At 43.8% G+C, this 118,478-nt stretch overlaps 3 protein-coding genes across 5 annotated transcripts; all 3 read left to right on the forward strand.

Annotated features, from left to right (window-relative positions):
* The first annotated feature begins 967 nt into the window (after positions 1-967).
* On the forward strand, positions 968-48,452 carry FA2H (fatty acid 2-hydroxylase). The gene is made up of 7 exons (XM_010990161.3): positions 968-1,293; positions 25,946-26,038; positions 36,115-36,257; positions 36,865-36,971; positions 44,038-44,210; positions 45,538-45,790; positions 46,999-48,452. The coding sequence occupies exons 1-7, from the start codon at positions 1,024-1,026 to the stop codon at positions 47,076-47,078; spliced, it is 1,119 nt and encodes a 372-aa protein (XP_010988463.3). The 5' UTR covers positions 968-1,023; the 3' UTR covers positions 47,079-48,452.
* A 6,496-nt stretch (positions 48,453-54,948) lies between these two features.
* On the forward strand, positions 54,949-79,188 carry MLKL (mixed lineage kinase domain like pseudokinase). 2 transcript variants are annotated; one of them, XM_031458077.2, is made up of 12 exons: positions 54,949-55,416; positions 59,645-59,695; positions 59,844-60,312; positions 63,358-63,429; positions 64,277-64,460; positions 65,261-65,358; positions 66,458-66,593; positions 68,420-68,504; positions 70,331-70,482; positions 70,689-70,738; positions 70,997-71,137; positions 73,020-79,188. In XM_031458077.2, the coding sequence occupies exons 2-12, from the start codon at positions 59,675-59,677 to the stop codon at positions 73,049-73,051; spliced, it is 1,440 nt and encodes a 479-aa protein (XP_031313937.1). In that variant the 5' UTR covers positions 54,949-55,416; positions 59,645-59,674; the 3' UTR covers positions 73,052-79,188. The 2 variants fall into 2 exon arrangements, with proteins under 2 accessions (XP_031313937.1, XP_010985397.1); XM_010987095.3 differs by lacking the exon at positions 59,645-59,695 and having other exon boundaries at positions 54,950-55,416.
* A 751-nt stretch (positions 79,189-79,939) lies between these two features.
* Positions 79,940-114,067, forward strand: RFWD3 (ring finger and WD repeat domain 3). 2 transcript variants are annotated; one of them, XM_031458080.2, is made up of 13 exons: positions 79,940-80,331; positions 84,730-85,303; positions 89,765-89,967; positions 93,384-93,454; positions 97,113-97,301; positions 97,401-97,492; positions 101,476-101,590; positions 102,097-102,325; positions 105,119-105,269; positions 106,578-106,754; positions 108,665-108,879; positions 110,125-110,336; positions 111,669-114,067. In XM_031458080.2, exons 1-13 carry the CDS (start codon positions 80,103-80,105, stop codon positions 111,810-111,812), a joined length of 2,601 nt encoding a protein of 866 aa, XP_031313940.2. In that variant the 5' UTR covers positions 79,940-80,102; the 3' UTR covers positions 111,813-114,067. The 2 variants fall into 2 exon arrangements, with proteins under 2 accessions (XP_031313940.2, XP_031313939.2); XM_031458079.2 differs by having other exon boundaries at positions 79,941-80,331; positions 97,110-97,301.
* Positions 114,068-118,478: the final 4,411 nt, after the last annotated feature.

The following is a 118,478-nucleotide window of genomic DNA, read 5'->3' on the forward strand; positions in this document are numbered from 1 at the left end:
CCCCAGTAGGTTAGACTAGAGTGAGGCAATGGAGGCAGTCTCTTTGCACACAGAATTTAAGGGTGCACCAAGAAACTAAGTAATCAAGATAAAGAATACTTTAATGCAATATTTTAAAAATTCAAAACTAATGCCCCCCCCCCCCCAAATCCAGGATGAACAAAATACCAAAACTTAAAAGTGTTAAACACAAGATCCAACCTTTCACTTTTGCCAGCCTACCTCACTCGCCTCATTAGTCCTGGTTCCAGAAAAACTTTACTTACAAAATCAGGTGGTCAGCCCAGGCTATGGTTTGCCAATATTCCTGTTTTTAAAAATTATTTATTATCTACATTTTTATTGTGGCAAAATATACCCAGAATATAAAATTTATCATTTTAACCATTTAAAAATGTACAGTTCAGTGGCATTAAGCACATTCACATCGTTCTGTGTGCAACATGATTTTTAAAATATATTACATTAAAATATTATATATTGTGATTACTGAGTTTGGGGGCGCCAGAGGCCAGTGTCTCACTTGCCTTACTCTAGTCCTCACCCTGCCTCCCCCACTGTTCACCCGCTGCTGGAGCCTGAGAGGTGAAACTGCAAGTTTCTCCCATAAGGCGACAGCCGAAGAGTTGTTCCAGTGGCGATCAGGCCACCAAGGACGTCCGTCCAGACTGCCACCGGCGACAGGAAGGCTTGCTCCACCTGCATCTGCCCGCCCCCTTTGCTCTCCTGCTACACGTCTGTCAGGCGCGCTCTCTACCTACCCAGGGCCACCTGGCCGAGGGCCGGTATTGCCTGGCCCGCCCGCTTCGGGTCACCGGGATTCCTGCTGGCCAATGGGGAAGAGGGTCCCTCCGGGCACGGGCACGTCCAGCGGAGCGGCCAATGGGAGTGCAGCATGCAAATGAGCAGGTGCGGTGGCGGCTGGCCCATCCAGGCGGCCGCCGCCGAGGGAATGTTAGAGGCGCGCTGGGCGGCCGCCGAGCAGACGCCCGGGCTTCGAGCTGCGAGCTCTGGTCTCCCGCCATGGCCCCCGCTCCGCCGCCCGCCGCCTCCTTCTCAACCGCCGAGGTCCAGCGGCGCCTGGCGGCCGGCGCCTGCTGGGTACGCTGCGGGGCCCGCCTCTACGACCTCACCGGCTTCGTGCGGCACCACCCAGGGGGCGAGCAGCTGCTGAGGGCAAGGGCTGGCCAGGATGTTAGCGCCGACCTGGACGGGCCACCGCACCGGCACTCGGCCAACGCGCGCCTCTGGCTTGAGCAGTACTACGTGGGCGACCTGCAAGGAGACCCTCAGGTGCAGTGGGGAGTGGGGTCACACCCTCCCACTTCCCTCCCCCACCTCCAACTCTCCACTCCCCGCTCCCCCTCCCCCAGCTCTCTACCCCCCTCAAGCCCAGTTCACCTGCCCTCCGGGAGGACCCAAGGTGACAGCCTCCATCCTCACCTTCAATTTGCCTCTCTTTTCTTCAGGTTACAGGTCACTACCTGCCACTACCTCCCCCCAAGCTCCCCGCCCCCAAACAAGGAGTTTGACCTTCCTCTCCAGCATTTCCTCTGACCGTCTTCTGTCTGCTACTGCTCCCACCTTCCAAGATACTTCCTCCTTCCTACTTGTTTCTGTTACAGCCTGGGCCATCTGACAACTCGGATCACCTTTTCCCAGCCCCTCACACACCCAGTCTTTCCTTCCTGTTTCCCTTATCATTCTCTTCCTCTTCCCAACTACTCTTCCATTTCTGTTTGAATAATAGCTTCCAAGCTCACCTGTCCTCCCCTCACCATCTCACCTTACTCCTGCTTCCAAATGGCACAGATCAGTCACCCTTCTCAGCTAGCTTGCATTTCCTGGTCCCACCCTAGTCTTGTAGTAGTGCTTTCCCTGTGAGTGGAGGGGTTTGGGCAGTGTCTTGGGTGGCCCATGTCAGATACCCCTTTATTCCTTGTCTCGCATGCTGGCTTGGGTGTCCAGAAGAGCCACATGACAAGGGTAAGCCAGTTTTGTTGGGGAGAAGGGAGTTGTACTTTGAGCTGCGTGCTGCTGTGCACTGCAGGCTCATTATGATATTTAAGCCTCTGACTGATCGTGGGAAAGGTTTTGTAATGCTTATTTCAGGATATGGAAACCGAGGCTCAAGGAGGCTCTGTAATTTGTCTGAGGTTACACAGCTATTCTGAGGAAAAGTCAAGTGTATCTGACTCCAAAATCAATGCTGTCTCCATTTCAAGGATCTCTGAGCATGGGAGATGGCCCTATCTATAGGGCTCCAGGTAGCCTTGGGCCAGAGGCAATCAACTCTTTGGGCCTTCCCCAGGCCCAGCTGTAGGACTGGTGACAGCAGGCCATCAAGCTTGGACATAAACCAAGAGTTGTTCCCTGCTTCTAGCTCTTGCTTTCAAGATGGTCCTAGCAAGTGCTTTTAGGTCTTTGGATGAAAGGACTTGCCTGTCACTGTTTCAGGTGGCTCCTCACTGGGCCATCTTGCCTAATTCTTAAATCGTTTATCCACTCACTCACTTGGTCCCTTAATGATTGGCAGCACTGAGCTGGGCACTGAGGAGGTACCAATGGACAAAATCGATATGGTCTTCATGGACCTAACAGGCTGATGAGGGAACCTACTAACTGCACAGTAATTCTTCAGTTACCCGGTGCTATCAGAGGATGAATCTGGACAAGAGGGGTTCATAGAGAGCTTTCTGGAGAAAGTGACATTTACATTCGGAGCTAATCAACTGATAGGGCTTTAGCCAGGTGACATGTGGTGAGAAGATTCCAGATAGAGGGAACAGACTGTGTGAATGCTCTGAAAGGACTTGGCATAGTCAAGGGACAAAAATAAAAAACCAATGTGACTAGAGGCTGGTGGGGAAGGAAATGAAAATGGAAGGAGGCTGGAGATCAGCCGGCGCCGCAGCATGCAGGGCCTGCCAGGCTACAGTCAGGATTTGGGACTTGATGCTAAGAACAACGGGAAGCCAGGGAACGGATTTGAGCAGGGGTGTGGCGTGGTCAGATTTGCATCTGTGGAAGAGCACCCTCCCTGTACTGCTGAGAAGGAGTGGAGGCGGCCCAAGGGGCATGATAAGACCAGGCAGGAGGCTAGCCCATAGCCCAGGTGAGAGGTAACGGTGGTGGTGACCAAGGGGACGGAAGGTTGAATGTGGGAGATTTCATAGGTAAAGTGCCAGGACTCAGCATTCTGCAATGGGACCCCAGTGTAATTTTGGAAGCTGATGTTTGGTGTCAGGTCATGCTGAAGGGGCAGACGGTTTAGCTGTAGATATCACTGAAGCTGAGTGCAGGAAATGAGAGGTGGGGGCTGGAATACTAGAGACTTCAGGCTTGTGATGGCTCATAGGACCTTCCTGCGTTGTAACTGTGTCCTATAAACAGGAGCCTTAGGTGTGGTTTCTCCTCCCAGCATCTGGCCAGCTGCCCTGGATGCTCCACCTCCCAGCTCTGTTGACCACCCAGCACTGTGGTTTGATTTGGCTCTGTTTTGCTTGGTCTTAGCTTACCCTCAGAGAACACTGAGTCTAAATTGCTTTCCTACCCCTGCACTCACCTGTTACCCCACGTGTCCTAGTGTGGCCAAGTTTCAGGCATCCTTATATCTGGGCCCCAACCTGAGGATGTCAGAAAAAAAACTAAAAACTAACCCCACAGTTAAAACCCAAGGCCCTAACTTGACCAATGGCCATAGTCACCCAGTACTCCAGTTGCTTGTCAGCTTCTGTCTGCAGATTTCTATTCTAGGAATGAGTGTAGGGTGGCCTTTATGTTGGGAGACAGATGTAGTCAGAGGAGAAATCTGGAGGGAAGTATCCTTTCAGAGAGAAGCCCTCTTCTTAAGACCTGAATGGAGATAAGACATTGCTGTTCTTCTCTCTAGTTAGGCCCTTAGTTAGCAGCTCCCATGCCGCCTTCTCCACCTCCTTCCTCTCCTCCTGCTGGACCAGAAGGCTGACACTGTTGAGGTTAGAACCGGACTCCAGTAATGTGAGGACCAGGAGGGGCGTTGATGAGGAAGGGGAGTGTCATTAACCAGTTTTGTTTGCGGCTCCTGTCCTAGCGCTGCCCCTCCTCAAGTCCCTCGTGGGGAGAGTGGGGAGCCTGTGGGAGCTCTGCCTTGAAACCCCAGGGATCTGGCCCAGCCCCTTTGGTTTTCCCTATTCCCCACTTTGCCATACCCCCTGTGTACACACTTACACACACATTCACACTCACACGAAAGCACACATACATGAAACAAGTCAAACTTGTTTGAACCAACATACTGTGAAGACGAGACAAGGTCTGTTGTAGCCTTGGACTTGAGGAAGTCACGATGCCTGCCTTGAGCAAGGGAATCAGTGATGGCTGAGCAGGAAAGCCAGGCCCTCTTCCCACCCAGCGCTCAGGGCTCCTCACTCCAAGCTCAGTTGTTAGTGGGGCATGAAGTCTTTTGATTGAGTGGCAACCAGCTTTTTTTTTCTTTTTCTTTTTTCTTTTTTTTTAAGAAATAGGAAAGGAAAGAACTTTGGGTCCAAACCTCCTTCCAAGCCTGTAGATACTGTTTCTCAGACTTAGGTCATCCTTGAGTCACTGTCCCAGGTTTTTTCCAAACTGGCATACCATTTGAGCTATTTAATATATATGCTTAAGTGAACTCACTTTTTATTTTACCATTTACTCACCCTAGGCAATGATATGAGTGAAATCACAGGTTTTACATGCTCTTTAAAAATAAATACAGAGCTATTAAAAGAAATGCTCCTTCTCCTATCCCCTAAAATCACCTTGGGCACCATCAGTGGAGTAAATATCACACTTTGGAAGACATAAGAAGCAGAGCTTCTTAACCCTGGTATTCTGTGGATCATCTTCTGGGATTGATGAAAGATGAAAATTGTGCATTTTTTTCTGGTGAGAGAGCTATAACTTTCATTGCAGTCCAACTGAAATTCTTTCCTCACTCCAAACCTGCCACCAAGAGGAAAATAACTGTGAAAGGACAGCTCATACTTCCCCCATCTCACCCACTCAGACCTCAGGAGGTCCTCCTGTGGGCAGACATCTGACCACGCCCCTGGAGAAGAGCCCTCTGTTTGAGAAGACCCTGGTGGGAGGCAAGCCTTCGCTCCCCGGCCAGTGTTGCTAGGATAACCCTGGTGTCTGCATAACTCTGGGTGCCAAGTCCTGATCCCACAAGGTGTCTCTATCTCTGAGTGGCAGGCAAGTCCACAGATTCCGCAGCGTGTGGTTCTGCCAGGCTTTCGGGTCTGGCTACACAGAGCTTCAGGGCTTGAGTGATTAAAGAGGGATGGATCATAGGGAGGAGATGTAAGTGCAGGAAGAGTCAGGGTTCCCACCCCACCCCAGGCTCTGGAACAGCCTGAGCAAAGACCAGCTCGGAATGCCAGCCTGAACTGAGAATTCAGGTACAAGCTGATGTTTGGGGAACTTGCCAAACTGCCCCTGCCTGCAGAGCGGAGTGGCTCTGAGAAGTCTGCTTACTGAATGGGGTGGAGATCTGCTTAGCCTACAAGAGGGCCTCCTCACTGGGCCTGCCTGGTCAGTCAGCAGCCACTGTGGTTTGCCATCTGCCAAGGACTTCTGGGCTCTGCCTGCTGTGGTCCCAGACAAGTCTCACCTGGGGGATGGAGCTAGGGCCAGCTGGCAGAGGGCCAGGACACTGTGGTCCCGTGTGACACCGGATGAACACAGGCTCTAGGGTGCTCCCTGGGGTTACCCCAGCATTCAGTGAATAAAGGGGCTTGGAGACCCCAACTAGGGGGAAGGTCGGAAATTAGGACTCTCTGGGGGAGATATGAAGAAACAGATAGGAATCCCTGAGAGTAATCATTTCTGGAACCATTCCTGGGAAAGAACCCAAATTGATGCCTGAGCAACATCCTTCCTCCCTCCCTCCCTTCCTTTCTCCCTCCCTTCCTTCCTTTCTTTCTTCCTCCCTCCCTTCCTTCCTCCCTCCCTCTCTCTTTCTGAAACTGCCCTGAATGGTGTTGTCAGGACCTTCACCTCATTAAAGCCTGTAGTCAGTTCTCACATTAACTCACCCAGCTCAGCAGCAACTCCTGACACGATGATCACTGCCCCTGCTCCTTGATACACTGTCTTCACGGGGCTTCCGGACACCATACCCCTTTGGTTTTCCACCTGCATTCATTTTCTATTGCTGCTATAACAAATTACTGCAAACACCGGGGTGTAAAGCAACACAGATGTATTCACTTACCGTTCTGGAGGTCAGAAGTCAGAAATGAATTGGCAGGGCAGCCTTCCTTCTGGAGGCTCTAGGGGAGAATCTGTTTCCTTGCCTTCTCCAGCTTTTAGCCAGTGCCTGCGTTCCTTGGCTCCTGGCCCCCAGCCAGCAGTCACATTGCTCTGACCTCTGCTTTCCTGCCACTTCTGGTTCTCTCTCTCTGATTCTCCTGCCTCCATCTTTCACTTATAAGGACACTTCTGATTACACTGAGCCCACCTGGATAATCCAGGACCATCTCCTCATCTCAGAGTTTTTAATTTAATCACATCTGCAGAATCCTTTTTGCCACGTCAGGTAACATAGTCACAGGTTCCAGGTACTGGAAGGTAGATTTGGGGAAGGGGGTGCCTTATCCCGCCTTCTTCACCCCTTGTTCCCCTGGTTGTTACTTCTGAGTCTCTACTGCTAGTTTCTCTTGCTCCTCATTTGCTAGAAAGTGCACAAACTTAAATGGAATCACAGATGTGTGCTCTGCTGTACAGCTTTTCACTCAGTACTACGTCTGGGAGATAATCTGTGTTTTTCTCACTCTTAACAGCAGCTATGTCCATTGCTTGCTCTGACCTACGGAATCCAGAGGCCGTAGATGGGAAACGGGGAATAACTGGAGAAGGCAGAACTGGTGGTTTGGACAGACCCCACGCCGATCCTCATGAGCCTCCTTAGTCTTCCTTCGGGAACATCTACCCACTACTACCCTAGTTTGGCCAGAGCCCCATTATCCTGGTTATTGCAACAGTCTCCTGGGCAGGTCTCTCCCTGCTAATGCCTCCTGTAGCCCATTGCCTGGGAGCCTTTCCTAAGAGCACTTGGTTATGTTACAACGGTTTTCCTAAATCTTCAGTGGCTCCCAATTGCGGCATCCTTTATATCCAGCTCAAGCACTATTCCTTCTACAGAGATTCTCCTCACCTCCCCATCCAGAATTGGTTTTTTCCTTCTTCCAGACTCTCAGAGCACTTGGCCTATACCTACATTACAGCATTCATAATTTTCTTCCTTATTCACTGTATTTTCACAAGTGTCTTATCTTCTCTACTCAACTGTAAACTCTGTGAAGACTGGAATTGTCTGATTCATCTGGGTTTCCCTAGGAGACACTAGCACACTGGTGCATGCCAACAGGAAGTCATAAATGTCTGAATAAATGAGTGAATGTGCTTGGAAAACTGAGATGTGTGCTGAGTTTAAAAGGAAACTGGTAATATTAGCGCACACAAGATACTTCAAGCAGTAAAATGTAAAAAAAAAAAAACAAAACAAAAAACTTCTCTCCAGTTTTTTCTTTGTTAGCTAAAAGGGTTGGGAGTTGATGGAAAGGATGGAGGACTATCAAATGAGTCACTCATTTCTGCCTTTGCCCTCAGTTATTCATAGTCAGAAAGAGTTGGCAAAACATCTTCCACGCCAGGCTACTGCCATTCACCTTTGCCCCTGAGTCTCTGAAAGAGTAGACATGAAAGTAACCATAGAAAATGTCAATTGAGAGCCCTCATTGCTCTCAGGGCTGTGACCCGTCCCCATGTGTCTGTAAATGTCTGGACGATGTGAATAGGCAGGACCTAGGTTCCCTGGATTTTTAGGGGTTTTTTTTTTTTTTTTCCATGCAAAATTCTCTAGCTGGTAGTCTCTGAACAGTGATCCTCAATCTTCTCTAATTGCTGCTTATCTAAGATGGGCGATGACTCTGACATCTCTCTCTCCATTTGTTCTTGCCCTCCGGGGGAAAACAAGCTCAGTCATAATAACATTAGAGAGTGACGAACTTGATACTAGCAACACTCATAAAGTTTATCAACGAGAAATATTCAGAGTTGTTGTTGTGAAGCATTGCCCTAAAACATAGTTATTCAAATACTTTGTTTTCTTACCTTCATAGTATATTGCAAGGTGTTTATTTTTTCCTCTATATCTACTTCTTTTTTTTTATACAATTTTTAAAGATTGCTTTGCATTTACCAGTATTACAAAATATTGGATATATTCCCTGTGTTGTACAATAGCTTATTTTATATATAATAGTTTGTACTCTTAATCCCCTACCCCTGTACTGCCCTCCCCCCCACCCCTGGTAGCCACGAGTTTGTTCTCTGTACCTATGACTCTGCTTCTCTTTTGTTATATCCAGTAGTTTGTTTTATTGCAAGGTGTTTAAGTAGTGGTACCAGGTAAGCAAATCTGGGAGGATTTGTTTTAACATATTTGAACTGCGATGCATACAGAATGTTTTAAGGTCTTGTAATAGGAAAACTAGTAGCCAAAAATTCCACTGATGCAAGTACGTGTGGCTACACACTTAGAATGAACCGTACAATCTGTGACAAATTTGGCTGATGATTACCTAAGTGAATTAGTCATAATTTCTCCTTTAGAAAAAATAGAATTTAAAAGGAGTAGAATGCTAGTTCTGCACATTCCTCTGTGCTCAGTAGAAGCTTTTCAACATAGCTTAGCCCTGTGTGATGCTCTGGTTTCCCACTGGAAAATGGAATAGGAGTTTTTAGGCATCTCTAATAATGGCTAGTTTTGTTTTATAAATGCCAAATGTTAGTAGTCCATAATAACCCACTTAGTTGCTAGTAAATAGCCCCTAGTCTTATGTTATAATGAAAGTCTATGAAATGAGCATCATTTATCCACAAAGATCAAAGAAAGTTCTCAAATTTTTAAGTCATTTTAAGGCTCACACTTGGAGACTGGCTGCCATGAGGAATGAGAGGTTACATTTGGCTGAATATGGCTTCCACAATCCTGTATACCCCTCAAGCCAGGGAAAAGGCCAGACCAACCCAATTTTGCAGTTGCTTCCTCTTGTCCCAGGCAAGACCCTTTGCAGTGCCAAGGGTAATAGCTTATGCAGATTGGAGGCAGGGTGCTGTGAAAATTCAGTTGTTCCTTGAACCTGAGTAGGAAAGTCCCTGACTCCTAGGGTTAAAGATCACTTAAAGTGAATCTACTTTAAATGAAGACCAAAATTTCATAGAAAATGGGGCAAGGGGTTGGGAGAGAGAAATTGATTATCTTTAGAGATGAAACTAAAAAGTTTTTTTTTCAGTTTATTTTAATCTGACAGCAAAATTAAGGTAGCACTTGCTAAGCTGATTCTTAAGTTGAGCAAATAATAAATTAAGTAGTGGTGTTTTTGCACACATGCGGTTTTTCTGACAAAACGTATGAAAGCACAGTGTGACATTATAAACTTTGCATTGGCTATTCACAGCATGACCATAAAGAGGGTCATTTTAGCAAGATGGGTAATGGATCTCTCTTAAGCCTTTGTTAAACAAGTCATTTTCTTTTTATTTTTAACTTTTTAGGGAGAAGGTAACTAGATTTTTAAGTTTATTTTTAGTGGAGGTACTGAGGATTGAACCCAGGACCTCATGCATGCTAAGTATGCATTCCACCACTGAGCAATACCCTCCCCACAAATCATTCTCTTTTGAAGGGCCTCATCCTTTGTTGATTGCCTGTGTTTAAGTGTTAAACGTCCTACCTAACTTTGCCAGCTCCTTATTTGGCAATAGAGTTGTAACTAAAACAGTTTTCTATCACTTTCATTGACTTCATGAAATTTTCTAAGTTTTTGCATTGATTTTCAACCTCACTTTGCAATCAGCTTGTTTTATTACACTGTATATTCTCAGATGATAGTAACCCCAACCATCACTTTATCCCTCCTTTTCTGTCCTCATAATTACACACAAACATAGTTCATACAAAAATTTAAATAGTTGAAAGGAGTGTGCAAAAAAAAAATTGAGTGCCCCTCCCAGCCCAGTCCCTGTGTAAACACTATCAACAATTTCATATGCAGCCTCAAAAACACTTATATCACTCTATTTCCCACATGAAGGAGTCACATAAGACCCACTGCTTGGCAACTTGCTGCTTTTTTTCACCTAATAACATATTTTGTACTTCCTTCCATGTCAGCAGTAAAGGTTTGCTGCATTCTTTTAAATAGCAATCCCTACTGATTTTTTTTTCTATTCTATCAGTGCTGCAAGTAGCAACCTTACATAATCATTTTGTACACATGTGTAAATAAATTTGTCACTTTGAGTCGTGGATTTGAAATTTCTGGATCAAAATGATAACCATTTTGTATTTTGAGTGGATACTGCCAGATTGCCCTCTAAAAAGGTTGTACCAATTTAAACTCCCTCCCAAAGTATGTAAGAATGCCTGTTTCTTCACACCCTCACCAATGCTATGTATTCCCAGTATTTTTAATCTTTGCCAATAGCTAAAAACAATTGCTCCCTGTCTAAGTTTTCATTCACATGAAGTATGAGAGAGTAAACATCTTTTCATACATTTCTAAATTATTTGCACCTTTTTGGTAAACTGCCTGTTTGGATTCTTTGTCCATCTTTTTGTTGGATAGTTGATCTTTTTCTTACTGATTTGCATCACTCCTTATCTATAAAGAATATTAGCCCATTTCCCATTGTGCATATTACTATTTGTCTTCTAGTTCTCATGTGTCTTTTGGCTTGTTTAATGGTTTTTTCTCCATTGAAATCCTTAAATTTACATGTAGTAAAATATATCGTTTTATCATTCTTAGAAAGACTATGTCTATATTATGACTTTATACATAAAAGCAAAAATATTTTAGTATTCTGCTCATTGTTCTTATGCTTAATGTTTCTGTTGTTGTTTGTTTTTGCTAAAATGATTTATCTACCTGAAATATCCCCCCTTTTTTTGTATAAAGAATAAACTAGAGATTATTTTAAATTTATATTTTTCCAAATGACCAACTGGTTATCCCAGTAGATTATGGAATAATATATCTTTTCCCACTGATTAAAATTTAAAAAACACCTTTATCACGCATCAATCATTCACAGATATATTTTGGTCTATTCTTGGACTCTATTCTATACTAATGAGATCACTCATTTTTTAATTAAGTTTTAACCATTAGGTTTTTTTTTTTCTCCCTTTTCTCCTTCTGTTCTATTCTAGCCAGCATTCTGCTCCCACCAGCTCCAGCAGAGAAAGCAAAGGACACGGGCCATGCTGGCCTTGGGGAAACAAGTCAAGTCTGACTTTCAGGAGCTGTGGCTGTCCAGCCTGCCCTGACCCCGCGGTCATTTGGCTGGAGTAGGGAGGAAGCAGCTCAGAGAAGCCCATACAGGCTCTAGACCCCAGTCTGCAAGCCTGTGGGGAAGTGGTGTGGTGGTGGTGGTGCACCATGGGTGTACAAGTGGTTGCGGAGTGGTAGTGATTTCAGCAGGGAAGGCAGGGATTGGAAAGGGTGTGAAGGAAGCAGCCTTGCTGCTGGAACTAGCCTAGGGGGTTGGGTGGTCCTATGTACCTTTCCTGCACTGTGTTCACAGCCTGTGGTTGGAGGAGGGACCTACAGGTCCCTGTGTGTGGGAACAGCCAGAGGCCAGGACAGCTGGGAGGGAGCCATGTCTGTTGGCAGGGAACCTGGTGCCTCTCAAAGTCCTGTAAATCTAAAACTTCTTGTTCCTCTGGTCAAGAGAACTGGATACCTCTCCACCTTCCTTTCATCAAAATCAAATGAGGAGCTTATAAAAATAGATTCCTGGGACTTTCTGGGATGATGGAAATGTTCTACATCTTGATGTGAGCATTGGCTACAAGGAGAAATAGAACTGTCAAAACATATCAAACAATACACTTAAGACTGGTAATTTTTTACCATATGAAGTTTATACCCAAAATTTTAAAAGAGGTAAATAAATTTAACACATATTTAGCAATTGCTTCTAAGGATATGACCTCATGATTGCAACAGTGAGACATTGGTGTATAGCAGCCTTTAAAACTTGCTTTTAAAAAGAAATAGTGGACTATGAATGGTAGGATATAGGTAGTAGTGATAAAGGTATTCACAGTGAGATTCTTTCACCTTGGCTGTATGTTTAAATTTTTTTTGAAGAAAATGTTGGAAAAATACTGAGTAGTTACACTGGACATCACTCACAAATATGTTCTTAAAGTATGAGTGGGAAAATAAAAAAGTAATAGCATATGAATGGTTACATGCAGCAAGACATCATACTTCTAGGGCTACTATATTAGTTTCCTAGAGCAGTAACAAAGTACCACAAACTGGGTACTTAAAACAACAGAAACTTATGCTTACAGTTCTAGATGCTAGAAGTCTGAAATCAAGTTGTTGACAAGGTTGGTTCCTTCTGGAGGCACTAAGGGAGAGTCTGTTCCTTGCCTCTTTCCTAGCTTCTGGTGGGGCTGGCAACCCTTGCTTGTAGATACATCACTCCAGTCTCAGCCTTCATCTGCACAAGGGCATTCTTCCCTGTGTCTCTGCATCTGTGTCTCCGAATTTCCCCTCTTCTTGTGAAGACACCAGTTATACTGGGTTGAAAGCTCACCCTAATCCAGTTATGACTTGATCTTAATTTGATCTGTGCAAAGACACTATTTCCAAATAAAGTCACATTCACAGGGTTGGGCATGAATTTGGCAGGGGTGGGATGCAAATAGATATTGTTCCTCCCAATACAGAAACCATTAAACAATTTCCACCACTCAGATAACCAAGATGGAAGTTAGTGTGATAGACACTGGAGAACTGGGTTATATTTCAGAAAAATGGCTCCAGTAGCAACAGAGATTCTAATATTTAAAACTTGTGTGAAAAATTTAATGTTTCATTTGGGTGAAAAAAAATATGTGTAACTAAATTAAAGAATTAATTAGCATAAGGATATATATATAATTTTTTTTTCACATTCTTGAGCCATTCCCCAAATCTACAAAATCAGAATCTCTGGAGGCAAGACCTCAGAATCTGTACTTTTAACAAGCACTCTGTGTGCCTCAGAAGCACTGTAGTCTGTAACCCTAAGGGTAGAGGGAAAATGGAGACAGAGAAACTGGAGACACTGACAGTGGCTCAGTAGGTAGATCTCTTGGGATTAGTAAAGAGTCTGCATCCCCAGGCTCCCAGTGTGGAGCTCAGTGCAGAGGAGTTAGTTGTACGGTGGGTGTTGAACGGGCAGCCCACCCTGTCCCCCTTCAGGAAAGAGAAGGAGCTGGGGGGTCTGTAGCTCTGGGTCTGGCTCTGCGTTTCATCAGCTCTGTGGCCTCAGGTGAGTCAGTAAACCTCTCCTCACCTTAGTTTCCTTATCCCCTGCATCCCAACAAGATTTTGTGTGGCTACAGTGAGATCATGTGACACGTGTAGAATGGAACATATAGATTAAACTAAAATCAGATTATTATGAGCTTCTTCAGGCCCAGCTTCTGCTCAGAAAAGGTAGATTCCTGTTAGGTGGTAAGAGATGGATGTTTGTAGAAGCCAAGTTGCTTGCTATGTGTTCAGTCTCTCTTGGGCAAAGCCACTTACTCCCTGGAGGAGCTGGAGAGTGGTGACATTCAGTTTCTCAGAGTTACATCTTCCCCCAGCTAGGGCATGTGGGGTCTGCACCAACCTGCTGCCTTCATTCCGTCTTCACCTGGGCAGGTATAGCACTGGACCAGGGACACTTCCCCTGGTCAGGGATGGATGGTCTCCAAAGATGAGACAGGCGACGGCCCCAGTGGTCCCAGGGGCTGGCAGGGCTGTCTCCTTCTCCCCACCATTCTTTTCTCTATTCAACTGCAAAAATAGTAGATGTTTTCTCATGGCTCGACTGAGCTCAATGCTGGGGAGGAAAAGACAACTGGTCGCTGCCCTCATGAGGTGTACCTGCCACTGGAGGGAGGGAGAGAAATAGGACAATTACAGATGGTGGCAAGAGCTCTAACAGAATATATTTTAGATAGATAGGTAGAAAAATATATTTTAGGACAGGGGGCTATGACAGAGTAATAGCTGAAGTGTCTGGTGGGGGTGTCAGGGAAGTGTCTTCTCTGGGAAATTGATATTTGATGAATGAAAAGGAACTATCATAAGAAGAACTGGGTAAAAAAAAGCATTCTAGACAGAAGAATAGCAAGTGCAAAAGTCTTGGGGTATGACAGGACTTGGTGACATCAAGAAGCCAAAAGGAGGCTCTGGTGTTGCTGGAGCATGGTGGGTGAGGGGGAGCGTGGTGTGGGGTGAAGTGGGGCAGTAAGCAGTAGTCCTGCTTCCATGGGGCTCATGGGTCAGTGTAAGGGGTTTAGATTTTATTCTTAGAACAATGGACTGGAGGATTTTAAGCGAAAGACTGACAAAGTCAGTCTAGTTTGTTAGATCATTCTGATTGCCACGTGGAGGAGAGACTGAAGGGAGTCAAGAGTAGAAACGGGAAGAGAGCTAAGAGGCCATCATTGTTGTCCAGGTGGTAGAGAGTGGTGGCCTGGACTGGGTGGCCACTGGGTCAGAAAGAAGTGAAGAGAAATTGGAAATGTTTTGGAGGTAGAGCCACTAGCACTTGCTGATGGTTTAAATGCTGGGAGTCCAGGAAAGAGTGGAGGATAATGTCAAGGTTTTGACCTGAGCAATTGCGTGGTTTAACTTACGGAAATGATGAATACTGGGGTTGAGGTCCAGGTTTGGGATGGGGCAATCATAGTTCTTTGGGGCCCCATTAGGTTTAAGGAGCCCAGGAAACATCCAGACAGAGATTTCAAATAGTAGTGGAATATATGAGTCCAGAACTCTGCTCTCTAATATGGTAGCCATGAGGCACATGTGGCTATTTAATCTTAAATTAAATTAAATAAAAATTTAGTTCGTCAGTCACACTAGCTACATTTCAAGTGCTCAGTAGACATATGTGGCTAGTGGCTTCTATATGGGGTAGCACAGATATAGAACATTTCTGTCATTGCAGAAATTTCTATTGAGCAGTGTTGGTCTAGAGCTATGGCCCAGAGTCATGAGGCATTACTGTCTAGCATAGCGGCATCCTAATCTGGTGATTCTGGTCCAGGAAGCTGATGTCCCTGCATCATTCACAAATGGCTCCTTCTTACCCTCTGTGCTGGATCACAGGAGATCATGTATTCAATGATGTCCCTGACATGTGGCCTTCTCAGAGAGGCACTGACCATCCAGAAGGATAAGTTGCCCTGGGGCTGGGGCTATTCAAGAATGTCATCCCCTGGGGCTGAGCACCATTATAGTGATGACTATAAACATGGTGTTTAATGAGTGTAAAACATGAAGTATAGGCTGTAACTCCTGAGGAGACACCAGTTCTAGAGCTCCCTGTGTAAACTTGGCCAGTTTAAGAAATGTGTAGTGGATTTGGAAGTTGTCAGGTCAAAGAGAGTAGAAAAGAAGACAGGTTTAGAGCTCAACAGCCTTGTGTTTTTGAACTAACCATGTCAATCTCTCTGGACATCAACATCCTCATATATAAATGGGAGAAGATTCCATGTCTGGGCAAGGAGAAGGGAAATTGCTGAATCAGTAAAAAGAAGTCATAGGTATAAGGCAGGCTGGTTTTTGTTGTTGTTACTGTTTAGCTTACAAAACAGTTGAGTGACTTTTATTGTTTTTGGCAGTACAATCATTCTCCACCTTGTAAACAAAGGAGGACAACAATATTTTTCTTTCTCAAATTATTAGATTACAAAAGGCAAATTTAGGAATCTTTGTTTCTGGAATAGTGAAATATGAGATTATTTGTAAATCGGTGGTCTTGTCTCACCTTTTTAATAAAACCCCAGCAAAATACAGTATTTTGAGGATAATCCTTATAGACTGGAATGTTACATCTGAAATTTGTATTATTATAGAATCTGGGTCAGTGAGGAGATAGTGTATCTTCCTTGTGGATAGCACATTCTGTAAGCCTTCCTGAGGTGCCTTGAGGTCTAAGACTTGAGAGACAGTCTGGAAATGTCCCATCAAATCTACAAAAGGATAAATGTTGAGGAGCTCATTTCCTGCAGGCTGCTGATGCGCTCCTTAGAGTTGAAATTCTGGTCCTGCCCAGGCTACCACTGCAGGGAGAGGTGGGATCTGGTAAGGCAGGACTGAGGAGGTGAGCCTCAGAGAACTCCCCTGGTCCACCCTGACCAAGCCCAGGTCAAGCCCGAGGTGCCTGGCTGGAGATTTCCCCTTGGGCTGTTCCAAATCCCCGAGTTTGGCTTTCATCGGAAAATACCATGTGTCCCCTTGACTCTTGGTGACTTCTGGGAAATGGTGCCCTCATCTGAGCTTAGAGGCTGAAGAGGAAAAGATCTGCCTGGATGCAGGTGGTCCACGGCTGGATCTGGTCGAGAATCAAGTCAGTAGCCTGAAAACTTGCAGGGGCACTATGGCCAGTTCTGAGTGGGCCCCTTTTCTGATGTCTTGGAATGCCCACCTACACTGGCTTCTGTTTCTGGTAACAAGGTTGTTGCTGATGTCATCCAGGGGAGATCATTTCAGGAGCAGCAGCAATTCCAGATCCACAGCAAACCCATGTAATGGACCCTGGAGGCTGGGACTGTGTTGTCCACATTCCTACATTGCCTGAGCAGGAGGTGTTGGCCACACCTCAGGTCCAAGTTTCTTATTCCGACTCACTTTCTGTTTTCCTTCCTACCATGAATACAGGGAGAGTGGCTGGCAGAGCTCATTGCCTTGCAGGACTGTGCGTGGGCGAGAAGTGGGTGTGCTTTGGGGGTCCTGTGGCTTGTCACTTGCCAGATACGGTTTTTTGTTTTGGCTTGGTTTTTCTGCACATAAAGGGTTTATTTTAAATGTTTTACGGATAGGCCCCGTGGCCTGGCTGGGTCTGGCTTCTGATCTGGACCTTATCAGACAGCACTTTATTAGAGATGGAAGTGAGTGGGTCCTGCTGCCTTCATTTATCCCAAAGTTTCTGCTCTTGAAAACAGCCAGCTTCGAGGAGACTGCTCCTGGGATCCCAGGGGTGGGCTTAGTAACCCAGGTTTCTCCCCAAGGAAGATTCTTGGTGCAGATCTGGTCTTCTTCCTCCCTGGGCCTGCCCTTCCTACCTGCCTGGGGCCACGTGCCACCCGGCTTGCTGAGACACAACCTCCCTCTAGGCCTCCATGGGGTCGGGGCAGGTGGACGCAGGGCCTAGGGCACCATCTCATTTCAGAAAAAGGGTTTTCAGGCCAAACCCAGGCTGCGGGATAAAAGGCCATCTGTCCGTCCCTCGGTGCCCAGCCCCGGCTTTCTCGAACAACATTCCTTTATGCTGGCTTCCTCGCCTCCTGCGGCCCCCGCCCCTCAGCACACTGCCTCCTTTCACCGCCTCTGTAGTCGGCTTGTTTGTTTGCCGTGCAGAGTGCAGGCTTTCTGTTGTTCTTGTCTTTTCTCTCCCCCTCATGCGCCCGCCAAGCAAACCCTCTCCGGAGACGACGGGGTCTGGGGCACTGGAGGGGGCTGGGGGCTCACGGCAGGGGTTTGGAGCATCCAGGGGAGTCCTCCCAGGGGGGCGGAGGAGGGCGCGTGAAGAACCTCGGCGGGAGGGCCCTGGAAGGGGGTTCCTGGCTGGCTCTCCCAGCTACCGTTTGAGAGTCCTTGAATTAGTGACTCGGCCCCTCTGTGCCTCGGTTTCCCTCACGTGTGTGGACACGTCCTCGCGATAGTTGTGTTGATACCAGTGAGATGACGGGCGCATGCGCGGGTGGTAATGGCACTCGCCGTGGAGGTGGGGCTCAGCTGTCCCGGGAGCCACGTGGCTGGGTTGGGGGTGAGGATTGCCAACTAGGCCAACGTTTGCACTAAAGAGGGCTGTAGTCTCTCGGAACTCCAACCCCCCCACCCCAACCCAGAGTTCAGCCTGCCTCTCCCACATAGCACTTCCATGTGGGGAAAGCTGGGGAGTGACTTCTCAGGTCCTGAAGAGGGGAACAAGGCCACCCAAGGCTGCTAGACAGGGAGAGTGGGCTGAGGAGGAGGCACTCGGATGCCCTCCCAGGCCAGAGCTGTGTGGGCTGCCACTGGGGGCCTGGCAGGAAGGCTGTGTTGATTCCAAGACCCTGATTTCTGCTGCCTCCTCAGTGTAAGATGAGAGAAAGATCTTGCCTCTGCACCTCCTCGGGTGCCTCCACGGTTTGCTCTCTTTCCTGGCTGAATTCCTTCTCCTTCTGTGGCCCCGATGTGAACCTAGGGGAAACTGGTTCAGGCCTGGATTCGTTTGCTAGGGCTGCCTTAACAAAGTTCCATAAACAGGGAGGCTTAGGCAACAGAATCTTTTGGGTCACAGTCTGGAGGTCAGAAGTTTGAGATCAAGGTGTGGCCGGCTTGGATCCTGCTGAGGGCTGTGAGGCAGAAACTGTTCCAGGCCTCTCCCTGGCTTCCGGTGGCTGGTTGGCATTCTTTGGTGGTTTTTGGCTTATAGATGCTTCATCCTGATCACTGCCTTCATCTTAACATGGTGTTCTGCTGTGTGTGTCTGTCTTCAAATCTCACCATTTTATAGGGACACCAGTCATCTTGGATTAGGCCCCACCCTAGTCACTTCATCTTCACTAATTACATCTTCAATGATCTTATTTCCAAATAAGGTCACATTCTGGGGTACTAGGGGCTAGGACTTCAACATAGGAGTTTGGGGGCAGAGTGGGCATGATTCAACCCTCAGCCGGCCTCTACCCTGGGCATGGAGACCCCTGAGGGAACATCTTTGGAGCATGGCTAGGTCTCCACTGTGATTCCTTCACCCTCATGGATTTGTCTCCTTTCCAAACACTACAAGGAGGAAGAGAGCCAGTGAAAATCAGCATGCACCACCCAGTTCTGCCTCCTGACCCTCTGCTTCCTCTTAAAGCCAGTCCTCTTGGAACTGGAGGGAGGAAGAGGCTTGGGTTGCCCTTCACTGAGCCTTGCTGGGGCTCTGGTCTCCCTGGTGCCAGCCTTTCACCAACCCCCTCGGGGCCTTAGTACAGCTGACCCCGCAGTCCTCCCCATTGTGAATGCTCCCTTGGGGTTCCCTGTTGTAGGAATTAAAGGGGAAAACAAAGCCCTTGCTCTGGCCTGCCATGTCTGGCCTTCTCTGAGGCTGTCCTGGGGGCTAGAGGACTGGAGCTCACCCAGGGATTTCCAACTGGCAGACCAAGGGCTGTGTTTGTATTCAGACAGATTGGTTTGGCCCACATGGTTTTAAATGCAAGTCAAAATTTAAAATCTAGAGATTTCACAGAGACATCTAGTTTTCCAGTTTTTCTTAGAAATCAGAAGTTCTTACAACACTGGGCCCCATCCTCACTTGACCTGGACTTAAGTCAAGGCTGCCTCCTTTTAACAGGGCCTAAGCCCTCCCATTGACTGCCATCTGCTCTATTCCCTAAGGCCACACCAGTATCAAGACCATGTGACACTGACCATCGATCACTGCATGTGTTGCTTTTTTTTTTTTTCACTGTACCACCATCTCTAGCAAAAGGGTACCTCAAGGTTTTGTTTATTGATGCCTCATGTTTTAAGGAAGATGAGAGTCAGCATTTTTCCTTGTAGAAGTGAAGAATAGTCCTACGTGTTTTGTCTGCAAACACAATGGGTTTGTAATATGAATCATATCCTGCCTGCTTCAGTCCCTGATAGCACCTGCCCAGCCTCTGAGGACAGAGCAGGAACTCAGGGTGCCTCTGCCAGAGAAGAATGACTTCTTGTTCCAAGAGGAAGATCCTCAGGTCACAAAGCAAGTTAATAAGGGAGCCTAGTCTAGAACTGTGTCTCTTCCTTTAGAGCTGACAGGTCTAGAATCAATGGCTAACCCTGGATTCTTCCCCCTGAGGGCTGCCCCCCTGAGAGACAGGTGTTTGGGGGGCCTGGCTGGAACCTCAGGGAGCTGGCAGGGGGCAACTCCCAAGTCCTCTGTGAGTTTGGGTCCGAGGGTGCTGAGCTCAGTGTGAGAGAGGCAGGTGGAGGAAGGGCCCAGGAGAAGGGGTGGTGCTATCAGGAGGGCCGTCTCCATGAGGGAAGAGCTGTGGATTGGGCTGACCTGAAAGCAAATCATGTCTCATGACCAGCCAGGAACTGGCACTGTGTTGGGAGAAAATAGGGTGGCACTGCCCTCTCACTGGCTTCTTTCCCTGCAGCCTAGGACTGGGGCTAAGAGGATCTATGGAGATCCAAATGCCCTCCTCACTCCCTCTGCCATATTACCCACCATGTCCAGTGGTTCCCAGCTCAGGGTGGACAGTGCCTGCCACCCGGTCCCCTCGGTAGAGCATCTTGTCCTTCTCCCCACCCCAAGTGGACACGGGCGTCGAAAGGCACCGGGCCACTCTCTTCCTGCCTACCCTGCATTCACTTTGGGGGCCTCTCCAGGCCTGGGCTCCCAGAGCCTAAACAGGCCACTGTCTCCTCATTAACACATCACTCAGCTCGCCGTGGAGCACTGAACCTGTGCCAGCTGTTGCGGACCAGCAGGGAGCAAGGCGGCAGGGTCTCTACCCTTAAGGAGCTTGCACTGCACACTAGCTTGGGAGCCTATCACTGGGAAATGCATGAAGAAAGCAAGATGCTTCAGCCTGAGCTACTTTGCTAGATTCAGCAGCTCCTCCCAAATAGCCTCGGGCTGAACTGTAAAAGTGCTCCTGACCAGGCCTCCTGCCCACCTTCCCAGGGTGAAGAGGTCAGGAGGGGCAGGAGGAAGGGTGGGTTACCCCTGGACAGTCTTGTGTCCCTTGGGTAGACCTCCTAAGAAAGCTATCCTCTGACACAGGTGGGTTGAACACCCCTTATCAAGCCACATCCACCATCACTAGGGCTGATCATCCTTGTGAAAACCACTGTGAGTCTGAGTCCAGAATTACTCACTTCCCTTCCCCAGACACTGCAGCTTATGCAACCTGCAGGCAGGACCCAGAACAATTTTCAAATTCTGGGAAACAGCATGCGCATTCTTCACTTTCTGGTGCTTTTTGGTTCTGAAAACTCCCTTTGGCTTGCTTCCAGAATCAGGAGAGTCTTTTAAATAATGCATTGTGGAAGTTTCCAAGAAGCTTTTTTTTAAAAGTCTTTTAAAGTTTGAGTTGTACCCTAGTCCCTAGGAATGACCTTTACACACCTCTGATTCATGATTGCTGTTTGCCTGTGGAATTCAAGGGTGAGCCTGGCTCAACTATAAAATAAACACTAGGGCCTGGAAGTCTGGAAAACCTGGCCCAGATCGGTGTGTGTGGTACAGCGGCTCCCAGCAGGGCTCAGTTCCTGCAACACCTGGTTCAAATGGAAGCAGCCCCCAAGTGGGAATGGGAGACCTTCTACAGAAGGGGCTTTGTCTTGTCTGTGTGTGGAGAAGGTTTTTAGACCTTTGGAAAGCTCACAACTCGACTAGAGGAAAAAGAGTCAATGAAAGACGTACTTCCTTGTACCAGAGGGTATTTCTGCTGCTGGTGGCGCCCCTGTGTTGCTTGTTGTGGTTTTCCCTGAAATCTCTTATGTTGGAGGTGTGTACTATCGTGTGATGATTAATAAACCTGGGCTTCTGCCAGGGATGGGTGTGGTTCCGATGAGGCTACCCAGAAAGCGCCTTGCTTTTAGGGTTAGTCTAGGATTTATTTGCCAAAAGCATATCACATACGACATTACTGCCTGGTGGCTCCAGGACCCTCAGGTTGTGATTACCCAGGGTGACAGAAAGAGGCAGGAGGACAGGAGGAAACCATGCCTACTCCTGTCCCTCCCGCCTCTTTTTTCCTCCTCCTCCATGGCAGTGCGACCCATGCCAGCCCTCAGACAGGTGCCAGTGCAAGATTCAAGGAAGCATCTTGGGAGAATCCCTGCCTGCCCCGGGCTGGGGCTACAGGCTGGTGGGCCGTGCGGTGGGCAGAAGCCTCTCCCCTTCCTCCAGGCTCCTAGGAGAGGGGCACAGAGCCATGGGGATCTTCCACGTCCCTCATTTCACTCAGAATATTTCCAGCTGAACAACAACTGAAAAAAAAAATCCTTAGAAGTTCTGTTTTCATTTTCAGCCAACATCTCTCTGTGAAACTGGACTTTTAGTAATTTGTTAAGAAACCCTTAGAAATGGAAGAGAGAGAACATTTGATCTACTTCCTATCACACGTAGATTCAAGCCCCACACCAACCACCATGAACCAAGGCAACAAGGGTGTACAATTGATGCACTCAAAGTAGCATTTTAGGTTGTAATTTTTCTGCTTTAATAAGTATTTTTAAATGGAATCTTTTTTTTTTTTTAATGTCAATGTAAAGTAGCCAAATGCCCTTCCTTGGGAAGAACTGCCTTTTATTCTAAAAGTATGTGTTTCCTACCTCTTTGGTGTTGAAATTTTCTTTCATTTATGAAATGCTGCTGATGGTAATTTAAAAAATTTGGGGGCAAAATATGATGCTGGTAGTTTGTTATCAGTCTAATGTACTCTTAGTTCTGCTCATACCTATCCTGTGGACTCGGCCAAAGAGCATGGAGAATATATGGCCCAGATTGTTGGAATTTTGACCCTTGTATCTAGTTACTGTCCCACTCAGCCCAGGGTGGCATTCTAAGATGGTATGTTCAGTGTCCTGGGCCACCTCTCTCTTCTAAGCAGATGTGCTCACCCTATTTGGTTTTCATTTCCAAGGAGCATGAGCACACAGAGTTTCAGCTCCACCCTCCCTGCCCCCACGAGCAGAGAAGCCCACCTCATGGCAGGAGCCTCGGGGATCCTGGCTGCATTGCAAAGACCCAACAATGAAAGATGGTCCACTCAAGAAATATGAGTGGAGCAGCTAACCCAGAGTCCATCCTGGGTACCCCAAAGAGACGAAACAGTAGTTTCCTGCACTGTTGGGATCTGTAACACCATTGGACAAAATTATGGCCCAAACATGCAAAAACCCAACAAGAGGCAGGAAATTATAAATACCAACTGAGGCAGTGGGACACAGGGAAAATGTGATTTTTTTTTTTTAAGTCGGAAAATGAAAAGACCATTCCTGGCTAGAATGGGTAGGGAAGAAGTGCATGGTGGTCTAGAGAATATTCCGGAGCCCAGCTGCTGGCTCCACCCCTTGTTAGCTGTGGGGCTGCTTCATGCCTGGGTCTCCACATCTGGCAAGTGGGAAGAACAGTCATGCCTCCTTCATACAGTTGTTATGAAGAGGAAAAGGCTGGGCACATAGTAAGCATTTATTAACCACTGTCATCATCCTAGGATAGCATTTGAGAAGAAAAATGCAAGGCATATTTAAGAAATGGCAAGTTATCCCTACTGGCTGGAGAGAAGAGTTAGGGTTAATTCAAGGGCACACAGGAGAAGAGTTTGGAAATACAGGGGAAAGACATAACCACAGGAAGTTAAGGATAAGCCCATCTGCAGAGGGTGACAATACGTTCACTTTTAGGATTGTGGTGTCAGAAGGTCAGGTTTGATGTGGGCAGTGGAAACATTGTCCTGGTGCAAAGAGCTGGGCCAGTGTTAAGAGTTGGAAAGTCTTCCAAGTTGATGTGTGTTTGGCACATTGCAGATGTTCAGATGTGTATGTCAGTGGATGAGTGGATGACAGCAGTGGGTGTGGATGAGATCCTTATAGGAGAGAAGAATTGAGGGAAGAGGAGGGAGACTGTAGTGATGCTTCACTGAGACCACCCCTGAGAGGAGGCTGATATAAAGCCAGGGCTTCTTGTCCCTACAGACTCCCCTAATGATCCCACTTCTTAGGGTTTCTCCGTTTTCCACTGCCTTCCGGCCTTCCATTCACCAACACTCCGGGTGTCCCAGTCTTCATCACAGTGAACAAACGGGTCTTCAGGTCTAAATCACCTCCTGGGCAACACCAGCTTTCCACACCATGCTGGCAGCAGTACTCCATGAAAAGGCTTCAGGTAGTCAAAAGCTAAATGAATGCCACATAAGGTGGCAGCCAAAGCGCCAATGGAGCTTAGTGCCCGTGACCTGAAATATGATGTTCCATGGGGGGCAGGCAGGAGCCCTGCTGGATTCTGCCCTGGTCCCATCACACCCACCTTAGAAGGGGAGCAGGGACCAACCATTATGCTTAGAGAGCCTGAGCCTGTTGTGTCCTAAGAGGGTCTTGGGGAAAAGTAGATGCCGGGGGTTGGGAGGTACGGTCTGTCCTTATGTATGTATAAGCTGCCAGGAGAAAAAGAAAGAGCCCGCCTAGTCCTAGAGGAGAAGAGCCAGGAGTGGTCCCTGGACACTGAGCAGAAGAGAGACTTTCCCAAGGTCTCGAGCTCTCAGAAAACAGCCCAGCCTTGAGTGAGCAGAAGCACGAGCTGGGTAGTTGAGTGCTCTACGCCCAGTGCTGAGAAGCAATGACCCTTTCTTCTGCATCCAGTGTTTGTGTAGGTGGATGTGCCCAGAACAGATCTCTGTCTATTACTCGGCATGTCTGAAAAGTGTAACACAGACAGAAACATCACATGATAGTACGAGTGCTAACCCTTTCCCTGCTTGGGATGGGTGGACCCCAAGACAAGCCTTTCATTTTGTAGAGACAACAGATGGAGTTGCAGTGAGTGAGTGGGTGTGGGGGTGCAGAGAAAGATTAAATCACCCTGCTTCAGAAAGGACTTAGGGTGACCAGGAGAAAAGGACTGTCCAGGTGGGAGGGAGAATGAAAGTTGGGTAATTGGAGCCACTCTGGGGTATTTTGAAGGTAGAACGGAATTAGAAGGGGCAAGATTATTATATGACGTTTATGTTGGATACTTAGGGAGTTTCATTGTATGAACCTTATAAAATCCACTCTTATGTGTCCTCAAGAGATCATCAAGGTGCCTTTTAAAAGAATTCAGGTATCAGCTTGCCGGCACAGACCAAATATACTGAGATACCCAGACCAAGACAAAACCATGAAAGTCCACTTTTACTTGGGTTACATACATATGGGTTTCCCCAGAAAGCACCAGTGTCACTGTCACCATCAGGTTCTCTTGGTTTGTCTGGAAGCAAAAATATAAGAATTGTGACAAGAGAAACCCTAACTGGCTGCTCAGTCTCCTCAGGTTCTTGCCAGTATCCTGCCCAGTGCTGAGGGCCCCTCCTCCAGGGCCACCAGCACCACGGCTTTCTTTAGTCACAGGGACTCAGAGGACAGACCCCCCCATTGGTAAGTTCTCTCCCCACCCTTCCTGGAGGGAAGTATGCCTTTTGCCTACGTGCCCCTGCCCTCTCCGGCCTCACCCCGCGCGACGTCGGGACCAGCAGGGGCCGTGTGATTTCCCCAGTACATTTCATTTCCTTCTGCCTTTGCCTCTTTTCTACTCCTATTTGACCTTGAGCCCGTTTCTGCTCTCCTCTGCCGGTCCTGCCCCACGTGGGGCTGCTGACCCACACTGGGGAGTTCCTGGAGGGATGACCCCTCACGCTCTGCTGCCTTTCTTTTTTATGGGCACGTGCACCCAGCTTCCCCAGCCTGTGGCCCACGAGCTCTGTAGAACTACCAGGGAGGGTGGTGGCTGATGTAGTCATCGGGTGTGGTGGGGTAAGCCCGCCAGGTGCCCTGGGTGCCACCCCGTGATTCTCTTTGTCTGACACCTGCCAGGGCACAGAGGGCTCTCCTGGCCCACAGCATTCCCACTAACTGCTCTCATTTCCCTGCGGTCTCTCTACCAGCTTCTGTGTTCCCCCAGATCTTTCTGCCCCTTGTCTTTACAGATAATTATTTTTTTAGAGGAGAAGAAAAGTGCAGAGAGCAAGACTATCCACACCAGCATCTCTCTGTTTTCAGGTGCCCTGGATTTCCGCCCATCCTGCCCCACCATAGGGCTCCCATCACTCCTGGCTGCCTCATTGTGTGGCGACTCGGGGCTCCCTTCCCTCACCCACTGTAGGTAACCCCCTCATGTTTTCTCTCTCCAGGGTTCCATGGAGAATGGGGCTTCGGACTCTGCAAACACTCAGAAGACAGACCCCGCGATGGGGCCGAAGCTCAAAGTGGTGGACTGGGACAAGGTAGCTAGCACAGGACTGAGTGGATGATGGTCAGGTGTTCTAGGGGCCGAGGAGTGGGTGTGTGGAGCCAAAGGCTGTGGTTATTTGTGATGTTTGCCCAGGGAAAATGAGGACCAGAAACAGGTGCCCACAGCTCACCAGCATGAGCTGAGGCAGCAAACCTGGGCCAGGCTTGTAGAGTCCAGGAAAATAACGCACGAGACCTGTGCAGAGCCAGACTCCAAGCACCCCAGAGGAAGGTCTCCTGCAAGGACCCTTGATGCTGAGAAGGTTACAATGACAGGGTCAGGAGGTCCAGGCTTGCCAGCTTGACCAGTGCACAAGGCAGAGCCACCCCAGGTACTAGGGACCACTTGCAGGAGTCACCGGGGTGGAGCCTGCTGAGGCTGGCGGGGACAGGGCTGGAGCCATCTGCAGAGCCCGATGACAAACCTGTCTGGCTCAGAGGCCATGTCTTGCTGTGACTAGGCAGATCCCACTAGGATTAGGGGAGTCCTGGAGGAACTGGGTGGTCATAGGTGGAAGTGGAGCTGACGGGGGTGGGGGTGAGGGGGTGGGGCAGCATTGCCTGGAGGCCCTGGAGCGAAGCAGACCTGGGTGTCATTTCCCTCCAGCCTGAGTCATGGACTGTCCTAATGTCCTGTTGCTATTTCCTCCTGGAAGAGACACAAGTGTGCACATACATAAATGTCCCCTACCTGTGCTGGACACTGGGAACAAGAGAACAACAGGACAGTCCCCTGCTCCCAGGGAGCTTACAACCTGGTGGGGAGGATAGACCTTCCCCTAAACAGTTATTGCAACATGGGGAGATGTGAGAAGCACGCCCAAGGACCACAAATAGCCAGAGGTGGCCCCCGGATTATTTGCTGAGCCCCTTCGGCCAGGACTCCTGAGGCCCTGACCCCAGGAACTCAGAGATGGCATCTGTCATGTGGAAATCGCCACTGCCTCTGGGAATGCCCATCAGCCCAGGGCAGAGACACCTTTGGGTGCTCTACTAGAGAGGCCAGGACAAGCTGTTCTGTGCCCCATCCCCTTCAGGGAGGCCTTTGACAGAAAGGGAAATTGAAGGCCATTGAGGGGAAAGGCTTGCCTGGGCCACGCAGTATGTCCCCAGAGGCCCACCGGACCTGGTGTCTTGACCTTGATGCTGGACTTGTCCACAGTTGCTGATTGCCCAGACCAGGTAGAGGTTGAGGATCTTAGTGCAAATGACCACTTACTCTGGAAGCTTTGGGGACTTGGGCATGTTCTCACGTGGGCAGGATGGAGAGGGAGACACCTGCCTTGAATGGGACAAGGACCTTGGAAGCTGGTGGAGTCAGGACCTTGGCTTGAAAAAGGAGGAGCTGTGATGGGAGACGAGGTGGGTGAGGGGGTGAGGGCAGGACGAGAGAGTGAGCTGCAGTGACCTGCATCCACCAGGCTCTGCAGCCAGTGGATGGCACTGGATGGAACCATAAAGAGGAGTCCTTGGGGCCAATATCTGTGGGCTTGGCTGAGGGGTTGAAGGTTGGAAAGAAAATACTCTGAAGAGAGCTGACTAGGGCTGGGGTGGGTGGCAAGAAAAAAATGTCCTGGAAGGGAGAGGCTGTCATCTAAGGGGCTGGGGACCTGCAGATCCAGGATCGCCAGCCCTGCTCTGGGTAAGGGTCCTCTCAGTCTCCCTGGGCTGCAGGTTCATAGCTGACCCCAGCCCTGTTACTGCATGAGGCAGGGGGATCAAGTTCCCCTCCCAGGCCTGTTCTGCCCTCCCCTGTGCCCCAACCCAAGGGGAAGAGGGCCCACGTCACTCCCTCCCCACCAGCATAGCCAGCTCCCACCTGACTTTCATCCTCTTTCAAACGCATTTTCTCTCTCCTTAGTCTCCCTCTTCTTGTGTCCCTGGGCTGAGAGGGGGAGCAAGGGCTGGCCCAAGAAAGGGTGTGGCACCCCACTGGCGGCCATGGTTGGTGGGGGAAGGGTCAGCTTCATGCCTCCCCCAGGCCCTGGGAAAACTCAGCAGGAGGAGCTGGGCCTCCCAGGGAGAGGGAACAGTGCTTTCCTTGCTTTTTGCTTTTCTTTTTTCTTCATCTACCACGTGGTCAATCCCAGCCCCTTCAAGGGAATGGAGAGGCTGAGAGAGCCTCCATCTGTTTCTGACCCAGGCCAGGGTCTGGACCTTGAGGAGTGTGGAGAGAGGCCAAGAGAACAGCAGCTTTGTCTTAGCCGGTGGTCCCCAGGCCTGGAGTGGTCCCCAGGCCTGGAGTGGTCCCCAGGCCTGGGGTAGACTTGCCAGAGTTAACCCTCTGTGTTCTGCACTCAAGGGGAGCCCCTCTAGGTGCTGCTAAGAAAAGGAGTCTTGGCTCCCAGGACCCAGGCTCCCTGGCCCTACTAGCTGGGGGACAGAGTCAGCTGTGCTGGAAAGAGTGAGGAACTGGGATGGGTGCTGGGGCTGAGGGTGGAAGGTTCTGAAAAGACAGCAGAAAAGGCCAGGAGGCAACCCTAGGGTGTCTCACCCTGATTAGAGGTGCAGTGTCGCCTGACTTTTAGATTCTGCATGGGATTTTACTGGAACCATCTCTAAATCATTCCTCTGATCACCCTTTGGACAGGAGCCAAGCTCCCTTGTGGGACAGAAAACCAGGTTGTAGCTCCTCACCCCACACTATGCCCTACACCATGTCTCTCCCTGTGTCCTGGAACTCAGCTAGCGGGGAGCTTGTCCCACTAGGGGTGGCCGGAGCTGCCCACTGTCCCATTTGTCCCACTGCCTCTTTCACTGCTTCACCATGTCCTTTTCAGAGCCCTCCCTTGGCAGGGCTTCCTACCTGGGGGGCCAGCCTCCTGGGAACCAAGTTGAACTGGTATTATTTTGGGGGTTTGCAGAATTCCCTGCCCAGATCCCCTTGGACAGCAGAGTTGGCACTGAATTAACTCTTCTTTCATTGAACTCTTGCCATGTACCAGACACTGCAGGCTAAGTACTTCAGTGATATTAGCTATGATCTGATTTTATCTTTCCAACAACACAAGGTGATAAGAATCTTAATGATCCTGATTTAACTAAGAAAGAAGAGCTTCAGTCTCCTGCCCAAGGCCCAGGCCACTCTGAAGGTTGGCTTAGGGGTCACTGCTGAGTCCCCCTCCCCTGCCCTGTCCCCTCCATGTGTCCTAGAACCCTTCCACCCTGACAGCTGAGGCCAAAGAGTAAGACCCTGAGGCCTGTGACAGAGACGGGGTTGTAGAAGGCAGAAGGGAGGAGGCTGAGCAGGTACTCAGGGAGGTGGCTTCAAAGCCACATCCTCTCCCCATCCTGCCTCAGGCTAAACCAGCCTCCAGGCTAAGCCAGACTCTGGCAGAACTACTTTCTTCAGTTCCTGGACGACACCTTTAAGAGACAGAGTCAGACAGCCAGATGTGTCACAAGCAAAATGCAGCTCTCCAACCTCCTTGGCCCTACACACACACACACACACACACACACACACACACACACATACATACATGCAGACACACATAGACACATGCACATATACACGCACACATATGCATAAACACACACATACATACACACATGTACACACACACACAACATGCACACACATACACACCCCCATTGTGTCATGGACTACTCTAAGGGTCCCCAGGGCCATGGGTACTGACTTTCTTCCCAGGACTCTGCCCCCCCATCCAGTCACATTGGACCCCTTAGGCCTCCTTTTCCCCTTGGCCTGCCCAGGATGAGGGGTCTGGAGGGTCTGGCTGACAGGAATCCACAGACGCCTCCCCAAGGCTGTCCTCACTGGCCTGGAGCCTTCTCAGTCTCCTTCCTGCTCATCCACTTGCCCAGAACTCCTGGCCTCTCTTCTGAAGATCTCAGCAGTGCTAAAAAAAAATACCCCGCTAAAAAAAAATACCCTCTGGGAGACACCAGGCAGGTGGCTGGGCCATGCCCTCTTCATCCCTGCAAGGGCAGTGGGCAGGGCAGGCTCGGGGACAGGAGATGCTGGCCAGCGGTTGACCACATGTGACCGTTCCAGTCCATTTCTCCATCAATGAGATGGGGAAAATTATTCTTGTCCCGTATTGTGTGGGGTTGTGGGGAGGATCTGGCAGGACTTATGGATCAGAAGAGATGCTGCCAGTGAAAGACTACCAGCCTTAGGCTGGGCCTGGGGTAGGACTGAAGTCAGCAGGCTTTCTGCACGGCGTGCCTGCTTCCTCTCTCCCTGGGCCTCAGCCCCTTCGCCCCTTCCTCCCTGTCCACTCTCATCTCCCTTGATCCTCCCAGCTGGGAGCCTGAGGCCACCTCCTCCAGGTGTGGGGAGGGTCATAGGGCACAGGCAGAGGAGGCAGATGGTCCAGAACTTCCCCTGTGGACTTGAGCTTATCCAGCTGGGAGCTCCCAGTTAGCTGCACAGGATGGGCCTGCAGCTACCCTTGGAAAGCCACCTAGAGTCCCCGTGGGCCACTGCACCAGATACCCCTGCTGGGTCCCTCACAGCTTCTTGCTAGAGAATTCATTGTCTTGGGGGTCCCGAGCCAGCTGATAGCAAGCCTCCTGGCCTGGTGGTTGGGACCATGGGCTCCAGAGCTAAGCGCGAGGATGCAGCCTGTACAACTGAGCATCTAACCCCACCCAGTCTCCTCGTCCGTCAAATGAGCTCATCAAAGGCCCTGGCTCTCAAAATTCCGGCTTCCAAAAATAATGGACCTGGAAGACTGAGCCCAGGGACCTGGGACAAGGACGCAGAAGCAGTGGCTGGAATTCTTGTGCTCCCTCCCCTCCCCACTTGTCCCTGCCGGTTGGAAGCCCATCCCCCTGTCTCCCTGGCCCAGAAAGCTGCCCTGGAGCTGTTAGCTCTGGGGTTTGCATGCACATTTCTTTAAACAATTGCCTCAGCTCATAGCTGTGGTGGTGGGAGGAGCTGCTCATGTGGACCAGCTGTCCTACCTCCCCACGTTTGACCCTTGCCCCTTGTCTAGGGACAAGCAGATTCCCACTCCTGAGCTGGGGCTGCCACTCTTCAGAGTTCTCTGCCACCTGGCCCCTGTGCTGCCCAGAAGGAGGGGCCCCTGAGGGGTGGGTAGGGAAAGAGAGGAAGCCCTCCCGACCCTGGCAGCACCCTTCCACCCACAATTTGGGCAGCAGGCTGCCCCCCCCCCCCCCCCCCCCCGCTGGCCCTGCTGCAGCTGCATTCCTGGCATAGCCTGGAAGACTCCCTCCTCCTGCTCCCTCCCATTGGGGCAGGTCCCATCCCTGCCCAGCTGGCAGGGAGAGGGGAGGGGATACGAGGTGCTTTGGCTCAACTCATCCTCTCATCCTGACTTGCAGGTACTTCCTGGGGCCTGGTCTGTTGCTCTGGGTCTTTGAGTTCACCCAACCCCCTGCCCACCCCCACCCCACCCCCTGGCCCCCAACAATCCCACTCCAGAGCAGATTCTGGGCGCATCCTCTCCCTCATCCATGCAGTCTGGCTTTAGCTGTGTGACCCTGAGTGAATCACTCACCCTCTCTGAGTATCAGGCTTTACAGCTGTAAAAGGATGATTTGCTATTGTGAGGGTAGCAACACCTGGAGATGTGATCAGTGGCTTGTTGTTTTTTCCCCTACGCCACCTCCTTCAGAGGCCAGCAGACCTTTGATGATGCCTCTTCTGCCTCTTCTGTGTCTTCTGAGCCTTGGAAGAAGGAGTGGGAAGGGGCTAGGACCAGGCACTAGCTCCGGAAGAAGAGAGCTCCTTACAGGGGAGGGTTAACGGGCCAAGGTGTCCCAGCCAGGTAGAATAGGACCTGAAATGTGTCCTGAGTCCCTGCCCACCTCACCGGACCCCCAGCTGTCCTCTCCTGCCATCCTCCCTTCTCATACCTGTCTCTAGCCAGCTGCCCTGTTGGAAAGGACTGGCAAGCAAGAGGTGTTAAATGTATTAGCACCCACCTGAGACTTTCTCTTCAGTGAGCAGGACTGAAAGAGAATTGAGAAAAGACACCCCTGTGGGTGCATGTACCATCTAAATCAAGATGGAGGCCATGGTGTATGTCCCAGCTCCTGGGAGATTGTGTGGATGGTGCTACAAGCTGGGGGAGGCAGGAAGGGAGGCTCCCACTACAGGACCTGCCAGCCCTATCTCAAGAGTCCCTTAACCCCTCTGGGCCTCAATGGGGAGGAAGTCAGCTAACCTGGATTTCTGTGCTTAATGTGGAAGGCTCATTTTACTACCCTGGAAATGGCAGGATTTCCGGTGGTAGGAGTGCAGGTGTCAGCTTTTGAGGAATGAGGAGGATGTTTGCAGAGAGGAGAGTGGGCCTTCTTGAATTCCTCCAGGGTGGCCCTTCAGCCCCCAGGGTGGAATGCCCTTCCTGGCACCAAGGAGGGCTACCTTGCAGAAATGCACCATGGACTAGACAGTATCAAGGTTCAAGGCCAGCACATAGGTCCGAGGACCCTTGAGAACAACTCTAGACAGCAAGCCTGCCATTTTACAGTGTCCAGTGCCCACTGGTCTACCCAGGGAGGAGTCAAAGTCATGCCCAAAGACACCCAGTGGGCGAGAGGACATCAAAGGAGAGACCCTTGTGTTTGGGAGGGGGGTTGACTCTGTTTCCATCACACTTGTAAAGAAGCACCTCTTCAGCAATCTGGCACCAGCTCTCCACACATCCTCTGTCCTTTGTTCTCTTCCCTTTGCGATAGGGTATAAGATTCAGGCTGGAATCCCTGCTTACTATTCACCTAAACATTTCTTCCTGGGTCTTAACTGAATTAAGCTTGTGAATACCATGCTGTTTTCTGTTCACTTTACAGAGTAAGGGCAAAATAGATGAACAGGAAAAATTTGACCAAATCACTGCTTGGCTGAGGGAGAGGCCCACCTGGTCGCATCCCTCTGCTCTAGCTGGAAACGTTCATTGTCTAAGGTAGCCAAGTCTGAATTAAGTGTCGTGTGTAACATGCAAAAGTGGAACATGTGAAAACCAGGGGTTTCCCTCGAAACAGATGGTGATGAGCTAAGGATGCATATTATCATCTTCAGAGCAACAACTGGGAGAAAAATACAAAAAGGCATAGCTAAAATGCCAATAAAAGAGATAATGTAGAATATTTTTACTACTTCATCAATGCAAACAAGACAAGAAAGGAAGAACAGAGGAGAGGAACCGAAAGTAAACAGCAATACAGCATTAAATGTAAATGGACTGCATGCTCCAATTAAAAGGCTGAGAATGTCTGACTAGATCGAAAAGCAAGACCCAACTCTATGCTGTCTGTGAGAGACACACTTTAAATGTAAGGACACACCCAGGGTGAAACTAAAAGGGTGAGAAAGACAGACCATGCAAACACCAAACGTAAGGAAGCCTCTACTGACATCAGACAAAGTGGCCTTCAGGACAAGGAGTATTACCAGGGACTGTTTCCCAATGATAGAGGGGCCAATTCATCAGAAAGTCTTAATGAGGCAGTGTTGGGCAACTTACTCAGCCTCGATTTCCCCATCTGCAAATGACAACAATAAAAGTACCTGCCTAATTAGGGGTATGGTGAGGATTTAATTCCTGTAAAGGGTTTAGAACCATACTTAGCACATAGCAAATGCTCTGTGACCATTAGCTCTTAGTGTTGTCACTGTGAACCTGGCGGAGATTCTTCTGAGGTGGGACTCTGCAGGCTGTTGCAAGACAAGATGTAAACACAGGCCCCTAGCTGGTTCCTCCAGTTCTCTTACCTGGTAGAGTGTGTGTGTGTGTGTGTGTGTGTGTGTGTGTGTGTGTGTGTGTGTGTGTGGTAGAGACCTGAGGCAGAGGAATGGGAGGGATAACTCAGCATGCACCCAATAGTCCCTTTGCTGCTAGACCTAAGGGATGATGTCAAGGAGATCTGGGGCCTGGGCAGGAAGAATGCCAACAGCCAGGTAGGGTGTGGATGACTGCCTGGTGTAACTGGTGCAGGATGGGATGGCTCTGGGCCAACCTTGGTCATCATCCAGCCTGAGAAGCAGAAAGGCAGCCAGCACCTGGGACCTGCCAAGTTCACGTTCACATGGCAGGAACCACAGCCATATTTGGACCTTTCTCCCTGGTTGCAGGCACAGAGAGAATGCTCAGTGACCTTCTCTGCTTGCCCCGAGACCCCCAACCCCCTGCTCCGAGGCTGTAATGACAGGGCTAGCTTCACCTCTAGCAGGGCTGGAGCCCTACTGGGGCCGAGCTTTGGCGCGGAGGCCTGTGCAAGGATGAGATTCCAGCCGGGGCTGCAGGAAGGTGGGTTTCTGAATCGCTATAGATTCTTTCTCCGGGACTTCAGTGCTCTTCCCCTACCCCACATACATCTCCTTACCTCCCCTGACACTGCCTCCCTTCTCACCTGTAGTGGCTACCTTACTCCCTGCATTGAAGGTTCACTGACACCCATTAGGCATCAGACACTGGTCACCTTATGCCCTCTCTCCTATCCCAGGTGATGGGTCCAGGCACACCTGACTTTACAGACGAGAGAGCCAAGGGGCTGCGAGATGTAGAGATGCTCACCCAGGAACCCATGGCTGATAAATGGCAGAGCCAGGCTTTGAAAGTGGTCCCCTGACTCCAAGGTCATTGTTCTTTACTGATTTTAGTCTCCATTAATCTTCAATACACTGCCTCATCAGAAATCTCTAAGGGCTTCCCATTGTCTAGAGCTGCAGCCTCCAAACTTTTTTGACCTTGAGTCCCTATAAGTAAAACATTTTGAGCACATTCTCCATTATATGTCCATTTTAATCATATACAAATTATTTGCTTGTGCTAATGTACTGTTCTATTATGTGCATTAGAAAACATTCATATACAGCTTATAGATGAGAGAAATATATCAAAATAGAGTCTGTAATATTTTCTCCCCACCTCTGAGGATCAGCCTGTGAGTACCCCTGGGGTACACTTACATCCCCACTTTGGACACAACTGGCCTGGAGGATGAAGAGACAACCCCTGGGCCTGATACTGGTTGTTCTGTTACCTAAAGCCTCAGCAGATTTCTTTATACTGCCCTATAGATCAATGTCAAGGTACCAAATGGGCCACAATAATTCTCGACTCCATACCTACACCCATACTACCTCCCCACAGCCTTTCTCCTTTCTCCCTTACCAAGTCTTTCATATTGTATGAGCTCCAACCCAAACCCCAGGTTCCCTGCAAAACCCTCCTCTCCTACCCTGGACCCAGGCATTTGAACCAATTATTCTGCCTTCTGACCTCAGTCTGCCTGCATCATGTTAAATTATCTTAATGGGCATGTCTCACCTGGCAGAGTACTTTATGCTGCTACAAGTATTACTTCCATTTCATAGCTAGGGAAACTGAGGCTCAGGAAGGTCAAGTAATTTCCCCAATGTCACACAGTAAGTGATGAAGCCAGGATTTGTATCCAGGCCTGACTCCAGAGTCTGAACTCTGTTCAGCACTAAGCTATGCAAAACAAAGATGGTCTCTTACATTCTTGTTTATTCTTCCCAGCACATAGCTTAGAAATATAGATATATATCAAGCAAAGTGTTGAATGAATGAATGTTTGAATGGATGAATGAATGGATTGTGCAGGTGACCACTAAGAAGAAAGCCCTTGGTAGAGTAGAAAGGGCCTACTTGATTCCTAGTACAGAAAGTATTGGCTCCTGTACCTATCAAATCCTGGTTAAGACCCCAAGCTTCAGGTGTTGCTGAATCTGGGTGCTCAGGTGTCATCACCAAGATTTGATGTCTCCAGTTTCTGGCTTGGCTCTGTGTTCACTTAGTCCTCAGGTAGGCTCCACTAGCAACTCCAGGGTCATGCCCTACCAACTCAGCAATCCCAGCAAGAGGAGAGGGTGTCTGATGGCTCATTGCACCAGCTTGTTCATGGGCCTGTCCTGGATCCCATTTCTGTGGCCTGCAGGTTGGGATGCACAGCTTGGTTAGTTCCTGATTACTGAAGCAAGATGGTGGGTAGCTCTGTACAGATCACGTGAGCTGAAATGGGACTGGGGATTGGGATGCTGTAACCAAGAGATGGGAGAATGAGCGTGCACAGGTGGGAGTCTCAAAGGTCCATTTGACTTTGTCTCTTGCAGGACCTGGTAGACTGGCGGAAGCCCCTACTATGGCAAGTCGGCCACTTGGGAGAGAAGTACAATGAGTGGGTCCACCAGCCAGTGACCAGGCCCATTCGCCTCTTCCACTCAGACCTCATTGAGGCCCTCAGCAAGACTGTCTGGTGAGTCCTGCTCTTGGCCTATAGTGGGCTGTCCATCCTCCTGATGGTGCCAGCCAGATACACAGGGGAAGGGGTAATCAGATCCCTCCTTGGACCTCAGAGCTATATTGTTAGCTCTTGCAGATAGTGAAACATGCCATAGGCATAATCTATTCCTACTAATGGTTTTGTTCACTGAGGGACAACCCAATGTGTAGTCAAAAACCACTTTGAATGTCACTCCTGTTCTATTCCAGACTCCTATGAGAGGTTTCCAATCTCCCATGCCCACGAGGACAATTTTGCCTGCAATTAGCTCTTCTGCCACAAGAGGTCGGCATCTACCTAGCTGCACTGTCAGTAGCCACAGGGACATGTTTTGTTTTGTTTTCCCTGCCAGTAACTCATCACAGAGACTGAGGTAGATGGACTCACAGCCTCTCTCTTCTTTTCTCCTCCTCCCCTCCTCACCGTCAATGTCCCTTTGACCCCAAGTCTCCATATGCTTTCTACATATGCTTTGGTAGTATTTCATCCATCCTCTAGTTGAGAGGTGTGTCTCTAGGGAAGCTGGACCCTTTTGAGTTTCTATGCATGCATCTCTCTCACCCTGATGGCCCTCCTGCAGGTACAGTGTCCCCATCATCTGGGTGCCCCTGATGCTATATCTCAGTTGGTTCTACTACCGAACCCTCGCCCAGGGCAATGTCCGACTCTTCACAACCTTCACCACAGGTAAGGTCAAGTCCTTCCTGAAATGCTCCCATGGCTCCAAGAGGCAGGATACTCCAGTACTTTCTCTGGTCCTGAGTTTTTGAGAATATAGAACCCTAAGGCACATCACAAACATTTTTAAATGAGGCCTAACTATAGAAATATTCTTCCCCAAAGAAATGTTAGACCTCCTCACCCTCCACAAAATGAATTAAAAAAAAAACAAAAAACAAAAAAACAGCCACACATTAACAGACACTAAATGAAATCATTTCATCAGGTAGTGGAGCAATAAAGGAGGGGGTTTCTCACTGAGTCTAAGACTAGAAAATGCATGACCTGGGATTATTTGTCAAGAGACTATATGAAGTCGTTTCACCAGGTAGCACAGCTGAGAGCTAGACTCAGAATGGTCCATGAACATAACACAGATTAGAATTTGGGAGAGAAAGATCCTAATATGTCCTACAGTGTCTCCTGGGCAAAGGCCCATCAGCAGAAGCCCTGACTTGGAGTAGCAACCCCACTAACCTCTACTGAGCACTTACCTGCCTTGTGCTTTCCAGGGACCAGCTCTTTTAACCTTCCCCACAGTCCCACAAGAAAGGTACTATCATTATAACCCTTTTAGAGGTGAGGAAATGGAGCCTGAGAGAAGTCAAGTAAGCAATTCAGGGTCATGTGGCTAGGATGCGAATGTGAATGCCAGTGAGGCAGAAAACAGAGAGAGAGGCTGGCTTGGGGTGACTTCCAAAGAGCTTGTGAGACTAAGTCTCACAAGCCAAGTCTTGCCGGCCTGCCTCGCAAGTTTATCACCTACCTTGGGCCTCCAGGAGCATGCCACCTGCCCGGGTGGTCTGTCCATCCTGGCAAAGCCTGCCTTGGGGAAGTGCTGCCCATGGTGGTGGCTCAGACAGAGGCCAGGTGAGGGGACAGATGGGGAAAGGGTGCTGGGAATAGCTCAGGTGAGCTTTCCTCTCCTGATCACTTGTCATGTTCCTGATTGTGAGCCTCTGACCCCCTGTCTCTGCCAGATGCATGCTCCTTCTCCCCACTGTCCGATGCTCTCGCCTGCCTGCCTTCCCCAGAAGTGGAGAGCTGAATGGTTTAGGTGAGAGGAGCCATGGCCGCAGTGACAGGAGCCCTAGTTTTCCCACCTGGTCCAGGATGGGGCTGGGAGGAACCAGCTGCAGGATGTCTCCCAGAATCCTGAGCTGCTCCTAGTCCCCAAGGGTTAATGTGTATGCCCTGCGAGCCAAGGTTACCCTTTTCTGCCCACGCTGAATAGCTCAGGCACAGCACAGGGCTTGTTGCTCAGACAGCCTGCTCACTGAATTGCCCACTGTCTGCCGGGTGCTCCCTTAACAATCACCAACAGTGCCAGGGCCACCAGGGCTGGGGCAAGAGGGGGAAGGGGATGCTGGAGCTTTGGCCCAGGTCCCTCTGCAGGATTCCTCCAGAGATGCCACTCGGTACCAGCTCCAGCCTGATGGACCGACAGGGGTGATGCTGGGGTGAGGGGGCGGGCAGAGACTTGACCTATAGGAGGAGACTCTTCTGCGTGGCAAGGAGGGTGATTTGACAGCTCGGTCAGAACCACAGGGCTCTGCAGAGAGCTGAAACGTGCTGTCTAATAAAGATCTAGTGTAGGGGTCAGTGGGCCTGTGACTATGATGCCAGTGATGGTGACATGAGAGCAGCACATGCCTCCCTCACCCCGAGCTTGTCAGGCAAGGCACTGGCCACAGGCAGAGAAAATAGAGCTGCAAAGTGAGGCATGGAGTCTCAGCAGGGTCCCAGTGCAGCTGCCAGACAAGGGGCGCACTGGACAAAGTACAGAAGATTCGGTACCAGGGAGCAGTTGAAGTTGAATGGAGACACCAGTTCAAGGCTGAAATTCCTAGGCATGTGTGTGAACATGCATTGGAAAGCAGAGGGGTTCTGCACATTCAGGCTGGCCCCCAGTGCAGTTCCTGGGAGTACATTAGATTCAGAGCTGAGTTGAGCAGCATCCAAAGCGAGGATTCAGGCCTCCAATGAGATTATGTGATGAGAGCCCCAGCAAAGGTCAAGACCACAGTCTGTGGCCAGAGAAAACGCCTGTGTGTCCTGTCCTTTCCCTGCCAGCTAGAGAGCTATACAGCAGGGAAGGGCTCCTGCACTCTGGGCAGTGGGGGGCAGGGCAGGGGGGCTGAGAAACTTCTTCTCCCTTCACCTGGGACCCTCCAGAGCCCTGCAAGGGGAGCTGAGAGAAGGCAGCACAAGTAGGGCTGTGGGTGAAATTTAGATGTATTTTGACTCATTATATTTAAAAATTAGTTACTTATTGTATATGAGGAGGATTGTATTATAAGTATTATGTATTATCCTTATATATAAGATATATATGTATCACATAATCAGATATTATATTCCCTCCATCCTAATAACAGCCTTCACAATTGGTAGGATATTTTACTGTTGACAAAACACACAGATGTTACAGAGTCAGGATTTGAATCTAGATCTGCAAATCCAAAGCCTGTACTCCCTACACGTCACCAGAGTGTCCTGAAGGACTCCAGGGGTGTCAAGCCTGACCAACCAGAGCAGTCCAGCCATGGCTGGATGGCCACTCACAGACTGCTATTAGGCCCCACCAATGAGAGATGTCAGACAAGCTTAACACCTGATTTGAGAGAGACCCTTTGAGGATTGAATCTTAGTTGTTAGTTTCTAGGTGAAGTGTGAAAAATCTTCCCATGGGTTAGAGACTCATTTGGAACCCTTTGTCAGAATCTGGTCCAAAGGGCTGGAAGGTCACCTCCCTCTCCCCACTTTCCCGGGCTCTCCTTCCTCAGCATACCCCTGTGGTCATTCACACTGGGCCCAGCCCTTCAGAAGTGCTTCCTTAAACAGAACCAGAAGCTGCCTCCACTCTGCCCTTGGAACAGCACAGGTCAAACCATCCAGGTACAGCCCTCCAGAGAGGCTTGTGTTCACCCGTTAACCTCCCATGAGCATTGGAGAACTTGCTGTGTTAAGCATAGGAGAGATAAAATGAAGGGCCCCCTCTGCCCATAAAATGCTCATAACCTCGTGGGCAAAGTAAAACAGCAGCCACAGTTCACTGTGATAAAGGATGACGTGGAGGGCCGGCCCAGAGCCTCGAACCCAGCCTAGGTGGGGACAAAGAGCACCCAGCATATAGAGGCATGGTTAGGGTTGGAAGCTGATACAGTCACTAGGTGAGGGGTGATAAGGTGTTGGGAGTTCAGAGCAGTGAACTGACCCAAGAGGTCATTTTTTTTTTAATTGAAGTGAGATACGTATAACATAAAACTAACCATTTTAAAGTAAACAAGTCAGTATTTAGTACATTCACAATGCTGGGCAACCACTGATTCTCCTAGTTCCAAAATGTTTACATCACCCCAAAAGGAAACCGCGTACCCACTGAGGAGTTGATCTCCGTGCCCTGCTCCTCCTGCCCCCGGCAACTGCCCGCTTGCTTTGTCTCTATATATGCCTATATATGCCTATTTCAAACATTCCATACACATGGAATCCTATCATATGTGGTCTTTTGTGTCTGGCCTTCTTCACTTTGCCAAGGGATATTCAGGAGAGGGAGCTGATGGAACTTGGTGACGGGTTGGACACAGGAGAGAGGGATAAGTCGAGCCTTTGGTAATGTGTAGACATCAATTCCCCTCACTGAGGAGCAGCCTTGGGTGGGCAGGAAGGAAGAGGAAGATGATTGGCCTCATCTGGCAGCTGCTGACCTGGGTTGGGGACAGGGATCTGTGGACAGTGGCGTGGAGATGCCCAGTAGCAAGTGGCTGTCCAGGGCTGGGTTGGAGGCGGGAGTCTGGAGGTTGTCAGCATGTGGGTGTGGCTGAACCCTGGGTGGAGCAGAGAGCATGTGAGACTGAAGGGTCAAGGGTTTGACCCTGGAGACAGAGGCAGTTTCTACCACAAAGGGCATCTGGAGAAGAGGAGAAAAGGCAAGTGTCCCAGCATGCAGGGAGTGGAACTGTGTGTTCTAGCCTTATTGGTCCCAGATCCTTTAAGAAGTTGTCAACTTGCTCCCCAGAAAAATGCACACACGGCGCATTGTTTGGGACGTCATTTCAGCAAGTTCACCCCGAAATCCAACTGAGGACCCTCTAGATGTTCATAAGCCTCAGGTTAGGAACCTATGAAGTTGCAGGTTCAAAAAGAGAGTGGCACCAAAGTCACATGCTATAGCCAAGTTAGAGATGAATTCAAAAAACTACTTAGATCTGGCAAGAAATACGTCACGAATGGCCTTTGCAGAAGACAGACTTTAGGGGCTCAAGTGCATAGGAAGACTTGAAGTAGACTTGAGGCTGGCTGACATTTTCAGTAGGCATGGATCTGATAGGACTGCATTAGTGATGGGAAAGTCTTAAAGATGAGCAGGAAAGCCTGTGGAGGAGAAGCTGAAAATGCCCAGAGGGGCCGGTTGGGATGGAGCGGCTGTAGGGAAGGCAGACTGAGGGCTGTGCTCTGCTGAGCGGGGTGAGCTGGGCAAGCAACATAAGATCTCTGTAATTCCATGTCCTCACTCACATGGGCAATGCCAGCGCTTCCCTTGTAAGGCTGGAGTGAGATGAAATATGAAGCAATCCATGTAAAGCACTTGAAAGGCACTTGGCATGCAGGGACTGATCAATACGCATCTTTTATTATTATTATTATTATTATTATTATTATTATTATTATTATTATTATTATTATCATTATCATTATCATTATCATTATCATTATCATTATTATTACCACCACCATCACCACCATCCAGTGCCCAGGTACCTGGTTGCACATATCTTCCCTGAGGAGCAAGAAGGAAGTTTCAGGGTTAGGGCACAACCAGGTGTAGGAGAAGGTGGATGGGAGGCTGTGAAGGGAGCTGTTCTCCCCCTTCCCCTCTTCTACCCCAAGACATCTTTTCTCTGGGAAGTAGGAGGCTGAGCGGAAGGAAAGAGGGGTGTTTGAGGGCAGTGGGGAGGGAGCTGAACTTGGAGACGTAAAAGGATCACCAGGCAGTGTTTGAGGTCTAGCTAGGTGGAAGGCACTAGCTAGACCTGTGACTAGGAAGACCTGTGACTTCCCAAGTGTCTGTCCGTGCTCAGCAGCTTGGGTGTCGGGTGGAAAGACAGACAGGTTCTTGTGCTGATCTCAGGTTGGGGGTTCATGGGAGTAGCTGTGGTCCAAAGAGAATGGCTAACTTTGGAAAACAATTTGGTGGTTCTGCAAAAGGTCAAACACAGTTGCAATATGACCCAGCAATTCCACTTCAAGGCATCTACCCAAGACTGCTGAAAACATCTGTCTGCACAAAAACTTGAACATGAATATTCATAGCAGCATTATTCATAATAGCCAAAAAGTAGAAACAAATGAGATGTCTATCAACTGATGAATGGATAAACAAATGCAGTGCATCCATATTAATAGGGAATATTATTTAGCCTTAAAAAGGAATGGAATTCTGGTACATGCTTCAATGTGGATGAACCTTGAAAACATTATAAGAAAGAGAAGCCAGTCACAAAAGACCACAGGTTGTATGATTCCATTGATATCAAATATCCAGAATAGGCAGATGCAATAGACAGAAAGTATATTAGTGGTTTCCCTGCTCTGGGAAATGGCGGGTTGGAGGAAATGGGGAGCAACTGCTCATGGGTAGGGGATTTCTTTCTGGAGTGATAAAAATGTTCTAAAATCATGATGATGGTTGTACAACTCTGAGCATACTAAAAACCATTGAACTGTACACCATTTAAATGGGTGATTTGTAAGATAGGTGAATTATATTTCAATAAAGCTGCTACTTTTCAAAAGAGAGAGAAAGTGTAGCCAAAGCAATGGCTTTTAGAGAAAAGTAAAACTACGAGGGATATGAAAAAACAGTGATGAGAGCTGAAGTCCCTGTGGAGTCAAAGAATGGATGAAGTAGAGAAAGAAATGAGAGCCAGAAGGACTGCAGCCTGTCCTCAGAGGGTCAGGTGCAGGAGTCTCACACTTGATGGTAATTATACCTCTTCAGTCTAATCATCCAGTTTTTTCACATCTTCCTTGGATGCTCTGATTTTAAGTCTTATCTGTCGAGATATTTCTCCTTTGATTCTCCTGGCCCTCCTGTGCCCTCCTTCTGGTCCCTGGTTGATAGCATCTTCCGCCAACAACCCCCCAGCCCTGCTGGCTTCATCAGGGTGGCCCCTCCCTCTCCTCCATGCCAAGGAGGCAAGGTCACTCTTTTCCGGTGTCTTATCCGTTTGGGCTGGTAGAACAAAAATCACAAACTGGGTGGCTTATAAACAACAAATTTATTGCTCACAGTTCCAGAGGCTGGAAGTCCAAGATCAGGGTACCAGCATGGTCAAGTGAGGTCCCTCTTCTGGCCCATTGTATCCTCGCATCCCTCAGAAAGGGGAAGAGAATTCTCTCAAGCCTGTTTTATAAGAGCATTAGTCCTGTTGACGTCATGACCTCATCGTCTCCCATCACCTTGGGGTTAGGTTTCAACAAAGGAATTTGAGGGAACACATTCAGACCACAGCACCAGGCAAAGGTGAGGACCGGCCATAGCTGTTCCTCTTATAGCTCCTGTAAGGAAGATCTCAAATCTCTAGCCAAATCTTACACAATATTAAAGCCAGACAAAGATGTCACAAGAAAGAAAACTACAAACTCTTGTCATTGATGAATATAGATGCAACAATCCTCAAGAAAATACTAGAAAACTGAATCCTAGCACATGTTAAATGATTATACACCATGACCAAATGGGATTGATTCCAGGAATGCAAGAGCCGATCAACATGTGAGAGCAATGTAATATACCACGTTAATAGTGCTCTGAGAGGACCTCTCCTAAGGCCAACACAGATCCTCACAGCCTCCTTCCCATATTGAATCAAGGGCCCCAACAGGGGGTCTGGCCCCACAGCTGCTGAACAAAGGGCAGCAGCTCCTGAGAAGATGGGGCAGTGAGACCAGACATCCGGAGCCACCAGGCACTGCTGTTCCCCGCGGCCATCTGCCCTGACCTCACCTCTCTCCTGCCACCCTCCAGAGTACTCAGTAGCCATGCCCGAGTCTGTGTTCCCAGGCCTCTTCTTGCTGGGCCTGTTCCTCTGGACCCTGATAGAGTACCTCATCCACCGCTTCCTCTTCCACATGAAGCCCCCCAGCGACAGCTATTACCTCATCATGCTGCACTTCGTCATGCATGGCCAGCACCACAAGGTGAGCGGGGCAGGCTCTCTCCCGGGGCCTTGCAGCTGTAACCAACTCCAGGGAGCTGCTCTTCTTGTTGGAGGTCAGGGTGGAAGCAAGGGGAAATCAAGGGCGTGTGACTGGGTCCCCACCTGAATGGGCATGGGCAGAGGGAGCATGAGAGTCTGTGCGACATCATATTGATACCACCTCACTACACCTCATCCACTCATTCATTCATTCATTCATTCATTCAACAAATGTTCACTGAGCGCTCCCTCACTCTGTGCCGGGCACTGTTCTGGACACCACTGATCAAAACAGTCAAAAATCACTGCCCTGGTGGAGCTTCCTTCTGAAGATGGTGCTCCAGTTCTCCCCACTCCACAGAATGACAAACTGAGGCTTGGGGAAATAAAGGAACTAAGGAATTCCCCCAGGGCCACACCTGGATATTGTGCCCTGTGGACTCCAGAGTCTGTGCTCTCAGCCACCCACCACCCTGGGGCTCTTCGTGGGCGACACAATGGTCCCAGTTGCTGGGATTGGAAGCCAGGTCTGCCCAGAGGCAGCTGTCCCCCTGATGTTTCTGTCCCTGCACCGTGCTGTTCTCAGCCTGTCCCAGCGTATCCCTCCCTTCCTCCCTTCTTTTACTGGGAGCCCATAGGTCCTGTTACTCCTAGTCTGAGCAGAGGGAGGCCCATGTCAGCATGTTGCTCTTTCTCTATCACCTGCTTTCTCTCTCTTCTCTCCCAGTCCAAAGAGGGTCTGTCTCTTCTCAGAATACTTATACCATCTCTAAAACTTTACCTCCATGCCAGGCCCTTAGCTTGTGACACTCCAGAACCGAAGGCTGGCTCTCTTGTCTGGTTCACTGGGACAACACCACTTTGGAACAAAGAAGGCCACTTGGGGGTGGGGAGGACCATCTGTTAGCACTTCCAAGGTCATCCACCACTTGTGCCTTCATCAACCTCAGGCCTCGGTCTAGGTACCCCTTATGGTTTTTGCGCGGGGTGGGGGGGGGGGAGGCTCCTCCCTAGCACCTAGCAAATTCCAGGGCCAGAGTGGCCTCGAGCATAAAGCAGGACTCTGACCTGTGAGCATCCTGCCCACATCACATCCACCCCCGTGTTCTGAGGCAGTTTTCCAGGTCCATCCTGGCTTGGAAACTGGGGGCAGGACAGTCTCTCCAGTGCTTTCAGCCACCGAGGGTGCCAAGCCCACTCGCTCCCCAGGCTGTCTGGGATGTCCTCCGCGGGAGCATCTCTGGCCCCAGGCGTGCTGTGTGCTGTGACCACAGGCAGGCCCTGGGACCCCAGGCTTCTTCCTGACATGGGAGCCTCTCCATCCACAGGCACCCTTCGACGAGTCCCGCCTGGTCTTCCCCCCTGTGCCAGCCTCTCTGGTGATCGCCTTCTTCTATGTGTTCTTGCGGCTCATCCTGCCCGAGGCAGTTGGGGGCACTGTGTTTGCGGGGGGCCTCCTGGGCTACGTCATCTACGACATGATCCACTACTACCTGCACTTCGGCTCCCCACACAGGGGCTCCTACCTTTACAGCCTGAAGGCCCACCACGTCAAGCATCACTTTGCGCATCAGCAGTCAGGTGAGGATCGGCCAGTGCCTCCCCGCTCCCTCATTTGTTAATTTCTTTGACAGTTACCTCTGAGCTTCTACCAAGGGCCAGGCTTGGTTCTGGGGACACAGTCAGCAAGGCAAGCCTGGGATTCCTGTCCTCCTCCCTGGTGTGGGGGAGCTGTGCAGAGACAGACAAACAAGGGAACCAATAAACAGCAAAGATCATTTCACAGTGATAAGCGCCACAAAGAAAATAACACAAGGTGATGTTAGAGAAGGTGGGGGAGGGGCCCCGCACTGTCTAAGAAAATAGAATGCAACTCGCAGATGGGGTTTTACATTTTCTAGTAGCCAAGTAAAAATAAACAGGGGAAGTTAATTTTAATGATACAGTTTATTAAGCCAAAACAACTGAAATATTGTCATTTCAAAGTGTGATGGATTCAAAAAATTGTGGAGATATTTTACATTCTCTCCTTCTATTAAGTCTTCAACATCCGGTGTGTATCTCTTGCTTATGGCACATCTTCATTCAAGCGCCAAATCTCCACTGGAAATACTTGATCCATGTTTAGGGTTTATAAAATTTACAATAGAAAAAGTAGATTTATGTATATGAGTTGCTCCAAACATGCCTAAAAGTTTTCCTGTAACTGAATGGAGTAGAGGTTTTTAAGTTGAAACTTAATTAAAATTAAATGAAGTTAGGAATTTGGTCCCTCCATAGCTCCAGCCATGTTTCCAGTGCTCAGGAATCCTGTGGTCTAGTGGCTATGATGCTGGATAGCAGAATGCCAGCTAAAGTGGTCCAGGAAGGTGTCACTGCATTAGACCTGAGACCTAAATTAAGACAAGCCAGCATCTGATATCTGAAGGAAGAGCATCCCAGGAGCAACAAGTGTGAAGCCTTGAAGCAAGAGTGAACTTGGCATCTTCAAAGACCAGGGGGCAGCTGGAGTGTGAAGGAGGGGAAGGAAGAGGCAGGCAGCAACCAGGCTTTCCCAGGAAGTCAGGCCAGATAAGGAACTTGGGGTTATTCCAGTGGCATCCTTGGGAGTCTAGAAATGCAGGGACCCTGCTGTTGACTCCTGCCAGGATAGCCCTGAGAGTTGGGAAGTCCAATGGGGACCAATGTTGAAATCTTCCCCACGTGCCAGCCCCACCTCTGCTGCCTTCCCAAGCAGATCCCACTGCTTCAACAGCACTCATCTTCCCCTCATTTGTCTCCCTCTCTAGGATTTGGCATCAGCACTAAAATTTGGGATCACTTTTTCCACACCCTTATACCGGAAGAATCCCACCCGAAGATGCAGTGACAACTCCCATCCCTGCCATCCTGCCCTCAGCCCCGTCATGGCCGCTGCCCCAGCCCACTCCCATCCAGACCCTGCAAAGAAGGCAGGACGGGCTTTGTCCGGCCCTTGGGCTTGGTGGAGGGTGTCAGGGAGAACTTGAAGACTGAGACTGCCCTCTTGACCCAGCACAAGAGGGTCATGTCTGCTTGGTGGCCAAATGGCTCTCGGGGACTAGCTCTTTCCTGGAGCATCCCTGCCTCTCCACCAGCATCCCTGCCCAGAGCCTTAGCCCACAGGACTGCTTCAGGACCTGGCCAAGGGGGAATTTCTGAGGGGAATGAAGGAAACTGACCCCTGGGACCAGGCCCACCTGTGTCTTAGCACCTTGAGATGCCCCTCATGGTGGAGCTGCCAGTGTTCACAGCAGAGAGCAGAGCCTGCGGGGCTGTGGCCCTCATCTTCCCCACCTTCCCTCCCTGGGGAGGAGGTGGTGGCTCTGGATGTTCTCCTGAGGACTGGAGAACACGGAGGTGGAGGAAGAGCTCTCACAGAAGAGACAGCATGAAGCCTCCCACAGGCCACCCCCAATCCCGGGCAGCGCCTTTGTCCCCACCAGTGACAAACACCAGCTGTACCACCAGATGCCTTGGCCTGTGACACATCCAGCACCCATGCGCCTGGCCCTCACCTGTTTTTGCAGGTGGGCTGAGGGAGCTGGCAGCAGCCTCAAAGCTGGAGGGAGCCCACACCCATTTCTCTAGGAACCACCAGCTGCTCTAGCCACCTCTCCCCAACCTCCAAAATCACAAAGCTTTTCCCTAAGGGAGGCTGAAGAGTCCTCTGCATGAGTGGGAGCCCTATCCTGTCCCCTGCCATTCTTGACTCCCACCTGCCGTAGGTGGGCCTCCGGCTGCCTCACTCTGGACCCTTCCAGTCAGTGCCTCCTTATTCAAGAAGCAGCCTCCATGCGGTGCCTTATCTCCCTGCCCCTCACCCCACGGATGAGGTTTCCCTTCTCTTCCTCGTAACCAAAACCCTCACTGCTCATAAGAGGGTCTTATTTATAAACTATATAAATACCCTGAGTCGGGCTCCAGACCAAGTAGCTGCTCAGATCCCCCTTTCTAATCTTACGTGTCGAGCTTACGTAAAAAAATTTTGTCTTATGTTGGTTCCCTTCTTACCCACAAACCAATACTACTTGAAACTTTTTAAAAACTCAACATGTATAAAAAGGCTAAAGGGAAGCAGTCTGACCGATCCTGTGATTTGTACTGTTTACTGCGGAGTTATTTAAAGATTTTGGAATAAATATACAAACTACAGTTGTGAAATAAAAGTGTAAATAAATTGTATATTTTGAAAAATAAAAACACTGGGAAAGAAACCAACAAAGATGAGTTACTTCTTGATGGCGACGCACCAGACTTCACCGAGGCTGGGGAGGGGCAAAAGTGGGGGCGGGGTCGTTCCAGCAGGAAGGAGTATTTATTTGATCACTGACCAGGTTGTGTAGACTTGCTGGGGTATATAGTGATGATAAAAAGCAGACCAGCCCTTATCCTCTTACTCAGTCTTATTGCTGTTTTAAATTTTTCTGCAGTCAGCATCTCCCCTTCACTGCTTGCATCTGGATGTGGGAGTAGGGGGGTGTCACTTCCACCAACTGCCTTGGTACACCACAGAGGAAGTGCTTGTTCTGGAATTTATCAGACCCCAGCTGAGATTCTAGTTGAGTTTTCTAAGGCTCTAGTAACCAATGCCAGATGTAGGAACTAGAGCGTCATGCCAGCTCAGTCTGGGTGAAACCGATGTCTTCCCTGCTACCTCCTCAGAACCACCTGCGGAACCTGTCTACTACAGATCCAAGTCCTCCACACTCAGAGTCTAATTCAGTAGGTCCAGCAGAAGGAGGTGGGCTCTGGATTCTCCTGCCCAAGGAGGCAGAGGCAATTAAATGAAAGCAGAGGCAAGTAGAAATTGGCAAGGCTCTGGCCATACGGAGGGGCCCCCACCCCTGCTGCCTCTCCCTGCTCTAGCAGCTCCCAGCCTGAAGATAAGTGCTACCTATCTGAGCCATTCATCCCTCAAACTCCTGAAATCCATCACTGGAATCGAGTCCATCCAAACAGCAGAAATCCAACCTCCAATTCCCAAGATGATACTGGAACTCCAACCATGGAGCAACTAGCCCAAGGGAAAGGAAGAAACAAAAAGGAGGAACAAAGGAAGAGATCAGCTAGTGGTAAATAAGTGAGTCCACCAGAAACAAGTCTAAGATGAGCAACCTTAAGCAAAAAATTAGTTGGAAAAAGAAAACTTTAAAATGATTGAAACAGAACTAGTATGAAAATGCCAAAATCTACAGGAGCCTGTGGCATGATAATGAGATTTAGGGCTAAAAAAACCCCAACTTATTAATGAAAAGATCCACTCAAGTGAATATTGGACAGACACCCTCAGATCTTCTTGCCCTGCCGGCTATAACTTTCGAGGAGGCTGAGAATTTCTACAAAGGCTTTGGAAGAGAATGAGCCCCACCTTACAGAAGAGGGTAATATAGAAAGTGCCCTTAACCTCAAGCCAGTTGTCACTCACAGTGCAGCCCCTACTAAATGACCATCTGGTGGAGTCAGAGAATTTTATCTTCAAGTATAAGGAGGAGTCAAAGAGAAGATGCTAAAGCCAGCCTGGGATCTTATCAAAATGTCCACAGATCTAGCATGATGGGAAAGCCTGAAACATAGGGCACGTTATGTTTATTTCTATAGTGGGAGAAGACAGAAAAATCATCTAAAAAGTTTAATGTTTACTCAGGCAAAGGGCCTTTTAAATTCTGATCAGTGTAAAGTAAATATGCAGGTTGACTGACTCTCAGTGATCCCAGCAATGTAGCTGATTGTCTAGCAATGACCCAGCTGCCCTTGCAGAGGACAGGCCCATAACCCTTATCTTTATTTCTGGCGCGTGCATGTACCTCCAGACATGCTGTCTTTGGGCGTCTCCTGGCTGACCTGAAGAACTGCCCTCTTAACTCCGTTCCACTCCTCCATTGGCTCTGGACTCCTATCTCTGCCTTTGAACTTTGTACGATTTTTTTTTAACGGGACCCAGCACAATGCCCAACTCGTAACAAGCCCCAATAAATGTTAGTCTTGTCTCTGTCAGAAATCTGGCAGGTTACATTGTCACTTGTCTACCTGTTCCCTGGCCTCTGCTGCCCCCTGGTGACAGCATGAGGCTTTGCCACCGCATGACTGGGAGTCAGATTTCTGTGATTGAAAATTTTCAGCACTTTTTCCACCTTCCTTGTTCTCCTAACTTACTGTTTTGTCTCATCTACTGTCTTTGAGAGGAAGCTGGAGCCATATACATGAATTTTCCAGCTCTAACTTTCTATAAAGATATAATGGCTGCAAAAAAATTGACAGTTTTGTTTGTTTGTTTGTTTGTTTGTTTGTTTGTTTGTTTGTTTTTACTGCTAGGTAGTAACAGTACAATGAGTTACTTTTATCTATTAAGGGTGAATGTGAAGTTTGGAAAATGCCAGGACTCTCATCTTCACTCCACTTCAAACACCTTCTCACCTTAACAGGAAAAGAAAAAGTGATAAGAAAAAGAACCAAGAATAGTGCTTTGGCAAAAAGATCAACTTGGGAGCCTGTCTTCATTTAGGTTCCCTAAAAAGCAAACCTTAAAACAAGAATATGGATGCAAGTCATTTATTTGGGAAGCAATTGCAGAAATAAGGAGTGAGAGATTGGGAAGGATTTGAAAGTGGAGGATCCTTATAAGAATGAGTATCTGAGGTTCTTGTACGGATTCTGCAGGGGCATCTTGAGAAGCAGACACCTGCCAGAATTGTCCACCTATAGGACAAGAGGCTGAAACATTTATCCACCAGCTTCCTCTCCTTTTGGTTGAGCACTGATGTCAACTCTCTCCTCTCTTTGGGCTGTCCCAGCATGCAAGCCAACCAGATTCCCTGGCTTTGAGAAAGGTCCTGAAACAAAAGCAGAAAGATGCATGTGTGCACTTGAAGTGAGATGCAGTCAGTGCAAGCTGAGAGTGAGCTTGCTAGGAACTATCCACCAGAACTGTGGCTGAAGTCACACAGAACCTTCTACCACAACTGAGGTTAAGACCAGAGGTGGGCTGAAGGGGTATGACAAGTGTCTGCTACAGACTCCAAAAGGCTACACCCTCAATGGAAGGGCAAACTGGAAATAAAACCACCTTCCCAGGGCACTGCAAGTAAAATTACCTGCACTGAGTAGAGAAAACTCTTTTGAGAATATAGAACTACAAGTGTAGCCCTCATGGGGGTGTTAAACCTGAATTCATGCACACTGGGTGGTTTAAAACACCTTAAGTCAAAGTATCCCCAGCTGGTGGCACCACAAGACTCTTAGAAGAAGCACTTAAAAATTTTGGTGGAAAAAAATGCAGCTTCAATCCAGGCCTCACAAAGTTCCCACAGATAAAATTCCACAGACTATAAGCTCACAATAAATAAATTAAAACACACAAGGAAAGAAGGCACCATGAGTAAACGCTGATTTAAAAAAAAACATGCAACAAATACATCCACAAAGACACCAGACTTAGGTGTTATGAGCTGTGCTAGCTATCTGCCATTTGCAATCCAGATTCTCTCTCCCCATCTTTCCCCATTCCACTCAGTACCCTGCGAGGCTCGTCTGTGTGAACTGCATCAGTGTGTTGTTTATTGGCTGTTGGTTGTTATGCAAATACAGGCACTAGCAAGAGACTGGTGGTCCAAGTGTTTATTCCTGTAGCTCTTTAATTTCTTTCAGCAAGGTTTTGTATTTTTCATTGTATAAGTCTTTTCATCGACTTGGTTATATTTCTTCCTAAATATTTTATTCTTTTGGCTGCTATGGTAAATAGAATTGTTTTCTTAATTTCCTTTTCTATTTTTGAAAGAGTTTGAGAAAGATTAGTGTTAATTCATTTTTAAATGTTTTGTAGAATTCACCAGTGAAACCATCTGGTCTGAACTTTTCCTTTGGGCAGAAGGTTTTGATTACTGAATCAATCTCTTTACTTGTTATAGGTCTGTTCAGATTTTCTGTTTCTTCTTGAATCAGGTTGTTTCTGTGTGTCTAGGAATTTTTGTATCTCATCTTGCTTATCTAATTGATTGGTGTACAATTGTTCATGTATTGTCTTATTTCTTTTTTTATTATTGTGCAAAGAACACTTACCATGAGATCGAACCTGTTGACGATTTTTAAAGTGTACAGTATATTATCATTGACTGGAGGTAGTGTTGCACAGCAGATCTCTGTTAATGTGGTGTGTTATATAAATTGATTTTCATATATTGAACTATTCTTGCATCCTGGGAATAAATCCCACTTGGTCATGGTGTGTGATCCTTTCAAAGTATTGTTAGATTTGGTTTGCTAGTATTTTGTTAAGAATTTTTGGCATCTATATTCATCACAGATGTTGGTTTGTAGTTTTTTGGTGGTATCTTTGTCTGGCTTTAGTATCAGGGTAATGCTGAGTTTATAAAATATTCTCTCCTCTTCAATTTTTTTGCAAGAGTATAATAAGGATGGTGTTAATTCATTTTAAAATGTTTAGTAGAATTCACTAGTTAAGCCATCTGCCCTGGGCTTTTCTTGTTGGGAGGTTTTTGATAACTGATTCAATCTCCCTTACTAATTATAGATCTATTCAGAATTTCTATTTCTTCATGATTTATTCCTGGTAGGCTATATATTTCTAGGAATTTATCTGTTTCTTATAGGTTATCCAGTTTGTTGACATATAATAGCTCATCATAGTCTCTTCTGATCCTTTTTATTTCTTTTTTCCCCCCTTTCATCCAAATATAAAGGGTTTATTCGCTTCTGCTGTCAGGAGCACAAAATACAAAACAGAAAGCGCACAACCCCCCTACTCCTTCAACAGTTCCTCAGCGTGGACACTGGCAAGGTTGTCCAGGCAGGGCTGCCGTCCACTCCCGGCCCTCAGGCCTTGAACACAGCACAGCTGGCGCAGAACACTTTTTCGGAAGGTCACTGCGGTTCACCAGGGCGCACATGGTGCAAGCCACGCCCCGCCGCCGCAGCCGGAGCGCACGCAGCGCACGCACGAGCGCGCTCACACTGGCCGCACGTAGCCTTCCGGTCCACGGCTCGCACGCTCGACAAGCAGGCTCCCGACGCTCCCCGGCCGGGTCAGATTCGTTGGCCAGGGCTTGGCTCCCGGCCAGTTGGCTGTGGGGGTTTGGTCAGCATCTCCCCACGCGCGGCCCGAGGGCTTCTGTGGGGCCAGGCTTCGGGGACTCCAGCGTGTCAATGGTGGCAGACTTGCTCCCACGCGTGGACCATGTAGGCCTGCGCCTCGCGGAAGAGGAGCTGCGTGGCCTTCTTGAAGGTCTCCCACATGAGGCGCTCTGCGCACACCCAGCGGCTCAGCTCCCGCTGGCCCACGGGCACCTGCAGTTGAATCAGCTCGCCCGCTGATTCTTTTTATTTCTTGACATCGATAGTAATTGTCTTTAATTTATGGCTTTATTTATTTGAATTTTCCCCTTTTGTCTTAGGCTAAGGATTTATAGAGTTTGTCTATCTTTTCTTTAAAACAAAACTTTTCACTGATTTTTTTCTATTATTTTTCAATTTTCTATTTCATTTTGTTTTTCTACTTTAATATTTGTTACTTCCTTTCTTCTACTAACTTTGGGCTAATTTTTTTTTTCTAGTTCCTTTAAGTGTAAAGTTTGATTGTTTATTTGAGATCTTTCTTCTCTTTTATGTAGGTATTTATTGCTATGACCTTCCCTCTCAGCACTGATTTTGCTGCATCCCCTGCTGTTTGGTATGTTTTGGTATGTTGTATTTCATTTTCGTCTGTCTCAAGGTATTTTCTAATTTTCTTTCGATTTTTTCCATGACAGAATGGCTGTTCAAGAGTTGTTTAATTTCTACACATTTATGAATTTTCCAGTTTCCCTTCTGCTATTGATCTCTAGTGTCAGTCCACTGTGGTCAGAAAAGATACTTGGTAAGAGTTCAATCTTCTTAAATTTGTTAAGAGAGTTTGCGACCTAACTTGTGATCTGTCCTGAGCAGAATAGAAGCTGCCTCTTGCTCCAGAATTTCATGCTCCATACTTGCCCATGGAATCTGGCTGAGGCTAGTCTCCACTGAGACCACATCTTTGTTTAGCTTTTCGCCCCCCACCTCCCTACTCTGTCCTACCCTCTGTCCTGAGAGCCTTCCTTCAATAAATCACATGCACCAGATTCTCTTTCTCAGCCTCTGCTTCTAGGAAACCTGACCTAAGATAAGAAGAAAATTGATGATGCATTAAATGGAGAACAAGAGCAGGGGGAAATAAATGAAGACACAAACACCCTGGACATCTTCTACTCAGGTCTTCCCTATCTGCAAAGTCTACTTTGTATTGGATTGTATATCCAATTCTGTCCTTTTAGAAGAAATAGTCTGATAAGTAAGTGAATGACGTTACTTAGACTTTCGAGCTGGGAACACAGTTAACTTTAATAAAACATGACTCACATCAAAACAGAAACTCTGGGATAACCTTAGAGAAAGTTGAGGTTTTTTCTCTACTGAAGTGTTTTATCCTTCACTCCCTTCCCAAACTCGCAGTGTTTTCAATTGCAGAGAGACAGAGAACTTTTTCTCCAGCTCTCAGTTTTCTTGCTCATCTAACCTTTCCCACACTGTGTCCTGGTTATAATAGGTTCCTGGGACCTTATTATTTTCTGAATCCCCAGTCCCAAGCAGAGGCCCTGGCACCGGGAGTACGCGATAAATAATTGCTGAGAGAATCTGGGAAGGCGGAGGCGAGTTTGGAAAGGGTGGGAGGAGAACACTAAGAGGAAAGAACGACCCTTTGCCCTGAACCACCTGGAAGGGGGTTCTACGGAACCAGGACACCCTGAGCCTGGGCGTTGGCTGCAAGAGCCCTGTGAAAGCCCCGAGGAGGCGTGTCAAGACTTCCCTGCCCACGTCCCTGCCGTTTAGAGGGCTCAGGACCAAACAGCTGCCCAACAAACTGATTGGAGGGAAGTGGGACCGTGTAGGGGCGGAGCTCAGATACAAGAGCAGAATCCGGCTTCACTTCAGAAGGATTCCACCGCCCTTTTGCGGCTGGCATCGGGTCTAGACCCGCGCGGCCAGCGGGAACGCAGGGCGTAGGGGCACAGAGGTCAGGAAGTGCAGGGACGTGGCACCTCCCCAGGGTCTCGCATTCGCAGACTTATCCCCTCGGAGGAAGGTAGTCGTTGGAGAAGTCGAAGTGTCTTCCTGGAACTGGGCACGGGACAGATTGGACGCCCTCGAGAGGAACGAGGGTGAGTCTGGGGGTCGTCACGGGGCGCGCGCGCGGTGCCCAGAGGCGGCAGGACAGAGGGGAGCTGCCGGATTCCTGAGCAGTGAGGGGCGAGCCGGGTAGCAGATGAAGGTGACCCACAGTCACATTTCCTGGAACTCAGCACCGAGTTGGTTTCCTTTCCAACGCTCTGAGGGTGGAGCCGCCCGCGCGGGTCTCTGCTTTCTACAAAAAAAGACGGGGAATAGAGGTGGGATCCGGGTGGGGGTCGTGGAAGGGCCTTGGGAACCCGGCTCAGAAGAATTGTCCAAGCAACCCTAGACAGACAACTCAAGGCAATCAGTGGGAAAATTGCCAAGAGAGATGATTCCAGATCTTGATGAATGCCCTCTTCCTTTTCCCGGGCCCATTTTAGTTACAAGGAGAGTAACCCGACGTAAAATGTCTGATCAGAAAAGATTACCTTGATGCCATCTTTTTGGAGAAGAGGAAATGGCATTAGAGTTCTTTATGGATTTAATATTGCTGCTACCATTTTAAGATTTTTCACTTATAAAATGAGTAACTTTTACTCCTCATAGTTTTCCTGCAAGTAAGGTGTGAACATATTATTATCAGGATTGTTAACAGTTTTGCGTAATAAATAGCACCTTAATAAACATGTTAGTATCCAACTAATTATATACATATGAGCTTTTCTTTTTTTTTATATGAGCTTTTCTACAGCACCAGTTCCTAGAAATTCACATTGTCGAATCACAGTATATATTTATCTGTATTCCTTTTCATCCTTTTGATATCTTTATCATATAGTTAATAAGCCCTAAGAAGTTTTATTTATTAGAATTTTAATATCTTATAGGTAAGTCCCTTTTTTTGTTATAAAAATCCTGTTTATCCCTACTAATTCCCCTTTCAAATGAACTTTAGGATTATTTAGTTTCAATACCAAAATATACCTTTAAGAGTTTTATTGGAACTGCATTAAATTGGATTTATTTTTGTAAAGGATTGCTAGGTTTGTCATTTTTAATTTCCAGCCAGAGATACAACAATTCTCCCCATTTTTTCAAGCTTTATTTTGTGTGGTTTTCTTCATACCATGCCATCACTTTTCTTGTAAAATGTTCTAAATTGTCACTTTGATGAGTGGGATATTTTTCCCATTATCTTTTCTGATTAGTTGCTGAGATACGGCTTTTTTGATGAGGCTAGTAATAAGATAACTGAAGCTTAGAGCTATGAAGCTGAAATCCTCAAGGTTCCTTGAGCAACACTTTCACATCTGCTTCTGTCTCCAGTGGACCAGAGAAAAGTATAGAGTTCATTGCCCTCACAAGTCCCAAGAAATGGCCTTGAAGCTATCTGCTTAGCAACTGGGAAAAGCTAGGTAGCCTTAGACCCAATGAGTCTTTTTAGGCATGCCCTAACACCTGTTACTTCCCTTGCCAGCTCAGTTTAACTCTAAAGCAACAAAAACAAAAATGTAGCAATTAGTTGATTATTTGATTTCACTTATGCTAGTTTCTTCTTACTCATGCATTTAAGCCACATTTGGGTTCCAAGCTAATTATCTTCTTCAAATTGGTAATAGTAGTCTTACCTATTTCATTAAATTGTTGAGATTAATTTTGTTTAAAAGTACTTTGGAAACTGTTTCCATGACCTACTACTTATTTAAATGCAACCTTCTCCAACTTCAGTACAGTACCTCCATGTATAAAATGAAGATAACCACAGTGAGCTCATGGTTCCAAAGCACTTAGCCTATAGTAGGTGAAGAGAGAGATTTGTGACCATCGTTTTTATCATCATTCATTACTGAACCAAGTTGCCTTTGGTTGCAAGAGCAAACATCATCCAAGTGGCTTAAACAATAAGGAAGTGTTGGTTCATGAAACCTGTAGCTGAGAAAAGGGGTAGACTTCAGGGTCAGTTCAAACCAGTGGCTCAATGTTGTCATCAAAAATTAAGATTCTTGTCTTCTTTCCATTCTGCCATCTGTAGGTTAGCCTCATTCCATGGCTTTAGAATCAGCGCTCCATTCTTTCTCACTCATATTCAGAGAGAAAGAGAGATGGAGAGAGAGAGACTGAGAATTAGAAGCTGGCTTCCTGGGCTGTCTTAGGAGAGCCAGGAAGCTCCCCAGTAAACATTCCCCTCATATTAGCTCAGGTGGCCAGTTTTGAACCAAGCATTGTGATAGGCTATTTAAAATTGTCTGATGGCTTACAGCAAGATTTCTCAACCCCTACACTGTTGACGTTTGGGCTGAATAGTTTTTCTGCAGGGAGCAGGGAGCACTGTCCTATGTAGCACCCTGACCTCACCTGCTAGATGTCAGTAACACCCAACCTCCAGTTGTGGCAACCAAAAATGTCTCCAGACATTGCCAAAAGTCCTCTGAGGGGCAAAATCACCTTCACTTGAGAATCACCAGCTTAGACACATCAAGTCTCATCCATGGAACCAAGGCTGGGGCCAGCTCCCCACAAACTCATTGCTGAATGGGGGAAGAGCAGATAGCCACAGAAAATCTGGCAGCAATAGGAAGTAGATAAATGGATGTTGTATAGGCAATGCAAATGTCCACCACAACTCCTCTGGGCCTGGAAAATCTGAGTCTTTAGTGCAAATGCCTCTGAGGTGGGGCAGCACTTAAAACATGATATCTTACTGATGCATTGGCCAATAAGGAGGCCAGAACAAATTAACACCTTGCAAAAACAAAACAGAGAGGGCCGGGGGTTGAGGACTAGGGAGGCAGGAGTACTCAAGCATTGGGAAAAGAAACAGAAAGGAAAATTCGAGATTAACAACTTCTCAATAGCTAACTTCTGTTACAATCTTGAATATCTTTAACTGACTGTAGCCAAGGTTGTAAACTGAGGCTTCATGGGCAATATCCAGTTGGCAAGCATGTTTTACTTGACCCACACAGTATTGGACTGCACAGTTTTTAAGACATTTTTTTGACTGGGTTGCAAGATTTTACATTGAGAGATTTACCATAAGAATCCAGATTTCTGACTGCTCTTTAAAACCTGAGTGATCATCCACCACTGAGCCCTTTATCCTTGAAGAACAGCAGTTGGTGACTTACTGGGTAATCTTTGTCTTTTTTAGACAGGGCCTGAGCTTTCCATCCCCCGATCCTATAGTCACCCCTATACTTTGGCAGGATATATTTGTTAGAATAAGCTGAACTGCTGTAACAAATAGCCTTCCAAATATAGTGGTTCAAATGCAATGGAAGTTTACTCTTTGTTTACTTAACAGTCCATGGAAGATGTTCTCTTGGAGGAGAGCAGCTCTCCGCCAAGTGATGATTCAGGGATCTAGAATTCCTCCTTCTTGGGGCTCCACCACACCTAGGGCCACGTCATCCTATGCATCCAGCTGACTCTGTGTGGAGGAGGCAAACCTGCCTCAGCCAAAAGTAGCACATATCATATCCACTCACTTCATTGGTAAGAACTAGTCACATGGCCACATCAAGCCACAAGGAAGGCTGGGAGATGTAGTCCTAGCTGGGCTGACACTTCCCAGCTACAACTCTGTTACTGTGGAATATTTTGGTGGACAGCAAGCCATTTCTACCTTACATGGAAATGATGTAGAGCCCTCTTCAGCCATTTAAAATTTTTGTTGTAGTTGAAGTATAGTCAGTGTATAATGTTGTGTCAATTTTTGGTGTACAGCATAATGTTTCAGTCATACATGTACATAAATATATTCTTTTTCATATTTTTCTTCATTATAGGTTACTATAAGATATTTAATATAGTTCCTTGTGCTATATAGTAGAAGAAATTTGTTGTTTATCTATTTTATATGTAGTAGTATGTGCAATCTCAGACTCCCAGTTTATCGCTTCCCACCTCCTTTTCCACTCTGATAACCATAAGTTTGTTTTCTATGTCTGTGAGTCTGTTTCTGTTTTATAAGTAAATTCATGTGTATCATTCTTTTAGATTCCACGTGTAAGCAATATCATATGGTATTTTTCTTTCTCTTTCTGGCTTACTTCACTTAGAATGACTGATGACTTCCAGGTCCATCCATGTTGCTGCAAATGGCATTATTTTATTCTTTTTATGGCTGAGTAGTATTCTATTGTATGTGTGTATATATAATATACCACAACTTCTTTATCCAGTCATCTTTTGTTGGACATTTGGGTTGTTTTCATGTCTTGGCTATTGTAAATAGTGCTGCCATGAACATTGGGGTGCATATATCTTTTCTAGTTAGAGTTTCCTCTGGAAATATGCCCAGGAATGGGATTACTGGATCATATGGTAAGTTTATTTTTATTTTTTTAAGGAATCTCCATAATGTTTTCCATAAGGGCTCTCTTCAGCCATTTAAATCACAGATGCCCTTGATGGTCCCTTAACCCAGTAGTAAATATGCAGGAGATTCTGGGACTTAAACAGATTCCATCAGTTTCTTCCAGGTATGGATCAGTTGGGGCAGATCATCTCCTTAGGCCAGCTTATCTACAAACAGACTGAAGAGATGAAATACTGCCAGAAACAGTGCCAGCGTCTAGGGAACCGTGTCCACGGCCTCCTGCAGCCTCTGCAGATGCTCCAGGCCCAAGGAGAGAGGAACCTGTCCCCCCAGATAACCATTGCCCTGAGCCATTTTCAGGCTGCCCTAGAGGAAGCTAAGGAACGAATAGATAAATTCAGCAATAAATCCAATATCCACAAGTTTCTAACTGCAGGGCAGGACAGAATACTCTTTAGTGGAGTGAACAAGAGTCTGAGAGATGCCTGGGAGGAGCTCTCACTGCTGCTTCAGGTGCATCAATGGAGGCATACTTCAAGCATCAGCCCAGGAGCAGCCTGGCAACAGGAGGATCAGCAGGATGCAGAGGAAGACAGGCAAGTTATTGAAAGACTGAGAAGTGGTAAGGATTTTTTTTTTTTTGGTGGAGGGAGTGCGGGTGGGGGCATTTTAATCTTATTTTGGTTTTGCAAAGGACCAGGAAGACTGAAGAGATTTTAGCAAGTATTTATTCATAAGACTCAGACTCCTGACATCCCTAGACCCAGATATGATGGAGGCTGGAGAAATCAGAGCAAGCCATCATAAGCGGGGATGCGGGCGGGGGTATACTTATGAGTCTTCTTTGCCTTTCCATTCTCTTTGACGTCAATCTGGAAGCTAATCCCTTCTAGCCCTGGTTTTACCAGGACGTTCAATGACTATGCCAGTTATCTAGGAAGAAGAATTCAGTAATCAACTAAGCAAACATGAGTAGAGTATCTACTGTGTGCCAGGCACTGTTCTGAGTGCTAGATATACAGAGCAAAATAGACATCTTTGCCTTCGTGGAACGTGAAGTCTGCAGATAGAGGGCTAACTAAATTATTTTATCTAAAGGCAGTGGTACATATGGTAGTGAGATGGAAAGTGAGAGTGGATGCAGAGAGAGTGGTCAGGGAAAGCCTCTCTAACTGGGTGACATGACATTTGAATGGACACTTTGAATAATGAGAAGGAACAAGTCATGTGAAGATGAGGGAGATGAGCATTCCAGGCAGAGAAAACAGTGAATGCAGAGGCTCTGAGGTGGGAATAAATATGGGATGTCCAGGATGGCTTTAGTGTGGTGGGCAAGGGAGAGTGGTATCAGATTAAAGTGGGGAAGTAGGCCAGAAGATACAGGAGCAAGGTCATGCAAAGCCTTGTAGGCATGATAAGAATTTTAGATTTTATTCTAAGAGTCATAGGAAGACAGTGATTGGAGGTTCTTATATGTGTGAGCCTGTCATGATTTGATTTGTATGAAAATAAAATCACCCAGGCTGCCATGTGGCAAATAGATATGTATTAGTCAGTTACTGCTACACTAATGCTGCATAACAAACCATGCCAAAACTCAGAGGCTTAAAAAACAGTATTCTTGCTCACAGATCTGTGGATCTGCTGGGGTTCTCCTGAACTCATGTGAGCTTGGCTGGGCTGGGCTCTAGGCACCAGGTCCATCTTGAGTCTGTTCCATGTGTCTCATTCTGGAGCCAAGACTGAAGCAGCAATGAGTACCTGGAGAATGTCCTTTTCGAAGCAGAATTGCAAGAAGGCAAGCTCAACTGTGCCAGCACGTTTCAAGCCTCTATTTGTATCACATCTATTAACATCCAAAGCAAGTCATACAGCCAAGCCCAACATGAAGGGACAGGGAGGGTGGTGTGCCCACTAAGAGGCTATGGCCTGGGTGATACTACTGTGTGGTAGGGAAGAATTGGGACCAATAACTCAACATACCCTGGTGGGCAAGAGTGGAAGTGTAAGCCCAGTTAGGAGACCACTTTACAGGCTATTTAAGAGCTGATGGTGGCTTGAACTAGAGTGGCCTGAGTTGGACTTAGTGGAGGGTAGGGCTCTAAGGGGATGAGACATAGGCTAGGTTGGAGGGGGGATGACAGTGAAAGCAAGGACCACGAGGAGAGGGAAGAGGGGGAAGGGATGGAAACAAATGAGACCTCTTTACCCTACTGCAGATCCTGGTGATACGAATTCCAAATCCTTCCCTCTTGTTAGGGGTTGTGGGTGGAGAGAGAGAGGAATTGAGGAGAGGGTGAAGAGCATTTGGATGAACATTCCAGCCACTGGAACTCAGAAGAATAACTGTTCTGCCACCTGGATGTGGGGGGCGGTCCATCCCCAGTCAGGTTGGCAGGAGACACTTAAACAGGACCAGCCAGATCTGGAGGAGACCTGTGGACAAAATGGGTTCAAAGGGAAAGAGAATCAGGAGCAAGGTTGGAGTGAGGTTGAGGCAATGTAGAGACTGATGCAGCTGCAGGGCAGGATTGGCCCCCGGCCCTCCTAATCTTCAGTGTTCATTGGTCCACTTTCAGGTGGAGGGAGGCACGTTGGTGTCATCAACTTAGGAAAGGATTTACTTCCTTCTCTCACTTTTCAATTTTGTAAAAACATTTTTATTAGGTAATACATTCACATAGTACAAAATTCAGGAGGTATGAAAAGGGCCTAGCATGAGTATACCACACTGTCTTACCAGTTTCTTGAATAGCCTTCTGGAGATTTAAGTATATATATTTTACTGTTGTACAATCAGTAGCATACTAAACACACTGTTCTCCTTCTTGCTTTTTTTCATTAAATAATCTTGAATATTCTTCCATATAAATGTCTGTAGAGTTGTCTGGTATTCTCTGGTATACATGGACCAGATATATTTAAGCATCTCCCTATTGATGGGCATTTAAGTTGTGTCTGGTTTGTCACTATTGTAAAGAGTCCTGCAATGAGCATCTTTGTATATATTTCAGAACATCTTTAGGGAAAATTCCCAGAACTGGAGTTACTGGGTCTAATTGTTGGGTCAAAGAATATGGACATTTTAAATTTTGATAGAGGTTAGCCGACTACCCTCCACAGAGGTTTTAGAAATATCACTCCTATCAACAATGTATGAGATTGTCTGTTGAGACTTTCCTGGTTTTAGCACTGAAGGTCCTATGTCCTCAGAACTCCTTCATCCTGAGGGAACCAGGATGGTTGGGCACCGTATATAGTGTAGTGTCAATTTTAAAACATATTTCTAAATATATAAATCAGGATATAGGTCAGATTATACTGTGGTTCAAAAAAAAAATGTCTTAAAGAAATGACCATTTATTACTCATTCAGGGAAAGTCCAGGAGACTCCTCAAGTTAGATGTCCTCCTTCCAGGATGTTTCAATATTATGGCACTTTTATGTTGACACAAAGTTCCCTGAAATCTCTTTCCCTTCATTTTTTGGCCAAAGCAAGCCATACAGCCATACTTCAAGGCACTTCCTGTGTGCTTAGAAGCAGAAAGTTGAATATTCATGAGCAATAATAATTCCTACTGCAGTGACTATGATAGATGAAAAAGGATATCTCAGTGTGCTTTTAATTAGCATTTCTGTTTTTAAGTTGCTGCTCTTTTTCTTGCAGGAAATGAAATTATAGAAACTTTGAGGCAATTGGAAAACACCATGAAGGAAACCACTGAAACCGTGAGGAGCTGTGAGTTGTCACGTGCCCTGCTGCTTCTGGCTGCCCTGAACTAGAAGTCATTAGTTTGCTGGGAATTCCAGCCTCCCCCGTCCCTCTACCCTTTTCTATGCTGGATGGCTGGAAGCAGCCCCCAGGTTTGGGGATGTGCTCATCACCAGCCCAGGCTTCTGTCCACAAAGTGGCCTTTGAAGGGAACTTCTTGATCAGCAAGGTATCTTCTGGCATCTCTCAAAGTGCTGACAACTTCCTCTGATAGCATCCACGCTGAATTTCCAAGAAGAGATTCAGATCAAATTTAAAATGCTCATCCATTCTACAAATCTGTATCAGCTTTATGCCAGAACCTGTGTGTAGAGAAAACTAAGATGCAGAGAAAGAGCCTGCCTTCCTGGAGCTCCCAGCCATAGACTGAAGGAAGGGAGAGGAAAGAGAGACATGTGAACACATAACAGCAGTGGGATTACTGAGCTTGAACTATGTGTCCACCTATTAGGACTGAAATCACTAGTCAAGATGCTAAATGCTCAGGTGCCCAGCTGTATGGCAGTAGTTGTAGAAAGAACTCCAAAATGAGGAAGATGGGTCAAGATGAGGTTATAGGCTAGAGAGAGGCAGGATTTGAAGAGGACGGAAAGGAAGTGGATGTCACACTTCTGTTAACCATCCAGCTGTGTCCCTACTGGTCACTCAGAGGCACTGGGACCTCTCTTCCAGGATGAGTCAGTCAGAAGCTCAGGCAGGGCTAGCTGTGGTTCATGGTGTAGGGCTTCCCACGTACGTGGTACTAAGATGCTTCTTCCCTTATGACACACACCCTCCTCAGCATATTGACTCTTTACATTTCTTTCTCTCCTAGGGATGAGGTCAGACTCACAGAAACCCAAGAATATCCTGGAAGATCAAATCAAGGAGATCAAGAAGGAGGAGCTTCCAGAAGCTGACTGGATCCTGCGAAGGGAAAATGAATTGAGCACACTTTATGAAGGGGAATACCACAAATCCCCAGTGGCCATAAAAGTCTTCAAACCCCGAGACATTGGGTAAGTCATTTTGTATGGTTCTCTCTACAACTCCCAAGGAGAGAGGCATATTCTCTCCATTTTTAAATGGGGAACCCAGGCCCCAAAGGTTTAAATGATTTGCTCTCTGCTATTAAGGACTTATTAAGACTTAAAGGCATGTCTTCTAACATCAATTCTAGAAACTTCTCTTGTTTATTCATGTATTTAGAGGTTTTTAAAGACATATTCCCTTTTATTCTTATTTCTTAGTTTCCCATCCTCTCCACAGACAGTAAAGTTTTTTGCTTGTATGTGTTCTTCCAAAATATATGTTGTTATTACATGTATATGCATTTTAAATGTTCACAGTGGTAGAGTTATAGGTCTGCTGCCTACTTAGCTTACCTTTCTCACTTGGCATCATGTTACACATACTGTGCTTGTTAGTCCTTTCCTTGTGACTGCAGTCCATGGTGTAGACCCACATGTTACCTATTTTTCCAGTGATGGAGCACAACCTGCTTCTAACATTCCCCCAACAAAAATAATGCCTCCATAAGTATCCCCTTATGGACCTGTATAGGAATTTCTTTGGGCTGTCTTAGCAGAAGAGGAACTGATGGTCATAGGGTATGTGTATATTAAATTGACTAAGTACTACCAGGTTACTCTTCAGAACGGGTTGTATATGCCTACCCTCCCACCAGCTCTCACCTCCAGGAGGTCTAATGATCCCTCATGCCCCGTAGATACCCAGTTACCCGGGTGGTCCCAACACTAAATGTTCTCTGAAGTACCTCCCAGGCCTGAAATCCTAATTTCCCTTTTTATCCTCATAGAATAGTGAGGCATACTTTCAATAATGAAATCAGAACCATGAAGAAATTTGATTCCCCCAACATCCTGCGTATGTTTGGGATCTGTATCGATGAAACAGGTAAGGGGTGCTTCTAGGGTTGGGTGTGCCTCCAGTGGTCTGCATAGATCTTCTGTGTTTTAATGCATTGCATTTTTAAAGAACAGCTGAAAGGGTGAAATCTACATGGTGTTTTTAGTATCAACACTAATTTTTTTCACATCCCAAAATGCAGGTTCCCATCTTCTTTCAGGAGAAGCAGGCTTGACGTTGGCTTCAGCCTGAGGGCTGGTTTGCAGTAATGCAGCCACCTCTCCTTCTGCCAATTCACTGGGAACCAAGGAGATGCTTGTTCAGATGCTGATCTTGGTGATGGCTGTGTTTTGTTGCAATAAAACCTTATAACGCTGACTGACCTAAGCAAGAAATCTAATCTTGATCATTAGTGTAGGTCAAATCTAAAACTTAAATTAACCTGCCCCTTTACCAAGAACCTCATGCATCAGGTTCATTTTAATTTTAATCTTTTTAATTTGGCTGCATTTCCTCTCACAGCATGGCCCCCCACTTGCTGGTTATGTTTTGCTGCTTTGTCTACAGAGAAGACAGAGTACCTCCTGTCTTATCCCCTCTGAAAGTTTCTCTACAGCCTCAGGAGACCTGGTTTTGGAGCAGAAATTCTCCTTTAAAGGAAAACTTTCAGTGATGTTTATTCTCCTGGGTGACGGCTGAGGTGACTGACTTGGTGTGTGTTGGTTCTTGCATCTCAGGCCCGAGACTTGAGGCCTCAACTTCTTGCCTGAGCTGCTCCCACCAGCCTCTGCAGTCTGGGCCTCATTTCTTCCTGCCACATGTGTTCGCTAAGCTCTTTATGAGCACTGTATGAATAAAGCAGACCCTGCCCTCCTGGGATGTACAGTTGAGTCGGAGAGACCTTATTCAAATAAGTAAGAGAAAGGTAGAAATAGGACATGCTAGATGCCACACAGAGGAGATATGGCGACTCGGTGGGTAAATGACCCATCCAAGGAGTCACACTGTGTGAGGTGGGGATGGAGGGTGGTGGAGAAATACAGCAGAGTCTAGTCTGTGTCTGTAGAGAGAGGGGTGGGGTGGGCTGCAGAGAGTCAGACCTATGAGTGGGGCTGACTGGTCATAGCGTTTGGCTTCTTTCCATCAGTGACCCCATCTCAGTTATCCATCGTCATGGAGTACTGTGAGCGTGGGACCTTGAGGGAACTGCTGGATAAGGAAAAGGACCTCACCCTCGCCATGCGCATCATCCTGGTCCTGGGGGCAGCCAGAGGCTTGTACAGGTACCAGGTGGGGGAGGGGCACCAAGAAGAACAGAGTGAGTCCATCTGCCCTGCCGATAGTCCCAGAGATAAGGAGAGAACAGGCTGGAAGCCCCAGACAGCTTTCCATTCCATGAATTGTTTTGCTAGTTACTCTGATGATAACACCTTAGACAGAAGAGGGAAAAAAGAGGCTTAATCCAGCGAACACCAGCTCACAGAACTGAGGGTTAAATCTAACATCCAGGCTGCTCTTGAGGGGTTGGACAGGCCCTAGTCTCAAGGTTCTCAGATTTAGCAAAAAAAAAATATAAGATGCCCAGTTAAATTTGAATTTCAGATAAGCAATGAACAATTTTTTAGTATAAGGGTGTCCAAATATTACATGAGACACACTTTTACTAAAATTTCAGATGTACAGAATTTCAGATAAACAGTAACACTTTTTTAGTAGAAGTATGTCCCATGTAATTTGGGGACATATTTATACTTTAAAAAAATTCATTGATTTTTCCAAAATTCAAAATCAATTGGGTGTCATGTATTTTATCTGGCTATTCTCACATGCAACCTATGTTTCCTTTAGCCCAACATCAGTCACTCACAGACCACTTTCATGGTTATTACCATATTCACAATAATGCCAATGTTATTTATCTAATATTTTCCTTTCAATTAGCTCACTTTTTAAAAACCAAGAGAAAGTAAGAGGAAAGGACACTTTCTATTACTACCATAAATTGGAAACCAGAATCATTTACTACAAATAGCTGACCACAGATGAAACCAAAACAGTGTTATTAAATTCTGGCAAGATGATGCTGCTGGCTGAGAGGTCTGTAATTCAGATCCACATTCTTTCTGCAGAAGAGATATTAGCAGATTTAGAGAGGTGTTAAAAACACTCAGCAGCAAACTGAGACTTTCCCCTTAGTGTAATCAGAAACTGGAGCAAATTAAAAGAAAAATATTTTTTTCACTATGTCATCTTGCATATACCACTTACCCCATGCTTTTGGAAATCCTGCCTTAGCAATTTCTTGGAAATCATGAGGTTCATTTCTTCTCCTTACTCTAGAGGGTTTTATGAGAACTAATTTTGGACTATGGGGGGACACCGTTCATGCCTGCCCAGATGGCCTCTGGTCCTTTATACTAGCACTGCACACTCATGCCCCACTCAGCATTCTTTGCTGCTAACAGCTCAGTGCTGCCCTACCCACTCTGCCCAGTCCAGAGCTATTGAACAAAGTCCAGTTGCTTTACTTCATACAGAACAAACCCTGAGGGGTAATTATCCTTCAGAGGTTCCCGTGGAATTAGGCTGAGCCTAGGACTCCACCCAAAGTCACATCCTTGCTTGATTTCTTCTTCTCAGTCCTGCTTCCTCACCAGTTTCTCCTGGAAGTACCTTCCTAATCAATCATTTGGACCCAAATCCGTGTCTTATGATCTGCACCTGGGAGAACCCAAGCTAAAGCAGACTCTGTGATAACAACGCAAACTGAGAGGCAGGGGTTCCATTAATTCAAAGAACTGACCACTTACTAAGTTGGTGAGGACCCCAGCTTCACATATGTCCCAACCGGAAGGGTCCTAGACATGCTCCAGCAATCCAGCCACACCTCTGAGCACATTGCTCTGCTCAGTGCTTCCCACGCAGAGCACCACAGTGGCATACAGCACCCACTTGTCAAATCTTGCCTCTGCCTCCCGGTTTTCCCAGCAATCCGTGGATGGCTACCCATGAGGAAGACTTGGTACTGACCAGCCTCGTTATCCCCTTTGAGCGCTTCAAGAAAGTCTGTGCCAAGGTCACTAATGCTCCCTGCCTTTGGTCACGTCAGGCTGCACCATTCAGAAACGCCTGCAGAACTCCACAGAAACATCAGCAGCACGAGCTTCCTGGTGACTAAAGATTACAAAGTTAAGGTGAGCGTGGCCCTCCAGGGAGCCCTTTGAGTTCGACCAGTGTGACTGTTTGGTGCCGGGAGAGGGACGCATGTTTCCCAGAAAGGTGGTACCTCCTTGTTTCTTTGCCTGAAACTTAGAACTGAACACAACGCTTCCCCTGCCTGGACAGCCTTCTGTGTGCCCAGCACAGGATGGACTCAATCCTGCCTGCTGTTCTGATGCCCGTCTTCCCTCACCGCCCACTCAGCAGGGATGGGCTAAGAGCTATTTCCCCTTAGATGCCAGGACACCACTTCTGTGTCGCTGCGATACCCATAAGGGGATCTCCTTAGGTCCAACTAGGCATGCATACTCACAGACCTGCCACAGCCCACACTTGGCCCTTGGAGGCAATTAGATGGGTGTCATGCAGGAAACACAGCTTGCTGCAGGGCAGCATCAAATCCCTCTTTCCATTGGGAATCCCCACACCTGTCCCTGCAGTCCTCCAAGAGATATTTTCCTTGCCCTCAGCCCAGGTGCTTGAGAAAGAGGCTCCCCTGAGGTGCTTGCAGAGCCATCGGGCTTAGAAGCCTCATGACACACAGGAGTCAGTGTTCTTTTGTAACAACACTATAGGCAGGCCTTCAAGTGTCCCCACAAGGGGCATGCCAGCTATAAGTCACCACAAAGCCCAGCATCCCTATAGCTCTTTATAGTCCTCCTACCCCCTGACCTCTCATCTGCAACTTACTGATCATCAGTCTTTTTTTTATTAGCAGCAAATTTCTTAGGAACATAGGTAACAGTCTGCTTGTGTCACATTCCCAGGGGAACAGAGCTAAAAGATTCACTGAAAGTCACATTCTCCTATGGGAAAGGAAAGGGTTTTATTAACATGATGTCCCAAATGCTAAAAGAATATTTTCTTTGTCATCCATAGATGGCTTTCTCTCTTCTAACCTTATGAGTGTCAGGGACAGCTGTTGAATAATAGAAGACAGGTGTTTTCTGCCTTTCAAACATCTTTCCCCATCACTGGTGTGATATATGTGCTCCCAAAACACTGTATCTCCACCTAGTCCCAGTCCTTATCCTGCCTGACTGTAACATGTGCTTTTCAGCCTTTCACCCCTGGTAGCTAGCATGGTGCTGGATGTCAGTGCTCACTGAACATGTGAATGAAAGGAGGAGGAGCCACCTAAATGTCTAATTCTTTTCCTGATCTTGCCCCTAGATTTGGGTACCTGGCTGCATTAGGAGCTGGCAGCCCTCTGCATATAGATGGTGCGGATAACCAGTGTGTGTGGGGCGAGGAGAACATACACTCCCATGACTTGTGCTATGCCTTCCTTAAAAGCATGGCATTGGCCATGCAGAGTCAATGCAGTAACTCATGGTTGTCATGTAAAATCCAAAGGAACAGCCTGCCTGTAGGGTCAGATAGAACAGAAGAGATGCCCCCATGTCATTTTTTCATCTGCTTCTGAGAGAAAGTGAGCCATCAGTGGCTCCAGGCACCCCTGTCCACCCTCACTCAGTGGAGTTGAGTCCTGAGAAAGCCTTGTATCTAACGTAGTAATACTAGCACAACTACAACATACCGAGTTATACCGGTGCTTTATAACCATTGTCTCAAATAATCCTCGTTGCCCCACTTTATAAAGAAGAAACCCTTTTGTGTTTCTCTTGGTCAATGCACCATAATAAATCAAACGCAGAATGCCAACCAGTAGTCACACAGGCAGAAGACACCAGTGGAAATAGATCCCAAAGAAAAAAGACCATCCCCAACAGCCATGTGTAGCACCAACCCCTGCCCTCTCTACTGTTTCTTTCTTTCTCTGAGTCACCTCTCTATCTAGCTTGCAGGATTTGAGTTGAGCAAAACACAGACTTCCATCAGCCGACAAACTAAAGGAAAGGAAGCAGAGAGAGTCAGTTCTGCTGTATACGTCTCACCTCAGAGACTAAAAAATGTGTATGATAAATACGACATAAAGGCTGAAATATACAGGTATGTTTATGTTCTCATGCAGATTCTAACTCAGATGAACAGGACAGGAAGGTCCACGTCCAACTCCACAAGGGAGGACCATCCTAACTCTGTTGAGTGAAATTGGGTGGTAATCAGAAAAATCACCATGTTTTCTGGAAATGGCTAGAGGGGCATTGGAAAAGGGAAACTTGTTACAGTTGTTCAGTTTCTTGGTTCTCTTTTAGCTTTGGAATCGTCCTCTGGGAAATCGCCACTGGGAAGATCCCATTTGAAGGTAACCAGTGTGAAAGCTGGCTCAGATGGTGCTGAGATTGCGTCCCCTTCCATAGACTGGAGGTTCCCATCAGTTCTGTCCTGGTTGCTTTGTTCTCCAATGTGGGCACTTCCTGGCCTCTACTTCCATTGGAGTCATTGGTAGCTCATATTTCTTCACTTCTCACAGTTCCCTAGTTGTGATGCTAGCCATGAGCATCTAGAGAGATAGGTGAGTGCCAGAGCAGTTCTTAAAACCATCCTATCGTTTTCATGCCAGGCTGTGATTCCAAGAAGATCTACCAGCTAGTGGCTGTGAAGCGGTACCAGGAGCCACTGGGTGAAGATTGTCCATTTCAGTTGCTGGAGATCATTGATGATTGCCGGGCATATGACCCCTCCAGGAGACCCTTTGTTAAAGGTAGGGTTCTTTTTGGTCTAAAGAGTGTGAGCCACTTGTGTTACTTCATATGTGTGAAAGATTTCCCTTGTGTTTCACAACGAGGGGTAGTTTTGTCCTTCAGGGGACATTTGGCAGTGTTTAAAGACATTTTTGACTGTCACAACTCAGGAGATGGGGTGGGATGGGACATGCTACTGGCATCTAGTGGGTAGAAACTACTCAACATCCTATGATACACTGGACAGCCCCTTACAGCAGAGATTGTCCAGCCCGGATATCCATAAATAGTACAGGAGTTCAGAAAGTCTGCCCTCAGGGCATTGTTTAGCCTAAAGTGGATTGGGAAGGCAGAGTACTCCAGTTTATGTTCTTTTTTCTCCCATTTTTCCTTCCTTCCTTTCTTTTTTCAGCACTCTGGGGATAATTTCCTTTACTCAGACTTTTATTTCACCATGTTATCAGCTGCTCCTTCCATAGTTTCATTTTACCATCTCTCTCCCTGGGAATGTCTCCCTCTTCTGCTCTAGATCCAAATCTCTCAGACTTTTCACAGAGTTCCAGACATAAGAAGAGCATGTTTCACACACAGTATCCCTGAATTGGGAAAGTGTTTCCGCTGAAGTTGCTGCAGAGTTCAAAGATAAAAAATAATGTTTTTCTTCTCTTTCTTGTAATCTGTATCACAGTACAGCAATGTATAAAATATATTTTTGCATTTAAAAAAATCAAAGGAAAAGAACATCACATACCCACTCCTGGGTGTAGAGTAGAACATTGCCAACTAACTCAGAAACCACCTATGAATGCCTCACTTTCACATTCCTCTCCCTTCTTCCAGGAGTAACCACTGTCCTAAGTTTTTGTTAAAAAAATTTTTTTTGGTAAAAGTATAGTTTTACAAAGGTACACTATATTATTTGGTTTCTCATGTATGAAGACTTTTTGTAAATGGTATCATGCTATATTCTACCATAACTTGCTTAATTTGGTCAATTATTATGAGCAAATGATTTGAAATTCATCCATGCTTATGTGATAGTTTCAGCATATTCATTTTCACTGCTGTATAGTAGTAGGCCACTAGCTAACAGTGCACCACATACTTTCCCATTCCACTATTGATGGATATTTTAGTTGTTCTAGTACTTTGTCCTTAGGAACCTTAAACATTCTTGTGCACATATCCTGGGACACACATGTGAGAGTCTCTTGAGTTAGAGACCTGGGGATGGAGTGTATTGATAATTGAAGATGAAATACCTTGAGAGAGGAATGAGAGATAGTTCCCAAGGACAGCATCGCTATTTACGAAAGTCTCTGGCACAAGGATTGTCCTTCAAGGCCTTCTCATTGATGGTCCATCGGGAATCACTCTAACAGACTTCTGAGAGGGTGTCTCATCCCTCATCCCTCTGCTTCCTTCAACCCCATCTCCACCCTTTGGAGTGAAAAATCAAAACCATGGCCTAGCTTCCATCTGAAACTTTCTCTTTGCCACTACAAAGCCAAAGAGCCAGAATCAATGGTGCTTCCCAAAGAATTAGCCTTTAGAGTGTTTCTATAGTGTCTTCCTCTCCTTCACATTCTCCTTGTATTCTTCCTCCCCTTCCCATGATCCCTTACAACCCAGGGTCCTCCTGGTGTTAGGAACTCTAATATCTGGGACTGATTCACGCTAAGATGTGAGCTTACTGCTCCCATAAGCTAGTTGTATTTTAAAGTTGACCAAGTAAGAGGAAATTTCAAATCACAAAGGCATGAGTGCAGATGGTGGTTTATGCTCCAGCCAGACAAAGGGGAATGCAGTTTCTACACTATTATGCAGTGCAGGATATCTTTATGTTTCTGGCTTGGCTGTCAGTTTCTGCCCTTGTCTAATATTTTGTTCATTCTTTCACAGAAATCTTAGAGAGACTGTCTACCTTTTGTTAAACTGTGTGCTGAAACTGAAACTGAGTCCCTGAACAAGGATCTGGAAGAGGCACAAGCCGGGCATCTTTCTCTCTCATATCCTTCAGCATGGAGTTATTCATGGGTGCAGGGAGGCAACACTTCTCTGTTACAGATAGAAAACAAATCCAGTAATATGGACCACACCCCACCCTGAGTGATATTGTCAAACACACACCTCTGATAGTAACTTTGATGTTTTGCAAAAATGTATCTCTCTGGATCTACACCTCTTGGCAATGTGACTTAGCAGCTCCTCCCATTAAGAAGTGCAGTCTAGGTCCCCACTACGTGAATCTGGGCTAGTATTGTAACTGGCTTTGGCCAATAGAACGTAGAAATGATGATGTGCCGGTTCCAAGCTTCGGCTTCAGGAGCCCTTACAAACTTCCACTCTTATCTCTTGGAACCCTACCCAGCCATGAACAAGCTGGGCAAGGGTGCAGGAAGATGAGAGACCACATGCAGCAGAGACAACCTGTCCCATCTGAGGTCATACTAGACCAGCCAACCTGGCAGCTGTCACATGAGTGAGTCCAGTCAAGACACAGAAGAACCACATAATTAAAACACAGAAGAATTAGCCAGAAACTACCCATTCACAAAATCATAAGCTAAGTAAATTATTGTTGTTTTCAGCCACTAAGTTCAGGGGTGATTGATCACACAATGTTAGTAGCTGAGGAAACACTCTTCAATCCTTCCTCTTGCTCATTGAACTAAGTACAGACCCCTCATTTAGATACCCAAGGCCTTGTACCTCTGACCCCAACCTGACCTGCAGTATCGGGTCCCTGACTTCTCCTGCCAGAGATTGCAAACTCTAATGCCTGTTGGGTCCAGGAGGGAACCTAAATGAGTGAGTTGAGCCTGGCAGAGACTTTGGGGAACAGATGAGCTTTGCGAAGAAGGGCAGCTTTCACTCAGCTCCAAGCCTATTTTTATCATGTAGAAATGGGACCCCAAAGTTTCCAGAGCTTTCCATGTTGTCAAAAGAAGCTGGACATTTATATTTTTCTGTAAATTGCCTGTCTTTTTCGAGATTAACATCTCATTAAAAATTATTTTAATGCCATATAGGACAAATAATATGTTAGCCTAGGCACTCCCAGGTTTTAAGAAACCTGTGTCTCCTGAATGTGGCCCATTTGTTCCAAATTTTTACACATTTGCTCTTGGTGTATGCTTTACCTAGGATACACAAACACTTCTATGTGTTACTGCTTCCCACCCCCCAGACTCATCCCAAATCATTCAGCAGTAAATGTGCTGGGCTTTGTTCCAATCACCAAGGAGGCAACAATAAACAAAATACATTTGGAGCTTATAGCCTAGTAATCATCACTGGGGAATAAAATTATGGCTGATTTCTATCCTTTTTATCTTTTATTTATTCTTGATTTCTTTTCTTTTTTTATACCTAGAACATTTTTAAGTACAAAAAAAGAGTGTAAAAGTATAAACATGGACAAATTGAACATTTAAAATGATTCCTTTCTAGAGTTTATCATCAGGAACTACTATTTTCATCTTTAAAATCTTTTGTTCTCTTTGCTGTAGGAGCTACAACAAAATGCTCCCTTGTAGTTTCCTTACACACATTCTGACAGACCCACAGGCAGAGGTGGATTCACTGTGAAACTAACAAAGCTTAATCGTCAGGGCCCCTCACTTGCACAAGATATCTTTCAAAGCCCTATACCTAATTTTCCCCCAACACTTATCAATATAAAAATTTCCAAATACACAGAAAAGTCAGTAGAATTATATTTTGAACACCTGTACACCCACCACCTAAATTCTACAATTAACAATTCACTGTCTCTGTTTTATCACATAGTTATCCATCCATCCATTCCTCTTCCTATCCATTGATCCATCCTTATTTTTTATGCATTTAAAAGAAAATTTCAAACATCAGTACACTTCATTCCTAAGCACTTCAACATTTATATCATTAACTGCAGTTCAATATTTGTTTATAGGATTTGAGGGGGAGGGGCAAGTAAACTTTCCATGTTGTGAAATTCACAAATCCTAAATATATCATTCAATGAGTTTGACAGATATATACACATGAGTAATCCAAACCCCATCCAAATGATGAATATTACCATCATGCCAGAAAGTTCTATTATGCCCATATAATCAATCCCTCTGCTCTCTCTTGCCTACAATTCTGACTTTTAAACAGCATTTTGGAGGTATAATTGTCACATAATAAACTACACATACTTGAAGTGTGCGATTTGATGTTTTGACATTTGTATTAACCACCACAATCAAGATAATGAACATAACTCCCAAAGCTTCCTCATGCTCCTTAATAATCACTCCCTTCCAATCCCCCCTTCCCCTAGGAAACCACTAACCTGCTTTCTGTCACTATAGATTAGTTTGCATTTTAAAGTTTTATACAAATGAATTCATATGGTGTGTAATAAATTTGCCTTCTTTCACTCAGAATAATTAGAGATTCATCCATGTAATTACATGTACTGATAATTTGTTCCTTTTTTAAAGTTAAAAACTATCACAATATATGAGTGTAACAGTATTTATCCATTAATCTATTGATGAACATTTGAGTTGTTTACAATTTTTGGCTATTGCAAATAAGGCTGCTATGAACTTTCATGTACAAGTATTTGTTTGAACGTACTTCTATTTCTCTTGGGTAAATATCTAGAAATGAACATAGGCTAGATCATGTGGTAGGTGTACATTTAACTTTTTAAGAAACTGTCAAACTGTTATCCAGAGTGGTTGTGCTATTTTCCATCCCATTAGCAGTGTATGGAGTGTTCCTCTATATCCTTGCCAACATTTGGTATGATCCGCCTTTTTAATTTTGGCAGTTCTAATGGGTATATAATGAGTGGTAGCTCTTTGAGCCTTTAGTTACATTTCCCTAAGGCTAACGATGTTGATCATCCTTTCGTTTAATTTGCCATCTATCTACCTTCTTTAGTGAAATGCCCATAGTTTAAGCTGGATTGTTTTGTTTTACTTAATTATTGAGTTTGGGGAGTTCTCTATATAGTCTGGATATAAGTCCTTTATCAGATAAATGATTTGCAAATATTTTCTGCCAGGATGCAGTTTGCCTTTAATTTTCTTAACAGCATCTTTTAAAGAGCATAAGTTTTTAATTTTGAAGTCCAATTTATCCATTTTTGTTTTTAATAAATCCTGCTTTTGGGAGCATCTAATAAATCTTTGCCTAACCCAAGGCCATAAAGATTTTCTTCTGCTTTCTTCTAGAAATTTTAGAATTTATACTTAAGTCTGTGATCTGTTTTGAGTTAATTTTTGTATTCGGGTCAAGGTGTGGACTATTATATCTTCAAATATTTTTTCTTCCCTATTCTCTGTCTTTCCTCTCCTTTGATTCCAATTACATAAATGTTAGACCTTTCGACATTATCACACAGATCCGTCAGGGTCTGTTCTTTCTTTTTATTTTTTCATCTCTGCTCTTCAGACTAAATAGCTTTTCTTGCTGTATCTTCAGGTTGATTGACTCTTCTTTCCCTCCAGCTTTCCATTAAGCTCATCCAGTGAATTTTTCAATTGAGATAATGTATTTTTAAGTTCTAGGATTTCCATTTGGTCCTATTTTTATTGTTTCTGTCTCTCTGCTGAGATTTCTTTTGTTTCTTCATTACAAGCGTGTTTTCTTTTACATTCTTGACAGTAGTTATAATAGTTGCTTTAAAATCCTTGTCTGCTAAACCCAACATTTAGGTCATTTTGGGGTTGGTCCCACTGATTGCCTTTTCTCTTGATTATGGGTTATGTTTCATGTTTCTTTGTATCTCCAGTCATTTGGAATTTTTCCTGGACATTGTTACTGATAGTTGTAGAGAGTATGGAATCTGTTATATTTCTTCAAAGAGTCTTCTTTTTTTTTTTTAACAGGCAATTAACTTGGCTGGACTTAAACTCCAAACTATGTCTCCCCTTTACTTGGTTATATCTGAAATCTCTGTTCAGTCTTTTGGTCTTAACTGGCTGCTTGAAGTCTGCTCCACATATGCATAATTCAGAGATCAGATAAAGATCTGGGTAGAGTTATATACAAAATTGGGACTTCTCCTCTCTGACTTTCTCTTTTTCCCTCTTACTCTCCAACTACTATGGTTGCTCCAAACTTTGTCCTCTGATTTTCAACCAAATTAGACTGAGAGTTTCTCTCCAGGTTTTAGCTACTGCAAATGGTGCTAATGGGCCCCTACCCTCAGGCTAAAAGCCATAAAACAAACAAACAAACAAACAAACAAACAAACAAACAAACAACCCAGGAGACTCACCTAGTGCCATTTCTTTCTTCCAATTATAGACCCCTCCTCTAGTTTCTGCCTGCCTTTAGCTGCTTTCCAGTGCCTCCAGGGCTGTTTTTTTTTAAAAATATTTCATCCAGGGCTTTTGGTTATTGTCCGTTAAAGAATTTGCCTAACAGGAGATAGTTGGCCTTTATTGGAAGTAATTTTGTATATTTACTTTCATAGTCTTTGAGAAGTTCCTCCACATTGTATAAACTTCAGGCCCCGTGAAACCTGCATTCACTCCTGCCTGCAAGGCTACTTCCTGGAGGCTCATGCTGTATTAGGAGAATGGTGGTAGCATTGAATAAATTCCTGGTACATATCAATGCCTAAAGCATTCCAAAGGGCTGATGCAGAGGGACTTCAGACCAATATTGTTCTGGTTGTTAATATTTGTCAGAGTAGATCTTTCTTTCCCCCCAATCTGCATTGAATTCTGTAACATTTTGTGGTTTTCTAGATATGCTGCACATCAAACAGGGACAACTCTTCATTTTGGTCCAGCAACCTCATTTTGCCGTGCAAAAAATGAGGTCCAAAAATGGGCAACACCTTGTGTAAGACATTAGTGATGGTTGGGGGAGGAGAAAACCCAGGGGTCCTAAAGTCCTATTCTTTGGGGCACTACCATGCTTATCACAGCACTTATGTTTTATTATGGTCATTTATGTACTATACATCATTTCTCAGACTTTTCCTCTGAGGTCTTCAGGTCTCAGCTTTTATATCAGCACCCTCAGAGAGTCCTTTTTTGAACCCTTCAATTGAAGGCAGTTCTAAGAACTTTCCATTCATGTCCCTCTGTTTTATTGTTTTTGTGATACCATATGAAATCACCTTGTTTAATCTTGTTTATTGGTTTATGATCTACCCTCCTTAATAGAATGAAGTCCCATTAGGTCAAGAGTCTACTGTGTCTTACGTACTATTTCCATACTGTATAGACCAGAGCCAGGGTTTCAGTAGTTGTCGAATAAAATATTTGTTGACTGAATGAACTAGTAAGAGAGTGAATAATAGTACTCTAATGATAGAGGAAAATGAATGGCTTTCCCCAAAGCCTGGGGATGAGGCTTACCACAAGTGTAAATTTTATTTGGCATCTTTTGTTTAACCTTGAAAATTCTTTCAGATTTTTCATTTAAACTATACATTGAAGTCCATAAAAGTAGTTACTCTATCATACTGTACTATCATATAGTTTAGAGGAACACATTAGTTATGTCTTTTGGTGGAGAAAAAAAAAGAAAGACATCCATCTAAACAACTCTTCTGTGAAGTAGTGCTTTTTTCCCCAGTCTTTTTACAGATGAGCCAATAGGGACGTTGGTGTTTAAGTCATCACTCATAAAATTGGAAATTTGAATTTCACCCCTAAGATGGAACACAGCCAACACCTTTCCCCTCTAACTATATAAAACTTCTGGAAGTTGGAGACAAGACTACAAATTTCTGGCTTGTGTGTTTACTCTCTCTCCCCTAAATAGTAAATATGGCCGTTAGGTGGATCGTGAGTGAATATACCTTCAGAATCATTTAGAAACATTTGTTTTTCACTAAGCAGCCATTTGTGTTGTCCAATTTTTTTTTTTACCATGTCATCTATTACCTATTAATTTTTAATTTAAAAAATTTCAAAGAATCACTCAGTATTTGATGATGTACCTATGTATTCATTGACATAAATAATTCAAGATGTATTTTAAGGCTAAAACATCCCATCTGTATCTAAATGTACATATTTAGACAGATGAAAATTTTACTATTAAAGTTACTAATGACTTCTCTGGATAGAGACATTTTCTTTTTTGCTTCTTTATTGTCTAAGTTTTCTGCATGGAGCATGTAGTTATTTATATAAAGGTGAGAATCACTCAAAATATTTTTCATTCTTCTCCATAATATATGTGTTTGTTTACAAAAGAACAGTCCTTTCTCCTATTAACCTTGCTGTAGCTCTGTAGAAATCCCCTTAGAGGCAACAAAAGGGGGGAAAAAGTACAAATGCTAATATTGGCTTTGGTTACAGGCTTGGAGAAGGAAAAAATTGAAAAGTCGATTATTTGGATTATCCATGAATTTAAATTATTTATGCTCTCCACTGCTACCAATTCCACTCAAAAGTAGCAGCTGAGCAAATCAAGTTTTGGCAACGTGTAGTCTGTCTGGGGTTTTGATTTTTAGGTCTTCCTTCGGAAAGTGAGATTTCCTCTTTCAGGCAGATGCTTGAAAAATGTTTGCTGTTCAGTGATATGACTGTTTAGTAGCAAACAATTTGTTGTAATGATTTGGGAATGAAGAGATCGTGTTTGGTAAGACCTTTTGTATGAGCTCTTCAACTCCACGGAGGATACATATGGACCGGATTGTCCTACTCCTCTTTACAGGCTCCGGGATTCAGCGGGAAATATTTTGAAAATATTGGATTAGCTACCAGCCTTTGGATAAAGATATCTCCTTTACCAAGAGTTAGGGAGAAGCAGCGTGAGGCACAGTTTTAGTATTTTCGTCTTCTTTTCAAAATGGACCAAGAAATCTTTCTCTTACGACTTTTTCTCGCCAGAAAGTTCAAATAAAGTGCGGTAAAACTTTTTCCTCTTTCTTGTTTGGGGACTGGACAAGAGCTGACGGTCGTGGATTTCTACCAATTGTACGAGGCCTCCTCCCACGTGGTCCCGCCTGCTCCGTTTACGAAGGAACAGCCAATGAGAGCGCCGCTGTTTCAGCCAGCGGCGACCAAAGGAAGAAGAAGAGAGGGTATTGGCTGTCGGCTGGGACTGCTGCCCAATAGGAGCCGTCCGATCCCGCGCCTCAGGCGGGTAGCTCGAGCTCCTCGGATAGTTGCTGTTGGCCTCTGCCTCGCGCTGGTGTTTCTGAGGAAACGGCCGCTGCTGTGGCGTCTTTGCGAGTTCTACCGCGTCCTTTCGGCCTCAGGTGAGGGGGGCACTTGCCTCTGGCTCCGGGTTGACTTCCTCGGGCTGGGTCACTAGACGTGGGGTCTGGGGACGCCCCACGAGGTGGGGTGCGGGTGGGCATGGAACCCCGCGGCCTGAGGAGATTCGGCTGCTCCAGCGGCCTCAACGGTCGGGGCTGAGGCGCCCGAACCGCCGCTTTTTCGGGGTTGTTGGGGGTGGGGCTGAGAAAGCCAGAACTTCGCGGCTCCCGGAAGGAGCCAGGTTTGCCGCGGGGAGGGAGCGAGAAGTGCCTCCGGGCCTCTCTCCGGGGAGCCGAGCCTCAGACTCGTCATCTTACAAATAATTGCTGTCCCGTGGCCCGCCCCGTACTTGGATTGCATTCAAGTTGACCCAGGGACCTGGTTTTTCGTTCCATCCGACTTCACCTCACAGCACTGTGAGGGAAATACTTTTACAGACGAACAAATTGAACAGAGAAGCTAGGAAACTGTCCTGAGGGCCTCCAGGTAGTACGTGGCAGAGCAGGGATTTGAACCCCGGCGGCGCCTCTTAGCCTGGTAATTGGAAGCCACCGTCCCGCCGGATGTGGATATTGATTGAAATCGGAGTAACAAAGTTTGGTAAGATTACGAGAGGTCTAGGACAAGGCTACTCAAGGCTTGGAGGGACCAGCCGATGGCCTTTTGCTGTAGGCATCCCTGGTCAGCCTGACGTCTGGAAAGATCTATATTCCTCCACATGGATTGGGAAGCTTTGCTCCATGACAGCGCTGTTCAGAGAACTTTCTATATCTGTGCTATCGCGCTCTCTCTGTATCAGGTGCCGATGTATTCTTAGTTGTTGGAGTTTTTTTGGTTGGTTTTGTGATTTGATTTTTTTGTTTGTTTTTTTTCGGGTGTATGGTGGGTAATTCAACTGGTATTTGGCATCTGCTATATACTTGTTGCTGCATGGGATACACTGCTGAATCAGACTTAGGATTCGGCTCTCGGCCTTTCACGTCTAGTCAGAACTGGCATATACGGGAAGAAATTTTTGATATTTTAACTTTTTAATATTTAACCAGACTGGAAAGTACAGAGAATAATTTTTTAAAGACCTGTGCATTCACTACTCACATCTGATAAATCTTGACCTTTTGATAGAATTCCTTCCCTTTCAACTTATTTTTTTTAAAAAAAGAAAATTATGTAGTCAAAGTCTCATCTGTACCCTTGCACGCTCCCTCTTCTGAATTTGGTATTTTTTCCGCCCAGGCTTGTTTTATACTACTATCTTTTTTTTTTTTTAATATAAAAGCCCATATCATAGCTTGATCTTGTGTATTTTTAAGTATCCTAAAAATGGAATTAATAATGGATTCATCTGTAACCTGCTTTTTTCTATTTGATATAATTTTTTTAGGAAACTTACTGTTTTAGGTTGTTAGTTGGAAGAGCTTATGGTTCCATCCTGACCAGAAGTTTTGCTTCACTTTCTTCTCCATTTTGAGTTCTCTCATTCTTGTGCTTCAGTTAATCGAATATTTTGGCTTGACCTTTTAATCTTACTGTTTTGGGGGGTGTCTGTTATTTTACCTTCTGAAAGAGTTCCTCGTCTTTATCTTCCAATCCTTCTATTAAAGCATTTTTGTTTGTTTGTTTGGGGGGGGTAATTAGGTTTATTTACTTATTAATTTTTTTTTTAATTTGATAGAGGTACTGGAGATTGAACCCACGACCTTGTGCATGCTAGGCATGCACTCTACCACTGACCTGTACTCTCCCCCCAAAGCATTTATTTTGGCTGTAAATTTTCTAAGAGCTCTTTCTTATTTTCTTTTTTTTTTTATTGAGTTATAGTCAGTTTACAATGTGCCAATTTCTGGTGTAGAGCACAATTTTTCAGTCATACATGAATATGCACATACTCATTTTCACCTTCTTTTTCACTCTGAGCTACCATAAGATCTTGTATATATTTCCCTGTGCTATACAGTATAAACTTCTTTATCTGGTCTATATATACCTGTCAGTATCTACAAATTTCGAACTCCCAGTCTGTCCCTTCCCACTCCCCTCCCCCCTGGCAACTACAAGTTTTTATTCTATGTCTGTGAGTCTGTTTCTGTTTTATATTTAAGTTCATTTGTCTTTTTTTTTTAGATTCCACATATGAGTGATATCATATGGTAGTTTTCTCTCTCTTTCTGGCTTCACTTAGAATGACATTCTCCAGGCGCATCCATGTTGCTGCAAATGGCATTATGTTGTCATTTTTATGGCTGAATACTATTCCGTTGTATAAATAGGCAACTTCTTTATCCAGTAATCTGTTGATGGACATTTAGGCAGTTTCCATGTCTTGGCTATTGTAAATAGTGCTGCTATGAACATTGGGGTGCTGGTGTCGTTTTGAAGTAGGGTTCCTTCTGGTTATATGCCCAGGAGTGGGATTCCTGGGTCATATGGTAAGTCTATTCCTAGTCTTTTGAGGAATCTCCATACTGTTTTTCACAATGGCTGCACCAAACTGCATTCCCACCAGCAGTGTAGGAGGGTTCCCTTTTCTCAACAGCCTCTCCAGCATTTATCATTTGTGGACTTTTGCATGATGGCCATTCTGACTGGTGTGCGGTGATACCTCACTGTAGTTTTGATTTGCATTTCTCTGATAATTAGTGATACTGAGCATTTTTTCATGTGCCTGTTGATCATTCATTCGTATGTCTTCACTGGAGAATTGCTTGTTTAGGTCTTCTGCCCATTTTTGGATTGGGTTTTTTTCTGATTAAGTCATATGAGCTGCTTATATATTCTGGAGATCAAGCCTTTGTCAGTTTCATCTTTTGCAAAAATTTTCTCCCATTCCTTAGGTTGTCTTTTTGTTTTGCTTATGGTTTCCTTTGCTGTGCAAAAGCTTGTAAGTTTAATTAGGTCCCATTTGTTTATTCTTGCTTTTATTTCTATTTCTTGAGTAGACTGCCCTAGGAGAACATTGTTGAGATGTATGTGAGATAATGTTTTGCCTATATTTTCTTCTAGGAGGTTTATTGTATCTTGTCTCTTTCTTATTTTCTGATTTGTTCTTTTTTTCCCTTGGCATTCTTTTAAGTTTGGATTTATTTATTTATGTACTTATTTACTTATTACTGTTTGTTGCATTGTCTTCCTTTCTTCTCTCCAAGTTTCTTCTCTTTGTCTGCTTTGGCCTCTATCTCACATTGGAGGCTTTCCTCAAATGTCAGTTGATCGTTGGCTGTTTGTTCATTTTTAAGGAGAGAACCCCAGAAAACTGATTGCTAGCTCTGTATGAGTAGCTGAACCTTACCAACCAGTGGGCTTTTACTGTTAGATACATAGACAGCCATTTTCTTGGGGGATTCACAAATGTCCGTATTCATAGGTCTTTCCTTTTAAGCTGATTTTCTCTGGAAAACAGGCCTTTAGAATCTCCTGCCTTGAGGCACAGAGAATGTATATAAACCAGAATAGTGTGTCCTGGATTTGTGTGGCAGGGAAACTGGGGAGAAGGGTTGGAAATGTCTCACATTGTTCAGTTTGCAGACTTTCACTTAACTCCATGTTTTCACTGCTGTGCTACCCGCCATGCTGATCTTAAGCATGTCTGGTTCAGTTCTCCAGTTTTCTGTAGCATAGGGAGAGGAGGTTTTTGATTGATTGTTTGCCTACGAGACATTAACTACTTTTCCAGGCTTTTAGCTAACCCTCCTTTCCTTACTTCCCACTCCCAAAACCAAATAGCACAAGGTATAATTTTCACATTGATTTGTTTATTCTCCTATTTGTTTGAAACTTTGTTATACAAGGTCTTATCCATTTGCCTGTGTTTACTTCTGTGGAGTGTCTGACTACATGACAGGTGCTTAATAAATATTTGTTGAATGGAATTAGAAATAGGAAACAAAAATTATGAAAAGGTTGGGGTAAATAAAGGTTGCACAAATAGGTAAATTTCTTTTTCTAGTTAGTAACTGAGTTCATTATGCAAGTATAGAAATGTCCTTTCTGTGTTTATTCTTTACAACTTGTTACTATGAATGATGAACGTTGCCTACTAAAATTGAATATAGTATTATATGCATTTGTTTTAGTAAATGTCCATATTCAGGCCACGATGGAGAACTGTAAGAGGTCTGGGAGATTACTTTCAATAGTTCAATCCTCTTATTTTATAGATCTATTTTAAAGGATAGTGCTATGATCACATGACTTCATGTTTTCAAAGGGCACACAGGAAAACTGGTCATAAGCGCTTGTTATGGGGGAAAAAGTGAAAATAAAATCATTTTTAAAGTTTCTCAGTTTTGCCACAAATGATCTTAAACAGATATACTAAAAGACAGATATGATTATATTAGCTACATGGCATGTTTTATCTGCTTTACTAATACTTTTTACAAATACTGTTTCCCTAGTAATGGCTCATGAAGCAATGGAATGTGATCTTCAGGTGCAGTCAGATCATGCTGCAGAGCAGCCTGCTCCTGCTGAAGTGGTCAGCGGCCAAGGGGGACCACCCCTGCTCCAGCCCCCTCCTGATGAAGTAGTCAGCAGCCAAGAGGGACCACCCCTGCTCCAGCCCCCTCCTGATGAAGTAGTCAGCAGCCAAGGGGGACCACCCCTGCTCCAGCCCCCTCCTGATGAGGTAGTCAGCAGCCAAGGGGGACCACCCCTGCTCCAGCCTGCTCCACAGGTGTCCATTGACCTGACAGGGGAAGTGGAACTCTCAGGAGAAGAGAATGTGCAGATTATCGGTCCAGGAGCTTCAGAGGAGCAGAGGCAAGGATCTGATGCTAACCACACCGTGCGAGTATCTTCATTGGATTCAATGAACAGCTTTATCAGTGGGCTGCAGAGACTTCATGGCATGCTAGAATTCCTGAGACCACCTTCAGACCGCAATGTGGGGCCAGTGAGAGTGAGGAGGAGGAGGAATTCAGCTTCACGCAGGGCAAGAGCTGGAGGGTCTCAGAGGACAAACAGTGCCAGGTAAATATATATATGTTTATATAAATTTTGAGATTCATGCCAGATTGGGAATTATGACTCTTACGTACTCATGATATGCCTCAGTGCTGCGAAGAATTGGCATTGTGACTTGGCAAGTCAGGTAATCTTTCTGAACTCCCTTTACCTCGTAAGTCAGATGAAAATAAAAGTGACTGCCTAATTTACTTCATAAAGTAATTGAGGGGATAAGTTACACCAATAAGCTTTGAAAACTAGGTGGTAGTTTGTTGGCAACGGTACCGTGGAGGCTGGCTTTTATTTAGATCATTTGTATCTTGCACATCAAGAAAGTACTTAACTTGCAAAGTTCCTCCACTTGCTCAGGATTCTTTATTCATTGGTACTCCCCTTAGTAGTGCAGTAGATTTTGGAAGACGGACAGGCTGGATTTAGAGAAGCCTTGCGAAAAGTAGAATGTGACTAAGTGGGAAACATTCCAGCCCTCCTCACCTGAGAATGTGTTGCAGAATTGAATAATTCTCTTTCATAAGTTTTGAATTGAACTTTCCTCTTGAAGGGCTTAGCTGTTAAGTTGTGATAGGGTTATTATGAAAAATAACAATTGTCTATGCCTTGCCTGTTTTTTAACTTCCTCCTACTTTATTCAAAATCCTTTTTTCACATTTGGCCTCCTAAATGTCTTCATGATGTTCAGAGAGATTGAATTTAACCTCTTCATTTTAAATGTGAAAGAAACTTGGACCCTGAAAGAGTGATTTGTTCAGGGTCTCAAGGAACAACACAGAGGAGGTTAGAGCTGGTACTGGGACCTGGATCTGACTGTTGTCTACACAAGCAGAGGAAGCTTCAATCAGATCCATTTGTTTTTTAACACTATGAAAATAATGAGATGACACTAAAAAGTGGTGGTTAGACCTTCAATTACCTATGTCTGACAAGTGAGAAAGCTGATGAGGTGATTTGTGATTTGACTGAGGTGACTTTGGAACTGAGACTGTGACTTGTGATTCTGGATTCAGCATTCTTTTCCATGTGGATCCTGCTGATTACCATACCAGGGCCTGTGATTCCTGTGGTTCCAGTCTCTAGTGCCTGGTCACTTCTAGATGTGATCCATCTAGGATGACCAGTGTTGACAAGAGTTGCAAATGCATGCTACTTTGTTATTTTAAGATGTCATTCTCTCAGATTTTGAAAGCAAAGTAAGATTTCATACATTTATGTCACAGGTGAAAGTACATTGTAGTGGAGTTTGGGGACTCTGTTGAAATAAGGGGGCTGAGATTTAAGAGTAGGGTCCCTGGGAACTGGCTGACTGTGAAGAGGCCTCTATTGTAGTCCTCAGGCTTGGTTGTTCATACATTCATTGGCTAGGGTGGGGGGTAGGGGTGTTGCTCTTGGTTGGGCACACTTGTGTTAACCAATTCACAGGAGAGTGACACTTATAAACCAGATGCCAACTTACGGAGAAAAATAGAAACACCACAGATACCGAATTTTCTTGTTGGCATGGTCAGCATGATTCTCCTGGGGATATTTACACATAGAAGCCAAACCCTGATCAGAAAATTGCTTGATGTATGTAGAATCTGTGCTCAGGGATTGAGTTACAGAATTTAGATTTTAAAGGATGTCAGTCAAACTATTTAACTGACAGTTGTATGTCTGTTTCCACAAAGAGAGTAAAATAAAGTCAAGGAACTGTGCAGTTCAATGGAGAGAACTTGGATTCTGGAGCCAGATAAATGTGGCATTAAGTTTTTTTCTCTAAATATTGTGTTGTAAATAAATCCCACACAAATTCACGTAAAAGTCTGACCTTTCCCAGGTCTGATTGCTTATACCTTCTGAATTCCTTGAGATAAATTTCTCATTATGGTGTTTGGCATTTACTCACCTGACAGACTATGCCTAAGCCGGGTGTTGAGAGCCTGGACCAAGGTAAGGAGCTTTTGCCTGAGTCTCCACCAAGAAGCCAAAATTGGGGAAACCTGCGTAGTGAGATATTTTTCCCAACAGGCTTCTCAGTCAGTCACAAACTCCTCTCGTGTTTCTTTGTTTGAGGCTGCTTGGTTCTAGCTGCCAGCGTCATCACTCATTCATCAAATATTTGTAACACTCCACTGTGCGAGAGACTGAACTTTTGCCTTGGAGATACATTGGTGAACAGGACAGATCAGGGTGCCAGTTCCCATGGAGCTTATGGAATCTTAGGACTACAGAGGGTAAGCAAGGGGCAAGAATTTACTATACTATTATTTACTTCAGAGGTAGTAAGTGCAGGGAAAGAGGAGGATTTCTTAGGTTTCAGGACTATACTCCCAGCACTGCCTCCCATTGCTTTTCATAGTTTCCCTTTCCTGTGTCCCCACCTGATCTTGGAAATGCCTGTTTTGCTACTAAAAGCAATATTGATGAGTGATTTTTTAAAAACTGGTTTCTATGCAGAATGCTATTGATATGTGTGTAGTAGCCTGCCTTTATTATGTATTTCATTTGGTTAAAATGTCCTTAGGAAATGCTGTTATGTGCATATTCTCATGAATAGCTATAGCTGCTGTTCATGCATATTCCCCAAAATAAGTTCATAAACTTGATTAGCTTTTTTCTGAAAAGGAAACCTGAGTGACATCAGTGAAAATGGCAGAGTAAGGATCTCAGAAAATTCTCTCCATAGAATCAGTGAAACAACTGGCAAAATTTATAAAAATCAACTTTTTCAGTGCCTTAGAAATTAACATATACTTGTAGCAATTCATGGAGTGATTATTAAAAACAGCTGTGTCTCAGTAAGACCAGTGAGTTTTGTGGCATCCCCTATTCCCATCCCCTTCTTTGGCTCCATAGTAGTCTTGAAAACTAACTGCCTGCAATCAGTGAAAAGCCACAGCCTGGAAGTGACTAAAGAGAGTGGAATGGAATCAAAGCTCCTTCAAAGCCTCATTCCCAAAGAATTCTCTTTCTTTGACCTGTTTGGTGGTCCCTGGAAGATCCCACTTGAAAGGCTATCTCTGACTTGCCCAATGCAAAAAACCTAAAGCCTATTTCCCAGGGTCTGTCTGAGGCAATGGATGACCATTGGAGCAACAGACTAACCAAAAATCTTAAAGGGAAAAGCTGAGGAATGAAATCTTCACATGGGGTTTTGAAAAGCTCTGACATACTGCTTGGAATCTAGAAGGCCACATACATGCTTGGGGCTGTGTGCAGCTGTGCTCATGCTCAGCAAAGACCTAAGAAGGCACTAAGCTTACAACTCTGGCTGACCTCAAGGCTCTGGGTAAGCAAGAAATGAAGGCAAAGGCAGAGCTGTCACCTGCCTGAATGATTATTGACAGCGTGCCCCAACACACATCAAGTCCCTCAGCAAAGACTAGGGGTCTTACTGGTTCCAAGTATTTAAGGAAATGTCTGTCTAGTCATGAACTCTGACCACTAAGCTAACCAAACAGAAACTTCAGTGGCCACATACAGCAAAGAATGCAAACTTTGCAGAATTACTTCAGCAAAGTCCCTAAACAAATAATAACAACTATTAGAAATAGCAACAACAACAAATCCTGGAAGGGGGGATATCTGATTTCCAGAGTTTCCACATTACACTATTGAAATGTCCAGTTTTCAAGAAAAAATTACAAGGTGTGTAATGAAAATATAACATACACAGGAAAATAAGAAAAAATAGAAACTGTACACCAAGAAGTCAAGATATTGGACCTACTGGACAAACTTTAAATCTGCTGTTTAAATATAATCAAAGAACTAAAGCAAAGTATTAATAACAGTGTGTCACTAAACAGATGATTGAAGTTATAAAAATGTACAAAGTAGAAATGCTATAGTTGACATATACACTAAATGGAAAAAAAAAATCACCAAGAGAATTGAACAGCAGGTTTGAGCAGGCAAAAGAAAGAATGTTTGTCCTTTGACATTATTTAGCTTGAAAAGAAGAATGGCTTAATATAAGGGGTGAAACAATGATGACTGAAGCCAGACTTCATACTGTACTCCAAAGACTTCATTCTGCGTAGCAACAGCAGCAGAATCACGTAAGGCCATATATGATCAACAGGGCCCTTTTTCTTCTTTCCCACTCTCTTTTCAACCTCTTAATAACAGCAGACCAATTGCTGAGTTGTGTCTGTCTTCCTTTCTTTCTTAGTTAATTAAGTAAAATATATTAATGAGTCATGTCTTTAAAAGATATTGACAAAAGAAAGGCCAATAGAGTAGAATTAGCTTTTAACTTAGGGATCAAGCTCCATTGTAGGCTAAATGAAATAATTGAATGGAAAAGAGCATATCAGGCCAGTCAACATCTGCCTAAATTGCTATTCCTGCTTCAGTGTTCAAAGGCAGCAATTAATGGCCTGGCAATGAGTTGAAAAGACTAGGATTTGCCTCCAAATTACTATGGATTATTCTTGTGATGTTGGTGTATTTTACTAGAATTCTGTTGTCTTTCTGCTTACATAGGTTGAGGGCACCGTTGGATGCATACTTTCAAGTGAGCAGGACGCAGCCTCATTCTCCAACCACTTCTTATGATTCGGAGACTAGGAATCCAGTCTCTGTAGACTTGCAGGGATCAGGTAGTTCTGATTCTGACAGTGACAGCTCCACAGAGTATGAAGAGGGGGTTGTCCAGACAGAGGAACCTAGAGCTGTTGTTTTAGAAGGTGAGTATTTTATCCGGATGATTCACAAGGCTAACATCCAGAAAGGTTAGATTCCAGAAGGTTAGAAACTCTAGACTTGTGTTTTGGTACTTTCCTTTTTGCCCCCAAATGTCATAGATTACCGCTTTATAGGTCAAAGCTTTCACTGGCCATAACTGTATAGAGACGATTTGATCTGGCTTGCAATTTAGTGTGATTTGTGACCCATTGAATTGAGTTGGTTACTTTATAGTGGCACTTTATATTCCTTTTCATTTTCTTAGAAATCTGAGAATGAAATAGATTCTTTATTCAAAAGAAAAACTTTGTTAATTAAACACCCTGTCTAGTCTGCTACTTTTTAAGTCTTAGTGTAATGTTGTATACTGTGCAAGTGGAACTTTATTTAGCAGTAGATGGGCAGGGACCCCTAAAGCTTACATTAAAAACCCTCTGATAACCTACATTGTGGTCTTTTCACACCAAAGGGAGCCAGGGCTTCTTGGACAAATGGCTTCCCAGGTCTATGATAAGAAATACGCAAAAAGAAAAGAAAAAGAAATACACAAGATGAGCCTAGGGCATTTAATTGTGCTAGAAAGCAAGGAAGCCATCTAAGTCTTATCATGTCAGTTATGTCAGTAGGCTCAGGTGCAACTCTGAAGGAGACCCTAGTGGCCAAAGATGGGACAATTTGAGCATTAAAAAGAATACTGAATGTTATTTTGGATTATAGATTGAAATATATCAAATCTGTGAGAATCTATAAATTCATAATTGTGTGCTTAAAAAAACCCAAACCATATCACCATAATAAGTTACTAGAGCTCTGACTCATTGCTCTGAAAACTGGTAAATCAAGGATTAAACATTTATCCCACCTTTCCTTTGTGAACTGTATCAGGAAAAACCAAATCGTTGATGAAGAAGGTCTTTTGTGTGTTTGTTCATTTTTTTGTTTTTTTTAAGAGTAGCTTATGTTTCAAAACTGAGAGGAAGATAGAGATTTCCCATATACCCTTTGTCCCTGCCCCTGGCACATGCATTGACTCCCTATTATTGGCATCATTCACCAGAATGGTGCATTTATTAGACACTGTAATCACTCAAAGTCTGTGGTTTACCTTAGGGTTCATTCTTGGTGGTGTACATTATATAAGTTTGGGCAAATGTATAATGACATACATCCATCATTATAATATCATATGCAGTATTCTTACTGCCCTAAAAATTCTCTGTTCTCTGCCTATTCATCCCTCCCACCCACCCCTAGGAAATTTTTTTTAAATAGAAAAATTCCAGCTAATAATTGTAGCAAGAATGATAGGTGGGGCTCTATGGCTCCTAGTGAGATGATGTATCTAGGCAAAGACCATCAGCGAATCCTACAACCATTCTTTTCACTGGAGGAACAAGACTGACAGTGCTAGAACTCATTGATTAATCTTAGCATTTTGAAGAGTGAAACCACCACTTTATGTGCATCTTGATGTGCTGCAATAAAAAATATCCATACCACCTAGGAAGTACTAGCCGCCAAAAAACATCCTGAATCAACTTGAGACTCTAGATACAATAACCATTTTGCACAGTTTACAGGAAGGAAATAGAGGAACAAGGTAAATGATACCTCAAAAATGGAGTCATTCAGCTCTAAAATAGAAGACATACTACAAATGGAACATTGGAAAAAGACCTACACGTATATGAGCATCTAATGTATTGTAAAGAGAATATCTCAAATCAGACTTTTAAATTAGTATTATTGTTAAAACTGGATAGCTAACTAGAAAACAAAGTTAGATTCATTCCTCATGCTATAAACCAGGATATAAGGGGTCAGTGATCTAGTGTGAAAAATGAAACCATTTAGTATTGGAAAAATACATAAGTGATAAAAACCAGGAGTAAGGAATACTTTGAAATCTATAAGCAATATAAGAAAATTACATAAAATTTTAGGAAAAAATTTATGACAGCATACTTTATGATTCCACTTATGTAAAATGTCCCATGAGTACATGTGTTGATGAAAGACATGTACAAGAATATAATAGCACTGTTTTTAATAGCAAAAACTGAAAACTATCCAAATATTCATCAGGAACAGAATGGATAAATAATTGTTACAAATTTACACAGTAAAACACTGTATAGCAGTGACAATGAATTACAACTCCACATATAAGTATGGAAGAATCTTGTAAACAGTGTAGAACAAATGTAGCAGACATAACAAGTGGATAGCTCAGAGATGCCATTTATATACAAAAATAGGCAAAATCAGTCAATGGTGTTAAAATTTAGTAAAGTAACCTAAACTTTGGTGGAGACAAGTTCACCTCCCTGGCTCCCCCCTCCCAAGATGTAAGGAGGACATCAAGGTATGAGGGACACTCTTGGAGTTGGTGATGTTCTGGTTTATAGTTCAGTTTGTGAAAAGTCACTAAAATGAATTCTTAAGATACACTTTTCTTTGTGTATATTACATTTCAGTAAAAGATTTTTTAAAGCAATGAGACAATTTGAGCCTCAAAAAGAAAAATGACTAAAGTTTTAAAATCACCATCTTGATCATTAGTGGAGGTTTTGAAATGTTGATGAGGTACTAGGTAGTCTAGGGGTCTGACTGACTTCACCTGAACCCAGTAAGAGTCTCTCCTGATGTGCTGCGATCAGAAGCACACATCATAGATATTCTAACTTCCCCTTCTCTTCCCAAAAAACAGAATTGAATCTACTGAGGCGTCTAGGTCTAACTGCGAGTTTATAGGAAAGGTAGTCAATGGAGCAATAAGTAAGCAACACCACAAGGAAGCAGTCGGCCAAATTGAGGATGTAAGACAAATGACCAAATCTGCCCCAACAAGTCAGTCACAAGGAGAGGATAGAAATAAGTGAAGGAGAATTGTTATAAATGAAAAAGACTTAAGAGACAGCAATTTGGAGACCTTGTCTGGATCCTGATTGGAATAAATCTATTGTAAAGAATAACTTTATAACAGTTCGGTAATTTTGAGTACAAACTGTGTGTCTGGAATGGTACTGAAGGATTATTGTTAATTTTGTTAGGTGTAATAGAGAGTGTTTTTGTAAAGAATCCTTATCAGCAAGTGTTACAAAAGTGAAATCCCATTTTAGGGTTTTTCATAAGTATTCCAAAAGAAAATAATGGGAATGGGGGCTTAGGTGTAACAAGATTAGCAAAATATTGATTATTTTTGAAATTGGATGAGAGTACTTGTAGGTTAACTGTACTATTCTACATTTTAAAAATTCATTGATGCTGCCTGGGGAGCTGTCATCCCTTTTACAACAACACTCCCAGTTAGAAATGGAAAGCTGTGTTGAGTCCGGCTTTCCTACTAGCCTTATACCTGACTTACGTCTTCTTTTGTATATTACCTATCCCCTCCTTTCTGGAAACCACTTGGCAGAGCAATTAGGAGATACCTCAGCAGAGCAAGAAGTTACATGTGACAGTGGAGGAGAGACTCTCCCCAAACAGGTAATATGAACATCCTTTTAAATGAAAGATTTTTTTTTTAATTGAGTTACAGTCAGTTTACAATGTTGTGTCAATTTCTGGTGTACACAATTTTTCAGTCATACATGAATATACATTCATTTTCATATTCTTTTTCACCATGAGCTACTATAAGGTCTTGTATATATTTCCCTGTGCTATACAGTATAAACTTGTTTATCTTAAATGAAAGATTTAAGAGGAGGGGAGGTATAGCTCAAGTGGTAGAGCTCATGCTTAGCATACATGAGGTCCTGGCTTCAATCCCCAGTACCTCCTCTAAGAATAAATAAATAAGCCTAATTACCTCCCCCCAACAATAAATGAATGAATGAATGAATGAAAGGTTTATGTTTTCATTTGAAGAAGAGGCTACAGACTGAAATGGAAAGCTCACAGATTTTGTAGGCAGGAGGTCCAGGTATGGATCCCATACAAGTTACTCACTATTTGTAAGACTTCTTCCCCTTAGGTTTAAAACCCTGGGGTTGGAGGAGGTGTGAGGAGAACTTGTCCTGCCTACTTAACAAGGTTAAGTATCAGTTAAAATAGTAGATGTGAATACAGTTTGTAAACTATTTGGCAGAATGATTGCTATGTGATAAACAATTTTTATTTTTAAAAATAACTCCATTATCCTTAATATCAGCTGTGTACTGTGCGAGTTCCAAAACATTGACCTACTTTTTTGCGTGTTTCTATATGGCCTCTGTTTTTATTTTTTCTCTCGAGAAAAAATTTTTGTTCATGTAAATTTATTTATGTGTATAAATGTTCTTCATTTATTGAAATACAGTTGATGTACAATATTATAGTTTCCAGTATACGACATAGTAATTTGACATTTGCATACATTATGAAGTGATCACCATAAGTCTAGTAACTGTCTGTCTCCAAAGTTACTAGAATACTATTGACCATATTCCTCATGCTGTATAGTACGTCCCCATGTCTTATTTATTTTATAACTGGAGGTTTGTTCCTCTTAATCCCCTTTACCTATTTTGCCATATCCCTACTCCCCCTTTCCCTGGCAACCAACCATTTGCTCTCATTTTTGTTTTGTTTTTAGATTCTATCTATGTGAGGTCATATGGTATCTGTCATTCTCTGACTTAGTTCACTTAGCATAGTACCCTCTTGATCCATCCATGTTGTCACAGATGGCAAGATTTCAAAATTTTCATGGCTTAGTAATATTCCTGTGTGTGTGTGTGTGTGTGTGTGTGTGTGTGTGTGTACCACATCTTTGTCCCTTTATCTATTGAAGGACAATTGAGTTACTTCCATATCTTGGCTGTTGAAAAATAATGCTGCTGTGAATATCAATGGGTGTATCCTTTTTGAATTAGTATTTTTATTTTCTTCCTGTAAATATTCAGAAGTGAAATTACTGGATCATATGGCTGGATCATTTTTAATTTTTAGAGGAACTTCCATACTGGTTCCCAAAGTGGCTGCACCAATTACATTCCCACCAAACAGCTCAAGTGTTCCCTTCTCTCCACATCCTCACCAACACTTACTTGTAAGGTGATAGGTAGCATGTTGTGGTTTTAGTGTGCATTTCCCTGATGATTAGTGATGTTCAACATCTTTTCTTTTCATGTGTCTATCAACAGTCTTAGTGTTTCCTTTGTAAAAATGTCTATTCAGATCTTCTGCCCATTTTTTGGTCAGGTTTTTTTTTTGACATTGAGTTGTATGAGTTCTTTAAATATTTTAGATATTAACCCCTTACCAGATACATTGTTTGCAAATATCTTCTTATATTCAGTGGGTTACCTTTTTGTTTTGTTGATTGTTTCCTTTGCTGTGCAAAAGACTTTCAGTTCGATGTCCTGTTTATTTTTGCTTGTTTCCCTTGCCTGAGGATATACTCAGAAAAATATTGCTAATATTGATGTCAAAGAACATACTGCCTATGTTTTCTTCTAGAAGTTTTATGGGTTTTCAGGTCTTACATTTAAGTCTTCAATGCATTTTGAGTTTATTTTTGTATATGATGTGAGAAAATAGTCCAGTTTGATTCTTTTGCATGCAGCTGTCCAGTTTACACAACACCATTTATTGAGGTTGTCTTTACCTCATTGTGCATTCTTGCTTCTTTTGTCATAAATTAATTGCCCATGAGTTTGCATTCATTTGATTCATTTCTGGGCTCTCTGTTCCATTGATCTGTGTGTCTATTTTTGTGACAGTCTCATGTTGTTTTAATTACTGTAGCTTTGTAGTATAGTTTGAAATCAGGGAGCATGTTATTTCTAGCTTTGTTCTTCTTTCTCAAGATTGCTTTGGCTATTTGGAGTCTTTTTGGTATTCATACAAATTTTAGAATTATTTGTTCTAGGAAAAATGCCATTCATATTTTGACAGGGATTGTATTGAATCTGTAGATTGCCTTGGGGGGTATGATTATTTTAACAATATTCTTCCAGTTAATGAGCAAGGTATATCTTTCCATTTGTGTAATCTTTAGTTTCTTTTATCAATGCCTTATAGTTTTCAGAGTATGGGTCTTTTACCTCTTTGGTAGATTTATTTCTAGATACTATGTTCTTTTTGATGCAGTTCATAAATGGGATTATTTTCCTCATTTCTCATTCTGATAGTTCATTATTACTGTGTAGATCACTGTAGATTAATTTTGTATCCTTTAACTTCTCTGAATTCATTTAAATGTTTTACTTTGAAAGGTACACAAAAGGAATTGTATTATATCTTTTTCTGATCCTATTTTCTTTTCCCCCTGACTTACTGCATCTTGGAGAGCTTTTTATTATCAGTACGTAAAATTGAATCTCGTTCTTAGTAGTAGTAATAGCTGCATAGTGTTTTATCATATGAATACATTTTTAGTTAACTCTTCCCTTGCCATGTACACTATGGTTATTCCTTTTTCTTTTTTTCTTTCTTTGTTGTTGTTTCCTGTTAAGGTCATGCTGCACTAAGCATCCTTGTACTATTGTCTTGGCAAGTATTTGTGGTTATGTTCATGGGATATATTTCTAGCAGAGAGATTGCTGTATCAAAGGAAGAATATGTATTTTAGTGTTGATAGATAATGCCAAATTGCCCTCTGGAAAGTTTGTGCCAGTTTCTACTTGCAGCAGCAGTACATAAGCATGCTAATTTCTCCCTTACCCTCAGTTGTGCTTGGTATCATCAGACATCAATTTATGCCATCTAATAGAGGGAAAAAGTGGTCTCCTACTTTAATTTTTATTTCTTTAATTATAAGCGAACACTTACCATTTGTATTTTTATATAAGCTGACTGTTTATATTCTTTTTTGTTTTCCTTGTATTTTTTTCTTTATTCACATGAGCCAGGTATTTTATAGCTACTTGAGTTGATTGTGAACCTAATTTTGAATGTATAACAAACCTAATATTCCATTTTGTTGATTATCTGTGGTTGGGTCACTTCTAGGTTTGTTTTGTGTTTGTATCTTCATAAAGATGGCTCCATTTCTTCATTTGAATGAAAAATAACAAGAATTTCATAAGCTCAAAGGGTAGTAATATTTTCATGTCTTTATGTAATACAGAAATGTAAATGTATTACATTTAACCAGTTTCCTTCAAGACTGATTTTGCATTTTCTCTAACTTGAATGTATTTTGGTTTCCATCCAGCAGTCTCCCAAGAAGTTTAACTCTCTTCTACCTTCTTCTACGGAGGAGGAAGAAGGGGACACTTGCACAATATGTTTGGAACAGTGGACCAATGCTGGAGATCACCGGCTCTCAGCATTGCGCTGTGGGCACCTCTTTGGGTATAAGTGCATTTCTAAATGGCTCAAAGGACAGGCACGAAAATGTCCCCAGGTAAAGACTATAGTTAAGAACTGTCCATGTGTACAGTCAACACGTTAAGTCAGGAGGATTCCTAGAACCACACTAATTGTGTCCTGTTGGGCTCCTTAGTGCAACAAGAAAGCCAAGCACAGTGACATCGTTGTCCTTTATGCCCGAACCCTGAGAGCTTTGGATACTAGTGAACAGGAGCTCATGAAAAGGTAGGTGGCAAGAGTCTGCCTAACTGGAATATTTCCTTTTGGTTCCTTGTAGGCACATCTGAAAAAGGAGGTATGAGTCACTTTTAGTGTGGTTCTGAGGCTTTCCTTGGGCTATGACTGAGGATCTCTGGGGATCATCGACAATCTGTCTCACAGTGTGATTTATGATACCTATCTGATCATCTGAAGGGTATCTTCATGGTTTGCTGAATATAGCATTAAAAATGATGGTCTGGAGTAACAAATAATTGTGACTTCAGCTTGCTCAATGAATGTAGGCTCCAGGACTTTTGCTCTAACCCCTGAGAAAGAATAGAATAGAATCCCAGAGAAAGAAGTCAATGCGCAGTAAAACAGAACGGAGAAGTGGAGGATGAAGGTCTCCTTTCCTGAAAGAGAGGGAGATGGAAGAAGAGCAGCAGGTGGTAGACTGTGCCACTTGTTCCTCTGTGTGCTTGGCACTTCTCATAAGCCTCTGCTTTTAGGGCCTGAGTGTTGTGTGCTGATTGGAAGAGGTAGCTCTGCAGGAGCACTTAGGTGTGTGAACTTGAGGTCAGCTTTAAGACTAAAGGTAGTATGACCTAGGGAGGCCAAGACCATGGCGTGTTAAGCCCTCCTGAATTCAAAAGTCATAGAGAAACTTTATAGCCATACAGTAATACCTCACACCTCGGCTGGGGCAATAGACCCAACCAGAAGGATATCCTGGATTTTTTGTAGCCTGTCCAGATTCTTCCCTAGGGGTTTTACGTTTCCTGCCTGCCTCTGCTACTAAATATTGTGAACACTGAATCCCGTCTTACTCTTTGTAGCCAATTCATGGCCATCTAGAACATTCTCCAAATCTCAGTCTCCTTGTCACTAGAGTAAGCTTAAAGATACTTTTTTTTTAATGAGGATTTTTGTTTCTTGTGTTGCTAAGCCCTCCTGTAGAAGTTCTCTACACAGAAGATTCATAACTGAAGCTTTGCACATGGAATATAATGCAAGAAATTATCGGGATTTTGGAAGCCCATGAACAGTTGCTAATAACAATACTTGTAAAATATGCTTTAAGAACATTAAAGATTAATTGGGAGAGGGCAGGGATGTGGGTTCTCTTGTGCATTACTGGTAAAAAAATGTACAAGCACAAACATTTAGAGAAGCCTTTGGCAATATGCTTCAGAAGCCTTAAAAGTAATTCTGCTTCAGGCATTTATTCTAAAGAAGCGACCTAGATGTGTTCAAAGATTTACTTAATCAGACTTTTCATTTAGTTAATAATCCTAGCTGAGAGGATTAATTGGTTGACTAACTCTGGCATATTCGTGTGATGGAATACTGTACATTTACTAAAGCTGATGTTAAAGGGCACATGATATGCTGTCATGTGAAAGCACATTGTTAGTATGATTATATTTTTGCAAACTAGACAAAGAAAATACTCCAGGTTAGTCACTGAGGAGTGGAATTACAGGTGGTTTTAGTTTTACTCCTTTTTTTTTTCATTCTCTCCAACAGATACTTATTTGTAGCTGTTAGAATGTCAGCTACATGGAGGGGGAAATTTTGTTGAAAAGGCATGGTTATTGCGTGATTGTATGTAAAAATGTGCTGACTTCTACAATCAATCAGTGTGCTCCCTAGCCTCTGGAGAGAAATTTCAAAATGCCAATAAATATAGACTGATAGAATGAAGACCCAGGCACTCAAACTTTATCAAATCTTCACATTTGCCATATTTGTTTCGAGCCTTTTAAAAAATGTATTCTTATAGACAGAATAGATGCTTCCTTGTGCACTAAGTTCTCAACTCCATCTATGAGGATCTATGTCTATAAATCACATACAGTGTGATTTAAAAAATTTTTACAGTTTAGGCAAATATTACTGGATTATAATTTTTCTTCTGTAGCTTGAGTTTTTGCTTAATACTCTTTTTAGGGCACATATCCTGGTTGGTACATGTAGCTCTAGTTGATTCATTTCAATTTCTATAGCGTATTCTAGTTTTCTAATTAGAATATACCTGTATGTATTTCATATTAGTGGACAGTTAGGTGGTTTCCAGTTTCTGTTAATATAAACCATGCTTCAGAGAGATAGGTGAGAGTTTCTTTAGGTCTAGAAATGGAATTGCTTTATCATAGAGTACATGTAATTTCAGCTTTACTAGATGTTGTCAAACTACTCTTCCAAGAGGCTATTCTAATTTATATTTTCATCAGCAGCAATGTAAGAGATTTCTCATTTTTTTATACCCTCACACACTTTATATTATCAGACTTAATTTTTGCTAGTTTTCATGGAGTGAAGTAGTATTTAATTTATATTTCCTCAATTGCTAATGAGGTTGAACGTACTCTTCTATAATTTGTGTTCACATCTTTTGCTCATTTATATTGAGCAAAATATTTTGTTGTTTCTTACTGAGTTATCATTCTTTGTTTTCCTTATACTGTTGGTTCTATACATTGCACATGTCATCTCCCAGTCTATGACTTGTCTTCTTAACTTGTTTGTGATATCTTTTGTTGAACACAAGTTTTTAATTTTAATGTAGTCATTTCTCAATCTCTCATTTTGTGTTTTTTTGTCTCTACTACTTCATGATCATAGAGACGTAATATCTTCTTTTAAAAGCCTTTAAAATTTTTGGTTTTTATACAAGTTTTTAATCTACCTAAATTTTAGTTTTATGGATAATCAATTGTATTAATTACTAAAAGGTATATTTCTGTATAAATTTCTATTGCTACCTCTATCCTAAATTAAGTTTCTATATTGTAAATGGACTACTCTTTTGTTCCATGGTGTGTTTGTTACTTCTTGTTCCAGTACTTCAGTTTATAATTTATTATGGCGTTAAAATACATTCTTGTTTTTCAAAATTGACTTTGCTATTCTTGGCACTTTGCTCTTTCATATTAGTTTTAAAATTAGTTTGCTAAGTTCCATGAAAACCTCTGAGATCTTGACTGAAATTGCATTAAACTTTCAGAGTAACTTGAGAAGTGCCATCTTCGAGATTTTTAGCCTTTCCAGCCATGAACATTATATAATATCCTTTCACTTATTCACTGTTTTCTTGTGTCTTTTACAAGTGTACTTTGCTTCATAAAGGTCTTACATACCATTTAACTCTATTTTTAGATTGCTATTGTTAGAATTGCTGTTATGAATGAATTTTTTTCTGTTACATTTACTGATCAGTTAACTGGTGTATATGGAACGCCATTGATGTAACTTTTTTGATCTTGATTCCAGCACCCTTGTTGAACTCTGATATATTAGTTTGTGGGTTCCATTGAATTTTCCATGAATATTAATAAGAGCAGCTTTATCCCTTCCTTTCCAATTTTCGTCTTTTTTTCTGTTCTCTCTCATTGGAATAGAAATCTCTTTTTTTGTATTTCATATTTCAGAGCATACAGATTTATGATTTTTATTCCTGGTAAATGTGTCCTTTCATTATATATTGTTCTCTTTATGTGTATTCATCCTTTTTAATTCTAATTGGTCTTTTTTTAACATTTGCCTGGTTTATACTTTCTATCTTTTTAACTTTAGCTATTTAATTTGAAAAACTGATGAACAACCAATACCTTATTTTCCTTTAATCCAATAGGTAACTTAAGTCTTTTAACAAGTCATTTTACTCTTTTATAATTTGGCTCTACCTCAAGCAGTGAGCTTGGCTCTAATCTCTCATTTTGCATTTTTTGCATTTTTAGTCCCCATTCCCAAGTAAGAGACAAATTCCTGGCCATCACTGCCTACTTCAACACTGAGACCCACCCCAGTAGGCTCATGAGTTCAGGCCTGCCTGCTACTTTTCTGTAGTATTTATGGACTTGAGAGATTTTTCTCTTGTTATATTTCATTCACTGTCATGACATATTTGCAGCATAGTATCACAGCATGAATTTACTGTGCCATGTTGATGAGAAGTCTTCTCTTGCCTTTCTGATCTCCACCTGTTACTGGCTTTCCCCCTCTAGTTCCTTACAGAAGGAGCAGATGCTAAGGAAGCAAGCTGAGTTAGAATCAGCACAGTGTCGGCTCCGACTTCAAGTACTCACTGATGAATGCACTAAGCTTCATAGTCGTGTCCAAGTAAGTTTGCCTTTTCTAATCCAAAGAACTTTTGGAGTAAGGATTGGGAAGACATCTAAATGTTACTTAGGTTCATCTCAGATATGAACAGGATTTACCAAGTTTTTCCGGAAGTAAACATAATCAACTCTTTCTGATTAGGGTTTACATATTTGCTTTATAATGAATTCTACTCCATTTCTGAATTTTTAAAAAATTGAACAGCTACCTGATAGTTCAGAACTTGTTTAAGTCCTTTTACTTCCTTGAATCAATAAAATGAGAGTTTTAGACAAAATAACCGTTAAGGACTTTCAACCCTAATACTCTGATTCTGTGCTCTCCCTATTTCAATTGCTTGTTGAAATATTGTGAAAACTACAGCAGTTCTTTAGGAATCATGTTCATATATAAAGGATAAGAAATATCTTTGTATTAGAAATATCTTTGTATTAGATCAAGGAATTGTGTATGAAGGAAATGCCAAATGAAAAAGCTTCATATTTACAAGCTCTTTTTCATTTTAGGACTTGCAAAAACTTATTGTGCAGCATCGGGATCAGATTTCACAGCAACCCAGGGGTTCCCAAGCACGTTCTCTAAGCTGCCTGCCCTCCAGCCAGAGCCAGCACAAGTACCATTTCCAGAAGACCTTCACAGTGTCTCAAACAGGAAACTGCCGAATCATGACATTCTGTGATGCCCTGAGCTGCCTGGTGGTATCACAGCCTTCTCCTCAGGCCTCCTTCCTTCCAGGTGAACAGTCCAGAGGCCTCAGCTTTCATGTTCATTATTGGACTTTATTTATTTCTCTCCTCCCTTTCTGGAGAATCCAGTACTCACTAGTAGATGAACACTGTCCAGAGCCTAGCACTGTCCACAAACAAAATCACCTTTTCCTAGTTGGTTTCCTGTTAATAAGATACTTTAGAGAGTTGCAAAGTTGTCTTTACCGTCTTCATTCTGTAAATTTGTTCACCAGAAGGACAGAAATACTGAACCATGATAAAGTGAGAGAAGATAAGGTACTTAGAAGTGTGGATTACTGGTATAGGCCAAGGTTAAGGACATCATTCCCTGTATGTCCTGCTCAAGCACAGATTCATTTTGGGCTAAAAATATTTGAAAAAACACTACCCCAAGTAGTATAAGTTAAAGCAAGATTTAATGCTTATTTTCAGTAGGGTTCAAATTGACAAATTCCAAATAAAAGAATTTGAGAACACATTAATTGTTTTATTAATACTATGCTAATCTACTCTTTTTTGTGTGCTTTTTAAGCTTAATTTTAGGTTTTCTTAATGCTGAAAACCAAATTTCCTCACGTTCCCAGTGTTGTAGATGTTTTTTCTTACTGTCTTCAGCGTATGATTTCTGCCAACTGTCAGGTCCCTTTGCTTTAGCCTGATTTCCTGTCTCCCCACTTAGCAGTTCCATTCAGATCCTTAAAAACTATGTCCCCCACACTTGGGTGTATACCAGATTGGTAGTGAAATCCCTAGATTATATCAATTTCTCTGTTCACTAATTTTAGCTATGAGTTGAGGCTATCCGGAGATTCCAATTGAGGGGAAAGTAAAAGAATTGTTTATAATGTTCCTATATCCCATTCAGATTTTTAATAAAAAGATTTATCATCAAATAAAACCTCCATAAAATAGGAAAATACTTATTTCTTCCAGTTATTTCCCATATTGGAGGTGATCTGTTCTTTTTCTCTTAATATATGTATTCTACTCTGCAAAGCTATAGGTCTTCCTGATAGACTGATGGTGCTAATTTCTACATGTTTCCTTTAGTGATTTACTATGCAAATACTCATGTTCCCTTGTTGATTTAAAGCCTATAGTTTCTGTGTTTATTTCTCTGGCTCTTCTAATTCTGTTTTAGGAGAAAACACAATAAACTTTCTCCCATTTGGTTCCCCAGCAAAACAGAGGTGTGATTCAAAGCTGTCTTGAATCTAGGATTTGACAAATTCTGTTACTGTATAACTCAGATAAAATAGATACTTGGTAAAAATAAATGTATTATCATACTGTGATAAGAGTAACAAATAAATTTAAAAGGACAAGTTTTTGGTTTTCTTTTCCACTGTTGAAATGATATACATTGATTAGGATACTTGATGTCATCTATTTTCATTCTATTTTAGACAACTGTAGCATATCTTGACCACCTGATACAGAAATTACTTATCTCCATTCTTTATTGTTCATTATCTCTTATACATCGTGAGTGTCTGTGGTTCACATGGAATAGTCTCTCTCTCTCTCTCTCTCTCTTGCTTTCTTTTTTTGAAGTATAGTCAGTTTACAATGTTGTGTCAATTTCTGGTGTACAGTATAATAATTTAGTCATACATATACATACATGTATTCCTTTTCATTTTCTTTTTCATTATAGGTTACTACAAGGTATTGAATATAGTTCCCTGTACTATACAGTATAAACTTGTTTATCTATTTTATATTTATTTTTATATTTATATTATTATAATATAAATACTATATATATTTATATTATTTATCTATTTTAGTAGCTGCAAATCTCAAACTCCCAGTTTATCCCTTTCCACCCTCTCCCCGCCCTGGTAACCATAAGTTTGTTTTCTGTGTCTATGAGTCTTTCTGTTTTATAAATAAGTTCATTTGTCTTTTTTTTTAGATTCCACATATAAGTAATATCATATATTTTTCTTTCTCTTTCTGGCTTATGTCACTTAGAATGATGATCCCCAGGTCCATCCATATTGCTGCAAATAGCATTTTATTCTTTTTTATGGCTGAGTAGTATTCCATTGTATAAGTATACCACAACTTCTTTATCCAATGATGGGTCAGTGGATGTTTAGGTTGTTTCCATGTCTTGGCTATTGTACATAGTGCTACTGTGAACATGGGGGTGTGTGTACCTTTTTGAATCCCTCTTGTAACAACTATTATTGAAGTATAATTGATGTACAATAAACTACACAGACTTAAGGTGGTGTACCACTTGATGAATTTTGATATATGCATACACTCCTGCAACCCATCACCAAAGTCAAGATAATGAACGTACCTATTAACCCTGAAGTTTTGCTCATGCCCTTTTGTAATGCATCATCCACCTGTTCTTCCCTCCTCTGCTCATCCCCAGGCAGCCACTGATCCAGTTTCTGTCACTGTAGATTAGTTCATATTTTTTAGAATTCTACATAAGTGGAATCATACAATGTGCTTCTTTTTATCTGGCTTTTTCCAACGTAAGTTTTTTAAGATTATCCATATTATTGTGTGTATCAGTAGTTCATTTTTTTTAACTGCTGGTTAGTATTCCCTTATGTTTATACACTGGTTTATCATTCATCTGTTGATGGACATTTGGGATGGGATATACTTTTTAAAATAAATTATAATCCCAGGGAATTTTTATTTTCTTAATTTGACTAGTTTCCTCCCAGAGACTTACATGGCAAGTAAGGTAAACAAAGGAGCTACTTGAATTGGTGGTTTGCTTTGGCCTAAATTGACTTTCAGTGATGTTTCACTCTTTTATCTTTGGCAGGCTTTGGTGTTAAGATGTTGAGTACCGCCAACATGAAAAGCAGTCAGTACATTCCCATGCATGGCAAACAGATACGTGGACTGGCTTTCAGCCGTCAATCCAAAGGCTTACTTCTCTCTGCTTCCCTAGACAACACTGTTAAATTGACCAGGTGAGTGCTTTGTGAGGAAGATAGGTTCTCAGTTGCCTAGTGTTGAATAGCGTGGAAATTAGTATTTGTGGTATGATGACCTTGGCTTTTGGGGAATGGGGTGGGAGGCGTCCAAGGCATTGTCTTCTGAGATCCAAGTTCATTGAATTTAAAACGTATTGCTTTTAAAAGTGGACACAGCTGGTTACAAAACAATGTGTGCTGTTCTATTTCTTTAAAATTAAGTTATGAAATGTAGATGAGACTAACCCCTAGAGTTGGTGAAATGACAGTATGAAAGGCACCCTGGTACCTGACACCATGGAATCACCATTTCGGCCTGGGACTGCTTTTCCTGCTCTGTTCCCTGGATCATTCTTCCTAACAAAAATGCTCACCAGGAACTCATTCCCCTGGGTGACATGATGACTTCTCTCATCAGTAACCCTCAGTTACTGCGTTTTATCTTTCATATGCTCTGCAAGTGCCATGAACCAGATCTGAGTATGCTCCATGCCTCTGTCTTTTAGAAAGTAGATCTGATCAGATGTCTTTTAGTTGGCTTCCTGTTTAATTTCTGCAGCTAAATTTGAGGGACATCATGATAACTCTATCAGGCCTGATGTACCCTTTGACTTTTCAAGAATGCTTTAGCTTAATGGTACATTGAGTTTTGGGGTAAAATTATGTTTTTGTTTTGTTTTCCTTTTTTTTTTTTTTGGTGGGGGGGAGGTATTTAGGTATATTCGTTGATTTATTCTTAGAGGAGATACTGGGGATTGAACCCAGGACCTCATGCATGCTAAGCATGCACTCTACCACTTGAGCTATATCCTCCCCCCAAAATTACGTTTTATATGTATCTATATGCTGTGATTTATCCTAGCAGTGTTGAAAAATAAGGGGAGAAAAGAAAGGTTAAATACCAAAGTATTATTAATAACTACCTCTGGGTGGTGGGTTGTAATTTATTTTTTATTTTTCTTATACATGTTTTCTAATTTTTCAACATTAAATATTGATTCCCTGTGTAATCAGTAGCTATGGAGAAGGTAACAGGATTAGGGAAGGGAATGTACTGTTTATGTGTCCCTTTAGCTTACTCTTTTACTTCCTTATAGCTCAAGAGGAAAACCTGTATCCCTAAAACAAATATTTTGGAATTCAAAGGAGTTTTCTGGGCAGTCCTAGGGGAAATTGAGAATCCAGATACTTTGGCTGTGTGGGCATGTACTTGAAGGATCATCTTTGAAATGATAATCTTTGTATCTTTGCTCTTTATTTGATTTTCTCAATGCATAGTTGTAAAAGTCTTTTGTAACTCCACAGCCTGGAGACAAATACTGTGGTCCAGACTTACAATGCTGGGCGTCCTGTCTGGAGCTGCTGCTGGTGTCTTGACGAAAACAATTACATCTATGCTGGACTGGTCAACGGTTCAATAATGGTGTACGACCTTCGAAACACTAGCTGTCATATCCAGGAGTTAGTACCTCAGAAAGCTAGGTAGGGAGCCACTCACTCTTTTCCTGTAGGTAGGAACTTTCTACTGGACTGTTACTATTCATCCTCTCTTTTGAAAGTGTTTTACAGTCGGTCAGAATTCCTCACAGAGGGCAGTTCTTTGAATCCACTGATATATTCTCATTTCAGAATCAGTAAGATTCTTTGAGTTTGTGTTGATGATATGATAGAAAGTTCTGGTACCAAGTATAACCAGATTCATAGAGTCACTCATCACCCAACATGGCAAAATGAAGTCAGATCTGTGTTCAGAACCCAGCTCAACTATTTACAAGCTGTGTAACCTTGGTCATGTTTCTTGGCCTGTTGTGAGCTTCATCTGTAAAATGTGGTTAGTGTAGTCTTGCTTTAATACCCACATGTCTAATACACAGGAGGAGATCAAGTAAAGAGTAGCCCAGTAAAAAGTGATTTGAAACTTCCCCAATCCATATCTTAGACCAACTTGGTCTAAGGACACCATATTACTGTGGTTTTTCACTTAAAATCCAGTTACAGAGTTGGGAGGTTTGTGAAGTTGGCCCAAGTTCTAAGGGTGGGTAGCCACCATCACCGCTTAGGCTTTTCACAATGTATTGGATGCCATTTGGGGATAATACTCTTTTGGAGACATAAAGTTTTCCTAAAGAGTGGAGTCTGTGACTTAGGCCAAAATGAGAAGTATTTTGAGTGAGAATTTCCATTTCCAATTTAAATATATATTAAAAGTGGAGCAGAGGAATCTAAACATAAAATATTACTACAGTAATAATTATTTACTGAAACCTAGGCTCAGCACTGTGGGTTTTTTTTTTCATATCGGGTGGAGTGGAATGATGCTTCAGTGGTATGGTCCATGGTCCTGAAGGTGAGTGATGTAAATTTATACAAATATGAACTCCAGGCAAACAAGCTAATTGCCACTGATGTAGATGGATCCACAGAAAGTAGACAATAAAATACAGCAAATAGCAAGGAAAGAATTTTTTATGTATTCATTTTTGTTTTAGTTTGCTTAGATTAGCTTCATTGTGACAGGGAAATGAAATAAAGCAAGCAAAGTGATCGCTTTGGCATTCTGAGCAGAAATGAACTCATAGGAACATAGTCTGTAGGCTAATATTTCTGAGAGAGTTCTTGGCATGCAGTCCAGGTCATATGCTTACAAAAAGATACTTAGAAAATCTCTAAAGAAACAATCCTGTTTCTGAATTAAAATGTAGTTGTTTTAGACTGTATTTTAATTGAAGAGGATCTGTCAACTAAAGCTTGGAAAATTTATTGTATTAGATGTGTAAGCTGTGTTTCCATACCGACTCATCTTGTGTATGTGGTTAACCCCATTTCCAGAAGCTTCACACCAGTCAGTCTTCCTTGTGATTGTGATCTTTTTTTTTTTAACATTTTTTATTGATTTATAATCATTTTACAGTGTTGTGTCAAATTCCAGTGTTCAGCACAATTTTTCAGTTATTCATGGACATATACACACTCATTGTCACATTTTTTTCTCTGTGAGTTATCATAAGATTTTGTGTATATTTCCCTGTGCTATACAGTGTAGTCTATTCTACAATTTTGAAATCCCAGTCTATCCCTTCCCACCCTCCACCCAGTCTTCCTTGTGATTGTGATCTTGTACTGTTAAATCTCCTAGCCCATTTTTTTTTCCTCATTGCTTTTAGAGCATGTGGTGCCTCTGAAACTGGATGCAGAATCTTATATATATGTATGCCCTTCTGTTTCTACAGAGTGGGTTGGTAGTTTTTATCAGATGTCAGCAAATAGTGATGCACAGAAGGTTTTTAACCTCTTCTGTAGAGGTAGGAATGTGCTCTAGGGCTCTTGGTAGTGGGGTCTGGAGCAGTCCAAGTATTGGAGGGTGAGGCATGCTTTCCTTTCTTTCCTTTCAGATGCCCACTGGTGTCCCTGTCATACATACCCAGAGCTGCCTCAGCAACGTTTCCATATGGTGGAGTGTTGGCTGGAACCTTGGAGAACGCTTCCTTCTGGGAGCTGAAAATGGGCTTTACTCATTGGCCTCATGTGCTGCCCATGGAGCCTGGAGGCTGCATAGACTTTCAGACAGAGAGCAGCACCCGGCACTGTCTTGTGACCTACAGGCCTGGTGAGTATTGGGATGTCCTCATGGGACAACGTCCTTTGGTTTATTTGGGAGCAGATTGGTAGAGGGGAGGAAAGGAGAGCTTGCCCTAGCCTTCAGGTGGTCCTGGTAGGCCCTTCACAGACTACAGCTCCTGCTCCTATAGTGAGGATGGTGGCCCCAAATTCTTCCATGGAGCCTACCTCTCTGCTCCTCTCTTGTGTGAACTGAGGCATACTTTGAAGTGAATTAGCCATCCTAGGAGCCCCTATGACTTAAGACAATAGTGGAATGAGGAGACCTGCTCTTCAGGCCATTGAGCTACTCTTAGATCAGTTTCATGTCTTTTCCTTGCCTCTCATTTCACTTAAAAGGAAGGCCCAGATAAAGGCAGCCATATATAGATTGGGCCCAGACTAGGGTGGTATCTACTGCTCCTTATTTGGGACCAACAAAAAGAGTAGATGGATATCCATGGTGGCCTAGCCAGCTGAACTTCTCACTGCCTCCAGAACTGGACTGCAACCTTTGATGACCAATTATGCTTAAATTTGCAGTTTTTTTCCTAGCTGACAGATATGACTCTAGATTCCTGATGAACTCTGCTGATGGTCAGGCAGATGTTCTGTCAGATAGTCATTAAAGTGCCCATACCTCTGCTAGTTGTGGGTAGAACTAATCATTTTAAGTTTTGTTTGAGCTAAGAAGCTGCCTCAGCAGACTCTTCTGACCCTTTTGGTTCTAAGTCACCTCCTAGGTCCTCTATCTCCAAAGATTTGCTGTGACTTGAAAGCTTGGGGGTCCCATTTTGTTCTCTAGTTTTTATTGTCTCCCAGCAGAACCACAGATATATGTTTCCCCTTCTGTTTTAGTATGCTTTCATTTTATAAATGTACAGTTCCAGGGGTTAATGGGATCCTCACTGGGGGAAGGAGAAAATCTTGTAGTCAGAACTCTTAGGAAAGATAAAATGTCAAGCAGGTCTGGGAGGGTAAAGTGATTTTCCTATAAAGGCTAACTCATTCTCAGAATTGTTTCCCTCATAGAGAAAAACCTATTGTAGATAAGTTGCTTTATTTTAACCAGGGTTCTGAATTTCATTTGTGCTGTATTATTTTGTTCTTGTTAAGTTTACTTTGTAGCTGTTCATGATAGTGTGATAAATTGTGGCGTCTCCACTTGAATAAGTTGTAAGCATCTGACGTTCAGGTACTTGGCTAATTTCTTTGGATCATCCCCATGGATCAACACTGATTTCTCTTCTCATAGATAAAAATCACACCACCTTACGAAGTGTGCTGATGGAAATGTCCTATAAGCTGGATGACGCTGGAGAGCCAGTCTGCTCCTGCCATCCTGTACAAACATTTCTTGGGGGACCTACTTGCAAGCTACTGACTAAAAGTGCCATTTTCCAGAACCCAGAGAATGATGGCAGCATCTTGGTGTGTACTGGGGATGAAGCATCAAATTCTGCCCTGGTGAGTGAGTCTGTCATTTTTTACACAGAAGTATGTAAAGCAAAAGGTCAAATTTGTGCTCCATAATTGAACATATTTTCATATGTACATATGTGTGGTTGCTTGGTTTATTTTTTACATGAGTCATACTTTACATACTGCTCTGTAGCTGAGGAATTTTACAGTGGAAGGGTCATTCTGTCACCACCTGAACATATTGATCAACCTTAGGATTACTGTAAGTGGATTAACCAGATGTAATTTGCCTCCTGGTATAAGGCAAAATGAAGCACACAGTGCCTTCTATGTGGTGTCCTTGAACCCATATAAAGTCCAATAAAGCCACACAGTCCATGTGAGCACTTGAAATGTGGTTAGTGCAAGTGAAGAACTGAATTTTTAAGTTTTTATTTAATTTTAATTTAAATATAAGGAGCTTTATGTGGCTAGTGGCCACCATATTGGATAGCACTACTCTAGAATCCAGTACTTTGATTTACTGGAATTGCATTGGGTACAGGAACATGTTAAGTAATAGCACAGAAAGCAAACAGAAATCTAGGTTGTGGATGTTCTGTAGGGACAACTGACCCTGCTTCTGCGAGTCAGTAGAAGAAGGAAAAAAAGGGAGGTTGGATCTGCTCTAGAGTAAAAGAGGCTTATTAAAATTTATGACTACCATGTATAATGTAGACCTTACTTTGATTCTGTTTCAGACAAACCAAACATAAAAAGAGAATATTGGAAAATTTTTATGTATTAGGTGTTATATAATACTGTGAAATTATTGTTCGTTTTGTTAGGCATGGCAACATTGAGGTATAAAAGTCTTTTTAGAGATGTTTAAGTATATAAGGGGGAAATGACATGATGTCAGCAAAGGAACAAATAAAATCAATAAAGCAGATATGGTAAAAGCTTAATAGTCTGGGTGATGGATGGCTCATTGTACTATTCTACTTTTTATTATTTAAATTTTTTTGCATTAAAAAATTTTTTTTAATGGAAGAGAAAGCAGCAATTAAACTTTCTGTGTTGTTGTTTTGTCTTGTTGGCCTTTCTGTCCCTAGAAGAGTGCTTGGCACATAGATTGAAGGGATAAATACTAAGCTTGATTTTCAGATCCACTTAAAGGTAGACTAATCGCTGATTACAGTAGGTGAGGCTATATCTGACCTATGTCAGGTGTGCTGGCTTTGTGCAACCTCATGAAGGTTAGGAACAACCTGTCCCATTTGCTCCCCAGTCAATACTGTCTTTGCAGGTCTTTCAAAGTTGTGTGATGATAAAGAATGCCAATCCCCCAGCTGAAATGAATGACTCCTGATCTTTATCTCTGCTTGTCTTTTTTAGCTGTGGGATGCTGGCAGTGGCTCATTGCTTCAGGATCTGCAGGCAGATCAGCCTGTCTTGGACATCTGCTCATTTGGGGTGAACCATAACAGCTACCTGGCTACTTTAACAGAGAAGATGGTCCACATCTATAGGTGGGAGTGACCGTGGTCATGAAACTTGTCAGGCATGCTGCTGGCTAATGTTAAATGTTGTTTGCTAGCACCTAGCAGCCCTGAGCAAGATCTGTGCTTATTGTCTGTGGCCTAGAATTTTTGGGATCATGATTCCTTTAGGTTAGTATGATTCTAGGACTTCAGGTCACCAAAACACTACAGATTGTGTATTTACAGTGTCCATCAAAAGAGTAAGTGACTAGTACTCCATCAAAACTATCCATTTCTTGAGTTTAAAAGCCTTTATGAATCTTTGTTGAGTCTGTATTTTTGATCAGACTTTCTGCTGGACCTCGGAGAGGATCCTCCCAGCGGTCATTTAGGATATGACCATGCACCAAGCATTTCCAGAGGAGGTGACACCCCACCAGAGTGCTCTTGTCACTTGAGCTGTATGACTTGGTAATGTTTATGACCCTGAGGGGACTAACCATCTTTTTGCTGCTTAGATGCAGCTTGGATGCAGAAGTCTTCAACTGAACACAAGAGGGTACTGTAAAACCTTGCAAAGGATTTGATCTATTTCTGACCTTGTGGGCTGATAACCTTTTAGTAACTTGGTCTCATCCCCACAGAAGTGTGTGGTAGAGCACATGTGGTCTCCTTTATGGTAGGAACAGTTGTATTCCAGGTGTGCAGTGCTGGGATATTGGCAAACCCAATAATGGAGGCAGGTGATCAGCTATAGACCCTTTCCTGATGCCAAGTGCTTTGAGTTTATCACATTGTGAGAGTCAAGAAAAGAGACCAGTTGTTTGAGCAGTGGGGAAGACTCATTTTTTTCTCTAGCCAGCTTAGGATCTCAGGATTTGTTTTATGTAAGCCAATGCTTTGAAGACTACTCTTTCCCTCTCACTAGGAAAAGATGAGCTATATGTCAAGCTCTTACTCAAGTCTATCCTAGCATCAAGAAATCAGGAGCAAGGGCTAACCAAGAGAGGCTTACAAAACTGCTTAGACTGCTGCTGAAAGCAAAAGAGCTTATCTCTTCCATTTTGAAAGAGTTTCTCTGAATAAAGCCTACCCCTTGGAGGGAGGGGCCATTCTTGAGCATGTTTAGAATTCCTGCATTAAAGCTTCCCCCATGTGAAACTGATGTTTGATTCCAAGGTCCTCTGATTTGCCTCCCTACCTAACTTTTTCTTAAAGTATTGTTAGTAAAATAGTTATTCTCAGGAAGACAGTGGTGGTTGGAAACCTGTGTGGATTGTAGGGAGACACCCACCAGCTTTCGTTCCAGCCCTGGATTGTCTAACATTGGGAGCTGTACTTTGCTCCAGTATAGGGTTCAGTTTATATCTGTTTACTTTGCCAAAGGCTGCTCTGCTATACTACTATTCACAACAGTGTATGCCTCAAGATGTGCTCCCTGTTCTTGGAAGCAGGATGGCTAACAGTGTGATTTTCTTAAATAATTATTGTAGAAATGTTATTTTTTTTTAAACAGTTCTGACCTGTCAACTCCTGAGCTCTTTCCAGCAATTCTCATCGGCAAGGGCTTATTGCAGTAGATTTCTCAGAGTTTCATGTTCTAGTTATGCTTTTTAAAGAATGGCCTCCTTCTATTTAAGGACATCTTTTAAAAAGCCATTTTCTAGGGCCTGGGAAAGAGCCTTCTTTTCTTAGAAGAGGTATTCCTTTTGATACATTGATGATTAAGAATGACTGCCCAGACCTAGAGCTTCAGTGGCAGAATGGGATTTGTATTAAAAAGCAGAACTTTCCTGGTTTTAGCTGATGATTACCGAGAGGATGCAGTGGTCAGGTCCTGATTGCCTTTGTCTTTTGCAGAGGCAGAACCCAGGGCAGGGCTAGGATTTGACACTCAGCTGATACTGATTAATTCCCCCAAGCATAGGAACCAAGGGACTAGTAGTACTACTAGGGAAGTTGGGTGAATCTCATGTCTTACCAATCCTTTCATTCCTCTAGTAAATTTAGATGTTTTAGAAACAAATTACTGTGACTGATTTCTCCAAAAGAAAAAAAGCTTCACCCATGCTCCACCTCCCCTCCACCTGGCAGGAGATTGTATCCGTAGACCCATGTTCCCTCACCCCTGTCTCTGAGGTTGTTTTCCCATTTGAAGGTTTGGAATTAAGCAGACTCAAAATACTTTCTTATTGTATGTATCCTGGAACCAGCTTTGAAAACCAGACAATGGGGTCTTTGTTAGTGCTGTTTGTTTTAATGTTTGTGTTTTACATTTTAATGTTAATATGAAAATAAAGAATTTACCATGTATACCAGTTTCTGGTATCTTTTGTCTGACTGCTAGAGGCAGAAACCTGTCTGCCTTTTGGGAGAGTATTGTAATCCCAGCCTGGTAGATTTCTTCATTTCGTGTAGTAGTAGGTTTGAATTACGCAGGATGGTCCTTGGATCTGAGGTAAACATCTTACTTAAATTGATGAGGTAGTTAAGGCTGTAGCTGGCAATTCTATTTTACTGTTGCTAGTAGGAAGTTCTGTGTTTGCCTGTTAAGAACTCCCCTACACTGGTCATTTGTCTGTCTATTCTCAGATCCAAGGGTCTAAATCCTGCAAACTACATTTCCCAGACACTCTTTGCCCGTTGGCTTCCTATTAGTTTCTTTGAATCCAGAAGACTGTAGTATGGGAGGAGGAGAGGACTTACCCTTCTCTTTCTTAGTCTTTGGCAGCACATTACAGTGGCAGCAGCACTGGGCAAGTGTGGGCTCTTGGGTTTCTGCTCAGCACAGTTCTGGCCACTTGCCTCAGTTTCTTTGTTCTGTTTAGTTCAGGAATTTCTGTTGCCATAAATCATGGTGTTCTGGGATTAGACTGGAAAGACTGAAAATATTTTCCAGCTGAACAGCAAATGGAGTATACTAGATAGCAGGAGGACTAAATCTATAGGTATAAATAAGTTTTATATTGTCATGGAGCCTGGTGTTCCAACAGAAAAGGGGTCAAGAGGTCCTGGGTAAAGAAGTAAACCCCAAGTTAGTTAGGGGTTTAGTTAGTTTAGTTAGACTAAGACACCTAACACCACTGTTTTCTCTTCCATAGTACTCTACCTTTTGTTTCCCATCTCGGTGATTGGCTCTAAGTGAAATTCTGAAAATAAACATTTGTGGGTCCTTGTCCTTTAATCAGTCAATTTGTGTTTGTTGGTAACAATCTCTTCTGTTTATTTACCCCTTTATAGTTTATAAAGCCTCATCCTAATATATTAATTTTTAAGTGGTGTTGTGGAATAAATATTGTTATTCCAATTTACAGGGGAAGAAACAAGTTAAAAATCCAGTTAAAGAGGAAAGACATTTAGGTGGCATTTAATTAAATTTTAATATATCCTGGTCTTTATATTCTATACTTTGTGTTTAAAATAAAGCTGACAGTTATGCATATTGTTGTGACAATTTACACTCTTCTAAATGCCCTCATTTGTCTTGGGTTTCTGAGTGCTAAGGCTGGGAACACCACTGTTCAGTGGAAGAGTCCATGATGTGGGCTAGAACCACCCAGTTGAGTGCTCATCACAGAGGTCAACTGAAGAGTGAAAGAAGGTGGTGGTGAAGCTGCTGGCTGTCTTGCTCTAAAAAGCAGGGTGCAAGGCTAGCAGAATATAAGGATCCTGCTGTTGACATGTGATATGAGAAGTGCTATGAACTCTTACTTACCCCAAGGAGTAACAATAGATTTATCCAGTATGGATACACCAAGGAGAAGAGCTCACCTAGAGACTGGAACATGGGCCCAAACTTAAAAATATCTGGATTTGATTAAATGAAACTATTTCAGCCAGCTAATAGAATACAGGTAATGACCTTCTAAAGACACAACTGAAGCAATAGTTGAGAAGCAACACTCAGAATAGAGTGCCATTCTTCAGGATGCAGTGTTAAATAGGAGATCTGTATATGGTACTGTCTCTCCGATAGGAAGAATACATGGGTCCAGGATCCAACATGGGAAAACAGGAGTGACTCCACTTACTGTCACTCCAAGGGACCTGGGTGATTTTGTACTTCCCATTCCAGCAACTCTGGGCTCCATATGGTTGAAGGTCCTGGGTTCCTACAGGGATGCACTTTGCCAGAGGACACAACATGGGTCCTACAGCTACAAATTATGGCCGCTACCAGAGCACTTGGGGACCTTGTGCCCAGGGACCAGTAAGTGAGAAGAGGAATCACCTTACTGGCAGTGGTAACTAACCCTGATCAACAGGAGGAAGTAGGGCTGCCTGTACATAATGGGGTTCTGCTTGTACATAGAGGTGTTTGTACATAGTCTGGGTTCACTCGTCACACTCCCCAAGGGTTCTTCCAGCCAATGACTGAGCATGGCAGGGATGCTAAATGTAGGCCCATTTCAGGGAGGCTTTTATCCTAATAAGTCTGTTCCACAGCTAGTCTTGTCTGGAGCTTGTCTAGAACCCAGAATAGCCCATTAGTAGGCAAATAGTAGATAATGAAACTCTGTCTAGGCTGGTTCTCCCAACCACAGTGCTATCCTCAAGGCAGAAAATACATTGGTGGTTATCAGGAATTGCTGAATAAATGAATATATCTAATAATCATGGGTGGGGGTATAGTTCAGTGGTACAGTGCCTGCTTAGCATGCACAAGATCCTGGGTTCAATCCCCAGTACCTTGATTAAAAATAAATAACTATTTTTGGGTTTTTGAGAAACCTCCATATTGTTTTCCATGGTGGTTGCACCAATTTACATTCCCACCAACAGTGTTCAGGGGTTCCCTTTTCTCCACATCCTTGCCAACATTTGTTATTTGTGTTCTTTTTGTTAATGGCCATTCTGACAGGTGTGAGATGATGTCTCTGTGATTTTGATTTGTATTTCCCTGACAGTGATGTTGAGCAGCTTTTCATGTTCCTGTTGGCATTTCCTCTTTTGGGAAAATACCTGTTCAGTTCTTCTGCTCATATTTTAAGGGGGTTGTTTGCTTGCTTGCTTGCTTTTAAATTGAAGTACAGTTGATTTAAAATGTATTAGTTTCTGGTGTACAGCATGGATGGACTTGGAGGGCATTATGCTAAGTGAAATAAGACAGAGAAAGACAAATACTGTAAGATATCACTTACGTGTGGAATCTAAAAAACACAACACACTAGTGGATATAACAGAAAAGAAACAAACTCACAGATGTAAAGAAGGAACTAGTGGTTACCAGTAGGGAGAGGGAAGGGGGAGAGGCAAGTTGGAAGTAGAGGATTAAGAGATACAAACTATCAGGTATAAGATAAGCTCCAAGGATGCATTGAACAACATGGGTAATATAGCCAGTATTTTATAATAACTGTAAGTGGAGTATAACCTTTAAAAATTGTGAATCACTATATTGTATACCTATAACATATCATACATCAACTATACTTCAATTTAAAAAATATGATAGTGGAAAATAAATACATAAATTTTAAAACTTCATAGGTGACAAAAAGAAGAAATCGACATTCTGAAAAAAGATACATACAAACTATCATGTGTACAATAAATAAGCTACAAAAATGAATGTCCATTTGATTATTTGTATAGAATCCAATGTTCTGTTGAAATTCTCTACTTTTCATACATGACATACTATTCACAGTTAAAGTCTCCTTCAGTTAAGTCCAATGTCTGAATCATAAGGAGTTTTTGTTGACTTTTTTCTTTCTGTTTTTGGTTGTTTAGTTTAGTTTAGCTTTGTTTTATTTTTAGCATGCCTAATAATTTTTGATCCAATGCTAGACCATGCAAATTAAAAATTATAGAAGCTCTGGATGATGTTAATCTTTTTCCAGAAAGGTTAATTTTTCTTCTTACAGAGTACTAGAGGGTTGTCGTGACCCCACTGAGGCACGTTTTAAGCTTTATTAGTGTTGGCCTACTATAGTTTTGCCTTTTCTTCCAGGGAAAAGGTCCTTACTCCTGGAATGTTGTCCTTTATCCTGGGGTGTGGCCTTTGTTCCTAGGGTGTAACCCTCCTGAGGCGTGAGTTAAAAGCCTGAGGTGTTTACCAAGGCCTCTCTATACCTCAGCAGGGTCCAAGCTCTAACTTCTCTTTCTGTAGCACTGCTGAAATCTCTTAATTTATTGCTCTCTCAGGTATTGTTTTCTTCTGGATTTGTTGGAGTCTGACCCCATGCATGCACAACTTAGGAGTCAGCCAGCCACGAGAGAAATTTGTTCATAGATTTTTTGGCTCTTTCTCTGTGGTTTCCTTTTCTCTAGTATTTTGACCCTTAAGTCCCAGCCACTTGGGGGATTGAACTTGAATCCACTTGAACTCCTACCTATCTGTATATTTTCAGCTCAATAAGATTACTGCTTTCTCCATGGACTCCATTCTTCTAAGCCACAATTTGGAAAGTCCACTCAGAAAAAAATCTGGGCTGGAGCTCCCCTATGTATTTACCTTTTTTCAAAGATTGTAGCCCCTCATTTCTGGACTGCATTAGTTACTTTATAATCCCTCTATAGATATGTTGTATATTTTATCTAGTTTTCATAGTTTTATTTCAGTGGAAATACAAACTCGTAGTCAAGGTTGGAATCAGAATCCTCCCCAATTACATATATATAGGGCCTGTAGAGCCCTATGTCATCTGACCCTTGATGGGTCTCTGACTTCTCTTCCCTTTTCCTCATTTCAGTGCAGCCACATAGGCCTTCATTTTGAATG

The sequence above is a fragment of the Camelus dromedarius genome, chromosome 9, assembly GCF_036321535.1.
Source record: "Camelus dromedarius isolate mCamDro1 chromosome 9, mCamDro1.pat, whole genome shotgun sequence".
Lineage (NCBI taxonomy): Eukaryota > Metazoa > Chordata > Mammalia > Artiodactyla > Camelidae > Camelus > Camelus dromedarius.

Excerpts from the sequence above, each read along its gene's own strand:
- FA2H (XM_010990161.3), top strand. The coding sequence starts at position 1,024 with ATGGCCCCCGCTCCGCCGCCCGCCGCCTCCTTCTCAACCGCCGAGGTC. Across the intron at positions 36,258-36,864 it reads GCCCTCAGCAAGACTGTCTG|GTACAGTGTCCCCATCATCT; the intron begins GTGAGTCCTGCT and ends GCCCTCCTGCAG. Across the intron at positions 44,211-45,537 it reads TGCATGGCCAGCACCACAAG|GCACCCTTCGACGAGTCCCG; the intron begins GTGAGCGGGGCA and ends CTCCATCCACAG.
- MLKL (XM_031458077.2), top strand. The coding sequence starts at position 59,675 with ATGGGATTACTGGATCATATG. Across the intron at positions 59,696-59,843 it reads TGGGATTACTGGATCATATG|TTTCTTCCAGGTATGGATCA; the intron begins GTAAGTTTATTT and ends AGATTCCATCAG. Across the intron at positions 71,138-73,019 it reads CAGGAGACCCTTTGTTAAAG|AAATCTTAGAGAGACTGTCT; the intron begins GTAGGGTTCTTT and ends ATTCTTTCACAG.
- RFWD3 (XM_031458079.2), top strand. The coding sequence starts at position 80,103 with ATGAGAGCGCCGCTGTTTCAGCCAGCGGCGACCAAAGGAAGAAGAAGA. Across the intron at positions 97,493-101,475 it reads GAACAGGAGCTCATGAAAAG|TTCCTTACAGAAGGAGCAGA; the intron begins GTAGGTGGCAAG and ends TTCCCCCTCTAG. Across the intron at positions 105,270-106,577 it reads AACACTGTTAAATTGACCAG|CCTGGAGACAAATACTGTGG; the intron begins GTGAGTGCTTTG and ends GTAACTCCACAG.